Source organism: Onychomys torridus, chromosome 13 (assembly GCF_903995425.1).
Source record: "Onychomys torridus chromosome 13, mOncTor1.1, whole genome shotgun sequence".
NCBI classification, from domain to species: Eukaryota; Metazoa; Chordata; class Mammalia; order Rodentia; family Cricetidae; genus Onychomys; species Onychomys torridus.
The window spans coordinates 19,891,436-20,035,614 of NC_050455.1; the positions used below are offsets into that span (position 1 = coordinate 19,891,436).

The 144,179-nt window shown below is 41.1% G+C and overlaps 1 protein-coding gene across 1 annotated transcript; it reads left to right on the forward strand.

The window, feature by feature from the left end:
- The first annotated feature begins 11,258 nt into the window (after positions 1 to 11,258).
- Pik3c3 (phosphatidylinositol 3-kinase catalytic subunit type 3) lies at positions 11,259 to 104,923 on the forward strand. Its single transcript, XM_036204568.1, has 25 exons — positions 11,259 to 11,413; positions 13,706 to 13,894; positions 18,202 to 18,345; positions 23,448 to 23,577; positions 34,336 to 34,422; positions 37,495 to 37,590; positions 40,016 to 40,087; positions 41,590 to 41,694; positions 42,310 to 42,402; positions 47,583 to 47,768; positions 50,645 to 50,799; positions 51,207 to 51,297; positions 56,414 to 56,481; positions 62,585 to 62,690; positions 64,127 to 64,243; positions 67,938 to 68,069; positions 73,632 to 73,760; positions 74,345 to 74,414; positions 76,249 to 76,313; positions 77,687 to 77,771; positions 78,277 to 78,351; positions 89,688 to 89,856; positions 91,606 to 91,696; positions 99,538 to 99,663; positions 104,502 to 104,923. Exons 1-25 carry the CDS (start codon positions 11,346 to 11,348, stop codon positions 104,514 to 104,516), a joined length of 2,664 nt encoding a protein of 887 aa, XP_036060461.1. The 5' UTR covers positions 11,259 to 11,345; the 3' UTR covers positions 104,517 to 104,923.
- The last annotated feature ends 39,256 nt before the right edge of the window (positions 104,924 to 144,179 follow it).

Consider the following 144,179-nt stretch of genomic DNA (forward strand, 5'->3'; position numbering starts at 1 on the left):
AAATTATGAATTTATTGACTGCTTGGTCATTGTTTTATTGCTGTGAAGACACCTCATGAACAAGACAACACTTATAAAAGAAAGCATTTAATGAGGTCTTACGTACAGCTTCAGAGAGTTAGTCCATTATCATCATGGTTGGGAACACAGTAGCACACAGGCAAACAAGGTACTGGAGAAGTAGCTGAGAGCTACATCCTTATCCACAGAGAGAAAGAGCCTGGGCTGGGTGTGGGATTTGCAAACCTCTAAGCCTACATCCAGTGACACACTTCCTCCAACATGGCCATACCTACTCCAAACAAAGCCATGTCCTTCTCCAAGAGTGCTACTCTCTGGTGACAAAGCATTCAAATATATGAGCCTATGGGGACCATTCTTATTCAAACCACCACATGGACGTCTTCTATGTTTCTGCATAAAAGCCTCTTAATTAATATATACTATTGACTAATTAACACTGAGCTTATGGTCACCAGTGCTGTAACTACTGTCTAAAGAAAACTTTCCATCTCAAGAGTTTCTACATAAAGCACTCCATAGCTGTGAGTTCTTAAGAACCACATAGGAAATCCATTTTAAACTTTGAATGCATCAACATAAAGCACAAAATTACAAATGAATAGTATCAAATAAAGCATAAAAGGACACATTTACAGAATGAAAGCTAAAAAAGGAAAATCCATGATTTAGCCTCTCCTGTGAATGTACAATCCAGCCTTCATGTTTTTCCACTCTACATTAGTGTTTGTTGTGGGATTGCAAATACATCTATCTAATCACATAGACAAATTTGCAGTTGTAGCATCCTTTAGTTATGGCAACCAACAATATTTTTCCTTGGAAGGAAAAAAAGCTCTACTCTAGGCATGATCCACCTAGAAGTTCTTTCAGAAATTAGGGTCATGATCTCATAGGTGTAGATTTATTTTTCATTAGGAGGGTCTTCATTTTCTCATGAAAAAGGCTTAAACTGCCTTGAGCAAACTAATCTGGATTCCTAATTTCTTGTCCTTTGCAGCTTCAGAAATTTAATCCTGCACCAAACATAGTAAGTTGCCCATGTTCATGCTCACAATTATGTAATTGTATATAGCTGCAATTTCAGTACAGTTCCCACAGATTTCACCCAGGTGATGCCTCTCTGACGTGTTCCAGGCACTGAATCATTATGGTCCAAGCAGTCATGGAAACTGTGAGTTGCCCTGGCAACTCCTTGATTCTACCTTTCTCTACCCTTTTCTTGGTACTCTTTGAGATATTTGAAGACATCCCTAAACTCGGAAGAGTCTTCTCACACTTTTTAAATGCCTTGAAAGCTTTCTAACAAGTTATGATAAGAGGTAATTCCATTTTTTCTATCAGGTGTATGTTTGACACATTTCACACCTCCTGCGTCCTTTCTGTGCTCAATGCCTTCCTATGGCAAATCTAATATCCTACAATAAGCAGAACTTGTGGAAGTGGGCAACCAATTACAGGTCCAGTTTGAGGCCTACCCATGAGAGCGAGCCCATGCCTGACCTTGCCTGGACTGATAAGAACCAGAGGATGGACAGCTCAGAGACTCAGGAAAGAACCAAACACAACTGGAAAAAGAAAAAATATTTAAATGAAATGATTCCTAATGTTATTCTGCTATACCCAAAGATCATTTCTTAGTCCAGTTATCATCAGAGAGGTGTCATCCAGCAACTGATGTGAGCAGATGCAGAGCTCCACAGCCAAACATTAGGCCGAGCTCAGGGAACCCCACAGAAGAGGGGGAGGGAGGGTTGTAGGAAGCAGAGGAGTCAAGGACACCATGAAAACATAGCCCACAGAATTAACTAAGCAGGGCTCCTAGTGGGTCACAGAGACTAAATCAACAATCATAGACACTGTGTGGGTCTCAGACAGATTTCTGCAAATGTAGTATAGTTGTGTAGCTGGGTGGTCCTGTGATACTCTTAACAGTGGGAGCTAGGAGCTGGACTCTTCTGCCTGTTCTTGGAACACTTTTCCTTCTACCGGGTTGCCTTGTCCAGCCTTGATCTGAGGATTTGTGCCTAGTCTTATTATAACTTGTTATGCTGTGTTCAGTTGATATTCCTGGGAATTCCACTTTGTTTTTGATGGGAGATGGAGGAGGAGTGAATCTGGGGGAGAGTGGAGGTGTGAGGGGGACTGAGAGGAGAGGAGGGAGGAGAAACTGTAATCAGGATGTCATGTTCCAGAGAATATCAATAATAATACTTTTCTTGTTGGGAATATTCTGTCTTTTAGATTCTTTCTTTCTTTCTTTCCTTTTTTTTTTTTTTTCTTGAGACTGGGTTTCTCTGTGTAACAATCCTGGCTATTATGGAACTCCCTTTGTAAGCCAGGCTAGCCTCAAACTCCCTGAGATCTGCCTGCCTCTGCCTCCCAAGTGCTGGGATTAAAGGTGTGCGCCACCACTGCCCAGCTTCCATCTTTTAGATTCTCATTTCTGTCTCCTTTGGAGACATTTTTTCCCTGCTGCTTCTAAACATGGACATTCTGTTTCTATAATAGTCAATGGTTCCTATTCAAGATATACTTCTTCACATATCTTCTTAATGCTCTTTCCTTTTCCTAAAAGCTGTCCCTTTTTATCATTGTCTTTCTTCAAGAATTAACTCATTCCTGTAGGCCTCCTTGATCTTCAGACATAACTGTTCCAAACTTCTAGGTACCATTGAAATCCCTGTACATATTGATATGAATATATTTGCATTCTCATCTTATGTAAGTGGCTGGGAGCCAAAATTAATTTATCTTTGTGTTTTCCACTTGCAGAACAGCATGCATATTTATTATTGCACCTGACATCTATTAACAGTTTCAGCAGATATTTATTGGACATCTGCCACAAGACAGACATGCTGCTGGAGAGAAAATAAATTCCAAAATAGAGCCTTGCCTTGTCTGAGTGCATCTCACAGGGAAGGAAATTAAACAGCAACAACAACAAAAACGTTACAGTTGCATGTCTGTAAGGTGATTGTGTTCTTAGAAATGTGGTGCAATTTGCGTGTTTTCATTGTGAAAACATCATAAACTACAGTTACATAGATCTTCATGGTATAATCTATCTTTGAAAAACTTATACCTGAACATATATATATATATATATATATATATATATATATATATATATAGTATGCATTCTTTAGAATTATCTCTCTCTGTATCCATCTATATCTATTCTATATCTATATATAGATATATGTAGATATATCTCTATATAGAAAGAGAGAGATCTGGATAGAGAGAAATGTTTATATATTCTTATATAATATATTACATATTTTATGTGTTTTTATAATATATTATTATTCCTGGAACCACAACGAGCTCTACAAAGTGAAGTTAAAAAGTTCATAGAAATGATTCCATTGTTAGATGTAGAAAACACAAGCTCTATGAGACTGCTCCTGTCCAACATACCATACTGTTTACAATGAAATTTTTTTATACTTATTACTATACTGGAATAATGATAAAGAATATAGCACAGGAAATATTGAAGCCAATTACAGTTTTCTATTATCATTATCAAGTACTATATACAGTGTGTGCTGTATTCTCACAGGCTGCCATCCTTATCCCAGCCACCACAAGTGTGTTGTGCTACAGTATTAAAAAAAAAAAAATCACAGCATTGCTGGGTACTAAGACATTATTCACTCCATTACACTCTTCCAGGACCTAGCTGTGACCTCTCACTGACTGAAATACCTATGCACAGTGTGGCCAGAGCTAGTCTTCACCACTCAATTTCTTACTTCGCTAATTTGTCTACTTACTGAATGAAGTATGTGTAGAATATCTGTTACAGATTTGGTTGTCAGTTTGGCCTGCCTGATAAAGACATCACGCTTTTGACAGTCAAACTTCTCTGGCTTCCCAACATTTTAGATATTCATCAAAGAAATCATATATTCTGTATCACCATTACTACTATTTTTGTTCCCAGCACCCACATAGGGTGGATCACAAGCATTTGTAAACTGAAACTTCACGGGATCTCGTGTTCTCGTCTGTCCTTGACAGCACCTTCCCCACCTATACAAAGAAATAAAACAGAATAAAATCATTCTGAAAAGAGTTACTTCATTGATTTATTCAAATTATTAAATAAAACAATATACTTACAACTGTCGTTCAAGTGCTGCCTCGCTCCCTCCTTTATCTCCAGGTGTGCTCCTCGCTGAAGCAGGCAGTAGGGTGTTCTGGTGTCTTAGTTCTGAAAAACTACTGACTTGTGGCTTAACCACCATAGCTATGGATGCTCGAGATAGGATGTCACCAGCATCAGGGCCAGAGGTGGTTTGTTTTCCAGTTGCAATCTATCAGTTCTCATTGTGTCTTCTCATAACAACAGTTCCAGAGAGTTCTTTGGCCTCTTCTGGATTCTTATTGTGTGAGTTCTCATCTCCTTCATGAACACTCTACTCTCATGACCCAGTTGATTCTCCTTTGTATCAGTGCTTTGATTCAGCATAAGAATTTTGTAAACACAACATTACTTTCACAAAAATTAGCAAATAAAGTTGACACAAAGCCATTTTTAACAGAGTTTAGGGTTGGGGGTAATTATCAACTAATTTTTTATAATACTATATTGAAAGTGCCATGAAAAACAAACATGTGGAGGGATTGCTTGTATTCAGATAGGGCTTTGAACTTGTAATCTCCTCCTGAGTGCTGGTTTTATGGGATTATGCCTCTGATTCAAATGAAAGGATAGTCTTTTGAGTCACATTACTTAGTTGTGTTGAGCAAATGATGTAGCACTAAGAGGCTTTACTCATTTAAAAACTCTGGTAGGCACTGGGGAGAAGTATGGAAATTACCCCAAGGTCCACAGTAGGTGAAGGGTCTGGTCTTAATGAAGTTTGGAGATTTTCATTAAACTGAAACAGGTACCTGAAGATGACAGTCTGCTAGGACATAAAATATACTTTAACGTTCTACTAAGGTTAGTAAGCTCTCATCTACAGTAATAGAAAAAAAATAAAGTGGCCTAACTTCAAACATAATTATGATTTACCTCATAAGAAATCTAGATGCAAACAACTGTGCCAGTATTTGGTGACTCCATTATGTTGCCAAAGATGCAGGGACCTCACATCTTCCCTTCTGCCAACTCTAATTTTTAACTTGTATTATCAAATCACATCTGAAAGTCTCCATATGGTCTCCAAACTTTATTTTATTGTGACATCCTTGTATGTGAGAAGGGAGGGTGAGCATGGTTATTTACAAATGAAATTCAAGCTCTGCTAACAAAAAGGGGGTGCTTAAAACTCAGCAGGGGGTGTAAACAGTGAAACCTCCTGTTCACATCACGTTGAGAACTTTGGAGTTTGTTCTCATGAGACATAGAAAGTGACATAACCAACGAAAATGGCCAGACCTTACACAAAAGGAACTGTGACCCACATTCTGCACCAGCCAGCCCAGGAGGCTAAACAAAGCCTCAATAATTGCCTAATTGAAATGATCATGACTTAGTGACTACCAGCCTTCTTAGCTCCACCTGCTCCCCAGCTTCCTATTTTGGAACAACCAGAGAAAAACAAGTATCGTACCAGCCAATCATAAACCATGCCTTTCATCCAGCTGTCCTGCAGCTTCTCCTTGCCAACAACTTCCATCCAGGTCATGCTGAAAGATTTCCATTTTCTCAGCCTTAATCCTTTACACTTCTCTGATTTCATTTGATTTTTCTACCAAGCACAAATGATGGTGGTTAACTTTCTCTCTGTGTCAAGTGAGCAAATTGCCTCTGTAACCTCTAATAGAGGTTAGACTTTACTTGCTGCCACATCCTAAAGATTTTAAGAGGTCTTAATCAAAGAGATGACAGGATGAGGCTGCAGAAGAGTGGACATGTGCCAAGCAGTTAGGGAGGTCATTAGCTAATGTGGCTAAAGATTCAGTAATATAACCCTGAACCTCACTGTTTACCAACGTGAAATGTGTATTTATAATTTGTATCACAGCCCCCATAGGTGTCTGTTTTCCAAGCATTGATTTAGAGACTGAGGTTTTTCCTATACTGTGGCTTGCCCACTTTCAGTGCTTTATACCATTCTACATAACTTCTGTATCCAACTAGGATTTAAAACAGAGACAGGATATGCTAAATGACACTGAGGTTTGATGGCCAAGACTGGAAGAACTATACTTTTCCTTATCCAGTTTTCACCTTCTAGATTGAGTCTCATGGCTTATAGTCTGTCTACCAGTAGGAGTGAGAAATCTGGTGTTCCAGGAAAATGATGAGATTCAGCACTTACATGACTATCACCTTTGCCACAGAAAGCCACTGGAATAGCTCAGGAAAGAAACAGTGTTTCCTGCATGAAAATGAAAAGAACTTGACAGGATCCAATATCTTGAAGACAAGGTATATGGTATATAGGGTTATAATGAGTTATATCAAAGTCCACAATATGATCCTAGATTTCTAGTTTATAATGATGTGTGATGACAAAGATCAGAAAACTTGTATTTATTTCAATGGAAATGCTTAAGAAGGATGAAATATTGAAAAGTACTCAGGAGGAGAAGAAAAGCCAATGTATGACCACAGATTTCCTAAGTCGATGATAATTTAATAATTAGGAGGTGTGACCATGTGGTAAGCCTGGAGGAAAAAGCAGGCCTAGGGTCAGGACCATGCAAAGAGTTACAAAGTCATAGAGAAACTGAAGCAGAGTTTGTAGAAAAAGTGTGGTCAGCAGACTAGGGACCCAGGAATCTATACCAACAACTGCCAGCTCATTGTGAGTTTTCTCCATGAATTTTGTAGTGATGGAGACCTAATATAAAAACATGTACTTCATCATACTGCACTTTTCAGAACTTGGATTTTATTGGGTCATTCTGTTCAAAGAGAAGAAAGAGGGTACTGTTAATTGTTAGTCATAAATATGCAATGTATGGGATGTAGATAAAACTGGTCTTGCCTCTGGAAGTTGGGATGTTAGTAAATTAGAAGGTGTGCCATGCTTGAGCCAGAGTAAGGCAAACTATAATCACAAGGAAGCTATGGATCATTGTAACAGCAAAAGAGTTATTTGTGATATGTTTATAGGAAATGGTTGGGTTAGCAATCAGTGAAAATGCTTCTTATTTGTCAATTAACAATTAAGTCAAAAATAAGTGAAAGTTCAATAACTCTACAATACAGAATTGGGGTCTTAGGAGATGCTTTAGTGTGTAAAGTACTTGCTATGCAAGCTTCGGGATTGGAGTTCAAGTACCTGGGACTTACGTAAAACTTGGCACAGTATCACATGTTTGAAATTCCAGTACTGAGAGGTTAGAGGGAGATGAATCCCAAAGACTCTCTGGCCATGTAAGACAATAAGCTCCAGGTTCAGTGAGAAATCCTGTTTGAAAAACAAGGTGGAGAGCAATAAACAAAAACACTCAACACTGATAACTAGCCTCTACACACCCAGGCAAGTGCACCTACAAACATGTATTCTCACATATACATACAACACACACACACACACACACACACACACACACACACACACACATGCACACGCACACGCATCTGTTCAGTGTGGTCAGTGTGTGTGTGTGTGTGTGTGTGTATGTGTGTGTGTGTGTGCGCGCGCATGTGTAAGTGCATGCATCTTGAGGGCAGACATCAACTTTAGGCAAATTTCCCAGAAGCACCATTCATTTAGTTTTTCAGACAGGCTCTCTCATCTATGGCTATACCACATTGAATGTGCCTGATTTCATCTGAGCCAAGTGCTCTTAGTAATTTGGAGCTCCCCAGTCAGTCTAGACTGGTTAGTTTCATGGATCGTTCTGCCTTCATCTCAATGCTGGAATTGCAAACACACACCACTATGCCCAACATTTTACATAAGGACCAGGGCTCAAGCTCAAGTCTCCAACTTGCATAGCTGAGCCATCTTCCTAGATTCATAACTAAGGTCTTCTGATTTTGCTTTCTAGGGAAATAAATTTCATCCCATTCCTGCTTTATAGCTGAGATGTTTGACAAGGGTATTATTCAAATTCAGGTTTTCTTTCCTTATTTGTGCCACGAAGAAAGCAATTTCTTCTTCATAATATGAAATGACTGCAAAGAAATTTACATTTAAGTATGATACAATATTTTCAGAATAACCCATTTTTTATCCTTTCCCTTTTATAGTTAATGTAAACTGTACACTTGAATGGAATCCCCTGAGCCTTGGGGGCTCCTTCACTGAAATGACTGGTGGATATTCATTAAGCCCATACAATGTCACTTGAAAAAATTGTCAACATCTTAAATTAGGGTAAGACTTCTAATGTTTCTTAGCACTATTGTATGTTCTATTAAGTTATTGAATTTTAAAATACTTAAGGGTATTGGGAAACTTATAAGGGAAATTTTAATTAGAGAAAAAGGATTTGTGAGGCACTCTTAATCTTACAGTATCATAATTTGTTCATGATGGAAGCCCAATAATAGACAGTTGCTTTTAAAGCTCTAATTGCATTTTTTAAAATTACAAGCTAGAGAGAATAAATTGGATCTTAGAAATGGGAAAAAGCTAAACTGATTATCACTGTGAGTCATGAGCAATTGGAAGAAGAGATCACAATGAACAAATTTCTAAACCATTATTAAAAACTGCTATTAGAATAATTAAACATGAAATTGAAATGAAATGGAAAACAAAAACAAAATAAAAACTGCACCTCCAAAGGAAAATTAAGTGCCAGATCACATAGTCAATGGAATAGGCTATTAAACAAAGACAGCATTCACAGCTGTGCGCTATTTTTCTACAGACAAGCAATTGTGGTTGCCTGCCATACAAATTGTGTTGCATTATTATTAGTGTGTGTTATATTCATGAGTGGAAAGGAAAAAAATCATTCTTTTCAGAGTGAAAATGCCTGAGGCTCCCATGTTCCCTATGGAAGCTTCTTGCCAATTAGATGTTAATACTAAAATCCACCAATAATCTTATTTATGTGTCGTCTAGAAGAGACACTATCAGTTCGAGTTTTAGGGACTCTTACCATGCATACATGGATTATCAAGAAAATCCCTAATGGTGTCTCTGCTTTTCTTGAATTATTAATGCATTTAGTAGTGTGCTGTGTTCATGATTATTTGGGATTCAGTTACTGTTATTTTAATTGTTAAAAGCTAGTGGGGGAAGGATAGAGTTAGAGGAAAATAAAAAGATACTTGGGAGCCAAATAATATCATGATCTTGTTAATCTAGATAGAAAATAGAGGATAGAAAAGGGAACTTTCTCTGTATAATACAATGTACACTTGCTAAATTTCAAAGAGCTAGTTCAGTAAGAAGTCAATGTTGGATTCTGTACATGTTGCAGAGTTTCAACAAAAATTTGTAATTTACTAAATTTATACTCTGAAGTATTTATATTTAATTCATATATTTATGTGGTTTTACACTTACACACACACACACACACACACACACATATATTTAAAATTATAAGTTAAACCATTCCAAAGGCAATTTAATTACCTTTACATGTCAGGATTCCACAGCGTTAGAGAGGTAGTCCAATGGTTAAAAGCATTTTTTGCTATTTCTAGAAGATCTGAGTTTAGCTCCCAGATCCCCATGGGGCATTTCACAACATTTTATAACTCCAGCTTCAGGGGATATAGAAACCTCTTCTGGCCTTCATAGGCACCTGTATATACATGATAAGCACTCACACAGACACATACACACACTTTCCCAAAACCATAAAATGTTTCAAATACTTGATTTAAATTCAGTTTCTCTCTGTCTGTCGAAAGTATACCAAAAATGGAGTACTTGCCACATTTGTTTACTGTTGCACAGCTCCGATGTTTATAAATTCCTTATTTTATTGTTGAAAACATGTTTTCTTTATGTCCTAACTATTTGGTGGTAGTTACACATAGACACAACTCACATTTGTTCTTGGTTGTTTAAATAGTCAGTTATAGAAGGGTAACCATCATGGTCTTTATTAATATACATGTGGCCTCTGTTGTATCAAAGAATAATTTTTAGAATTTACTTTGGGGACAATACCATGCTTTTACCATTTCCCCCCTTCTAATCTAAAGAGCAAGATTCCTTTGATTTTTTTTCTTGACCACTCAAAATTCTAAATAACTTGTATCTGTGATTATTTGGGTGTCATTGTTTTAAAATGTGGTACTTAGAAGTAAATATACAGGCCTGGCAAGATGGCTCAGTAGTAAAGGCACTGTTTACTAGGACTGACAACCTGCTCCCCAGAGAGTAGTCTGAGTAGTCTTGTCTCCTCTCCACTTGGTGTGCTAGCACCAGCACTGATCCTCACACAATAGCGCGCGCGTGTGGTGTGCGTGTGTGTGTGTGTGTGTGTGTGTGTGTGTGTGTGTGTGTGTGTGAGAGAGAGAGAGAGAGAGAGAGAGAGACAGAGACAGAGAGACAGAGAGAGAGACAGAGAGAGAGAGAGAGAGAGAGAGAGAGAGAGAGAGACATCCAAAACGGCAGACTTTTTGATAGAACATGTAGAAAGAAATAGGAATCATTACAATCAGTAGTGTATTACACTCAGAGGGGGCAAAATGTGTTAAATATACTTCTAAAAGAAGTCCAGAATGTTAAGATTAATGTTAAATGTTACAAGAATAAATTACAGGAACTCAGAAGGTTCAGAAACTGAGTTCCAGTTATTATTGGCATTCTAGGAAATAGCTGTAGGGTTTGGTCCTGAACTGCTAATTAGATCAGAATATACCCAGTAGAAATCACTGAAGCACATATATTGGAACTGTCAAAACAAAACCCAGATGTTTTTTGGTCTTTGTCTAGTCCTTTTTCTCCTCTTCACTACACAAAAAGGAAATTCTGCCGGAAACAACCAATTAATAATCAAATCTCTTTTTAAATGGAAACTGGAATTTAAATTAGGCAAAATAGTTTTGTGCTTCTTCTCTATCTGGCTTGCATCAGGCGAATGCTATTACATTATTTTTGAGCCGGATTTCTCTTCTGACTCAATTAAAAAAAAAAAAAAAAAAAAAAAAAAAGTTTTGTCAAAGCAGGAAGACTGGCACGTAACCACACAAGCCATGCTTCCTGGTTATTCCATTTGCCCTTAAGCAAGATGGCTGGCCCCACTTGCACATGCGTACAGCAGCCCGCGGAGGGGCTGTTCCGTCGCATTTGATTGCGTTACGGACGGGGATTGCTAGATTACGGGTGGAGGGGCGGGACAGGAAGTTTCCGTGTTTTGAGGCACCAGCGGATCCTTCCTGGAGTCTTTGCTGTGTCTGGCTGGTTGTGTGGCTTCTGCTCTCCGCGCTGGCCATGGGGGAGGCGGAGAAGTTCCACTACATCTACAGCTGTGACCTGGACATCAACGTGCAGCTGAAGATGTGAGAGCCTCGGCGGGGAGGGAGCGAGGACGGGGAGGGACGGGCTGCTGCCCGGGAGAGGGGCTGCTGCCCGGGAGAGGGGCTGCTGCCCGGGAGAGGGGCTGCTGCCCGGGAGAGGGGCTGCTGCCCGGGAGAGGGGCTGCTGCCCGGGAGAGGGGCTGCTGCCCGGGAGAGGGGCTGCTGCCCGGGAGAGGGGCTGGTCCTTGAAGGGAGTCTGCAGTAACCCGCACACAAGTCCCCTGAGGGGCACGGAGCAGTTGTCATTTCCCGCTATCTGATTTTACGCAGGAAGAGATCAAATCGTAGGAATTTCCCCGCCTAAGAAAGAGGAAGAAGATCTTTCCTTTTAGAGCAGGCCTGGAAGGTGGAATGGGGGCATTTGACAGTCGTGACGATGGGCCAACTGAGCACATGGGTGCAGTTTTAACTACGTGCGAAATGATGGAGACATAGATCGAGCCTTTGGGCAGTTTGACGTTTTAAAGCTAGAGAGACCTTGAGAGGGAGTCGGAACCAGAGTCTTTTAGTAAAACCTTGGGGCAGCATGTTTAAAATAAAGGTCAAGAGCATGACATCTTGAAATGAGAACCCTAAAATAAGAAAGGAGAATTCCCAGAGATGATAACTTCAGAATTGTAGAAATGTCTGGATAACTAGGGAAGCTCACCTTTCCAGGCAAGAGCAGTTTTGCTGTGTAATTTACATACTGTCAGAACGTTGACCTGTGCCATTTCTTGAGGATAGGGAGACAAATTTGAAGGCTGTTCCTGATGAGAGCCTTCTTGATGGTGAAGACTTCAGACTCCTACATTGTGCATGCTGCTCTTTTGCTCATATCTCCTACGTGTCATTTATTAGGTTTATTTCAGGCATTTGTCTAAGAGAGAGAGGCCATCTCAGTTTCTCTAGTGATGGGAAAACAGTTGGCTTTGGACTCCTTGCTCTGGCTCTTTTTCTCAGCTATTAACTTTCCCATCTTGGATAATGAGTTTGATCTCTGAGTTTCTACTTCTTAATTTATAAAATGAGAATGTGGTTTTAAAAAGCACACATCCGAGTCCTAGTGTGATTACTAATGTAATATTGATATCCAAGACATACATCTGCCTCTTTAGTAATGTACCTGCATATCTAGTATGGCTTACAACACTAGCTTTGTTTGTTTGTTTTGGTTTTTTGTATTATGAAATGGTGAGAAAGTATGAGTATATAGTTTGGAAAAAAGAATAAAAAATAATACCTAGGTAAAAGTAAGTTTGAAGACAGGTTCTCACCACGTGTCTCTGGCTGACCTAGAACACATCGTGTAGATCTGGCTGCTTCTGCCTCCTCAGTGTTAGAATTAAAAGTGTGCATTAGCACACATGGCTTAACAGTTTGTTGCAATACTGTATTGTGTGCCTTCTTTTTTTCTTTTTAAAATATATATAGTTAGTTAGTTAGTTAGTTAGTTAGTTAGTTAGTTAGTTTTTCGAGACAGGGTTTCTCTGTGTAGCTTTGCATCTTTCCTGGAACTTACTCTGTAGCCCAGGCGGGTCACAAACTCAGAGAGATCTAACTGCCCCTGCCTCCCGAGTGCTGGGATTAAAGGGGTGCATCTCCACCGCCCGATTTATACATATTTATTTTTATGTGCATTGGTGTTTTGCCTGTGTAAGTGTGTCCAGTTCCTGGAGCTGTAGTTACAGACAGTTATGAGCCACCGTGTGGGTGCTAGGAATTGAACCTGGGTCCACTGGAAGAACAGTCAGTGTTCTTAACCACTGTGCCATGTCTCTAGCCCATGTATCTTTTCTGATGTTTCTAGTCTCTATAACTATACATTAAATGTTTGCTTAAAAATTGTGCAAATAAGTTGTCATTTTAAATCAGCAAAATTTTCTTTTCTTTTGTTTGTTTGTTTGTTTTTGAGACAGGGTTTCTCTGTGTAGTCCTGGCTGTCCTGGAACTCTCTTTGTAGACCAGGCTGGCCTGGATCTCAGAGATATACCCAACTCTGCCCCCCAAGTGCTGGAATCAGTAGAATTAACCATAAGGCCTGGATCAACAGTGGGTGACAGGGATTAAAACGAAAGCCAAAGTAGAGAAATCTTTTCATGAAGTTTGAATAAGCTTAGCAGTGTTAGGATTTTCAGAGTTCCTTATCATTTATAAAAGTGACATTACTTTTAGAAATAGGAAGCTATTATGAGATGGTTTGATGGTTGCTTTAACTTACATAAACTTCTTATCTTTATATATATTCATGTATGCTTTAAAACTATCCATCTGAAACAGTGTTTGTACTTTCAGAGGAAGCTTGGAAGGGAAGAGAGAAGAAAAGAGCTACAAAGCTGTCCTGGAGGACCCAATGCTAAAGTTCTCGGGGCTGTACCAAGAGACATGCTCTGACCTCTATGTGACTTGTCAAGTTTTTGCTGAAGGGAAGCCTCTAGCCTTACCTGTCAGAACATCCTACAAGGCATTTAGTACAAGATGGAAGTAAGTTTTTTTCTTCATTGTTGTTATTTTTTTCATTTACCATGTGAAAGATTATAGACTTCTTCCATAGCCCTACTGATATTCTGAGTAGAGACAGTTTAGCAGGGATCACCAGGAGTTTCTTAACAACTGTATACCTGTGAAACTATAAATATTAGTTGACCATTGAAAGTATATATTACACAGGTATAGATAGTTGTGTTGATGTGTTGGTGACTTTATGTTTGTATTTAATATGTTGACATTTTGCAGAGTAAGTATTTTACTCTCTTACAACATGAACCAGAACACAACCATGTCTGGACTTTCTCTACTGTTCTGTGGCCTTGAACAGAAATACTTTAGATAGTTTGAAATGGCCAACCTATTGTTTGGACTTTGGAAGTAGATCTTATATCATATGCTCAGGTAAGATTTATATACTTTTTTTGTTTTCCAAATGAAACTTTCATTTTAGGTTTATAGTTTATTCATGGTATATAGTATTTGCATGGCATATTAGCAATACATTGTTGGCATGTAGGGCCAGAGTAAGATAACATGAAACTGTTTTTTGGAATAGTATTATGGCTCCGTAATCTAATGTCCTGATATTTCTTATCTGATAGACTTTATGGGGTGTTTCTAGTGTTTAGTCACTTTTATTCCACAGTCACATGGGATGACAGATGCTTAGGTATTTGCTACTTTTTCTTTTTTCATGCATGTGTAAAGTGTTTTGCCTGTATGTATGTATTTATGCAGTGGAGGAGTGTTGAATTCCCTGGAACTGGAGTTAGAGATAATTGTGAGCTGCCACATGGGTACTGGGAATTGAACCCAGATCCTCTGTAAGAGCAATGAGTATTCTTGACCAGAGTTGTCTCTCCAGTTCCAAGTGTGTGCCCATAAGGAATGATCTATGTTCACAGTGTCCTGGAAGACACACGTCATGGCCATGTGCACAGTCACACAGCTCTGTTGATATACCAGAATCTGGGAAAGGCTTTCCATGAGAGGAAGTTTGAACATTACTGATCTGACTCCATTCAAATCAACTGTTTCAATAGTATAATTTCTCTAGTTCTCTTTTTGGAGTCAAAGATGTGTAAATATCTCTATCTATATAGCACATACATATTTAATACATTTTCTTCTGGAAAATTTCAACTATATAACAGTATAGAAAATAATATGGCCAGGCATGGTGATGCATGTCTTTAGTCTTTTTTTTTTCCCCCTGGAGCTGAGGACCGAACCCATGGCCTTGCGCTTGCTAGGCAAGCGCTCTACCACTGAGCGAAATCCCCAACCCCGATGCATGTCTTTAATCCCAGCACTCAGGAGGCTATAGCAGGTGGATCTCTGTGAATTTGAGGCCAGCCTGGTTTACAAAGTTAGACCCTGACTCAAAAAACAAAAACAAAGCACAACAACAAAAACATTATTATAGTACCATCATTACATCTAAAACCAGAGTTCCTCAGTCTAAAATGTATTTAGATGTAGAATGTCATTGTCTTTGGTGAATACCACCATTTACCCCCTTATGGAAAACTTATTTTCTGTTCTCCACACTGCCCAAAGTAGTCATTTAAAAAATAGGCTGAAATAGAAAACAGATTTTTTTTTGCAGTCTGCTATTGGTATTTGAAAGGTGAATTTATTGCCAAATTCACCAAAATAAAAATGATGAATCAACATTTTACACTTCCATTGTCCTATATAAGTAGTTCCCTACCAGAAGTGGTCGATAAACGGGGAGAAACAGTTATTTTGTAGAAGAACCTCTTACTACTTGAATTACTACAATTCCTTGGTTTAGTTAATCTTTTTCAGGGCATAATGAGGTTCTGTATTACCTAAATGTCTGCTTGACTTGTGTGAGTTCTAATAATAAGGCATTCACCCCGAATGTGTCCAAGTCTATCTCAGTGCGTCCTCCCCTGCCATGTGCTACAGTAAGCTCTCCTAAAGGAGAATGGCATCAATCCTGACAGCCCGAGTTCTGTCATTTTGGAAAGAGAGAACTTTCTCTTGAAAGTTGTTCTCTGACCTTAATCACAGTTAATGTTGATCTTCAAGGTTTTGTTTTTAGTTTTCTATAATTCAAATTAAGAGATTTGTTTTTGTTATTGTTACTGGAATTGTTCTTTAGGCAGGTTTCTTTCTTCCATTCTCCCCCCCCCCCCCACTTCCCTACACAAAACTGTGGCTTAAACTCACAACTTTTTGCAGGCTAGGTAGGTACTCCAACACTGAGGTACAACACCAGCTCCTTAAAGTTTTAAAAATTATTTTAATTCTATCCTGTTCTCTAAAATATATGAAACAGAGACAAAGAAAGAAAGAGAGAGCAAGTGAGAGGTGGGAGGAGAGAATAACAGGGTAGTATTAATTTAACAATTTCTATTTCAGAGTGCATTCATCTCTGGAGAATAGTCCAGTAGGTGTCCTGATGGGATTGCAATATCCAGATTAAGGTCTTGTAATCTGGACAAGGATTATTAGGGACTGGACTACTTCTGATGGATGGGGAATAAGATAACAGAGTGATGTTGAGAACACACAGCCTTTTGGTGTTTGGATAGATCCTTTAATAGGTTTTGCAACATCTAGATTAGCTCTTACATGTGTTAGCTGAAAGGCTACTTTCCTCTACAACTCAAGCTGCAAAAACCCAGCCTGTAAAACATTGAATCGCAGTTACTTTGATTTAAAGAGATCTTGGGGCCACGAGTTAGATAGAGGAAGATTTGAGGGAAGGACCACTTGATCAAGGTACTGTCTCCCAGAATTTAAAGGGTAGACAAGACAAAGAGACGAGAAATTCCACAGATGAATTTGGATATTGACACTAGTTTTTCTCTTTATTTTTACCTTGTGTTAATTGTCTCCATGTCAGTCAGCTGCTGTGGTTTCTTCATCCACAATTGATAACACTGTTCAGTACTTCCTTTTAAGTCTGCCATGTGAGTAGTAATTAACTTAGTTGCTTAGAGATAATGATGCTCTTAAATGTGCAATTTGGTTTTTTAAAGAACTTTATATAAAAGATATTTGGTGATGTTTTGCTTCTAATCAGAAATGATGGATATCTCTAATTTTCCTAGAGTTTCAAAAGTTATGGTTGGCTGTAAGTACTTTTGTTGAGTCTTTGACACTTTTGTTGTGTCTCACTGATACGGGTGTGTTTGATCTAAGATAAGCTGTTTCCAGGGTAATTGTGAGTAAATAGAGTTCTGTCTGCTTTCTGGTTATTCATGTTATTTGTGTGGGATTCTTTTGGGACTTTTAAAAGCCATCTGCTTACGGTAGTGGAAGTTATCAAATGAATCCATTTTAAATGCAGAAGAATATTTACAAAGATGAGTAGAGTAAGAAATTGCTGGTTCTTTCTGTATTATTGACAAACACACATTAACAAGTTAGCATTTGCAGGCATTCTTAAGAAGCATAGAATGCTAATAACTAAGTGTAAGTCAAGTAAGTCGTGGCACAGTGATCAAAATATGGAGTAAAAATCTTTAATAAGAAAGAACTTAATGAGATAGAACATATGTGCAAGTTGGTAATGTCCACATGTTATAAAAGCAATTTGGCTTTGGCTTGGTTAGGTTTTGGTTATTTTGGGTTGTCTGATTATCCTCAGGAATGCCTTAACATACCATGGCTGACTATTTTGTAGTTGCAATATGATTTGATTGTTTTCATAATGTAAAATTGTGTTCTGGAGAATTATTTTTAAAAATGACAGCTTGGTTTAAAAATTTTAACATGTTGAAACGCATTTCCAGAATTGATTATTTATCTTTGTTTTTCTGCTGTTCTGTTTCCATTCATCTTAGTGATATAACTTTTTCTTTCTGTTTTTTTGGGGGTGAGGTGGGGCTGGGGCTGGACTCAAACTCACAAATCTCTCTAGGCTGATCTTTTTTTTTTTTTTTGAGCTAAGGATCGAACCCAGGGTCTTGTGCTTGCTAGGCAAGTGCTCTACCACTGAGCTAAATCCCCAACCCTAGACTGATCTTGAACTAACAATAATAATCCTTCTCCCTCATGCTGAATTCTGGGATTATAGGCATATGTTACACAGCTCAGCTTGAGTGTCCAGCTCAAATGTCTTGATATAAGAGTGCTATTTTTCAGGATCTATATTCAGAATTTTTGTGCTTATATTTGAACAAGCAAGAGTGAGGGGATTTCCACATTATTTTTTAGCATACAAACCTAATGTTTTTGGAGTCTTCTCATCTGGCTGAACCATTTTTTAATTGGTTAATTTGAAAGAAAGATACCTATTTATTCTGTTGACTTTGTTTCCATAGTTGGAATGAATGGCTAAAACTCCCTGTGAAATACCCCGACCTGCCCAGGAATGCCCAAGTAGCCTTGACTATATGGGATGTGTATGGACCAGGAAAAGCTGTGCCAGTAGGAGGAACAACTGTGTCGCTCTTTGGAAAATATGGGTAAGCATTCTGCCCACCAGTCCACAGAGGGCTCTTTCTTGTTCTTTCCTACAGAGTTTGATTGTTCATGCAGTCTGGTTTTCTCTATGAAAACCAGTTAGGTACATAGGCCTTATACATTTCTGAGATTGGGTCTGAAGTGGATACAGGATATGCTGTATTAGTTACTCTTCTCACCGCCAAATCAGTGACAAAATTCCCGACAAAGGCCACTTAAGGGATGACAAGTTTGAGGGTCCAGTCCATCATGGTGGGGCAGGTGTGGCTGCAGGAATGTGAGGCAGCTGGTCCCATTACACCTGCTGTCAGCTGGTCCCATTACACCTGCTGTCAGAAACAAAGAGATATGGACGCTGATGATCAGTTTCCTGTGCTCATGTAGTCTAGGGCTTGTAGACTACATTAGTGGGTCGCCTGAGTTAACCCTATCTAGACACTGCCTCACAGACATGCCCAAAATTTGTCTCCTAGGAGGTTCTGCATCCTACATGTTTTATAAGCAGAAGTAACCATCACAGCAGCTAAATGAACCAAGAAACACAATTTGTATTACTCTTCTGTGAAGTGAATGCTACTGTCATTTTTATTAGAATGGAGTCATTGTGAGTGAGAACTCAGGGTCCAGATCTGGAATCTGAAAGATGTAGTGCCTTTTAGTGGAAAGTCCTAGTGACTTTAACTGTCTGGCTGTTACCAGATGCTTTGATTTTTGTCCAATTTAAAGTTTAAAAAATTATCTTACACATCAATAAATATAACTGAGAATTATCTTAATAGGTTTCTTACTATTTTCTACAAATTGCTTTAATGATATCTTTTGCCCATTTAGACAAAATACAGATATTCACACAAGAAGTGTCTTTTTTTTTTTTTTTTTTGTTTTTCGAGACAGGGTTTCTCTTTAGTTTTGGAGCCTGTCCTGGACTAGCTCTGTAGACCAGGCTGGCCTTGAATTCACAGAGCTCCACCTGCCTCTGCCTCCCGAGTACTGGGATTACAGGCGTGCGCCACCACCGACCGGCTAAGAAGTGCCTTTTTTGATGTTGTTGAGATAGGATTTGACTGTCTAGCCCTGGCTGTCCTAGAACTCATTCTATAAATTAATCTGGACTTGAAGTCACAAAGATCTGCCTGCCTCTGCCTCCTGAATTCTAGGATTTAAAGGCATGCACCACTGTGCCAAGCTAAAAGTGCCTTCTTTCTAATTGTTATTTTCTTAGTTATGTGTGAGGAGTCTTTGAACGTGAAGGAAATTGGCCATTTGTGTACTATGTTAACAGTTACTTTAAAAACACTAGTATTTCTTTTGGTTTGTTCTCTGAGTTGTATATTTACTAGATTGAATTTATGGAAACATTTCTTCCATTACACTTTTATTCCTTTATATTTAAATCTGTTATAGATCTAAACTTTTATGAACAGGGTGATACATTATGAATTGACTTTAACAACAGAAGTCCAAATCTGTATACATTTGTCTCAGTTCTTTTACATAAGCCATCATCTATGATGATTTTAAAAACCCGTCATTATATCTGAATCTAAGAAAAGCAGTAGTATCTAAGTTATCTAAATAACATTTAATGAGCCTAGCAAATATTTTTTTAAATGTTTTATTTATCAGTAGTACATGTGTTGGTTAATTGATTAATGATTGACGTGGAAGGGCCCAGCTCATTGTGGGTGGTGCCAGCCCAGGGCAGGTGAGCCTGAGTTGTATAAGAAAGCGGACTGGGGTTGGGGATTTAGCTCAGTGGTAGAGCGCTTGCCTAGCAAGTGCAAGGCCCAGGGTTCAATTATCAGCTATAAAAAAAAAAAAAAAAAAAGAAAGCGGAATGAGGACTGGAGAGATGGCTCAGAGGTTAAGAGCACTGACTGCTCTTCCAGAGGTTCCGAGTTCAATTCCCAGCAACCACATGGTGGCTTACAACCATCTATAATGAGATCTGGTGACCTCTTCTGGTGTGCAGACATACATACAAACAGAACACTGTATACATAATAAATAAATAAATCTTTAAAAAAAAAAAAAAGCAAGTCAGGAGGAGCAAGCAGGTAAGTAAGCAGCCTTCCTCCATGGCTTCTGCTGGGTGGAGAGGCTTAATTTGGTGTGGGATGGGCCTGGAGGTTATGGGCAGGCTAGGAGGGTCTTACAGAAGCCTAGAGATGCCTAGAGAACGCAGGGGCACTGGATGTTTGGCCTGGCATAGATCTGGGGTCTAGGGAGGATACATGGAAGAGAGGATTAGGCAGACTCACAGGCCTAGACCCAGGCAAAGGATGTCTGCAATTCTTTGTATATCTCATTGAGTGAAATTTCTTTTGCCTCCCATCCAAAGGGAGTGAAAAATGTGCCTGAAAGACAAATTAAACCACAAGGTTCTCCATAAGGTTAGTAGTAATAATTAGGAGTTCAGTTTGTTTTCTTGACATGAGTTAGGATTCTAAATTTTAGAAATCTGTTCATGCTATTTATCCATGTCCTGTGCCTCCACAGTTGTGGGATTTTTGGGCAACAGTGCTTTAGGCCATAGTTTTTGCAGATGTTTCTTTAGCAATAAAATAGCATCAGTGGCCTCTTCTTCTAAAGGACCCTGGCACATACTTAAGTGGCCCTTAAAACTTTTAGTGGAAGGTGGCACAGTGACTACCAACTTGTGCTGTTTGCCAACATCTGTTTGGTATACGTGAGTCAGTAAGGGGAAACGTTTTAGTGAGTGCTAATAAATAATTTAAAGACTGATCTTTTACTATAGTTCAGCTAAAGCAAGCTGTCTTTAACTTGAACATCTAGCTTGAGAGATTTCTAAGTAGCTTAAGAGCAGATTGGTTATTATTTAGATTAGTTTACGCATAGGCAAACTGCAAATGATGTGCAGGTGTGTGTGAATTCTGAAGTCATGGCAGTGGCTGCTACAGGGGCATGGCCCTGCCAGCTAGAGCCACATTGGCAGCTGGTACTGAGCTTCTGATGGAGCTGAAGAAGGACCTGCTGTGCTGCTGCCCTGTCTCGTCTGTTTGGCTTAATTTCCCAAGGGGACACAAGGCCGCGCACATCTTCTGCCTCCCCACCTGGGAGCTGTGTAATTTTAGGCAAGTTTCCATTAGTGTCCAAAGCAAGTGGTGTGATCATGTCCTCATCACCAGTACTCAGCATACCCCTCCCCAGCACCCCATTTTAAACTCTTTTCTAGATCTATCCCAAGGCGCCTGAATCATTTATTAGACTGTCTTCCTGCCAGATGTGGCTTTTTGTCTTTAGTTAAATTAGACCAGAGTATCCACTAAGGAGTGGAGTGGCAGAGAAAAGGAAGGGATGCCATGTGCTGTTCTGAAAGCGCATGTGAGGGGCCTCACTTTTAGGAGGGCTCAGTTACACCACTGCAGCCAGTTCCGCACAGCCTGCCTTAAGGTTGTTCTGCGTTTTCTTTCATTTGAGACTAGGTCTCATTCAATTGCCTGTGTTAATCTAGAACCTGTGATCCTCCTGCCTCTATCTGATCTGTTTGATATTAAAAGAGAAAGAAATTTAACCTTATTAGAGGCCATGTTTATGTGTTTTTGTAATAACTTAGGACAATCTTCAATATACTATTATTTATTTATTTAGTTAGTTAGTTTTTTGAGACAGGGTTTCTCTGTGTAGCTTTGCGCCTTTCCTGGATCTCACTCTGTAGACCAGGCTGGCCTCGAACTCACAGAGATCCGCCTGCCTCTGCCTCCCGAGTGCTGGGATTAAAGGCGTGCGTCACCACCGCCCGACTATACTATTTTTAAATATATTTTATTTTATTTTTATGTGCATTTGTGTTTTTGCCATGGGTGTCGGGGTCCCCTGAAACTGGAGTTTCAGACAAGTGTGAGTCATGTGGGTGCTGGGAATTGAACTCAGGACCTCTGGAAGAAGAGTCAACACTCTTAACCCCTGAGCCATCTCTCCAGCTTTTTTTTTTTAAATTTATTTTATTTTTTGTTTTTTTTTTTGGTCCGTTTGTTTACATTTTAAGGTTTGTTTATTTGTTTGTTGGTATTTATTTATTTATTTATTATGTTCTGCCTGCATGTGTGCCCGAGCACCAGAAGGGGGAACCAGATCTCATTAAAGATCTTGTGAGACACCATGTGGTTGCTGAGAATTGAACTCAGGACCTCCGGAAGAGTAGGCAGTGCTCTTAACCTCTGAGCCATCTCTCCAGGCCCCCTATTTTTATTAATGAGAAAACTGGTGTATACTAAGGAGTCAACATTATTTATTCATGGACACAGCCACACATGCCATAGATGGTACAGTTGTTACCCAAACCCAGGCAGAAAAATTATGTACCTTAGCAGTTTTCATTTCCATCTTGTAAATGTGATGATGTTCTATTGCTAGACATTTAGTATCTGCTGTTCTAAGATGTCTGCTGAAGTGGTTGGTGAGTGCTGTCCTCCAAGCATGACTGACACCATTTTCATCAGGACAACTGTGAACACTTGCAAGGAGAGATCCCCTTTGATTGGTCTTGTTGACTTGCCACTCTTCAGAGAAGGAGGGTGTACAGAGAGTCATTGGACCCTTATCTGGGATTTACACTGTTCCTTCATGCATCTTCCAGCCATTTGTATGTATTTCTGTCCCAACTAAATGCACCTGCATTGTATCAGTAGGTGTTAGTTTATGTAGACTGTGGAAGGCTAACTGAAGTGATGCTGCATTAACTTGACCATGGGCAAGTATGTTCTGGAATGAGACTGGCCCATGTCTAACTGACTTGTGGTCACTTACGTTCCTGTAAGTAATTGCTCGCTTATGCTCTGGATTTTACCTTGGTTTGCCACTGAGCCATGTAAGAAAGAGTACACATTTGCTTAAATCTGCCCAGGAATGAGTTCCCTCAACACCGATAACATATGCATTGGATTTAGATCATTTCTACAGACTACTCTCATTTTCTGATTATCTGAGGGAGAAAGAGTGGCCTGAGGAGAGATTTGTGGATTTTAGCAGCTCAGTTCAGTGCTACACAAACCATGGAGGACTCAGAGCCCGGCAAGCTTGACACATTTCTTTCTGATGAACTGCCTAAATTACTTCTTACTCTGAACTTTTGTCCATATAGCATGTTTCGCCAAGGAATGCATGACTTGAAAGTCTGGCCTAACGTGGAGGCAGATGGCTCCGAACCCACAAGAACTCCTGGCAGAACAAGCAGTACACTCTCAGAAGATCAGATGAGCCGCCTTGCCAAGGTACCCAGGCTTCGGAGACAGAGAGAACTCTGATTGGTGCGAATCAGTGGACCTTGACATTGGGCATCCTGTCAGTTGTCTTCTCGATTTAAATTAAACTGTAGTGACAGTTTTGAGGTATGATTCATGTACCTTCACTCTTGAAAGGTGTGTGAGCCATATCCTTGTACTCATCCTAGCTGTATGACTTCAGGACATTTTCACCTCTAAAAGCTCCATGTACTCAATAGTCATTCCTCACTCCATCCTCCCTTGCTTCCTGATGACTGCTGGTCCACTTCCTGTCTGTGGACTTCTGCACACCTTTTGTCTAGACTTGCATCGGATTTGGAAGTGTAGGTCTCTAGTATTTTCATTATCATGACTGTTCTCTATATTGTTCTTTCAAGTGAGAAGGATAGCATAGCTCCCTAATGGGAATGCTTACTAGTCTAGTCTTTCAGCTTCCCTGCTCTCTTTCCAAATGAATAAAACTGAAGATGTATTTCAGCTGCTCATTTCCAGATCTTGCCTGTCTTCTTCCTGGGTGTGTAGGACAGTTCACGAGCTTCTCTTATGTCTGCCCTCTCATTAAGAGTTTATCAACAGTGAACTTGGATTTGGCTACTTTCCATGACTTATACATAGATATTTTATTAGAATCATCTCATATATACTCTGTGGGCTACTAAAATTTGAAAGATTTGGTTTTTAAGTGTTTCAAGGCTTGCTACCAAAGGATAATGGGACTGTGAAATGAAGACCAACCATTAACTAGACCATGAAAAAATGATGTTAGGTAATTATTAAACAAAGATTGTCAACTCCAAGCTGGAATAATGCTTTTACTCTGATTTGTTGCTTAACTATGGAAGTTAAATTCTAGCTACACTATGAATTTCCCACTTTCTAAGTTTGACTTTTAAAAAGTCATAGTAATTTTAATGGAATAAATCTCTCTAATGATTTAGACAGTTTTATAAACCTGCCTAGGTTTTCCTTTGAGGAAAAATGGCTATGAGAAAGAAGTTATACTGTATAGTGCTCAGCTTAGGTCTTGTTTTTTAATAATTTGGATATCCTAGAGTTTTAATAGGGAATAGAAAAAAATGTATATATTAAAATATGCAACTCCCTACATCTTTCCATCTCTAAACTTTTATAATTAGTGCTAATTTCTGTTTCAATGGATTTGTGAACATAGTAAGAGACCAGACTTGAGGGCTGTCTGTTAACTTTCAGAGTCTGGATCAGCCTCTTGGTAATGATGGACCAGTGTGTACACTGTTCCCTTCAACTCTATTTTTCAGCTTGTCATACTGTAAGAATTTTATGATAGGATGCATATCCTCCTGGGGCTTTGGATGTGACCACTGGTCTCTGGTGTTTGATTTATACTGAGTCTGTGTCTTTGGACTTGAAAGGTTAGTGCAGAAGCATGCTTTCTCACTGTCTCCTTCTCATTTTAGCAGCTCTGCGTGATGCCTTCGCAGTGTGCTCTCCTCTCTGTCAGTTTGATTAAGAGGAGGCAAAGAGAAAGTAACAAGCAGATGAAAAATGTTTTGTGGTCTGTGTGGAGATAGAGGGGAGTGTGGGAACTGCGCACTCCAGCAGTGAAGAGGGGAACCAGGGAACTTCACAGAGCTCCATCTGGTCACTGTGGGGTGGGGTCTGGACCTCAGGCTTATTGCAGCAGGAGCCAGAGGACAAAAGGTGGACGTGATACACAGAAACAGGACAAACAAATATTACACTTACTTGGCTGCCTAGATTGGGTTGCAGATTATGGGGGGGAATACTCGTTTTCTTAAATGCTGTCTGTACTTAACTGTAGCACTGCACTGCACGTGCTGTTCCCATCATTAACATGGCGGTTTATAAAAACTGAATGGAAGGCATTCTGTCTTCAATCAAGCTGTTCAATTACAATCTAAATCATTAAGAGAAAATACAATAGAAAAATGACAGTTGAATGTATGTAAGTGCAGGCCCAATGAAGTACAGATGTTTCTTACAAAAAATACACACATATTTAAGGAAAGCATAGACATAGAGAAGAACCAATTGAAAGTCATTTTAGGGAGTTAGTCCTAACCAAGAAACAGTTGAGACTTGACAGCATGCAGTAATGAACACACTACAGATACTGTCTTCGCCTTGAAGTAGGAACACCCCTGTTCACATATTTGGGTGGTAGTCATGGACTTTAGTCATGATGAACAAGCACAACTTCTGGGGTTTTTTGTTTGTTTTTGTTTTTAAATTATTATTAAATGTGTATTTATTAAAAATTTTTTTCCAATTTATATACCAACCCCAGTTCCCCCTCCCTCCCTTTCTCCCGCCTCCTCATCTCCCTCCCAATCTGCCCCCATCCACTCCTTAGAGTGGGTAAGGAAGGCCTCCCACCAAGTTGAAGGAGAGCCTAGCCCCTCTCCATTGTATCAAGGCTGAGCAAGGTATCCCACTGCAGGGAATGGGCTCCAAAAAGCCAGTTCCTGCATCTGGGCTAAGTCCTGGTCCTGCTGCCAGGGACCCCACAAACAGATCAAGCCACATAGCTGTCACCCACATTCAGCGGGCCTTGTTCGGTCCCATGTAGGTTCCTGAGCTTTCTAGATTCAGTGAGCTCCAACTAGCACCAGTCAGCTGTCTCTGTGGGTTTCCCTATCATGATCTTGACCCCCTCTTCTTTTTTTTTTTTTTATGTCGAACGTCATTTATTGAAGGAGGGAGGAGTAACTTCTGTTTTTTAAATGCTTGTCTTACAGAAAAAGAGGATTATTGACTGATTAGATTTCAGAGAAATTCATTACTGTACAATAGGAAAAGTGTACTCCTGGCCATAACATTGGGTCGGGTGAAAGAGTCTCATGTTGTCTCGTTATTGTTTTTAAAGTGACAATAATTAAAAAAATTAGAATTATGATAATTACTGTTGTGATTTGAATGAGAATAGCCTCCATACTCTTATGTATTTGAATACTTGGTCCCTAGTTGATGGGACTGTTTGAGAAGGAGTAGGAAATGTGGCCTTGTTGGAGGAGATGTGTCACTGGGGGCAGGTTTAGAGATTTCAAAAGCTCACACCTTTCCCAGTTAGCTGTCTCTGACTCCTACCTGCAGATCAAATTGTAAGCTCTCAGGTGTTCTGCAGCCACGGTTTTGCTCCACCATTGTGGACTCTAACCCTCTGAAACTGTAAGCCCCATATAAGTGCTTTCTTGTATAAATTGTCTTGTTCATTTTGTTTTAGGATGGCATAGAAAAGTAACTAAGGCAATTGCTGAAATTATTCAAGGTTATCAGGCTTGTTCAATAGTACCAGTGATATTAGCTAAAATATCATAAAAATAATTTTTGCTCTGGATAACATACCTTTTATAAAAAACAACTTGTGTGGTTCAATTACATCTTGCCATTGTTTCTTGTTATAGCCAGGGTTTGGGACTCCCCTCTCAATTGTTTTCTGATTTTGCTGAGTGGCATCTTTTCCATTAGTCACTTGGTTTACTCACAGTTCTCCAGTACTATCACAGCCTTTTGACTCGGCTTAAAGCTAGTGGCACTGAGTAGACTATTTTAATGCCAGTGTGATATTGATCCCTAAAACATTATTGATTGATGTTCTGAAAAATCTATTCTTTGTTTTTATAGCTATAGTTTCTGCCTGAGGAAAAGAAAGTAACATACTTTTAAAACTAGATTAATCTCCAAGAAGTTTAACTAAATGAAACTTTTACATGGCAAATACTAGTCTTCCTGAATAATGAGACTATGAGTACTGTTTAAAAGTAAAATTGAAGAATTGTGGACAAGATTTCCTTAATCCAGAAGATAGAAAAACATAGATGAAACTCCTTTGCTTGCTAAGAATTAAATATATATGCAAAGGCAGACTCGGGCATGCACATATGTGATCTGACAGTTCCTTTAAGTCTTACTTGTTCAGATGAATTTTATGTATGGCTATATTATGTCTTAGTTACAAATTATTTCATAGCTTATGGTGGATTTTGATATAGATAGGACTTACTATTTTTGTTTATTTCAGAGATACATCTTTAAATAATAGAAACCTATGAGACAGCCACAGTCTGTCTGTCTGACTGACTGTCTTGTGTGCCTCTGACACATGCAATATATTAGGGCCAGGAATAGAACTTTTTGTCAGTATTTAGTTACATCAGTTTGTTCCGGGCTTAAGAACAGTGTTAGGCCAGGAACAATGGTACATGACTAATACCAGCACTGGGGAGACAGAGGCAGGCAGACGGATCTGTGAGTTCAAGGCCAGCCTGGTCCCTATAGTAAGTTCTGGGTTAGTCAATCAAACAAATGGACAAAACTAAATGGAACAAAAAGGAAAAGAAGAAAAGAAAGCAAGGTACTAGAGGTGAAAGAGTCAAATAATGACCTTTTTCCTTTTTTTTTTTTTTTTTTTGGTTTTTCAAGACAGGGTTTCTCTGTGTAGTTTTGGTGTCTGTCCTGAATCTTGCTCTGTAGATCAGGCTGGCCTCAAAGATCTGCCTGGCTCTGCCTCCCGAGTGCTGGGATTAAAGGCGTGCACCGCCGCTTGCTTGTCATGACCTTTTAGCCTGAGGGAGTGTAGAGTAAATAGCAGACATTTGCAGAAGTACACCTGATAGGATTATGCTGGAAAAGTCCTGCCTGTGGGACAAAGCAGCGGGGGCTGGCCAGCATGGCTGTATTCACAGAGATTCTGGGAATTTGAGGCTTTTGTCTGCCGAAAAACAATTTCATTTTATTCATTTCTTAAGTGCCAGAGAAAAGAGGCAAAACAGAACAAATGCCTGCTTTTAATTACCTGTGGAGCCATGTGAACAGTTTTTGATGCGGATTTGGCAAGCTGGTGAAAAAATTAGCAGTGTAGATCGGAATGGAAGAGAACCAGTTTATAGACTGTACCGCACAGTGGTGTCGGAAGTACCATCTGACTGTGGCGATGGCTCATGGGGTTTCCATTTTGGAGTAGACCTTACATCATGGCAAACCTCTTTGCAGTTTTCAGGCATGTAATTGTCACTGAAAATGAGGGCAGTCCTGGTTGGGACACGTTCCTTGCTGGTGGTTGGTGTGAGCCACTATGCACCAATCTTCTTGTCAGGCACTTTCTGTATGTGTTTGAGGGCAGCTGTGTGACCTGGCTCAGGCCAGTTTTGTTTGATGGTGCCACTCTACTGCTCTGCTCTTTGGACAGAGTAAAGCCTTTTTCCCCCTCCATCTTCCTGTTAAATGTTTTTATTATTTTATTTATGTATTTATATGAATTATTATATCACTCTCTTCTTCAACTTGTGAGTCAGAAAAGGTCCTGGGCAGGGTTCAAAAGTTTGCAAATATTTCTTTTCCGTCCTGTTTGCCACCTTCCATTAGCTTCTTCTCACTCGATATAAGTAAGTGATGAATAAGTACGAGGCTCTGCCAGATTCATGGCTCCAGCCCTCGAGCTGCTTCCAGCAGGCCTGGCAAACAGGGAGCTGCTCTGTTTCCAAGGTCGGCTGTTTGACAGGCCCTTCCCCGCTGCTCCTGGTCTGGATGCTGGTGGCAAGCTGGACCGCTCTAGTCGCCTGTCCTTTGCACTTTTATCAGCATCCCCTGATCTGTGATCTTGTACCTGAGCATGATATCTGATAATATGTGATTAGGAGTCCAAGGCGTTTCCTGACCATGTTGCTATTGTATTGGTTCTAGTCAATTCTCTTATTTAAATAGCCTTGACAGCTCCTTTCTGTTTAGTTCTGAGTGAAGTTAGGGCAGCATCATAATTATTCCATTATTTGGGGGACACTGAGCTTCCAACTCTGTCTGGCTTCTTGTGAATCCTTTAGAATCCCCCATTCGTGACAGAGTGACACTGGCTGACTTCCTAGAATGGATAACCAACAAGGATGATTACTTCACAGGCGTTTTTAGTAGATTGGGTTTCTCACTCTGCTGCTTAGCAGGATGCAGATCTTGTTGGAAAGATGTAGGTCAGTAGGTCACGGACATTACAGACTCAGAATGAAACGGAAGTTTATTCCAGGAGCACATACATTTTGCCTACACTCTCCTGTGTTGAAGTCCCTTTGGATCTGCAGCATTGGTAGAAATGGAGATAACTCAAATATGCTGAGACTGGAGGACTACTCTTGTTTGGATGTTGTTATGGCCAACAAGCGATGCCATAACATGGGGCTCTGAGGAGCTGCTTTCAATGTGCATAATGGTTATAGTTGTGTAAATCCTATACATGTTAATGCAAATTAACATTTAATTATTAATTACTATTTCATATTCCTACCTAAAGTAAAAGCCATTACGGTTTGAAGATCTAAAAGGAACTTAGGGAGCTGAAGTGTATTGAATTTGCTGTGTTGAATTTGGATGAATTATTTAGAAGAGTTTCCCACCAAGCCCACACCATTCCCACCCTGGTGTGTAACCTCCAGAGAAGCCATTCCAGATGATCTGGCTCCAGCTCCATGTCTCAAGACAGTAACTTCTTCAGAAAACATGGGAAATAATGAAGTGAATGCTGTAAGCCTCTAACTGGGCATGCTTTATGTTGATAGGTAAATAGGGTAAATGCCCGGAAGACATTTTCAGTGGTAACTTCTGTAACTAAGTTGAGAAATTCTAGAATTTCTTTAAATATCAAGGTGTAATGTAGGAGCTGTTGAACAGTCATCATAACATGTAAGTGGCTCTTAATTTTCCAGTCACGTTTGAATTCATCATATTTCCCTCTCTTGAGGCACACCGACATTACTTACTGTTTCTGATCACAGCATTTTAGAGTGTATGTGTTCCCATCACTTACTGAACAGTTCCCGCAATTGAGGTCTGAAAGATAGTTTATACTTGACCTTTGTGGTGGCTTTACCAACCTCAGTCTTCCTTCGGTGATAGCTGTTCAAAAGAGTGAGAGAGGTCATATGTGGTGTGAAGCTAAGCGAAAAAGAACGCCTAGCATGTGCAGGGAGTGACATGTATTACCAGTGACATAGACTCGGCTGGTACAAATGGCTACAGAATGTTCCCCATATATCTGGATATGCGTAATGAAGAAGGAAACCTCACTTCATTTTCCACCAGGAAACAACTCACCATTGCTGGTGCTTTCCTCAGAGCAGATCATTGTGGGGACCAACTGTTGGATCATAAACACAGAACTGATGTTTAGTGAGTAACAGAAACCAGAGGAGCTGAAACTGGGTCATAACTGTGTACCCACAGAGAGTGGACAGCAAAGACAGGCAGGTGAAAAGTGACTGAGTCTCACCCACACCGTTCCAAACTGGCTTTGACAGTAGAAAACACAAAAGCTATCTAAGTATTTTTGTTTCTGTGAGCAGAGCAACAGTAGGAATCAGTAAGAATTTATGTGCTATGTAATGGAAAGAAAAAAAACGACACATGAATCATCCTTTAGTACCTAGATGGGATGGTACCACTGTCATGGTCTGCATCTACCTGCATGTTTGGGCACAGATAGAAAAGAGTATTTTTTATTGGCATGGGCTCAAAAGTGACAGAGTTTAAAAAGAGTTTGTCAGTGTTAGAACAAGGCATCCAGCTTGCAGTGTGACCCTCCCCTGGAAGCCACACTGCATGGTCTTTGGTCCTTGTGACTGCTTCTTGTTCTTACTTATGTAGTTCACACGTCCGTCTGATATTCTACCAGAGCTAACAGAGTATCTTAGCCCTTGCTGTGTGCGAGTCAGTACAGTTGTGCTTTTATTAATTGTTAGCATAAACAGCACGTATGTCAAGGCAGCGTCTCTGAACATTGTGTCGTACTCTATTCTTACTCTGCCCCCTCTTTTACTTCCCACCTCTGATTTACGAATCTCCGGCCTTCTTGCAAATAGTCCCATTGGCTGTCAGGTCCCACGTGTTCCATTAGCCTCCCCTTTGTCCTCTCCCTTTTTAAAGATCTCTTCCTAGTTTCAGTCCATTTTTTACTTTCATGTTTTACACACACACACACACACACACACACACACACACACACAACCCCACAAATTCACGTCTAGATTCAACCTATGAGAAAATATGCAGTATTTTCTGAATCTGTGATATTTCATATAAGATAATGATCTCTGTCATCATTTTCTCTCAGGTGTGATTTTATTCTTTGTGGTTGAATAAAATTCCTGTGTGTATATGTGCACATCATATTTTCTTTATCCATTCATCCTTAATGGACTTCTACACTGATTTTATTTCTTTATAAACATGAGTAGTATTTACTAAGATACCTATATCTATTTTCATTTAGAGGTTACCATGGGGGAAAAGGCACTGTTTACTATTCAAAAGAAAGTTGATTATTTCCTAATTAGTTCTTTTGTATTTTACAATGGACCTCAAAGTTTTTAAAAAAGGTTTCATTACACATGTGTGAGTGTTTTGCCTGCATATATTGTAAATACACTACTTATGGGCCTCCGGCTCACAGAGATCAGCAGAGGGAGGGCACTGGGTCCCTTGCAAGTGTAGTTACTGGTGATAGTCACTATGTGGGTGCTGGGAATGGAACCCTGGTCTTCTGCAAAACTTCGAATGTTCTTCACCACGGAGCCGTGTCTCTAGCCCCTGAAGCTCTAGCAGTTGATGAAAGGTTGCCAGTCTGAAATACTGTGAGCTCAGGGTTGTGATGGTGTCGAGGAAGATGAAGAACACTAGTACTGTGGCTTCAGTTGTGAGTGAGGTCATACTTAATGGTACTGTTGGATGTCTTTATGGGGATACTGCCATGTCATGGACAGTGAGGAGGAAATCAATGAGCTAAGGGAAGCGGTGATAGAAGGTTCAGATGCCCAGTTTTGCTTCATTCTGTGAATTTGTTGAGAAAGTTTTGATATATAAGTAAGGCTGGCATTTAAATTTTACAGGGTCAATATCAAAGCTAGTTCTAATCTGAAGATTTGTAGCTTATCTTGACTTCTCTATGAATCTTAAAAGCCACTATGATATAATTCATGAAACCAGGGCAAGACTGTAGTAGGAATCTTAAAGAGTCTTATTAATAAAACTCAAACCCGAGGCCAGTTATTGGGGTGAATGCTGGAAGATCAGAGAAGCAGAACAAGCCACAGCTATCTCACCTTGCTAGTTCCTCAGGTGACCCTGTTTCCTCAGGCTGGAAGCTTCTGAGTCCTCCTCCACATGAATCTCAGCTGAACTGTGTTGCTCCAAGGCTTAAACTAACTACATGCTTTTTCCTCCTTTAGTTCCTGGTCCTCACGCCTTATATCTCTTTTTCTTTCTGCCCCCACTCCCTGGGATTAAAGGTGTGGTCACCATGTTTAGCTGTTTCTAAAGTGGCCTTGAACTCAGAGATCTGGCTAGCTCTGCCTCCCAAGTGCTGGGATTAAAGGTGTGTACCACCACCGCCCAACTTCTGTTATGGCTTACTCTTCCCATTTTCTAGCCACCATTTCTGGCTCTGTTCTAGTGGCTGTCTGTTCTCTGACCCCAGATATGTTTATTTCGGGGAACGCACAATATTTCAGGGAACACAATACCCACCACACAAGACAGTGTGGAAGACCTCAGTGCACTCAAACATGCAGTGTGAGAATTTTAAATCCTTTATTGTCGTTTCCTAAAATAAAGGCACACATGCATGTGTGTGTACTTAATTCTTAGAGTAATGATTTATTGGTCCCCAAGAATTGCCTGTGTATAGCTCATTTTTTCAGAATGTTTGCTACATTACAAATGAGAAGAATAGAGAAAAGGTGGTTGATTTTCCCTTACAGGATCTTTTATTATAATTTCATGTATGATAATCAAAATATAAGAGCTATAGAACATCTAGATAACAATCAGGAAGGACTGTGTTCTTCTCTTGCCTACTAACCACGGCAGAATTGCAGGCTTGATTTTAAAGACTTGTTTTTAATGTTTTGTTTTTGTTTTTATTTTTTCATTTTCAGAAAAAGGTTTGTCTCTTACCTGGTTTCTTTCAGCTTTTTTTTTTTTTTTTTAAGATTTATTTATTATGTAAACAGTATCACAGTATCCCCTGCAGACCAGAAGAGGGCACCAGATCTCATTACAGATGATTGTGAGCCACCATGTGGTTGCTGGGAATTGAACTCAGGACCTTTGGAAGAGCAGTCAGTGCTCTTAACCACTGAGCCATCTCTCCAGCCCTTACCTGGTTTCTTACTCTAATATTGTATGTGGTTTTGATACATAAAATTGGTTTGTATGTGGGAATCTGAGGTGCGGAAATAGTTCACATGTAGAATCTGATGTTCTAATGTATGGATTTATGCATAGATTGTAATGTGTAGGTGTGCTTCATGCATGTAATCTGATGTGTAGGAACACTTGTATGTAGAATTGGATGTCTAGAACGGATTCTTATGTGAAATTGACTGTACAGATTCAGGATTCTTCATCTTAGGTCTTTGAGCCCAAGTGTTTTGAATTTTGGATCATTTCACATTTTGAAGTATTTGTACGTACTTGATAAAAGTATCTTGAGTGCAGGCCCTAAATATAAGCATAAAATTAATCAATTGTAATCTACATTATGTTGTCTTAAGTGGTATGAGAATTATTTTTAATGTACTGTATACAGTGACCAATCCTATGAGGCTGATGTGGAGTTTTCCACTGTGACCTCCTGAAATGCTTTGGGTTTTGTAGTGTTATACATTCTTGATTTTCAAGTCAGGGTTGAGTGATCAGTTGCCATCCTCCATCTTCCTTTTTGTTTGATCTGTGTTGAGATTAACCCTGTTGTACTTTCTGCAGCTTACTAAGGCTCATCGGCAAGGCCACATGGTCAAAGTGGATTGGTTGGACAGATTAACATTTAGAGAGATAGAAATGATAAATGAGGTAAGTTGGTTTCTTTCCTATGTTAGAATACATTCTGTAGATTACTAAGTTAATAATTTGTTAGAAAAGATTTCTTAGCTTACTTCATAGCTGTGAGTTTTACATTAATAAGCAACAAACTTGGCCTCTTAAAGTTAATGTAACTTGGACCATTAGCATGCAGTACCCTGCCATATGTGAAGGCTCAGAGCCTCCTCGTTTGTGTTCTCACTGATGTTGTTCAAGTTCCTGTCATTGTTCAGTGAGTACTGCAGCAGTACTGTCTCCTCTCTGAAGTTACCACATGGCATCTTTAGAAGTGTGCTCTCCAGTCCACACCTCTGTTTTATTAACTACTTACTGGACGTTGGACCCTCAATAAGTCTCCATTGTACATAGACTACTTGTTCTTGACCTTGTGTATCGGGCCATTGTAAATATAAGTAAAATATATGACTTCAGTGAGTCTTTTAAAAAGTTATATTTGAGTATTACGTATATTTATTTTAAGACTACCATATGTTTGATACAAGATTTTGTGTCTAGAGAATAGAAACAACTTTATGAATCAAATTCTAAGAGGAGAATAGTATTGATAATGATAAAGACAACTATGATATACATATTCCATGACTTAATTCTTCTGATACCTTTAAGGATTCTCAGCAGTGGAGAAGGAGAGGGAAAGAGGGAGAAAGATGGTAGACATTGAGTGTGAAGAACCACTGTTCTTGTTTTAAATGAATCTGGTAGTGCTTAACATTTATATTGATTGTAAAATTGAGATCTTTTTAAAAATGAATTCATATGTTCTCAACACAAACTACTGGAAGAGTTAACTTTTGCACTTTAGTAATAGTTCCATTAAAAAAATAGTTCATTCAATACATGTATGTTTTCTCCCATGTCAGTGCTTTGTGTGTAGAAGTGTAGCATTGGGCTTACTTTACCGCCTTTGCTGTGCTGCCCTTCCTGTCTGCTTTTCACCAGACAGTGGACTGTACTTGATTGAAATGAACAACTTAATAACGCTGGTGTTGTACCTGCACTGTGCACCATGTGTGTGTAGTGCCGGCAGAGGCCAGAAGAGGGAGTCAGATCCACTTGCAGCTGGAGTTATAGACGGTTGTTAGCCAATTTACAGGTGCTGAGAATTGAACTCTGGTCCTCGGGCAGAGCAGTTGGTTCTCTTAACCACTGAACCATCTCTCCTCTAAGTAATCTGTTTATACATTGTCATTTTATGTATTGGATCTAAAGACATATGTAAAAGTGTTTTGGGAAGATTGATTAGTCAAATCATTTTGGTTTATTTATGTTTTTGAGAGTGCATGTTACATATGTATGCACATAGCTAGATTAGCTAGATACATGATGGATGGATTGTGGTGGGTATTGTGTTCCCTGAAATATTGTGTGTTCCCCGAAATAAACATATCTGGGGTCAGAGAACAGACAGCCACTAGAACAAAGCCAAAAATGGTGGCTAGAAAATAGGAAGAGTAAGCCCTAACAGAAGTTGGGCGGTGGTAGCACATGCCTTTAATCCCAGCACTTGGGAGGCAGAGCCAGGTGGGTCTCTGTGTGTTCAAGGCCACTTTAGAAACAGCTAAGCATGGTGACCCACGCCTTTAATCCCAGAAACCCAACCTTTAATACCAGGGAGTGGGGGCAGAAAGAAAAAGGTATATAAGGCGTGAGGACCAGGAACTAAAGGAGGAAAAAGCATGTAGTTAGTTTTAAGCTTTGGAGCAACACAGTTCAGCTGAGATTCTTGTGGAGGAGGACTCAAAAGCTTCCAGCCTGAGGAAACAAGATCACCTGAGGAACTAGCAAGGTGAGATAGCTGTGGCTTGTTCTGCTTCTCTGATCTTCCAGCAATCACCCCAATAACTGGCCTCGGGTTTGAGTTTTATTAATAAGACTCTTTAAGATTCATGTTACAATGGATAGATAGATAGGTAGGTGGGTAGGTAGGTAGGTAGGTAGGTAGGTAGGTAGAATCTATTTTTTGTTTGTGTTGAGAGAACTAAATATCCCCCAGTATACATACAGTATTGATAAAAGTTGTTAATGACTACTTACCTTAGGAATATTCAGAAATTGTAAAAATTTTATAAAAATTACTTAAACTTTTTATCTTTGGTTATGTGTAGTGGGTAGCCATTCCAGCTTTGACCTGGAATTCCAACCCCCATTCAGGCTTTGGTAAGGGTCATGCCTACAAGGCAGGGCTGAGAGAGGATGTTGAAGACCCGGGATCCAGATGCGGGGCTGGCGCTCGCTCTCTCTCTCTCTCTCTCTCTCTAACTCTCTCTCTCTTTTTAAAGGAGAGCTCACTTTTTTTTTTTTTTTTTAGAAGATTTGTTTATTTATTACTTATACAGTGATCTATCTGCATGTACCCTTGCCCGCCAGAAGAGGACACCAGATCTCATTACAAATGGTTGTGAGTCACCATGTGGTTGCCGGGAATTGAACTCAGGACCTCTGGAAGAGCAGTCAGTGCTCTTAACCTCTGGGCCACCTCCATCGTCCAGTGTCCAGGAACCAAGAGAGCCCCTGCATCCGGATCCTGGGTCTTCAGGGTCTTCTCTCAGCCCCACCTTGTAGGCGTGACCGTTACCGAAGCTTCAGTGGGGGTTGGAACTTCCAGATCAAAGCTGGAATGGCTACCCACTACAGTTGTGAACTTAAAAAAGAAAATGAAACAAGGTTACTTTTCTGTACCCTTAATAATTCCTGAAGTGGGTTTATTATGTAGTTTAAAGGTGACATTCCTGAAAGTTGTTACAAGCACAAATTGTCATCTTTATTTTTGAAACAGTTCTCAAAACACCTTCAGATTTTAAAATCATAAAATCCAAAATGCTGATTAAGCCCTGAATTTTATTGAGATTGGTGATGGTCTGCCAAGTAACATACTCTTCTAGATAAAACAGTGATTCTGTGTGTTCTATTACATGTAGATCACAACAAAAGTTAGATTTTAAGTAGTAGTTGATTGATGCATATATTGCCCAATTATGGTAAAAATTCTCATTTAAGAAGGGTTGAAAATGGCCATTGATGTACATTTTTTTCTTTTTTTAGAGTGAGAAACGAAGCTCTAATTTCATGTACTTGATGGTCGAGTTCCGCTGTGTCAAGTGTGACGATAAGGAGTATGGTATTGTTTACTATGAAAAGGTATTTTCCCTGGAACTCTTTGCTTTCTAGCACCAAGGCCTGGGATAGAAATCTTCCTGCTGAGACTCGGGGTTTGGTTGCAGAGCGCAATTCAATAGCTTTCAGTAGCATCTGCTTCTGCACAAACAATCCTGGCACATAGCTACAGCCCATTTTGCTCCTGCAGTTCTGGGTCACAAAATTCAATAAGTATGCAAGTGATTAAAACTCTCTGATTAATTGTTCTGCAAGTGGATGAGTATGGCACTAAAGTAATAGCATTATTTACAGCTATCCATTTGCACAATAAAGTAGGAAATCAGTGTTTTGTTGGCAAGACATTGAAAGCTCAGAAAACAGTTATTTAACCTGTATGTAATATGTTGGAACTGTATATGTGTCTTTACTTATTGGCAGCCTTCATTGACATGCGTTTATATAGTTTATTCAGATTTTGGAGACTGTGTTTTTACTCGACTGAAATAACAGTTGTGTATTGTTCATGTTTACTCAGTACGGGAAGGATAGCCCAGTGTTTAGGATGTAGCTATATCAAAGTATTTGTTTTAAATTCATGTTGAAGGGATTTCCTTTAAATGTTACAGAAATACTTATATATTTAAATGAATACTTACAAACGTATATGTATACTTACATAGGTAAATGTATACTCATATTTATATGTATATTTATATCCTTGTATGTATATTTATGTCCTTGTATGTATATTTATATCCTTGTATGTATATTTATATCCTTGTATGTATAGTTTGAAACCTCAGAGTAGAGTTTCTTTCGTTACTATGGAAATAGTGTTTAAATCACATAAATGAGACCAGAATTCTTATATGTGACATGAGATATAAACACTTGTAGCACACAGTACAGTTTATACATGGGTCATTTGTTCACTAGAAGTAGTAGCTCTTTTAATCACATTTGCATATTAGTGTCATTTATTGATGCTGTTTCCAGTGATTTCACGCTTATATACTTTGAAGATGGTTACTTGAAAGATTTTCATAAGAAAGGATTTTAGGTTTGCATTGTTAATTTGTAATTACTTTGAGATCCTTCTCCAGTTAATGTTCTTTTTCCCTTCATAGTTTGTTCTTTTCACTTTAGTGAAAGATAAAGATAATTTAACTTATTTCAGCCTTTTATATATGAAAAAGATTGGGAAAGTTGGAAATGAAGGTTATTTAATTGTGTGTATTAGTTTATTAGAAAACATCAGTCAACAAGAAAGGAAAACGTTATTGAGTAAAACTTTCACCAATGTCTTAAAATTACTTTCTGTTTTGTGCTATACATGTTTATTAAAGCCGTACTGCTGCTCATATGGGGCTTCTGCGTGAAGAACCTGCTAATTGGACAATACTTTCAAACATTGTGAGGGATCTTTTGAAAGGCAGCTTAGATAGTAGATGGAATAATAACAGAATAGAAATTAGAATTTTCGATGTTGTTGAAAGGTTCCTGCTTCTAGGGGGTTGCTCGTGAATTAATGCCTGTCTGCCCATCCTGTCATATTTCCACTTAGTGTAAGGATTGCTGGGCCAGTGCATCACAGCCTAATGGAAACAGACGTTCTTGTCACCTGTCTTGTGTGACAGATAGCCTTAGTGAAGATTACCTGTCACAGTTAGGCTGATAAATGTGCTTTCTGGTGTTGTGACTGAGAACAAGCCTGTTAAACAACAGCTGTGGGAGTTTGTTGTTTCCTGTAAGACTCAATTACGGAAGTGCAGTCGTAGTGCTTTGTTAGCCCCTCCTGATTTCCTTGTATATATGTAAAATTGAGGATGCACTAACCCCCGGAAATAGCAAAACATAATGCCAGGAACACAGTCCCAAGGGAATAAATTTTGACTATAATTAGCCTATTGCAGTGCATCTGCTAGAGGACATGTGTTATGCTGAGTTCGATTTAAAAGAAAAGCTCATTCTTCAGGAATGGTGACACCAACAGGATAAGACGTGTCAAGAATGAGTGCTGTGCTCTTGTCCCTGCGATGGCTCGTGTTGTCCCCTGAGATGCCGTGCTGCTGCTGCTGTGTGACTGGCCGGAAACCTGACCCATGCTTGAGTCCTTGAATGAGCCTTGGTCATGACACCTGGACTGATTTAAGTTAAACAACTGCAGTGGTTTTTTTGCCCATCGCCATAATTGTAGCCACAAACAATAAAAAAGTCGACTATTTGTTTCCAGATTTCATATCTTTCTAATTGTAATAATTTTTTCTTTTTCTTTTCCAAAATGTTTTTATTAGTGATAGAGATTAAAAAATAAATATGGAATTTAAAGAAAACAAGAGTTTATAAATGGGACAATGACTTTTTAAAAATAGAATTTAAATATATTAGCATTGTATAATATTATACCCACTTATCATTTGGGTAAAATTTCTTTTTTTTATCTTTTAAACCTTGTACTATATTCTAGGATGGTGATGAATCATCTCCAATTTTAACAAGTTTTGAGTTAGTGAAAGTTCCTGATCCTCAAATGTCTATGGTAAGCTGTTGTAGAAAACTTTTAAGAACATATTTTTCTCTAGAATGAACACAGTTTAGACTCATGTAGTATATTTTAAAATAGTAATCCACATATCTCAATTATCCAGACACAGTTTGTATTAAGTGCACTTCAGCTGTTTGGAATGAAATTCAAATGGAATGCTTATAAGGAACATCCTAAGAGCAAGGTCTGATTGATGCAAGACTGAGCAACCACTTTACTTAAATTATGAAGAGCTAGTGGATGGAGTTGTTGAGTGAGGGTTATGTGGTCTCAGTTGGCTTTTTCTGTGATAAACACAGGACCAGTAGCAACTTGAAGAGAGAATTTATTTGACTTACAAGCGAAGCTAAGGCAGGACCTAGACGCAGGAACAGAAGTAGAGACCATGCAGGAATGTTCTTGCTTTCTTATATCACCCAGAACTACCTGCTAAGGAGCACAATGTGCTGGACCTTCCTACATCCATCATTAATTTAAAAATGCCCCACAGGCTTGCCTACAGGCTAGTCTGGTGGGGACATTTTCTCAGCTGAGGTTCCTCTTCCCAGATGGCACATGCTTGTGTCACATTGACAAAAACCAGCCAGCACAGTCATGGAACAAGTGTCATGCAGAAGATGAACAGCCCTGAGGAAGATCAGTGGATTAACATTTATGAAGATTGACTTTATTATAACATTGTTGCTGCTGCCAGATCTGCTAGGCAAAAGGTTTATGCAAAGAGATGTTAAACGCAAAGACAAGTGATTCCGGATTAAGAATTAGTAAAAGGACAAGTAAGAATGTATTTTTAATAAAGTAAAAATTAAAAGTATCCTTTTTTCTATACCTATAGGTAAATTAATTAATTAATCAATCTATCTATCTATCTGTCTATCTATCTATTTATTTATGTTTTTTCAAGACAATATGTCTTTGTATAGCCCTGGTTGTCCTGGAACTAGCTATGTAGACCAGACTGGCCTCGAACTCACAGAGATCAGCCTACCTCTGCCTCCCGAGTGCTGGGATTAAAGGTGTGCACCACCACTTAGCTATAGGTGAATTTCAGTGGCTCCATAGATAGCATTAATAATACGGTTGATGATTTTGGCCACATGTCAAGCAGTCAGCAGCGGGAGAGTGCATTCAAGCAACAGGCTCACTGTCCATACCCATACCCGCAGCTTTGGAGTAATGTTACAGGTGTTGAGTGGCCAGTAGGGTTTGTCTGGTAGTGGTAGATAGTATTGTGGAAGTGATGATACTTGATAGAGGATGCAAGGATTTGGGGTATTTGGAAGGTGTAGGAAGTGGGGTGTCATCTGCATATTTCACTATTGGAGCTAGACTTATCCATAGTCTCACAGTGTTGTAGCGGGTCCATGGGACTGAAGTGGCACCAGAATCAAACATCAGACATCACACAATGGCTTTAAGGCAGGACTTGGCTGTTTCTGACTACTGGAGCTTTCGTTTTCTAAGGTTTACACTCTCTATATCTAAATAATTTATAGGAGAATTTAGTGGAGAGCAAACACCACAAGCTTGCTCGGAGTTTAAGAAGTGGACCATCTGACCACGATCTCAAACCCAATGCTGCCACAAGAGATCAGCTAAATGTAAGAGAATTTACAGACTGTATAAAACAGCTAAATGGACAATTTATTATAGCTAGAATTACACATTATTTCATAGTTGGATGAATTGTGTAACTTCATGACTTCAACAGTTTCATGTGGTCTGCATGGTTTTTTTTTTTCTTTATTCATTCAGGGCTTTCCATAAATCTGTCAGTGTGGAGATTAACTAGAAAATTGTAAATACTTTGAGACTTCAGTGTTCTTTGAGATGATCCCTGAGGTTCCTTAAGAAGGCTGCTGTGTAAGCACACAGGATCGTGTGTTGATTTGACAAGAGGAGGGTTCATTTTGTCTTTATGGATTTTGTGGTACAGGGTCTTGTCACGCTGGCTTCCTTACTGTCTAGGTGCATCAAATAAGCTCTGAAGTCACATGTTCATGTGGAGCATGGTTGTCTCGTCTTTCCTCTTATGTCCTAATGACCTGTCTTTTGGATGAATCCCTCAGCACATTTTTGCCCTAGCTACCTCTGTGTGCCTTCTCCCAGCTTGTACAATAATTATGTTACAAAAACATTAAGCAAATGAAAAAAATGAAATGAAATACATATTAAGTGTATAGTTGACAAATGTAATTTCTTATCTTTTGTTTTAGATTATCGTGAGTTATCCACCAACCAAGCAGCTCACGTATGAAGAACAAGATCTTGTTTGGAAATTTAGATATTATCTTACTAATCAAGAAAAAGTAAGTTTCTTGAATAGTTTATGTATCAAATTTACCTGTAGACTTTTCACTATGATCAAGGGAAAGTAAAACCACACTAAAAATGCAGCTGTGGTCAAGCAAACATGCCACACAGCAGTATACTTGCTACAGCAGTGTTTAAAAACATAGTAAAAGGTGTATCCACAGAGGCACATATTCCTGTGGTTCAACTCCTAGAAAATGTCTGAATGAATTCTGAAGGTGGATTTGGGTTCAGTTTCTGGCTCTGCAGTTTGTGTACATTGGACAGGATAGGGTGGCATACTTTAATCTTGTTCTGATGGAGACAGCTTTTCATCATGGATGAGATGGCAGTACCTGTTCCATAGCATGTGCAGAGTAAATCCTGAGTCCTTTCTTTCTTAGCCTCTTGCTCTCTGCATTCCTTGGTGATTAGGGATGCAGTTGCACTGATAAAAAAGCTGGTAAATCTGGAGGTGATGGGCACAGAGGAGGAATGTGAGGAATGGAACTTATAATGTGGAAATTGAGTTAGTAGAGTGTCAGACAGCTGGTTTGCAGGATGAAGGTGGGGTGAGGACTGGACATTTGGTAAGGAAACTGGAGGGTTGGGGCTTCCGGAGGGAGAATCAGAATGAATTGCCAGGAGTAGGTTCTATTCTGAAGACGTGTTGTGTCTAAACTGTTAACACTGCACAGCTTCCTAAGTGTAGGATAGTTGTTTGGTGGATTGAAGCTGTAGTTCAGTGTGCTTGATATAGGATGATTCCATGATAATGAATTTTGTGTTCTTGCAGCTCTTATATTTTATCTTGGGCTGAGGGTCAAAGATTACTTCTTTTTTTAAATTAGATTTATTTATTTTATTTTATATGTGTGAATATTTGACCTGCATCAATGTATGTGCTCCACATGCATTCTTAAACAGCTGATGAATCCTAGGGACCTTTAAATCCTTCAGCTAATCACTATGTGCATTGTACATCACTGTCGCACAGATGAGGATGTATTACAGAGTCACAAAGGTACACATGCTGCTTCTTGAGATGCTCATGTTTATGATTTAGAAGGGAACGGTCAGTGAAGGTACAGAGAATAGAACATTTGCAGCAGGGTTTCTGAGTTCACCAGGGGCACAGCAGAGATGCATTAGGAAAGCTTTGCATCAGGAACCTGTCATCTCATGGTGGAGATTGAGCCAGTGTGTTGCAGTCTCAAGACGTGTTCTACTTGCCTTGGTTCATTTTTCTAAGGTAAAAGTAAAAGAGAAGTGAGCGATCAGCTTAAGCGCCTCAGCTTTCCCCTCTTTCACTTATTGATGGCTTGGGAACCGTCTGTGGATGAGTCTTACCTGTTATCCTTTTTACCGATGAGAAGGGGGAGAGAATTTTATGTCACTCCAGCTTTGTGTTCCTGTTCTTCCTCCTCAGTAGCATGTGGCTGGTTAGTGTCTGTATTCTCGAGAGCTTGAGTTAGCTGCACCATGCTGTGCTAAGTGAAGAGTCATGTGGTCACAGAAAGCATGGCTTGAATACTGTAGTCATGTAATCTGCATGACAAGATGGGGAATTTAATGTGAGGATGCTCAGAGCCAAAGCATAGGTCAGCCTCACAGAGCAGAACTTCCTTAGACAGACAGGCTTGTAAGAGAAATCCTTTATCTTAGTCGTCACTTCCCGCTGAATTCAGTCACTTCTTGATGCACACAAAAGAAACTCAGTGCTGGCATGATGTAAGAGTGTGGCACGTGTCATTTTGATTCCAAAGCTGCCGATGAAGCCTCCGTTCTCAGACATGAAGGATCTTAAGTCACCACGTGGAGTAAACAGTATTTTTGATGTTTAGGAAGGGCTGTTGAGCAAACCAATGTAAATGGGCCTTGAAGTGCCTGGAGTAGTCGTCACACAGCAAGCAGCCTGTGGATCCTGTGACAGTGCAAATAGCTGGGGGGGGGGGGGGGGGGGGGGGGGGCACATGTTCCTGTGCCCCAGCCCTAATTGACACATGGGCATTCTTCCAGTCTGGATCTCACATTGGGATGAGGTTGGTTGGCATTTGGGCTTCAGGAGAATCAAGCCTGATCTCAGGAAGGCTCTAGAAACAATTGGGTGGAAATTAGTTATTAGGAAATGGCACTTTTTACTACATTCATTATTTTTTTCTCCTACATGGCCTGTCTAAAGAGTGTTGGATGAAAATCTTGAAGTCCTTACTGTATTTGCTACTAAAAAGTATATAGTCATAACTGTTTGATAAGACCATTAATGTTTTTGTTTTTTGTTTTTAAATAGTAACATTTTTGGTTTACATCAGACAAGGAGCAATTCATTCTTGTAGGGTACATAGTGTAAATTTTGTAATTTTCAGAGCTAGCTTGTATGATGAACTTTCTTCAAAAAATTGTTATTAATAGTAAATGTTGGACTGTTGCGATTGCTCACTGGGTACAGGTGCTTGCCACCAAGCTTGATGACCTGAGTTTAATTTCCATGGTCCACCTGGTGGAAAGAGAGAACTAACTCCTGAAAGTTGTCCTCTGATTTAAACACACACACACACACACACACACACACACACACACGTACAAATAAATGTAATTTTAAAAAGTTTTTAATTCCTTGTTTTTTGATTATGTCTGGGGAAAAGCAATAGGGAGATCCTCTCTCAGTGAAGATAGTAAAGACGTACTTGTTGTATTTTAGAAGGCAGCATCTGACATGGTGACACCAGGGCAGAACTTATCTCTGTGTTGCAGACTAGTTGGTATTGAACCAGAGCAGAAGTGGACTCAGCTCAGATGCATGTATTATCTGCTGTGGCCTAGCTGACTCTGAACATACCATGTCTCTGCTTACATGCACTACAATTGGCAAAGAATGTTGCCATCCAGTTGAAGTGGGGTAGTGATAGACTGCTTCAGTAAATGTCCGCAGTTGCTGTAATGAAGTGTGAGGGATGATGCCTGCCTGTTGTGGACTCAGTTGGCACTGGTTGTCAGTTATCATTGCAAGCAGGTGTTGAGGTTCAGGCAGGAACAGTGGGATGGAAGCAGCCTAGATTTCTACCTAGGAATTAGATTTCACTGGCAACTGGAAACCCCAAGTCAGAAAATGGGACTCAGTGTGCTGTACTTTAGGGAAGGTGAGCTCAGGTACATTGGAACAGAGCTGAAAATGAAAAGGAAACGTGATTAGGAGATCTAGGAGACTTACTGATGGAACAGTGCTAGGGTAGGGAGAGGTGGGAGGAGAATGTTCAAAATAAGCTGATTGCCTGCCATTACTTGGGGTTACATCTGACAGTCTGAGAAAAGCATGGAATGGCCTTAATAATTTCACCAATAGAGGGTGCCTGAACTGGTCTCCTGTACTCAGATTAGTGACTACCCTAATTGTCTTCATAGAACCTTCATCCAGTAACTGATGGAAGTAGATGCAGAGATCCAAGCACTGGGACAAGCTCTGGGAGTCTAGTTGAAGAGAGGGAGGAGGGATTATATAAGCAAGAGGGGGTCAAGATCACGATGGGAAAATGTACAGAGACAGATGACCCAAGCTAGTGGGAGCTCACGGACCTTAGACCTATATAGCTAGGGAGCCTGCATGGGACCCACCTAGGCCTTCTGCTTGTAGATTACAGTTGTGTAGCCTGGTCTGTTTGAGGGGCCCCTAGCAGTGAATGAGCTGGCTTTTTGGAACCTATTCCCTATGGTGAGATGCCTTGCTCAGCCTTGATGCAGAGGGGAGGAGCCTAGTCCTGCCTCAATGTGATATGCCGTGCTTTGTTGACTCCCATGGGAGGCCTTACCCTTTCTGAAGAGTGGATGGGGGAGGGGGTAGGAAGGAAATAGGGGTTGGAAAGGGAGGAGAGGAGAGGTGGGAGGGGAAACTGTGGTTGATTAAAAAATTAATAATAATTTAAAAAAGACCAAAGTAAAAAAAGAGAGAGAGAGAGAGAGAGAAAAGGAAATGTAACCAGAAAAGCAGAATGAGGAGGTTTTTTTTTTTTTTTTTTGCTTTCTCTCTCTCTCTCTCTGTTATGTTGTAGGTGTATATGTGAATGGGGGAGTTGAGTATGAATGTACAGTTGAAGTCAGGTGTGTCTTCCTCTTTGATCACTCCCCAACTTATTTTTTGAGACAGGGTCTTTTCGGTGAACCTGGAGCTTACCCATTTGGCTAGTGTGACTAACCATTGAGCCCCAGGGACCCTTCTGTTGTCACTGGCCTTACTAAGTTCCCCATGCTATGGAGCTGGCACTTCTGGGAGAATTGAGTAGAATTTTGTTGGAACAAGATTTTAAAATATTAGAGCTGTCTTTCTTTCTGCTGTGAGTGATTCTAGGAGACCTGGCTGTGGGGTTCACCTTAAGGACAACAGGAGTGTGCCTTTGTGAAGTGAGCATGTGTTGCTTGTGCAATCAGGAATGATCTCTGCAGGGCAGCTCATGCAAACTTGGGGACAAGGCCAAAGAAAGAACCTTCTAGAAAGAAGACCATCCGCCATACAGACTGTTTGCGGCTGGTTCTGTACCTAACTGTCTTGGTGTTTGGATTTTAGTGTTTTGTTTTGATTGTTTTTGTTTCTCGAGACAGGGTTTCTCTGTGTAGTTTTGTGCCTTTCCTGGATCTTACTCTGTAGACCAGGCTGGCCTTGAACTCACAGAAATCCTCCTGCCTCCCGAGTGCTGGGATTAAAGGTGTGCGCCATCGCCTCCCGGCCTTGTTTTGATTGTTTTAATTGCTTGTCAGAGTTGCTTCTCAGAGAGACATCCTGGCTTCTGTTTCATCTTTGTTTGAGCGTATGCAGCAGAGCTAAGGAACCCACCCTGGTCAGATACTGAGTGAGGCCAGTTGTGGGACTTTCGCCGTGGCTCATGGGGGTTTCTTGTGAGATGACGTTGATGTTGTAAAGCTAAGATGGTTTCCAAGACATGTTAATGTTCATGGGATTTGCATCAACTATTTCCTTGTCTTGAGGCCTCCAATATTTTTAAACCACAAAAGCAAATTTAAAAACTTATTGTGCCCTGCAGTGCTTTTTTTATTCTGGACAGTATACAGTTACAAGGAAAATGCTTCTGTTCTGTGTCCTGCACTGCCGCCCTATGACCAGGACCTTTCTGTTATAGACCTCAGCCTTCACCTTTCACCTGGAAATAGGATATGGTTCTAAATGTCAACTCTTTTCTGACTCTAGGCTTTGACAAAGTTCTTGAAGTGTGTTAATTGGGACCTACCCCAGGAGGCCAAGCAGGCACTGGAACTTCTGGGAAAGTGGAAGCCCATGGATGTAGAGGATTCCTTGGAGCTGCTCTCCTCCCATTACACCAACCCAACAGTGAGGCGTTATGCTGTGGCCCGCTTGCGGCAGGCTGATGATGAGGTACAGTTCATTACCCCCACTTGACTGTCTGATGTAAACATGCACACTTTAAAAGGTGCATTTTAAAGCTGTCTAGTTTAAGACTAGTCACTAGTTACAGGCTCGTGCATATGTGTGCTTGTGAGAGACAGAGACAGACAGACATAGAGACAGACAGAGGAGGGAGAGGAAGAAGAAGAAGGAGAGGGAGAGGGAGAAGAAGGAGGAGGAGGAGGAGGAGGAGGAGGAGTAGGAGGAGGAGGAGGAGGAAAGAGGAAAGAGGAAAGAGGAAGGAGGAGGAGAGAGGAGGAGGAGAAGGAGAAGAAAAATTTCTAAGGGAAATATATATAGATGTACTAGTTACGTTTCCAGAAGTATTTCCACAAGGGTGCTGTGGGAAGAAAACTGAATTCCAGGTCTGTTACATGATGGGGACCCCTTCCTCTGCCAGTACTTTCCACTGGCACCAGAGCTTATTAATTAGAAAGGGCATTTAATATAATCCTTAAGAGACATCCTGAGCATGGAGTTTCCATTCCCATGGAGGTTCAGGTATAGACACAGTCTTCATGCTATTATTTTGTATTCTGGGCATTTCCTCTTAATGGCATGATTAATGAAACTGATGGCCATTGGTAATGAAAACTGCCCTTTTGGACAGGCAGATCTAACTTTTGGACAGTGATTCCTTCTATTATCTTTAGAATAACTGCTTTATGAAACTGTCATAGGAATCTTAATCTTAAGTCTTTAAGTCGAAGTAAGAGATGATTGACATTTTTATTCACATCTCTTATAAAGTCCTATGTATTCTTTAAATTAAATGTATCATCTGGCAGTTATGTTGTTACCATTACAAAATACTCATTTCTCATATTATGCATGAGGTAAAATAAAAGCTGTCATTGTACAATGCTTGTTTTTTGGTCACCTCACTGTCCTTCTCTCTGGTTCTTATGCATGTTTCTTGAGCGCTCACATTTTCTAGGTGTAAGATGATACCAGAAAAGCTACATCTGCTTTTTACATCTGTGTTGCTTGCATCTCATTGCAGCTAAGCACAAATAATGTACATCTTTGCCTTGCTTTTATTGGTATGAATGCTTTTAGTATCTTGTCCTTTGAAGTATGTTTCGTTGTAGTTTTATTCAAATCTTACTTTGTTTAGAATGGTTCTTTTATGTGCGCTGTGTTTTGAGTGTGCTTGTTTACATCAGGAAAGACTCTCGTGTGTTCACCTTTGGCAGTTGCCCTATCATGTCAAACTGCATTGTGATACATTTTTCTAAGACTTGACCACTCTTGTAATTGTAAAGTTAATCTCTTAATATGTATGAATTTAATTTTTTAATAATTCTGTTTAGGAATTTTTTAGCTATTGATTCTTGCTGTTACATGGCTCAGACAGGGAAGTTCTGCATGGAATCGAGTGACGGTGGTGTTAGGGAGACATTGGAGGAAAGGTGTTTATGTTCCACACAGAGAGCTCAGCATGAGTAAAGGTGGAGACAGCAGGAGAGTGTGGGAAGGGGAAGCCAGAGTTGTACGTGCAGCCTTGCTCTCGGAAGCACACAGTAAACTGTTCTTGGGAAAGGTGGTGGTCGCTATACATACTTGTGGTTTCTGGGAAATTTCTGTTTCATTGACTTGTGTAGAAATCTGTTTTTCCCCTGCTTTTGCTTTGTTTTACTTAAAACTTCCATCTTCCGTGTGTAGAGGAATTTTTTTTTATTTTCCACCATGTGACTATATAAGGAGAAAGCAGGTGGTTTACTTGGAGTCCCTGTTAATTTATTCCCTTACAAATGGAAAAAAAATGTGTTGTTTGAATGTAGAGTACCAGACATCCAGCCAATCACATGGTAATACGTGACCTAAATGGGGATGTTTTCTGACTTTCCTTTTCCTGGGCAACTCAGTGAGAAGCAGTCCTTTTGCCAGTGGAAATTGTCTTTGAGTCTTGTCCAAGGTTTTCTTTTTAAAAGTAATTTTTTTTTTTTGCATTTCATTAATAGTGCTGGAAAAGAGCACATATCTACATTTATGGAGAAACACATCATTCCCTCGCAAACGTTAGACTTAGAGACTTCACATTAGAGGACATTCTGGTGAGGAACAGCTCTTGCCGTGTTTGAGTTCCAGACTCCTGCTGAGTGCCACTAAGCAGAAGAGGGGCTCAGGCTGAGACACCGCTGCTCACGCCCTCCCTCTGACCAGAGTGTTAGTTAGCATCTGCTCACAGTCTCTTCCATGTTTTGTTTGAAAAGAAGGACATGGGGTTGGGAGAGGTGTGGTGGCGTGATCCAGGAGGATGTAGAGATGTCTGTGGCTATGCTAAAATACATAGTATACATGAATGAAATTCTCAAAGAATTATTAAAAAGAAGAAGAAAAGGGGCTCAAGGTTCTTTAAACTCTGGCCTTTAAGGGAAAGAAGAACAAAATTTGTTTCAGAAAATGTTCTGAAACAGAAATTCTTTTGAAAATGTGAAGTGCATTCTCCAGCAGTCTTAGACATGGGATGCGTTTGACTGTCTGCTGATAACAAGGCCTCCTTTAATTCCTTAGGAGCCAGCTCAAGCTCCCTCCTTACTTCCCTGCGTTCTTGTTGTGTTGTTCACACAGCCCTACTTATGGGCACTCGTCCGCTGGCCACTCACTGTGTGCTGCGCTCTCCGGTCTCTTATTTAGTGATTGTGTCTGTTTCTGCGGTCTTTGCTGTCATGCTCTTTCTACAAGTGAAGACACAGGACGCAGCCAGCGGTCACGTTGCTTAGTAACGTGGTAATGGCAACAAGTGGAAGAGGTAGAAGTACAGGTCGAGGGCTGTCCCGGCTCGAGAAGTAAGTGCCTGTGCTCTGCTGATACCAGTTTCCTTGTCGTTCACTGGTTTCTAGGACTTGCTGATGTACTTACTGCAGCTGGTCCAGGCTCTGAAATATGAAAACTTTGATGACATAAAGAACGGTTTGGAGCCTACCAAGAAGGACAGTCAAGGTGCGGGATCAGAAAATCTTTCCAATTCTGCAATCAGTTCTGCAGAACTAGATAGGTATGGCTCTCCAGGGAAGATTGTTTTGCATGTGACACTTTGTCCCTTTTCAAGTTGTTCCCTTCTTTCATTTATATTGTTGTCTTCTTCCCTTTCTCCCTCATGTGCCAGACAGACTCTGGCTCTTCTCATTTTGATTTTGACTTTGTCATGGAAACTCACCAAGTGAACTCAGGAATACATATGCACAGATTACTAGAGACCATTCTTGCCTTCTGCCTAGTCAGAGAACCAAGTCTCAAGTCTGCCTCCTAGCTCCTAGCTGCGCAGACTTCCTGTTGTTACAGTCTCAATTGTGTGGCTGCTTCCTCCTCTTAAAGTCAGGATGACACTAGCAGCTCCTCGCTTGCAGGTAAAATGATTACACAGGATTTACAACTCAGTTATCTCTTCCGTTCCATTTTCAGCTCCCAAATTCTAACCAACCCTCTTCCTCCGGTGTCCTCCCCTCCTCCTGCATCTAAAGCAAAAGAAGTTTCAGATGGGGAAAATCTAGAGGTGAGTAAAGCTTTCCAAAATTATGACGTAAGAGGTCCTGTCAGTCGGCATTGTGTTGATCTTTAAGACCATGGTTTGATTAATAAACTAACCGTTGTAACTTTGTTCAACAGCTGGCCTTATGGTGCGTGTTATGTCCTTTCCCCTTGTGTAAAATGCTGGATATTGCTTGGTTCACTTTATTGGTGCTTGGGGCATATACATAGGTTTTATATAACATGAAAATAAGCTAAGTTCAAATATTTTATTAGGGAGACTCGGGAATGTTCATTTTAATATATTAATGAATGTTAGTGCAACTGTCAATATTTGTAATTGTACCACAGAAATTTATGATTGTATAGAATCCTACACTAAGCAGATATCTTTAATTCATATAGACAGGTAAACTCATTTTTGAAGGGAAACAGCTCTCCTAGACTAGTGGTTATCTGAAAACAATACACCATCTCTTGTGTGTGTGAGCACATGAACATGGAAAAGATGAGCTCTGAGGGAGAAGTAGATGTCATTGCTGGAGAGCCTGCAGGTCATCACATGAGTTTTCTTTTTTTATTAATAGTATTTTTATTTTATAATTAACTTAATTTTACATATCAGCCACAGATTTCCCCATCCTCCCTCCTCCCACCCCCCCAGCCCTCCCCCCCAATCCACTTCCCACTCCCACCCTCTCTAAGGCAAGGTCTCCCCTGGGGAGTCAGCCCAGTCCCCTCTTCCCTACACCCAGGCTGAACAAAGTGTCCCTGCATAAGTCCCAGGTTCCAAAAAGCCAGCCCATGCACCAAGGACAGGTCCTGGTCCCACTGCCTGGAGGCCCCCCAAACTGTTCAAGCTAATCGACTGTCTCACTTATCCAGAAGGCCTGATCCAGTTGGGAGCTCCTCTGCTATTGGTTCATAGTTCGTGTGTTTTGGCTATTTGTCCCTGTGCTTTTTCCAATAATGGTCTCAATATTTCTCGCTCATTCAATCTCTCCTCTCTCTCTCCGATTGGACTCCTGGAGCTCCACCTGGGGCTTGGCCATAGATCTCTGCATCCACTTCCATCAGACACTGGATGAGAGTTCTATCATGACAGCCAGGGTGTTTGGCCATCCGATCACCAGAGCAGGTCATCTCAGGCAGGCACTCTCTCTACTTTGCCAGAATAGGAAGAAGCAGAGTGCTAGAGAGGTCCCCAGAAATCCACAAAGATACCTCCACTGTAGACTACTGGCAGTGGTTGAGAGAGCACATGAGTTTTCTTTAGAAGTTGATGAAATAATTGAGGTGAACATCTTCCGCTTCTTATGTTGGGAATGCTGTACTTGACATGACCAGGTTGTGAATGTTGTGTTCAGAATGTCACCCTACTTACTACCTAGCACACAAACTGTAGCTTTAACCATTTTATCTATTTCTGATGTTTTTTTCTTGTGACTGATAAACCAACATTTTTTTTGAGCTGACTGCTATTCACAGTGTTCATATAATCCAAACCATGACAGAGATCCTTTTGTGTGATGGCCCTCCCTCTTCCTTAGCCTCAGAAAAGTAACAGTATATAAGCCTTCAGCACCTTCAAGTTGGTACTCACCGAGGTTGGTCACACCACTTTTCTCTGTATCATCATAGACTGAGATACCTAGTCTTTCCTTCTCCACACCGGAGCCATGTCTTCTGGCCTTCCTTGTTTCTTTCTTAGAGATTCAGACAACAGTTTATATGAACAGCTAAATGTAAAAACATGATAAAACCTGAGTTTTCTACGGTCTTGGCTAGATGTCAGGTCCAGCACTTCAAGGAGTCAGTGACAGGAGCTCAAAGCAGCTAGGCTACAGTCATTAGCAGAGAGCACTGAATTCATACATACATGCTTATGCTTACCTCTCTCCCTCCTCTTTCAGTTTGGAATCCACTGCACAGGGAATGATGCCACCCACCGTGGGTGGGAGTTCCTTCCTCATTTAATATAGCCCAAGATATTCCCCACAGACATGCCCACAGCCTGAACTAGAAAACCCTTCATTTAGACTGTTCCTACATTCCTATGTCAAATTGACAATTAAGTCTATCACATAGAGTGAAAGTTCCCTGTAAGATGGGGGAATTGTGAGGGTTTCTGTTGTTATTTGTTTTGTTTGGTACATGCCTGTAGATATATCCTTGAAATATTTTTGAATCTCTTTTTTAATTAAATGCATCATATGTTTGTAGCCTTGTATTTCAGGCTTACCACTGAACATCCCAGATAGTGAAGTCTCCATTTTAAATTTTGTTTAGCATTCTGTCTCACTTTTTTTTGTTGTTGTTGTTCTGTTGTTGTTGCTTTAGTAGAACATCTTATATAGTATAATACTCTCCTTGTTCATCTTTAGCTAAATCCATCTTCCAACCCTCTCTACCTCCCTAGTTTATAGGTTCTGTCTTGATTTTTTTTTTTTTAACTAAAGAAAGAAATCTTAGTAACAAATGAAATGTATTAATTGCATACTTCTTTATAAGAATGTATCTCCAATTGACAACTGCATGCAAAGGAAAAATTAATTTGTTTGGACATCTTTTTTTCTCCCCATCCAACCCGATTCCTGTTTTCCCTCTCTTTAGAAAACAAACAGGCAAATAAAAAAAAAGCAAACAAACCAGAATTTTAAACGGAAAAATAACCAAACAAAGAAAAAGTACAAGAAACACACACACAAAACCCATAAAAACACAAATTAATCTGAGACAAAAAACTTAGAAAAAGGTCATTGAGTTCCTTTTTCTTGGCCAGCTACTGTTGAGCCTGGGGCCTGCACTAGGTGAGGTTGATGTCCCCAGTGAGACTTAAGTGGAAAGAACTAACTTTTCCTTGTGGGGAGAATCTGGAGGAGATGTGAAAGAGGAGAAACTGTTACCAGGATCTATTGTAGGAAAAACATTACTTTCAGTTTAAAGAGAAAAGTAATGTCTCCATAGTCCGAGGATAAACCTTGAGCCTGGATTTGTGTCTTTTGAGCTTATGTACTGAACGTTACTTCATGACTGTCCACTTCAGAGGTATCTTCATTGCATTCTTGATACATGTTTAACATGTAGATCTAAACGTTTTTTCATGGACTGGGGATGTGGCTTGATAGTAGAGGTCTTCCTTAACATACTTAAAGTCCTTCTTCTCTCCCATTGCCTTTAGTGGAAAAGAAAATCCCTAGAATTGGAGCTATTGTTATCACCACTGAAAGCGTCAGCACATCTGTTTCCTGATAGCCACTGATGGCTCCAGCTTCTCTCTTAGGGAGCTCTGATGCGCTGAGACCTCTGATCCCTGTTTACTCTTCTTTTCTTGGTCCATCAGCTCATCCTCCTTCAGTATTTGCTTCCCTCTTAATGTAGTTTTCATCCTGTGCCTCATCATACTAGACATTCTTTTATGAGCATCTTCATTTCCCCTGGAAAGATCTTAACTCCTGGTAAGCATAATTAATCACATCATTTCTCCATGCCTGAATATTACTGAGGAAAAACACTTAGCTTAATGTATAGTGTCAATGCACATTCATACACCTCAACTTGAATTAAGACCTGCAACCTACTGTCCTGCATTGCCTAGGTGGGCTGATCTCCTTGCCCCCCAGGGACCTTCTCTTGTTCTTCATGTTCTACCTCCCAATCTCTAGGCAACAATTGGGCTCCATGGTTGCTGGACACAATAGAAACCACTCGGAGGAGTGATGAGTTCTGTCTCCATATCTATAGACACAGATCCCTCCTTATCCTTTCCTTCTTTCTCTTACAGAGAAGAAATGGAATGCCTTACACGTGATATTTTGTTCTTTGTAGAAAGAGCCAGATGTGCATTAATGTCTCTTAGTTTAGAAGTTCAGAAATGCCCTGTGGTGCCCATTCCTTCCAGCACCTAGCTCCTTATGTGCCTTCAAGACCAACTCAGTGATCTTTATATCTTGACTCTTCCCTCCCTTCATTCCAAGGCTTTAGACCCCAATACTTTGATTTTACTTCAAACTTATTTTGTTAAGTTTCTAAAGGGCTTTGACATGGTCACATAGTGCCCAGTTCTATTAAAGGCTCCTGTCTTGAGGAGCTGTGACTTCCTGTGGCTTTAGGCAGTAGCATTCATCTGTTTTACTTTTCAACTGTAATGTTTGTTTTTGTAGAGTGCCTTTCATTAATATCCACTTCTGTACTTGACATTATACTGTTCCGCAAGGTCCTCTGTTACCATTTATGATTTCCCTGAGCTGTACTAATACGCATACTCTTCAGTATCTAGCTCAAATCTCTTGTCTGAGTTTCTGATTTGTGTATCCGAATCCTCACTTAATCTCTGTGCTCTATCTGACAGGCATTTCAAAGTTAATGCTTCACAAATGCTGTTTTCTTTTCTGTTTTCCATCTGTGATGAAACAAAGCAATCTATTTACTGAATCCAGAAATTGGGAAATTACTGTCTGTTCTATCCTTCTCATTTCCTCTTCATCAGAAATCCCTATTAGTTATGATTTTAAAACATTTACCTTGTTTCACTTGCCATCTTCACTTTCTAGACTATTGTTAAAACATCCTAACTGACCTCAGGTCTGCATTTTTCAGACACCTGAGCTAACGAAATGTCAGTCAGACTGTCACACACTCCTGCTAAAATCCTTTCTTGGGTATGGATATCCTCTGCTTTTCATATACAGTTCACACTCTAGATTGTACCCAGTAGTTGTTAAATAATTTGACCATTGTTTATCTCTTAAATCTGTTATTTTACTGCCTACTTCAATTGAGCTTCTTTATGCCAAGCATAGAGCCTTTTTATACACTGCCATCTTGGGTTGGACTAGATGTGATGGTTTCACCATTGTCTTTTCAGATCCATTGAAACTACTTCTATGATTGTTTTTTCATTGTCTTTGTCCATTACCAAAAATATTGATCAGGAGAACAAGGAACACCACGGCATCTCATGTATTGTCTTAGTTTGAAGTCAGTTTGAGGTGGGTGGATTGTAGGAATGGATGGGAGAGACAGATGGCTAGATGAGAATCTGCACTGTAACCTCAGATGAAAATTGATGGGCTGGCTTAGGACCTCTCATTTGCCTCCTATTAATAGATAGTGATACGTATTTCTTTTAATTTTTTCAGCAAGATCTATGTACCTTCTTGATATCAAGAGCCTGTAAGAACTCAACACTGGCTAATTATTTATACTGGTATGTGAAAATGATTTTATTTGTTTTATATCACTTCTTTGAACTACTTTTCTCATGCTGTAAAGACAGAAACTTACTGTGAAGGCCGTCACCAGATGCCTGGGTTCTGTGCTTGTGTCCCCCGTCACTGTCACAGCTGTTTCTAGAAGTCAGTATCATTGGATTCTTTCTTCTGCTAACTTTTCAAGTACTAATGGCTATGGTGACTCTTCCTCCCCCTAGTTTGGTCTGCTTTTCTCATTGTTATTTCAGTAGTATAGAATTTTTTAAGAGAGTATTTTTACATTATTTACTAAACAATTAAATCCTACAAAAATAGAAATAGAAATTAAAAATTATCTTCGCTCACTTTAAAGATGAAGAGGCTGAGGCAGAAGGATGCTCTAACTGAACGAGACAGGTACTGATTAGGATAGATTATCCGCCATTTGCAGAGGTGTCTCAGTGACTATTTTCTATTCTTCCCTGTGTATTTACATGAAGTAGGGGTACCTATCATGGTTTACATGAGAGCAGTGTAAAACAAAGGTACAGAGGGGCAACTTCCTGTGTGGAAAGCTGGGTTTTTAACTATAGAAATGATTTCCAATTTAATTTATGGCCTTAATTTAAATAGCCCAAATCCATAGATGTTCATTCTGAAAATTCCTTGTTTTTCAGTAATCATAAGACATTTTACTTTTCTTGAAGAAATTAAAATGCTGTCTTATTTTAGACTGGATTTGAAAACCCTGTTGTATGGGTTGAATCAAGCTTCAGCTCATTCTCCCTTTTTCAAAAAGGAAGGGAACCAGAGCACTTGTAAAAAAATCACAGATACCTGGCCTACATAAACAACATTGTCTAAGCCTTTATGGTTTTCTCTACCACAAAGAAAAACTAATACCAGTGAATTTTTTTAATAGCATGGGCCATTTTCTCCAATGAGACCTATGAGTTTTCCCTTTGCCCAGTGACTGAACTATTGGAAAGCAAAGTATCTCTCCAGGTGTCTAGTTCAGCAGTTGAATGTATTATTCATAAAAATATATTTCTTTCACACTAAATGTCAGGATGCCCTTGGAAATACATTACAGAACATTTTAGCTAGTTTTAATTACCAGTTTTCCATTTAAGGGTTTACTTACAAATTCTCATATTGCCAAATTGCTGTTTTGATGTAATAGAAACCTATAGTTAATGTTCCTTGCTTTCCTATCTGAATGCTTTAGTGTGCTTCTGTTCACACTACTACAGAAAAGCATTTCCTTGTGAAAAGCTGAGTAAATATTTAAAAAAGAGAAGACAGAACAATTTACAGGGAGCATAAACCATGGGCATCTCCATTGGCACTCTTCAGAGCGTCCCATCAGACTCAGACTCCATGGGGTTTCTCCACTGTCTGTGAGTCGTTGAACTGTCTGTCCATTTTCAGAGGGTAACTACTATCTCCTTATTAAACTATATAGTAAGTATTTAGAAATAAATATTCATTGGTGAGAAAAACTGTTGATAGTGATGCCTGACTTTGGTAGACACTGCTATATTATGAGTGTAGGATAATTGTATAAGAAATAATTTCTTAGTTTTTTTTTTAAAGTGATCATTTCCTCTGAACATGAACCAAGTGTCAGGGTGTAGAACCTCTCACCAAACTTCCTCTGTCCTAACAAATGAGTTGAAATTTCAAGTTTAACTGATTGTACTGTTTTCTTCGGAACACCCTGGGTTTCTTTGCCATGTTTATCCCCTTTTCAGTGTTTCAATAGGATTTCTGCTATAGCCAAATCCTTGAGGGGCCAGTAACTGCAGACAGCCCCTTTAAAATGGGTAGTGTCAACACTTTAATCCACAGAGGGGAGTTATGTCTCTAGTCTGTAAAATGTTAGCATCAGAATCTATAAATCCTTGCAGTTTTTTATTTTTACAGCCATTGTGGTGTGTTGAAAGGGAAGTCAACTCTGGATGCTGTGACGTGTTTTCTCTGACTTCTAAGACCTTTGAAAGTTGTGACAGTTAGTTACTCCACAAAAGAAATTGTCAGGGAAGAGTGAGCCTGCTGACATCATCTTATGTTGAGTACCTGGACAGATTGTCACTTTTTCCATTTAGATGACAGCTTTCCGGAAAAGCCATGCAGGGCTCTGTAGAATCTAGTTGATAGGCATCAGCAGCAAGTTGTGAAATGATTAGACTCTGGGTCTTTTGGTCCTCATCTGTCGGTGGTAGATGATGCTCATTTGTTTTTTAGATGACTCATTTCTTTTTTAGCAGAACACAGACATGAAGTACTAGAAAGGTGTTTAATTATGGAGATCAGCATGCACCTTCAAGTTCTGGAAACTGCTGTAGCTGTTTATGCTACAGTTAGTGGGTGGTGAACATAGTGATGAGGCCTGCGGACATGGTCATGTTTATTTGTGGATGAGTTTTCTACTTAAGTACATAGGAAAATAAATGTAATTCTAATGGTGGTGGGGGCTGTCAGTGAGTTTAAGCAGCCAGGCTTAGATTTGGTAAGATCCCATTGATGATTTTGGAGTTTGCAAATACTCTTGTTCTGACATTCTTATGGGTGGTCCTCAGGTGACCACACATTCTGAAATACCATAATAAAAAATAGGAGTTTATCTTGTTTGGGTCCTGGCTGAATCCTCTACAACAGAGCCATCCTCTAAAACTTCTTTCTTGATAACCGATCTGCCCTCTGAGCACCTGAGATGTGGGCAGCATGAAGAAGCACTGAAGTTTGAATTTACTCTGATTTATTATTGTGGTTTTCATGGCTTCTTGAAACAAGATCTTGTTTCATAGTCTGTGCTGGTCTAGAAGTCAAGTTGCTCCTGCTTAGCCTCCCAAGTGATGGGAGTATAGGTGTGCATCTCAGTACCTGGCAAATTGGAATTGATTTTTTTTGTTGTTGTTTTTGGTTTTGGTTTTTGGTTTTTCGAGACAGGGTTTCTCTGTAGCTTTGTGCTTTTCCTGGAACTCACTTGGTAGACCAGGCTGGCCTCGAACTCACAGAGATCCGCCCAGCTCTGCCTCCCGAGTGCTGGGATTACAGGCGTGCACCACCGCCCGGCTGGAATTGATTTTAATCTAAAGAGAGTCTTGTGTCTAGTGGTGTTGTAGATGTTCTCTAAAGCATCTCTAGGTCTTCATGCTTTTATTCATTTTTAGTTTACAACTCTTGTTGAGAATGATGTAGTGTATGTATCTAGGGTCATGCCTCAACTCCTTGCAGCACTTCCCTGGAAACGCCAGGACCCCAAGAACACCTGTGCTTGTGGGTAGCTTAGCTCTGAGAAGAAACAGCTGTCTGTCTATAAGAACGTGTCAGATGAGAGCATTTGAGGAAGGCACGTAGCCCAGAGCCTTTACAACCTAGGAAGGTGCTGAGAGTTAACCATGTGGAGCAGTGACAGACAAGGAGCTGTCGTCAGGACACGTTGTCTGAAGGAGTCCCTCATAAAGGAAGTCCAGAAGCAAGGTGCATACACTTGCGGGAGAGACGGGCCATAGCTGTGACTGAGTAGAGTGTGGGAGGATGGGAGATGGGGTGGGGGGGGTGGTACCTTTGGCAGATGCTGCCATGTGTGCTGAATCAGAGAGTTGGTGCTTAGCAGCATCAGGGGAGACTGACCTGCCTGGAGTATGAGTTCCTACCTGGGTGCTGGGATGGACACCTCAAGCTCAGGTAAGCACAGTCTGTTTTAAAGGGGAATGCTGATGCTTCTGCTCTTGTAGGGAGGAAAGAAAATTTATGGTGTGTGAAAGAAAATTTGAAGGTGGTTAAGTTGAGGAATAAGAATTTTCTTGTTAGAGTTGAAGAAATGTGGTATTAATTTGGAATTCCCGGTAGGGCTGTGCTGGCTGGTGCAGAGGTATCATAAGCATCTAGTGGGAGCAGTTGGCAGGCTGCATTGAGTAACTCAGCACAGGCATGTTAGGGGTAGGAAGAGGACCACAAGCCGAACATGCCTCTGGACATGTGAACCAGCACCGCACACAGGCAGCACAGGTGTCTACCAGGGCTTGTATTCTCTAATTGGCTGTGTCATATCCATACCCTTTTATACATGTGATTGAGACACATTTCCTACTTGACTTTTGAGAAAAGTCTTCGTTAATTTTATTTACTACATGAAAAAAATTCATCTTAAAAGTATGGGAGATTTATTGATAGGGTATTCAGTAGTAGAAGAAAGATTTCGGTTAGTTTGGTAAGTTCAGTTTTACATATTTAGTTTAAAAATACTGCAGTATCTTTTCTTAAAGTTCTAGTGCTTAAAAATCACTAGATAAATATGAAGCCAGGTAATATTATAAGACAGAAATTATACCTTACATGAAAAAAAGATACATAAATTTATATTGTATAGTTACCAATACTGAGATTTTATCTGAATCCATGGCATCTGAGTCATTCAGCATTGAAGATTGTCTTCTACTACAAGGCATGAGCCTGCAGGGGTGTAGTGGAGAACAAGACACGTGAGCTCTCTAGTCTTAGGCAGTTTACCCTCTAGATGGCTGAATGTATTCTTTAAATAACAAACAGTATAGGGGAAAATATTTGGCAAATGTTATCAGTTAAGGAATTTGTAAGTTTCTTGTGGATTTTGAATTTGGAGTAGAATTGAGTAACAGAATTAGCTGAACAGAATCTAAGCCAGGGCTGTAGAGAGATGCTCTTAGGGCATTGTATTTGCTGTTCAAGCCTAAGTTTGGTTCCAAAATGTGCATAGAAAGCCACGTGAGTAGAGGACACTTGTAATTGCCTTCCTTGGGGTGACAAGAGACAAAGGCCCAGAGTTCAGGAGCCAGTTTGCCTAACAGATTGGTGAGCTCCAGATTCAGTGAGAAATCCTCTCTTGAGGAAAACAGTGGAGTCAACCTCTGACCTCCATAGGCAGGAACACACACACAGACACATGCATGTCTACTAATACATACATGTACCCCTGAACATACACACACACAAACACACACACACACATACACATACATACACACACACATACACACACACACACACACACACACACACACACGCACGTCTACTAATACACACACATGGATTCTGACTTGGCAGCTATCTCCTGAATCAACCAGATGTACCATCCTGAGAAATATATGTAGTCTCCCAGTTCTCACTGTTTGAAGTCATGATCTCTGTAACCCAGGCCAGCACTAATAACTCTGCTTCTCAAGTGCTAGACGTAGACTTGCTCCACCACCCCCTTATCTCCACATTTCACTGTTGATAAGGCAAGCAGGTCAGTCTAAATGTATGTTTGTCATGGCCCACTGAAAGTGGTTTTAAAGCTGCTTTACAGTTTAGCATTGTTATTTAAACAATATAGATTATAAGAAATATTAAGTGCCGTAAGGTTCTGCTTTCTAACTTCCTGCATCTATGTTATACAATATGGTTTCCTATGTTATACAATATGGTTTGTTCCCATCAGAACATTTTAAAACATTTATTAAATTATCTCTCACTTAGCTTATTTATGTATGTATGACTTTTATAATCATACAAGGAATTTAGATGTAGGAACACAAGGTCGGCGTTAACTGTCTAAAACAAGTTGTAGAGTAGAAAAATTGTAGGTTTTATAGAGTTTTTGAGAAATGGGGCAGTTGGATTGGAGAGAGAAAAATCAATTCGAATGTTTAGTTATCTTGCGAAAATATGTCAGAGAAAAAGGTAGCTCCAGAGAGGTTTTCAGAGTAAGAATACCTTTTGCTGTGCCAAGTATGAGATGGGGAAGTAATGTCTTTATTGTACAGTTACTTGGTGGATGTGCAAGCTTCATTGACAGAGGAAGGCATTAGTAGTATTCCAGGTATTTCATAACATAGTGGAGCGTGTTTCCATGATACCGCGTAGGAATCATGAGGCATAGTACAGATTGATGGTAGCCTTGTTGATGATTGTGATTGATGGCTGCTTATATTGTTGCTTAGTGTTCACTTCTAAAGGGATGGAGATGAAAAACTTCTTTACTCCTACTTAACTCTTATAACCATGTTTTAATCTATGAAATGATACAAATATTTACTAGATAAATGTGAGTTTCATTTCCCATCATATGAGTATCTTAAATGTGTTTTGAAGGTATGTGATCGTGGAGTGTGAAGACCAGGACACACAGCAGAGAGATCCAAAGACTCATGAGATGTACCTGAATGTCATGAGGAGATTCAGTCAAGCCTTGCTGAAGGTACTAAGGAGCTGCAACTGGGTTGGCTAGTAACCTTGTGAACTGAGAAAAATGGAAAAGAGGGGACTGGGGAGATAGCTCAATGGTTAAGAGCACTGACTGCTCTTCCAGAAGCCCTGGGTTCAATTCTCAGCATCTACGTGGCAAAACTCAAAACTTCCCATAACCGCAGTTATAGGCGATCTGATACCATACCCTCTTCTGGCCTCGGTGGGCACCAAGCATGTCTGTTGTACACAGATTTACATTCAGGCAAAACACCCAGCCAAATAAAATAAAAATAAACCATTTTTTTTTTAAATAAAGGAGATTAATATTTGTGGTACATGAAGATTATTTAAAATCCCAAGTTCAATGTTTATAAACAAATTGCTGGAACATAGTCATTTTCTAGTGTGTGTGGTTACTTTTGTTTGACAGTCATGGGTGAGTCACCGGATAGGAAACTAGACAAGACTAATAGTTTTACTCTGACCCTTACACTAGGTTTTTGATCTTTATTAAATAAACCTTACATGGACCAAACAGTGAGCAAATCCCTGCTCTTTTAATTTTACGTTTTTGTCCTCTTTTCTCATCTAGACTCAGTAGTAGTAGTTCTTTTGTAGAAATTTTGCTGACTTCAGCAACATCTTCCAGGGCCATTTTCTGCTGCTTTTGCTTCTTTAAAGAAGCAGTGTCCAGGTCCGGCCAGCAGAGGGTGCAAGGGCAAAGAAAAGCAGCTGACAGGGAACTCTCCAGCTCTGCTGCTGCTGAAATGTTTCCTGGCAGCTTTTTACTGTATCTGCTGTTTTTCTGTCCCAGGTTCTTGAAAAGCTAAACTACAGCTTGTCAGACACTTTTAGACTAAGCTTGTGTACAGCTCTCAGAGCCCGGTCAAGCTCACTATGAAGTCAGCCTTTGATTTCACCTCATCACAGCCTTGCTCTCTCTTCCTGAGCCTAAGCATCCCATGTTTTTTTTTGTTTTTGTTTGTGTTTTTGTTTTTGTTTTTGTTTTTTTGTCCCAAGACAGGGTTTCTCTGTGTATTGTTGGTGCCTGTCCTGGATCTCACTCTGTAGACCAGGTTGGCCTCAAACTCACAGAGATCCGCCTGCCTCTGTCTCCCGAGTCCTGGGATTAAAGTTGTGCACCACCACTGCCTGACTTGTCTTTTTCAAAGAGATTTCTTCTTAAAGCTTTCTTGGAATTGGGATCTTTATTAACTCAGAAAGTAGAAGCATTTTAGGTTGGATAAATTCTGTCCTGTCACGTGGTCTTTATATTATGGATTGAATAATGATTGCTCAGGACCCAGGGGATTTCCAACCCTCACCAGTTGGTGATGTTTACCCTAGACAGCAGGTTTCTCATTACTTCTGTTCCAGTCTCACTTTGTTTTGAAGTTCATAGCCTTAGAAGGGGAAGGGAATGATCACACTGTTTTGGTCACTCAGGGTGACAAGTCCGTCCGAGTCATGCGCTCCCTGCTGGCAGCGCAGCAGACCTTTGTAGACCGCCTGGTGCATCTGATGAAGGCAGTCCAAAGGGAAAGTGGAAACCGCAAGAAAAAGGTGAGCTTCCTGTTTATGGCTAAAAGTGACTCCAAGTCCTAAAGTCCTGAGTGTTGACTGTTGTCTTGTTGGGTTGGTGTAGTGTACAAACTTACATTGTTTGCTTCCTTTTTAGAGACAGTTTCTTACTTGCTTTGCAGCCTAGACAAGCCTTGAGTTCATCCTTCCGCCTCAGCCTCCTGTGTGCTAGATTTAAAGGCATGCACCACTATGCCTGGCTCTCTATGAACTTCTGGGTAATTAAGAGTTCCAGGAGCACTGATGCCATTAGGATCCTGTGGTGTAGGTTATCATATGTTGATGTAGGGTGGTGGGGTTTCCTAGCTGTGAGGAATGGTGTGCTTAGAGGATTAAGGGATCAGTTTTTTGTGTCGCACAACTGGTAAATTGGGAACTTTTTATCCCCAAGCATAGTTTCACCTACAATGCATCACTTTCTCTCATCTTAGAACCTTTGTTGTTTAGATCACTTACATAAAAATTTGAGAAAACAAAGGACCAGAGTAGATTGCAAAGCCAACGTGACCTACCTCTATGTCTGCTCTGGTAGCAGCCATCTTTCTCTTAAGTGGAAAACTTCTACATGATAAACAGAATAGCTATGTATCTCCTGTGCAAACACTGTTTTTTTCTGGGCCGTTACTTTGATGACATGAAGGACTTACACGGTGTCTTCCTGTATGATGACAGGCAGATGCTTGTTGGTGGCGTTTGTCAAACATCACAACCCACCTGAAGTGGATATATGAGGGAAAAGTTAAAGAATCGAGTCAAAACTTAAAAGGCAGGAGATAATTAAATTAAACAGACAGATGATCAGAACAATTGTTCCCTGATGAGAGAAGAAAATTGGCTGAACGGAAACACGTTTTTATCGAGTTGGCATTATTTAGAAGAATCATAGGCCGTGATCCAGTAAAGAAATCCCTAATGCCGTTTGCCCACAGCTCCTCCTGTCCCCGAGTGATAAGCAATCCCTAGCGTCTCCCCAGCAGTGGGTGTATCTCCAGCTTGGACCTTTGCTGTTCGCAGCAGCACTCTGCTTAGTTAGTCTGATGATATTGTGAGGGGTGGAACCTGAGGAGGCAGTAAAGTGATGGCAGGATTTGGATATTATGTGAGCAGTCACCATCCATTTTGTGAGGGAGTCTTATTCATGACCTTTACTGAGATGCATAAATAGATCTGTGCCAGTGAAGAATTGATTTTAACTTCCGAGGCCTTGGAGTACTGCTGAAGGGAAGTCATTTCGTGCTTGGTGGTCTTAAGTACTAATCTTTGATCATCTAGCTCCCAGTAATTCCAAGACTTCCTCCTCTGGTGAACGTATCATGCCTGAAGTACTTTACAGCTCTGGATACATAAGTCAGGTTGTCCCTCTTTAGAGCATAGGTTGCCTGTTTAAAGACGACAAGATTCTGCTGGCTTTGGAGAAAATGGGTTGTTTTAAAGCTGGGTAGATGAGCTCGAGTGTATGTCAAAGATGACCTGGGTTGCTCAGATTCTGAGATCTGGGTTCTATTCAGTGTGTCTATGAGCTAATGAAAATGAGAACCAGGGGTAGTAGGTAGGTAGCAGTTTCCTCCAAATTAATGAAATATTCCTCTTAAAGTTAAAAGATGCCCTGGGGTAGCATAATGTAATCCTTGTCTAATATTTGGTCATGCAAAATTAAGCTTCAAATGAAATTACACTTCTTTCTCTGTGGCTTCATAAATCCTTCAGCCATAGAAATGGAACCTTTACGTTCCACTTGTATGTACTCTTCTGGTTCTCACTCAGCTGCAGTAAGAAAATGCGCTCCCTGTCAGTTGTGTAGAAGACTAGCTTTTCGTAAGATGGTACTTCCTGAAGGCATGCTGCTCCTGGTACAAAGTGGGTCATTTATTAGAGACAGTTCTTCATGCTTGAGTGAAATACATATATACATACTCTTGTGCTTTCATACACTTAGACACTTTTAAGTGAAATAGAATTGTATCACTTCCCACTCCCTTTAGTCCTTCCCAGTTACCCTCACTGGAGTCCTCTCATGCCCCCTCTTTTCCATGTTAACATGTCCATTGATATTGCTATTGTTTCAGTCTTGTGTAGACAGCCATTTCTAGGAGAGACTGTTTCATAGCAGACTTCCTGGGAATCACAGCTCTAAGAACCAGTGGGACCTGGGAAAATGGAGCTAATAAATGAGCTGGACTAAAGTCACATGAAATAGCCAACCTTATTCAGGTCCTTAGACAACTTACACTCTGAGGGTTGAGAAAGTCACCTGAGTGAAGTTCTCGTGGTTTCAAGCTGTTTACAATCGTAAGAACAAACTGAGTGTGGCAGAAACATGTTTTTCCATCGAGGCATAATTGTATAACAACAGCAAGCAATAGTGAATAACCTGAAATAAATACACCCGTGTCTGCTACATGTCTGAGGAGCATGAAAACACATTCCAGGAATAGTTCGTGCTTTGAAGAAACTGAGTTCACAAGACTCTTGTCTTGTTTTCTTACAAATAATTCTCTTCACACAACTCCATTCCTGGACCCTCTTCCCACATCTTACAGTCTTTTTACCCCTTCTTCCACTGTGTTCACTGAGCCAAAGATGCAGAAGCTATGATGTAGGTGTATCTGTTGGGGCTGGCTCCCCGTGATCTGTTTCTCTCTGCATTGTGTCCAGTTTTGACTTTCTGTGACAGCCTCCATTGGCTGGAAAGGGAAGCACTGAGGAGGGGTGGCAGGTGTGTGTGTGTGTGTGTGTGTGTGTGTGTGTGTGTGTGTGTGTGTGTGTGTGTGTGCGCGCGCGTGCGCACGCGCGCACGCGCGCGGTACTTCTCTGTGGGTATAAGGAGAAGATACAGAGTGTAGTAAGGAATGAAGCTGGCCTAGCAAGTGGAGATAGTAGATGCTTTTCTGGGGTCCATGACCTCACCAACCCAGAAGGTTGGCTAGGTTTCCAGTACCAGGCATGGTTCCCCCTCCTTCAGAGTGCGCTTTAAGTCAGATTGATGAAGGCTGCTGGTGGTTGGCAGTGTGTAGATGCAGCTTCTCACCTTTGTGGGCCTCTTGCTATGCTGGCAGCCGTGGTTCCTAAGCGTCACATCTGCTTGACTGCTTCTGTCCCTTGGCAGTTTGCATAGTGTTTCCTGGGACCATGAAAGCCAGACCTCAGGAAAGAGGCTTTTAGGTCAGCTCCAGCTCAAGGCAAGTCACGTGTCCTAAGTGTGTGATGTCTCCAGCAGTAGGGAAAGAGAACACTAAAGTTATTTGATAAAGCCTCAAGGAATCCTGTTCTTTTATATTTACCTAAAATTACATACAGAAAAAAAAGCATACATACATATATATCATGTATAATGTGTGTATACACATACTTGCATAAACATACTCATACACATGTATGTGTGTGTCTTAAAGGAAATTAAGTAACTTGGATTGACAGTGCTCCCTCCAAGGACCATAGACTAACAAAAACTCCAGTACCAGGAACGAGAAACTGCCTTATGAAAGTTTTGGCTTGTCCAGGTGACTCCCCAAACACTGTGGTTTATCAGTACAGCCCTTGGTTGCATCTTGGGTTGAGGGATGTAGTTTTCAGGTACTTTTATGTGCTTTGCAGATAATGTTACTAGAATCAGTTTTGGGCCTTTATTGTGTGCTTGTGAACTATTTTTTTATTGCTCCTTTCTAATTTGTTGTAGAATGAGAGACTTCAAGCATTGCTTGGAGATAATGAAAAAATGAATTTGTCAGACGTGGAGCTGATCCCATTGCCGTTAGAGCCACAGGTGAAAATAAGAGGGATCATCCCAGAGACAGCCACGCTGTTTAAGGTAAGTCTGATGAGTTGTCACTGTGTTTAGAATCCGAGCAGAAGCGCCACCCTGGAAAGTGAGAACATTTCAGGAAGAACTGCATTTCACTCGGTAAATGTTAGATTAAAAGATGCTGTTTTATTATTTTTCATTGGTATGTTTTATTATTCATATTATTGTGTTTGGATTCATTTTATTTATATGAGCATTATGCCTGCGTGTATGTATGTGTGTACTGCCTGTGTACCTGGTGCCCTCAGTTCAGAAGAGGGTATTGGATCCTCTGGGACTTGAGTTGCAGGTGGTCATGAAACACTGTGTGGGGGCTGGGCCTTCTGCAAAAGCACCAAGTGTTCTTAACTTCTAAGCTATCTTTCTGGCCTGTGGGGCGTTTACCCACCAACCCCACAGTTCCCCAGTTTCTTGAGTGTGAGCAGCAGGAAATATTAGATAGAAGGATTTATAGTGCGGAGATAAACAGATAGAAAACACAGGACAGCCTCAAGAGGGCCTGGAACCTATTCCAATGGGCCCTGACTGTCTCTGCCACAGGGTATTTATAGAGATGCCAAGGGGTGGAGCAAAAGACCCCCCCACCAAGCACAGCCAAGTGCAGACCATCTCAGACACCTGCACTCAGGCCTGTGATCCTCATCATCCTATCTATGCATACCTGCTGGGTAAAGTCATGAGGAACCTGAAAACAGGCTCCCACACTGGCCTGTTATTATTATATTTTAAGATCTTTTGTGTTACAATTATAGAGATATTTCTAATGAAAATATGTCATATTTTGTCTCTGAAACTTCATTTTTTAATATTTACTTCTTCGAACAGTAGTCAGAGCCACAGTTGCTATTCACATAGGGTGCTTTTTAAAGGTCAATTTCAAGGCTTATATTCTATATTCAGTTCATAAGTTCAAATGGCTAGATATCAGGCCCATTTACCATTTTTTTTTAAATGTAGCACAGTATGCATTCCTGTGTACTTTATATTTCTTTGGTTACATTTCTAAATAGCAGTTGTCTTTATTCTTAGCAGTGTGCCAAATGTTCTTTTCACTGGCTACTGACTGTACAGGTAGAAATTGAATCAGATTATCAGACATCATGCACCGGGTGTCATGGGAGGCACTGTGGGTAAAGTTTTGTGATTCTAGAAGTAACGAATTCCCCTCAAGTGCCCGCCTTGAGGAGATTTCTAATGAAAGGGAGAAATTAGTAGCCATCTTGAGAGATGTTCCTTCCCCTTCCCTCTCTTCTTCTAAAGGTATTTGCCGATCAGTGGTTTTTGAACTGACCGGAAGTTGAACCTATGGGAAAGATAAGGCTGGGACAATAAGTCTGTGTATCCTAGACTTGGCAAAACAAGATTTGAGGAGTAATGGACTCAACTGACCAGAAGTTGACCTTAGAAGAGTGTAGGATTGCAACAATAAATCTGAATGTGTCAACAAAAGCAGGACATAGGGAATAAAAATTTAGGTCTCTATAGATACCCTGAATCCTGTTATTCATTCCTTATGCTTACCTCAACCCTAGCTCCCCCCTCACCCAATCCCAATATACGTAACATTCTGCATGTGAACCTTTCTTATATAAACCCCTTAAAGTGAGTGCTTGGGACCTTCCTGCTGTAAAGCGGTGTCGGGGAGGTCCCTGCCTAGGCAGGAACAAAGGAAACCTTTTGTTCTTACATCGGAAGTTGGCTCCTTGGCAACATTGTTGGTGCAGGGGCTCATGCGTGGATATTACACTACCAGGGTCCAGAACAGATGCTACAAGCAGCCAAAGATACTAATCTGAGGAATATTCAATGAATCTAAACACACTGAGTTTGTTAGTCCTTTCACTTTGTTCTTCTAAGTAAATTCTGCCTACGCAGTTTCTTTTCTGTGCTCACACTTAGCTCCTCTCAGTTCTTCCTGCTCACAGTCCCTTCTGAGAGCATGAGTCTCTCATGTCTGTCTAGTTCTTTCTGACTCCGTACTCATCTTTCTTCCTCTAGGTCCATTCACCAAGTGCTGTGAGGGAACCAGTATATATACATAAGCAGTAATTCTTTGGCAAAGCAGTGCAAGGCTTGAAGTTTTCAGGGTCAGAGGTCATAAGGATCCACACATAAAGCAATAAATGTCAGCTTACAATTACAACCCCCCAAAAGGGAGTTCTCTGTAGGGTCAACTACAGGCTAAGCTATCAGTTAGGGAATCCAGGAATAGCACCTGGCTGAGCAGGAATTGAAACTTAATTTGCACAAGAAAGAAGCTTGCCTGCCCTTGACAGCATTCTCCTTGGGTCAGTGGGAAGTAACTATCTTAACTCAGTAACCAGCTCCTGGCTAAAACATCATCCAGGAATATGAGCAGTAAATCTCTTAAGTTAGGGTCTTGTGTAAATAACTTGAGGTAAAGGTAAGAAGTTGAGGATTTAATTGCTAGTGGCTCTTTTCTCTATCTGTGGGTGAGATGAGCTTACGTTTGTATATGTGTGGTTTTGTCCTTGGAAAAAAGGTATCTTTGCTGAAATACTTTTGTCTGGAGAATGGCCCTGGCCAGATGTATGTTAATGAAAAAATAAACACAGCTGGAGACAGTTATCCAGTTACCCCGAATGTATAAGGAGAGTTGTGCCCAAGATTGAGATGCAATTGTGAGATTACATGTACACATAACATGGAAATGCATGGTAAATGGGGAGAATCGTAGCTGTTATTGCACAAGAAGTTTAAACAAGAAACAGCCAATTCATTCAAAAGGCAGTAATTCCATAATGCATTGTGTGATGGTTTCCTCTAACAGAACCCTTAGTTCTGATAGGTTGACCTTCTGAACTCTAGTTGTCACTGCTCTATACACCATGGACTTTTGCTACCAGTGGCTCTTAATATAGGAGCACATAGCCATAAGCTTCACTGATATCCTTTCCTATCAGGTAAGGAAGAGCTCCTAGAACATGGTAGGTGAGACCATCTAAGGCAGAACAGAAGCTTTCTAGTGGTGTGTCAGAGCATCCTGTGCAGCTAAGCTCACACAGCTTCACAAGAGCTTCCTCATATGACATAACCATACTGGAAACATCTGTTAAAATGCTTTAAGAGTTTTTGTTTGTTTGCTTCTTTGTTTTTGTTTTTAGGTCTGAGTTTTACTGTGACCTTGAAGTTTGAGTCTCCTGAATGTGTATCTCCTCACCATGCCTTAAGCAGCATGGTGGGCCTGTGCTCTGCCAATGAACTACAACAATAGCTTCTTAATTGCCTTAAATTATAACTATTTCTCTCAGCTCATTTAATTGGTTTTGAAATTTGTTGATAATTTATAATATGCAACTTAAAAATACTGATTTCATAACCTACTATTGGATAATACTGCTATAGATATACTGGTACATGCATTGCTTTATTCTCACATTCTGCTTGGGAGTTGAAATACAGAAAAATAATACATGAACAGTCTCTGTGTGAACTGCATTCATTTGGAATAAACCTGCAGATAAAACCCAATATCCCCTTTTTCAAAGAACCAATCAGGAGTAATGTCTTAAAAAAGTATCAGGGATTTCTTTTGGTCAGAGTAGAAGAATCCATCTAAGACAGAACTGGAGCTTCAGAATAGGATATTAGATATAGGATAGATAGTGGATGGATTCCCGACACATGTTCTCCTCAGGGACTATTATAATATTGTCTTCTGTGCGTAGAGTAACGCCGTGTGTCACAGGACATCTTTCTGATTAAAATGTCCAGTCCTGTTAGTTCCCCTCCTTCTTCATTCTGATGTGTACAGGCTTTCTGAAAATTATGAGTTTTAGCTCAGGCATAGTGGTTTGAGGTAGTTACTATTCAAAGCCACTGAGTAGTGTCTGTTACACGAAGCACTAGAGTAATTCTCAGCTACTGCAAATCATTTGGGTCATCGATACCATGGACTAGAAAGTGATGATTGTGTTCCTTAGACTGGCCCTGTACTAAGCATATATTGAGGTTTTTGCATTGGGGTGGGGAGGGAGGTTAGGATTCCTATTACAATGACATAAACTCTTTTCAGCTGAAAAGGGTAAGAACTTCTTTTCCCAAGGTTTTTAGTATTTTGTAGACCTCATCCTGGTAGCCAGAGCTGCATCTTGGTGTAGCATAGAGTACCTCGGGCACTGGGATCAGTGCCATGTGTACAACTCAAGTCCTCTGCTTGCTGTGGGTGTCATGTGTTCTTTCCATTTCAATTTGGTTTTGCGTCAGCATATGTAGAGCACAACAGAGGTCCTCTGCTCTCAGGCTGTCATGGAGTTAGCTAGAGCTAATTTCCAAAGACATTTCAGCAGGGCTGATAACAGGATACCCCAAGTGAAGGTGGTTTGAAGTTCAGATTGATGTCCACCAGTGTTTCTGTTAAATAGCTTCTCAGAAGTGGTTTTTTTTTTTATGACTTTCCCCTTATTTTTGTAGGTGGTCTTCAAGCACACAGCAAAGTTGGGTTTTCACTGAAGAGCTGTGTGTCCGCTGCTTTCTGTCCCCAGCATTTTACAGTTTGCTTGTCCACTTGTCTGTTCTTCCTTCTGATTCTTTTTATGATATTTGAATTGTATACCTCATTGAGTACATTGGACTCATTTATGTTATACATCTCTCCAAATGTTCATTTTATATATTTTTTCCTCTTACTAATAAAGACCCATAGTCTCTCTTAGAATGGTCTCCTCACCAGTTGTCTCCACTGTGGTAGTCTTGGGATGACTCTGATGTGAGGAGTTGATGATTCTTCCATTTAAGTTTTGACTCATGTTCATTTAAGCATATAGCTAACCTAATCTAGAAGTTTTGCAGCAAGGTTCACAGATATTTATAATATCAACTTACAAATGGATTTTGAGCTTCAAAGATACTGAGTTAATGTTGTGTAATTAGCATTATAAACTGGCATTCTTGAGGGCTGGAGAGATGGCTCAGAGGTTAAGAACACTAGCTCTTAACTCTTCCAGAGGTCCTGAGTTCAGTTCCCAGCAACCACATTGTAGCTCACAACCATCTATAATGAGATCTGCTGCCCTCTTCTGTCCTGCAAGTCTACACACAGGCAGAACACTGTATACATCAAAAACAACAACAAAAACTAGCATTCTTGACTTTGATCTTGCCCATTTTTGAATGACATTCTTTCGTATTCCCCAGTAGGTTTCTGGCACTAAAACAACATTGGGGACTTATATTTTGAGTCAGCTCTGCACCTGGCACCAGAGATGTCAGGCTTGGGCCCCCGAGGTTTCCTTCTGTCTTAGTGAGGAGTAACCTTGCTTTCCAGAGGAGGAACAGTTTAAAGAATCCAGATGGGTCATTCTCTACCTGTGTGCATTCCTGTCCATTCTGGTCTAGCTCCAAAACTGATCTTCCTACCACAAAGAAAGCTGTTGCCTTGCTTGTCGTTCCTTGCCTGGCACCTGCGTTTCTTTCTGACAGCCAATTCGTTTTGAAGGCCCTGCTCCCCTGTGTGTGGAGTGGAGTGGCAGCATTTTCTTCTGTGTGTAGTAGATCTTTGTTCATTCATTTCCAGCCCATTTTTCAGGCAGTGTCCTTGTTTTGCAGAGTGCTCTTATGCCTGCGCAGCTCTTCTTTAAGACAGAGGATGGAGGCAAGTACCCAGTTATTTTCAAGCATGGCGATGACCTGCGTCAAGACCAGCTGATTCTTCAGATCATCTCCCTTATGGACAAGGTGAACGTCAGTCTGTGCTGGTGGGGACAGTGCCTTGTTTTAGAAACTGCAGTTTACCATGTTCTCAGACATAGAAGCATTTGTGTCGTGAATCACAAGGCTGTGATGCTCAGCACTCTCTACTTTTCTTTGAACAAGCTTATTTTCATCACTTCAGAGAGGTTCTCATGGGAAGTGAGATTGCACATGTCCCATGCAATGTTTTTGCCAAAGTTCCCATGGTTTCAGACTTAGTCATCTAATGAGCTAGATCTTTGCCAAATGCCATCCCAGTCTCCAGCCTTTAGAGAGACATGGGTCCCCTTTGTCTTTGCTTCTACCTTTTATGTTACTGTGTCCGGCAAGGTCAGCGTGAAGCATTAGGAAGGAAAGTGATGTTATTGACAGTGTGTGACATATTCAGAATAGATGAAAATGTGTCTTATCACCCAAACAGATGAGCTCATTTTGACGCTGAGAGTTACATAATGTGGTACCTGTAAGATTTCCGTCTGTGTCTTCACTGTATGCCTGTGCTGTGATACGTGCCCATGAATGTTTCCAGTCCAACATTCACTTAATGTGTTTTATCTTTCAATCCAAAGCTGCTACGGAAAGAAAATCTGGATCTGAAATTGACACCTTACAAGGTATTAGCCACTAGTACAAAACACGGTGAGTTCATTTTACATCGTGATCACTTTCTTCGGTCTCCAGTCAATACACTTTGCCTTTGTAAATTGAAAATCCTCAAGAAAGTTAGAGTGACTTGGCGTATTTAGAACACTGAAGACATGTCAGGTTCTCCTTCCCATCTTCCTCTCTTCTCCCCTCTGCCCTTCTCTTCTTCTCTTCCCTCTTTCTGTGTTCTTCTCCTCTTTGTTTTATGTGTTCACCTACTTCTTTCATTTCCTCGTCCTTCTCTCCTTCCATTCCCCACCTCTTCCCTTCCCTACCATTTTTACTTTTACATTGGAATAACACATCTCTGCCTTCTGACTGGCTCTAGTTCACAGTATTTTCTCCTATCTGTCTGCATAGTCCTCTGGAGAGTTTCTGAGGCCCAGAAAGGCCCTGAACCGCACTCGGCTTACAAAAGCCACTCAACAAGTGTATTTGTTATCTTCTGCATTTTACAGTGTGTTCGTATGTCTGCACGTGTACACACATAGTGCGCTGTAAATCGTTGTGCTCTTGGATAGTTCGAGAGTGGCTGATGCTCAGGATGAATTATAGAGATCAGCACTTCCTACATGTCTTCCTCTCCATTTCCTCTCCCATGTCTGGTGGTGATCTCTTCATTTTCTCCTCAGCGATCTTTCTGAAAATACAGTGGTGCTTCTTTGTGCCTTTTCGCTTTCCTACATAGGTTTATTTCTACCTTTTCTTTGCTCTTGGGACATAACAGAGGAGGCCACCTGACTGGGTCGGCCTCGCTGACAGCCCCGTAGCCGTGTCCAGCTGTCTCTTTGCTCCTGCCCCATTTCACGGTCTTGGTTGTAGTGGACGACCCGGGTTTCTCTGATGCTCTTTCCATCTCGGGCTCTAAGGTGCTGTGATCAGTATGTGACGATCATTTCCTACAAAGTTTTACCTGTTAACCCTCTGCTTTTAAAAACGTGGCCCCGGCGCCTGGTGGCTTTGGATTCTTGTGTAACTTACATCTCCCTCCTCAATTTAGTGCCCTTTCATTTATAATATTCATTCCAGTAAAACTTGAGCTTTAACTGTATGTGTAGTTGGGAATAAACATCTTTTTTTCCCCCACATATGACCTAGTTTATAGTACACGATAGAGAACTAGCAAATACTTGCTGGAGTGAATGCATGTAGGTTTTTCCCCATATCTGGACTCTGCGGGAATATCCTTTGTCCACAGGTTGTTAGCATGTCAGGGCCACCAAATCCAGAAGGTATTTGGTGAATCCAGAAGTGCTGCTGCCCATTCACTTAGTTTTTCATGCGTTTGTTGTTTACTGATCTTGTGCCAGATTGACTGGTCCTCCTCTTACTCTGCCTGCTTTGCATACTGTTGCCTTTCCAGTTTCTTTTCTCGTCTAGGGAGCTTGTTCATCCCTTTCTCTCATTTTCAGGGCATCACAGAAGGTGCAGTCAGTGGACAGAAGTGCAAATTTCAAATGATTTTTAAATTTGTACTGTTGTTTTAAAGGTATGGAAGGATGCTAGGTTTGAGGAATATAGTCTGTTACTTTGTGTTCTTCATGTTAGCTGATAGAAATTCTTCTAGGGATATGTACAGATGACTCAAACTAGCTGAAAAAAGTTACCTAGTAGTTCTGTGACCAGCATCAAGTTAGCACAGTGGCCACAGTCCTTCTTTCTCTGGGAACAGAGTAGAATGTCCACTAACAGGGAAGGTATGCCCAACAGAGCCTTGGTTTCCTCTGGCTGACTGGCCTACACGGAGCAAACACCTTATGTCAGACCTTCCTGAGGGGCGGGGAGTATGCCCAGCGTGGCGCTTCATGCCGTGTTTCTTTCCACATAGGCTTCATGCAGTTCATCCAGTCAGTTCCTGTTGCTGAAGTTCTCGACACAGAGGGAAGCATACAGGTAATGGCATCCTAAGAAATGCTTACAACTGCTGAAAAGGACCTGTTATGATTAAAATCTCCTTTTCTTACTCCTCTCTGTGAAGCTTAGTTCTCCTCAGAAGTAAGAATTATTGTTTGTTGGAAGTTATGCTATTAGTCATTTGGATGCTCAGGCCCTTACACTGTCTGTGGCACATAACTGGGGTCAGTATCTATAAACAGATAAAATAAAATTGACTCCCCAAACACACTATACAGACTAAAACTTAGAGTTTCATTCTGCTCCAAAATATAGAACAAGTGCAATTTAGCCATTAGTTGATGAACATTTTAGTTATTTTCAGTTTTTGTTCTTAAAACAAATAATTTTTCTTCAAACATCCATTGTATAGTGGTGCCTGTATTATGGCAAATTTTTAATTTGGGGAATTTTTCTTGCAAGGGAATTATGCTTATTTCATCCCCTTAGAAGAGGTCCAGGGGTTGGGGATTTAGCTCAGTGGTAGAGCACTTGCCTAGCGAGCTCAAGGCCCTGGGTTCGATCCTCAGCTCCAAAAAAAAAAAAAAGAAGAGGTCACTTCCCCGTCATTTTTCCCATCTTTACTGTAGCAAGCACTGGTATGCCTTGGGTTGCCTTGCTTCCCTTGGCCATCAGATTGTCCAGGGGTGTAAAGGTGTTGGTTGTGGATGCTGCCTTTGATGACAGTTTTCTTAAGTGAACATTTTCTCCGATGATTCCATCCTAGCAGCTCATGGCATTGTTTTTTCAGAGTCAGTTGAATTAAAAAGTTATTTTCTCAGTAGTTTCACCCTTTCTATCTCCATTTGCACTTACACACGAGCCTCCACCAGGAAGGTCTGCCACACTCCTCGTGACCAGGTTTCTAGCTTTTGGAATCGCAGTGTCGCTTTCCTTTGCATTTTCTTGCTTGAGTGGAAGGTTGAGCATTTGAAGGTGCAGCCGGTAGGCCTCCTGTGAAGCGCTCCTTCACCTCGTGTGCTCTTGTCTGTATTTGTGTGCTTGTTGACCAGTGTGTAGGAATCCCTCGTGTACTCCAGGTCCAGATCCTTGGGCAGGTTCCTGAGGTGTCAGGAAGCTGAAAACAGAAACCTGCGGCTTACGTGTGCTGTGGGATTTCCACTTCTTGTACTCAATCTCCCCTGTACAAGGGCGGTTCCACCTGTTAATGTGGAGGAAGTAACCCAGAGGTCTTCGGAGGGCTCTTGCACCAGCATAGATTACAGAGCACTGCCATTGCTGGGCTTACACAGCCTCAGACTGTCTTCTGACCCCATTTTAGACTCGACACTTGGCCATCAGTCATGATTTTGTAATGCCTTTAACTGTTCACATGTGTTAAGTTTGTAAAGTTGCACACAATGTCTTTTCAGAACTTTTTCAGGAAATATGCCCCAAGCGAGACTGGACCCAATGGTATCAGCGCAGAGGTCATGGATACTTACGTCAAAAGCTGTGGTGAGTGTTTCTGGCTACGTTTCTTCATAGATGCATGAGTGAAGAAAAGCTGGCCATATTGATGATGCTGTATTGATTCGATGTAATTACAACATGTTAAGATCAAAATGTTTCACCGGAAAACAAGTAAAAGGTGTAAGTGGTAAAGAAACCCTTGGGATTTTGAATGACAGAGGTGACAAAGTATGAGCGCTGTTAGTAGTAATAGGCCCAGGCTTCCCTTGCTCAGTTTGCAGCTTGGCCATCTTGGAGCCTGGTAATTCCTGCCAAAGTCTCCCTGTTTTGAGTCATCATTAAGTAAAGTAGTTAGTGGGGAGGTCAGAGGCAGTGGTATTCAAGGGGAATCATGACTAACTGAACAGGGATGCCGCAGCTTCCTTAGTTAGTGGGGAAATTGGAGACAATAAAAACCAAGCAGAAACTAAAGGAGTGCAGATTACTTTTATGGTCAGTGGAGTGTGTGACCTGGTGCTGAATGTGTCTTTCCCACTTCTCTTGTGTTCAGCTGGCTACTGTGTGATTACATACATTCTTGGAGTTGGAGACCGGCACCTGGATAACCTTCTGTTGACAAAAACAGGTAACAAGTCAGTAACATTAGAAGATGGATTTTCAGCCGGACAGTGGTGTTTCATGCCTTTAGTCCCAGCACTCGAGAGGCAGAGGCAGACGGATTTCTGTGAGTTTGATGCTAGCCTAGTCTGCAAGGTGAGTTCCAAGACAGCCAGGACTGTTACACAGAGAAACCCTGTCTCAGAAAACAAAAGAGAGAGAGAGGAAGAGAAAAGAAGATGTACTTTTGTATATGGTGATTTTTCTTTTATCCTATTTAAAATAAATTGCATACTTATTGATAAAGTACAGGTTCTTTAAAAAGTCTGTAATGCGTTTCTTCATATATGTGTATGTGGTTGCACATGTGCCATGGTGTATGGATGGATATCAGAGGACAGCTGTCAAGAACCAGTTCTCTCTGCCTGCCATGTTGGTCCAGGAGATCTGAGATCAGCGGGCTCATGTAGAAAGTGCCTTTAGCTGTTGAGCCATCTCACTGGCCCTGGATTCTTAAGTCCCTTAAAATGGGGCATTGGAGGACACAGGGAGAAGCCCAGACTGAGTAAGAGCACTTTAGCAGGGAGCCTGTGAGTGACGCTCTAGCCCCATCCTGCATGCAGAGCCTCTGTGGAAAGCGATGTCTGTAGGCAGCCAGACTCTTCTTGAGCATGTCTAGCTAAAGTGTTCCCTCTCCTGTTCCCACAGGATTCCTCACTTTAACAGCCATCTGGTGGTTTTCTCTCTCTATGAGGCACAAGGAGTGTTCATTCCTTTCTCCCGTCTTCGTGATAACTTACTAACCCCTTCGTTGTTGGTTCTCAGTTTTCTTTCCTCAGCCTCCCAGTCCTGAGATTCCAGCTTACCCCACCTCCTGATCTCTAAGTACCCTTTGTAAACCTCCAGCTCTAGACATCCCTCCATTCCTTTCCATCAGCTGCTTCCTTGATGTCTAAATCACACAGGACCAGCTACTCTCTTGAGTGATGCCTCCCTCCAGCCCTGCTCCGCCCCTTCCATTTCAGCAGGTAGCAGCCCAGTCCCAGAAGCCCACTAATGTCTCTCGGGCCTCATCTCACCATCTCCCTTGTTCGAAAGTCTGCTCCTCAGCTCCGGGACAATCAGTAACATGCCAGTTCTGCATTTTCCTTCATTGAAGCCATCAACCTAAAAGCTGTCTGCGTGTTACGTCACTCCTGCCACAAGACAAGGCCCTTGTTTCCTCTCTCTTTACAGGGCAGACTTTGCTTATTGTCTGAGTTGAATGTTAACCTGTAATTACTTGGTCAGTAGCAGTATGTGCCTTATCCTCTGTCACTGTATTTATCACTGCATTTTGTCTTCTTTATGTTGGTTGAAGGTGTTTGTTCACTCCACCAGGTATTTGTTAAGTACCTGCTAGAGCCAGGCACTACTCCTCAGTCATCTCCCAGTCAGGGTGCAAGGCCTGTGAGAGCAGGGGCCTGTCTGTCAGTTAGCACCATGACGCAAGCCACAGGCAGCACTCGCCTAAGCCACAGGAAGTCAGGGTTGGAGTAATGGGTAGCTAATCATCTCTGCTCTTCCCTGTAGTCCTTTCTTTGAAGTAAATAATCCCGGTGTCTGGAGCTTTTTGCAGAAGCTAGGTTTTCAAATTACTGTTTAAAGCCATCTTTTCTCATATGCAGACGTTTTTCTGTCTTTCTCTGATTATGATAGCCAGAATTTAATAGAATAGTTGAATGTAACCTGACCAATTGTTAATATTCTAACCCTGTTAGCGTACTCACTAATAGGATTGCCATATCCACTTTGAATTATTGTATGTGAAATTTATTTGATTGAATTTGTGTCTGGGATGCCCTGTTCCCGTTTTGACCAGTCTCTGTAGTAGCCAAGACAAAGGACACTCTGGTCGTGACAGAGGTTCTTGACTAGTTTCACACTTTAGCAGAAGGATGTGTGTAGAGTGTCAGGATGTGTTGGCGAGCATTCTCATTTGGGAGAAGTTCTCTTGTGTCTCTCCTTTAGCTCTCTCAGCCTCCAAGGCTCCCGACTCCTGCCCTGGCCTCTTTCATACCTATGGACTGCACACTGCGCGGCAGCTGGCTGGCCAGCGCCCTACTCACGCTGCTTCCCTCTCGGGTTCATGTGCTGTTTGTTTCGATATCTGTTTGTCTTACTGGTATTCTTTCTTTTATTTTCATGGTTTTTGTTATTGTTCTCTCTCTCTCTCTCTCTCTCTCTCTCTCTCTCTCTTGCTGAGGTAGGAGAGAGAAACAGGAAGTTGGGTGGGTAGGAAGTTGAGGGAGAGAAAAGAATATGAAAAAAGATTTTTTTAAACTTCTAGAAGAAAACTCAGAGGGAAAAAAACCTTGAAATAAAATAGAATAGCAGTTTTTGTTGTTGTTGTTGTTTTTGACCTAGGTCTCTTGTAGAAATGAAGATTGTGAATTTTTACAGTTTTAGGCCTACATCAGTTTCCAGCAGAGGGCTCTTCAAGTTTGCCTTTAGATAACAAACTTCCATGAAATATTCATGAAGAACATTATTTTTTTTTCTAAAATGCAAGGTGATTTTTCTTTTGTTTTGTTTTTTCTTTTGAAGGGGGCTGGGTTTCAAGACAGGGTTTCTCTGAGTAGCCTTGGCTCTCCTGGGATTCGCTCTGTAGACCAGGCTACCCTTGAATTTATAGAAATTTGCCTGCCTCTTCCTCCTGAGTGTTGAGATTAAAGGTGTGTGCCACCACTGCCCACCTGCGGTTGTTTATTTAAATTCATCTGCCCGGTAATTCATCTAGTTATATCTTGCAGTAAGCATTTTAAGTCTTCTTTACTAGGGAAATTAATTAATTAAAATGTAAGTCTAGGCAAGCATAAGTCTAGCTTCGGTGTGATAACTCCCACGCGTACTCCAAGCACTGGAAAGGCTGAGGCAGGTAATGGATTGCTATAAGGCAAGTCTTCCTGGATTGCAGAGTAAGTTCTAGGCCAGCCTACTCTATAGGGAGATGTCTAAAAATATTTAAAAATTAAATAAAATAAAATATCTAAAAGAAAAAGAATACTAGAGAAATGCTTTCAAAAGTCTCAGTTTAGGGGGCAGATGGTAATGTTTCAAGGCAGTTTCTAGTTATGTATCTATAAATAGTGCCATGGCTGAGTCTTAACAAAATGAATCTTGACTGCTGGGTCGTTCAGGAAGTATATTTCAGTTCTTTTATTCTAAAATGCTTCATTTTAATCATCATTCCTTGTTTAGTTTTGGTCCATTATGCCATGAACACAGATCTTAGACCATGTTGGAAGTTGAGAACTTCGGGTTCTCCTAGGTAGCTGCCATGTCCCAACAACTGATGTGGAATGTCGTCTGTTCTAGTCTCTTTGCCAGCACAGCAGGGCTCAGAGTGAGGCTCTGCTGTGATGTGGCGGCTGTGCAAAGGAATCAGAGGTCTCCTGTCACCTCTGTGAAGTTCCTGGATGTGAGAGGTGGAAGGCGTCCCAGGGAATAGAGATGGGCTAGGAAAGGACTGGCTAGGAACTCTAGGCAGGTGCGAAATAGGGTGCTTCGGTGAATGTGGAGAATTAAAAAGTCGTTTAAAGGTAATGTGCTGAGATGTAAGCCATGAGTCTCATTACGGATCTCCCTAAATTTTCAGTCCTTGGTTTGAGTACTTGTAGCTTGTTAGGTCTTTCTTTAGTTGAGCAGCAGAGGGCACTGTATATCCACCATAAATGTGAAGGCCTTTATTAGAAAACCTTTAGTCAATTAATGAGATTTTTCTCTTTTAAGGGGTTTGGAATGATGTTTTACTTTTTTACTGAATTGTTACACCATCCTGGAGAAAACAGGAAGCTACAAATTTAAATTGGCATGAGATCAAAATGGGGATTTTTGTTATTTAGTTGATGTCTGTGGATGAAACCATAGCTTAGTCAGGGAGATCAGTTGTACCAGAACTTGTTTTAGTTACTGGTCTATTGCTGTAGAACACCATGATCAAAGCAACTTTCATAAAAGAAAACATTTTATGTGGGGCTTGCTGTAGTTTCAGAGGCGTAGTCCATGACCATCATGGTAGGGGTGTGGTGACAGGCAGGTAGGCAGGCCTGGCATTGGAGCAAAGAGCTTGCATCCTAATATGCAGGCAGCAGGCATAGACCGGGCCTGGCATAGGCTTTGAACTTCAAAGCCCAACCACAGGGACTCTCCTCCTTCAACAAGACCACACCTCTTCGCCCTTCCCAAACACTTCCCTTCCAGTAATTGGGCCTGAGCATTCAATCATGAGCTTATGCGGCCAGTCTCATTACACCACCACAGCACTCAAATGAAATGAGGCCTGAATTTATCATAACTCTTGGTAAAAAGGTTTTTTTTTTTATTTTTACTTCTGGAAATTTGAGGGGAGGTAATCAAGATAACTGAAGAACTTGTTCATTGCTTATATTATATAGTCTGTAATAAAACTAACCTAAAAATGGACACTGGATGCTGGTGATGTTGGCTAAATAGGACCTTACTTTTGGGTCCTAAAACAGCCCACCCACTCCTGAGAAGCCAGTGATTTCTCTGTCTGTCTGTCTCAGACTTTCAGAGTGACCTGCTTCAGGGCTTCTCAGAAAGCTCAGTTAACACCGATCACTGCTGACATAAAGGGACAGTTTTTCAGAACGTCTCCTGTCCTTACCTTCCCTATTAAGCTTTAGTTTTATGTGTCATTAACTTTGCTAGAAATTCTGAGGAGGAAAGGCTGACTTAACAGTGAAGTTGTCTTTCTCTAAAGTAAAACTGGTGCCTCTGGGCTATTTACTTGGTCTGTCTCCTTTTCTGGACGCAGTAAGGTTAGAACCCTTGTCGTGGTTGTTGTGCGAGGCTGGCAGATGGCATGGTCCAGGAATGCTGGTTTTGTCACCACTGTGGGCTTCCCTCAAGGGTGAGCTGCATTCCGACCGAGATAACAATGACCCTCGTGGCTCACACGCTTAGTTGGACGCACAGTTCTAGAGATAAGAAAAGCGCTCGTGTATTTAACAGTTCCCTGTTGTCTGCTGCTTTTTGAATGCTCTTCAGCAAGAGCTTGATGGCAGTGAGAAAATCATTTAATCATGATAATTTCTATTTATCAGCATGATAATTTCTATTTATCAGATAAGGTATACTTTGATATTTCAAAACAAATAGAATGTGTTTAATTTTCCTTTCTTCAGAGTATAGTATAATTTTTAAGATTTTTTTCTTTTTCTGGGGCGGAACTTGATTGTGGAGTCAGGTATGCTGCCATTGTTATGGGTGGTTTCATTAATTTAATTTGGTGCCTGTTCATAAGAAGCTCATCTTACGTTAAAGAGGAAATGATTAGCAGATAATTAGGACTTCTATACTAACTTGACTTTCTGTATCTTACCCTTTCTTAGAAAACCATTAATGCAAAAGTCTTTCCTTGGCTTTAACTGTGTATGAGACTCTGCTTAAGAAGAAACACTGGCGTTAGGACATCAGCTGCCCTCAGCGTGCAGCCGGCCTGAGCCTGTGTCTCATGACAGTGGTATAGTTTGGGGCTGTTTGTGTTTCTGAGTTTACTGATAAAACAACAAGAACGATCTAGTCACATAGGAAAGAAATGAAGGAATTAAGGAAAAATGATAAAATGGTTACATAAAAAAAGAAGCTCAAGTCAGGCGGTGGTGGTGCACGCCTGTAATCCCAGCACTCGGGAGGCAGAGCCAGGCGGGTCTCTGTGAGTTCAAGGCCAGCCTGGTCTACAAAGCGAGTTCCAGGACAACCTCCAAAGCTACAGAGAAACCCTGTCTCGGAAAAAAAGAGAGAGAGAGAGAGAGAGAGAGAGAGAGAGAGAGAGAGAGAGAGAGAGAGAGAGAAGCTCAGCTAACTGTGGAGTAGAGTGAGAAGAATTGCTAGCTTTAGACCTGGGATTATATAAGATCTTACAAGTTAGAATTTGGATAAGCAGGCAGCTGAAGAGCTAGGATTCTATAAGATCTTACAAGTTAGAATTTGGATAAGCAAGCAGCTGAAGAGCTAGGATTCTATAAGATCTTACAAGTTAGAATTTGGATAAGCAGGTAGCCAAAGAGCTGGGGTTATATAGGATCTTAGGAGGTTAGGATTTGGATAAGCAGGGAGCTTTAGAGCTGGGATTCTATAGGATTTTACGAGGTAGAATTTGGATAAGCAGGCAGCCGCACAAGATGGCTTATAGCAGGGCTGTCAGGCAGTGTGGGACAAAGTGCATATGATTTTGAGATGGTCCAATGTTTGATTTTAGCTATGTTTGTTTAGTCAACGAACTATAGTAAACTACTCCTAGAATAAGTTCACATTACTCAAATAGTGTTTAATTAGATCCTCATTGACTGTCTTGTAGGGATAGAGAAGATAGTTACAGTGAGTAATGTTTGTGTTTATACATTTTACCTCTTGGTTGTTTCATTTCATAGATTTCCTTATGACCACACTTCTTTAATTTCTTAATTTTTCATTTTATAAAGTGCATTTTTTAAATCAGTGCAAGTTTTTTTTTTTTTACAGTTTTTTTATAGATTAACTTCTAAAAGAATTTCCTCTAGTAAGTATGAGGATGGATTTTCTTAAAATTAATTGCTTCTTTTTAAAATACATGGCTCTTTGATTGTAAAATTTAATGAGATTTCATTGTTAGAACCACGTGCCCCTTACAAGTGAGCCGTAGCCTCATTCTGTGAGAGTTTTCTTACATGAGAGATAATAATGTAACCTTCATTTACAAGCAGTGATAAACAGCAGGCCTTGGAACTCCAGTAATGCCTATAAGGAAATGAAGAAAATTGGGACACGATACAAGTGTGGTACTTGTTAGCCAAACCAAGCACCATGGAGTATGTTGAGAGGAAGGCTGATCAGGTTGGTCATCTGCCCCAGTGCTGAGTCTCAGGAGAAAGGACACTGGGAACAAGGCAGTGTTTATGTAGTTTGGGACAATGAGGGAAAGCTTGTTACATCTTTAATATTGTAGGCTTCCCATGTCTTCACCTCTTTGCGGATAGGTAGCTAGCATACGAACAAGTGCTTGGAGAAGTGTTCATCTTAGTTGGCAGAGGGCGGTACTTTGAGGGAAAGCTGTGAAATTCTTACCATGATTGCCTGTGTTCTTGGGATTGTAATAGATTAGGAAACATGCTATTTTATCTAGTACTACAGGTGCCAGATTCCTTATTTTGAAGTTTATTGTCCTATTGTTTGAAGAGTAGGCATCTTTAAGAATTTACCAAACCTTGTCATCCTTCTTAGAGGGGAATTAAGCCCATTTTGGGATTCTAAAAGGGATGTATTTTGTTTTGTTTTGTTTTGTTTTGTTTTGTGCTGGATTTAAGCCTTAGGTCTTTAAACTTATATGCATACATTCTACCACTAAACCCTAGACTCTAAAAACTCGCTTTTTAATCCTGAGAGATATTTCAATCTCTCAAGTGGAAATGAAGGATCCATGGTTGTGATGGTTTGAATAAGTATGGCCCTTATAGATTCTTGTGTTTGAATGCTTGGCCCATAGAGAGTGGCCCACGCTCTGTTAGTTAGTGTGGCCTTGTTGGAGAAAGTCTGTCTCACTGTAGGGGCAGGCTTTGAGGTCCTGTGTACTCAAGCTACGCCCAGTGTGGTACACCTTCTACTTCTGCTGCCTGTGGATCAAGATGTAGAAGTCTCAGCTCCTTCTCCAGCACCATGTCTGCCTGCATGCCACCATGCTTCTTGCCATGATCATAATGGACTAAACCTCTGAAATGTAAGCCAGCCCCGATTAAATGTTTTCCTTTATACGAGTTGCTGTGATCATGGTGTCTCTTCACAACAATAGAAACCCTAACTTAGGAAATGGTGTACAGTACAAACCTAATGACTTCTTTTTTTCTTCCCCCAGAGCTGAGGACCAAACCCAGGGCCTTGAGCTTGCTAGGCAAGCACTCTACCACTAAGCTAAATCCCCAACCCCCCTAATGACTTCTTATGTGAACCATTTTTCATAACTGTAAAATGAAAATAGATTTATTGATTTAATCACTATTATAAACTAATAAAATTTAACGTAATGACAAATATGTGTCAGTGGATAGACCATTGAAACCGTGTGCCATTCACAATGTTAGTGTTTGGGTGTGAATGTGGGATGTCCTCGCCCCTGTGAAGATGCTGAGGTGTGTTTCATCTGAACTCTGATAGATCTGCTGTTTGTTCCAGATGCCACCAAATGATTCAAAGTGCAGGCTGTCTCTGACTGTATGTGAGTGATGTGCAGTCATTAACAACTTCGTTTTGAATGTTTAGTCATGTATCACCTCATTTGCTGGGCAGCAGTGAGGGGCCATAGCTCCCAGCCATCTGTGTGACCCTGAGAATCAACAGCTGGCCCTCTATAGCATTCTGTGGTTGCTATGGTGTGAGGTTTGGAGAGTTGGGTTCAGTGAATGAATTTCTTTATGCTTCATATTTTCATTTGATGGTGTGTTTGCAGAGATGGAATCCCCATCATAATTGAAGGAGCATCTGAACAGCCAGCCATTCTGTCAGTACCATTAGCTGGGAACATTTCGAATGGCCGTGCTATCTGATAAATAAGACCCAGACCCAGAAATCACAAGGATGCCAAGTAGTAAGCAGGACCATGACGTTCAGATGGCCTCTGCTGTCTGTTTACTACTAGATTAAGAAGGGAAGAGGGAAATTAAAAACAGCTTTCCTACTACCTCTCCAGCCCGAGAAGAAAATGTCCTGTATCAGCAGTGTGAAATGGTGTCTGGGCTGTAGCTGGAATGAAGAGGTCCTTGGCTTAAGAGATGCAAAGCAGACACGTGGAGAGTTCCTGGTAGCAATAGAATATGACTCTGCAGTTTGGGTCATACTGGCTCATTACAAGTTGCGTAGGGAGAGGGATGAAAGAACACGTTTTGTGTAGTCCTTAGTGTGGCGGTAAAATCGAGCTCCCTTCTCTGATGATGTCTGGGCTTCCCCCTCCATCACTCCTTTCCTCCACTTGCACCAGCTACACCAGACATAGGCATAAAGACAAACCCAGGTCCTACGTGACTTAACCACGGGCGGTGACTCAGAAGAAGAGAAGCTGGCTTTTCCGTGGAACCATTTCACTGTACAGCCGTTTATTCTGAGTCTTTAGGCAGTTAGCATAAACATGCATCCGTCCATGGCCTGCTCCCTGTGTTGTGAGTTCTGTTTTCTAGACTTGATGTTTGCAGCTGAGCTGTTGAGTACACTTTCCTCACTCTTCCCTCAAAATCTCCAGCTTAATCATTTAGTTCACTCTTCTGAGAAAGATGTCTAAAAGTTGCAGAAAGGGAGGTGGCATCTCTGTTTAGTGTTTAATTATACTAATACCTGTCATCTGTGAGTCTCCAGTACAGTCAATTCCAGATGCTCAGACATCTTTAAAGCAGTTGTGATTGGCATTTTATTGTCATTTACTTGTTTGTTTGGGAGGGGTGCATGTGGAGGTCCGAGAACAGATTGCTAGAGCCTGTTCTCCCCTTCCTCCAGGGGCCCCAGGATGAACCTCACATCACCAGCCTGGCAGCAGACACCTTTTCATGCTGATCATCTTGCCGGTTTTAATTTTTACATGTTATTTGGAATATTTAAAATAAATATTTATGAGCTACTTTAGGGAACCTATTTATTGAGTGGTAAATTGCTTAATTTAATTTTGAATAAGTCCTATCATGTTAAATTGTTTTTCTCTCTTCAGAACCAGTTAAGACTTTAACTGTCCCTCCCTTTGTGTGTGTGTGTGTGTGTGTGTGTGTGTGTGTGTGTTTAAGATTTGTTTATTATGTATACAGTGTTCTGCATGCACACATCCCTGCAGGCCAGAAGAGGGCACCAGTTCTCATTACAGATGATTGTGAGCCACCATGTGATTGCTGGGAATTGAACTCAGGACCTCTGGAAAGAGCAGCCAGTGCTCTTAACATCTGAGCCATTTCTCTAGCCCCCCTTAATAGTTTTTGTTTGTTTCTTAGTTTTTGTTGACCATCCTCCGTGTGTGTGTGTGTGTGTGTGTGTGTGTGTGTGTGTGTGTGTGTGTTATAATGATAGTGGCAAGGGGCCTTTCGAACATTTATTGTGAGCCAGGTTCTGTGTTATAATATTCTCTTTTGATTCTGCATCTGAGGTAGTTGTCAAATAAAATGTAGACAGCAACACTAGGCCGGGTTTCAGCAAGGTTGCATGGAGATGTGGGTTTCTTTTGTACTTGGGTTAATTATGCTCCTGATTCTAAGGCCCCTTCCTCTACAGTGACAAAGACCCAAGGGTTTGTAAGCATAGAGGTTCTGTGCCCATCACTGCTGCATGGTTCCCAGGGACACAGTGACTGTGCTAGCACTCAGGAATAGCAGTGAACAGAAAGGCATAGCCAACATCTTAACCAGGAGTCAGTGTGGGAAATTGATTTACACAGCATCGCTTGTGCTCATGAACAGTAAATTTAGTCCTCCAAGGCTGGTACCCTTGATGGGAAAAATAAGGTGGATGATAAATTTCTGTGTGAAACCAGGTCATAACGGATTACACGACAGAAGAGGTAGGTTGCCCTAGAGAGGGTTTCAGTTAGCTTTTTAAGCCAGTTCATTCCTTCCTTCAATAGTTGGTGCTTCCCTTGTGCCCAAAGCTGTTCTGACGCAGGAGTTAACAGCAAGAGGTCCCAAGTCTTGTCCCTAAGAATTCACTCTTGAGCATCCTTGCTTCATGGCAACTTGTAAACCACTAGGTGCTTCATGGATTCCATGGTGAATCACCACTAAGCAGAATGATCCCATTCCTGTGTGTCTGCTCTGAGATTATGATGTAAGACTTTTCTTGGAGGAATTGCAGCTGTGTTCAGCTCTTGGTAGTCATAAGTGCAGTGTTCAGATTCCCAGCTGACAGCTAGGGAGCAGATGGAGTAAGCCAACAATGTAACTTGAAATTTTAAGGTTTTTTTTTTTTTTCTTTAGTCATAATTCCATAACAGTCAGGGTTTCATTTTAGGAATACTAAAATCAAAGAAATGGCTATCTGCTTCACAAAGAACAGTTCATTCAGCTTAACAAGTGAGATACTCTGATGATGCTAATCCCTTTCCTAGATGGCCAGATGTTTGCTCCTTGATTCTGCAATTCTAATATGAGATAAAAGTTTTAAATTAGTATTAATTGAGATGGTTTTAAGCTTGCTTTTTTTATTTCCAAGAACTGGAAGGGCATATTTGAAGATATAGACTAATTTAATGAATTAATCTTTTTCAAAGAGGCACTTTTCATGAGTTGTATAAAATATCTCCTTCCTGATTTGTGAAGATAATTGTGGGAATGACTGAGTTTCTTGTTTACACACTTCCAGGCAAACTCTTCCACATCGATTTTGGGTATATCTTGGGCCGAGACCCAAAGCCTCTTCCTCCTCCCATGAAACTGAACAAAGAGATGGTGGAAGGGATGGGCGGCACGCAGAGCGAGCAGTACCAGGAGTTCCGCAAGCAGTGCTACACAGCCTTCCTCCACCTGCGAAGGTGAGGGTTGTGAGTGGGTCGCACAGAGTGCCAGGACCAGTTGTGGAAACGTGTGTTTCCTGCAGACCTTTCTCAGAAAGACATAATGGCATTTCTCGATATACACTTGCTGCACATAATGGTAAACCCAGCGTCAATGATAACTAGCTTTCCCACTGATTATTACAGCTATGATCCCCCAGTTAAGAAGCGGGCATTATGTGAGACTAGGCTAACCGGGGGCATGGCGGAACAGCATAGTAGCCACTGCACTGCCTTATTAGGTACAGTCAGGATAACTCAACCATTTTGTTTTCTAGCACTTTCTCCACCTCAGTTTCGGATGCCATTCAAGATACTTCAGAGACTTTTGGGTTTTTTCCCCCTGTCTCTTCAGTGCCTCGAGACTTGTTCTCCTTAAGCAAGGTTGATTTTACTCTGTCCTCCTCCTCCTTCAGTGTCACTCTGTGCTGCTTTCATCATGGTTTGATTAAAAAGACTGGATGACTTAAGTTATCAGGAAAAAAATCAAGTCGTGTGCTTGAACATGAAGAGGACTCTGACAGTTAGACAAAAGTGACAGACCACTGGACTCTTAGAGAATTTTCCACCTAATTATGCAAAAGGCATTTTCCCAGTGCAGCAGAAATCCCTGTGTAAGCCATGCCTGCGTCCCCTCCCAGGGTGGGGTAAAGGTGGTATGGCCAGCCTGTGGGGCTGTGCCTCTAACCCCACCACCTACTACGTCATCTGTACATAGCAGCTGTTTTAGTTTTGACGTGTATGTATTTATTTCTCTTGCCTTATTCTGTTTGCTAGAGCAGCTAATACTAATCTAATACTAATTTTAAAAAGAGCAGCAAGAGCAGACTTTCCTGCCTTGGACCCTTAGTGTTTTGTAATTCAGAATGGTGTTAGCTGTAGGATTTTGAAAGACGTTTCAATTGTGTCTGTCACACAAAGGGCCCTGTGCTAAGGTTTTGTCCACAAGGTGGCGCTCCTGGGAGGTTCTCTAGACTTTTAGGAGGAGAGGTCCTTAGATGATGAGTGCTATGCCAGGGTGCCCTGAGGAAGGGGGCAGGCAAGAGGTTACAGATGGATAGCGGGAGCGTTGCCTGAGGATGCTAGTCTCACTGAAATCAGAAGGAAAACTGTTTTATAAATTGCTAATGTAATCAGTAGATTGAGAAAATAGAAACAAGTTATTAATGTAGAGCTGAGGTTCATAGTCCTTACTACAAACAACATCGTATAGTGACTTGATAACTTCAGTGTGAGTGAATACACACGGCTCCAGGAAAAGCTGGGGTCTTCATATTACAGTTTCTAAGTCTCATACCAGGGAATGTTCACTTTTAGAGTTTCCATCTAATAATGACATTCCCCTCGTTTTTAGAAAATATATTCTTTATAAATAAGAACAAAGAGGAATACACTCACTTCAAGTAGAGCCTTGTAGCACTGAAGCGCTGTCTTTTTAGATGACAAGTGTGTGCTTTCTTATGACTACCTAGTTGTTGTTTAGCCATAACTGAGTGAATGGAAGGGAGATAACATCATTCCATGGTCATTCGTGAGCGACTCCAAGGATTCCAACAATAACTTCAGGAAGTACAGTGGCTAGCTGCCTGTTTACTTATACTAGCTCTTCCTTTGGATTAATAAGGATCATAAAGTTATAGTTGCCACCACTTTTGAGATTGTTCTTGATAAGGCAAAGAGATCTAAAATTCTAACTCATAGGTTTCATTTTCTTTCTTGTTCTTTTAGGTATTCAAATCTGATATTGAACTTGTTCTCCTTAATGGTTGATGCAAACATTCCAGATATTGCTCTTGAACCAGATAAAACTGTTAAAAAGGTAATTTTGTACTTCTTCTTGTATATAACACATTCTACGTCTCATATATAAAAACGAGTAAAGACTCTAAACAGTACATGCTCTCTTTGTGTATCAGCCCATTGATTATCAACAGAATCTAAGGGACAGTCTTGTGTGTGCTTTGATTCACATTTCAGAAACAGCAAACTCTCAAGTCTTCTCTGGCACTCCTGTTCAGGTTCATCTGTATGCATCTCTGTACCCATAGTACTAGGAGGGGGGGGGGGGGGGACGGACATGAACTAGCTCAGTGTGAGAACTGCTGCTCTTCATCCTCAGATGGATAACTTACTTAACATTGCCAGCAAGGTGCCTGACTTGGGCACAGGTGGACCATGCTATGGGTGCCATATCACGTAGATGTTTCCTCTGTCGTCTTCCCATCTGTCCCCTCTGTTTGGGATTTCACTGTGTCACTGTGGAGTCCTGCCTTTTGTTTTCTTTGTAAACAACCTATAGCTAACTAGTGAGAGCAGTCATCCAGCTGTCCTAACTAGAATGTGAGCAGGAATGGAAGGAGAGGTGGTGGATTTGAATATTTGCCCTTAATCTACTTTCTGGTAGCGGCTTCTGATGAGAGCAGATGGAAGAGAACTTTATGTGTCCAAAAGATAATGATGCATATTAATATTCAACCTCAGAGAATCCTGTGCAGTGTTTTAACTCGTAGAAGTATAAAATCTCTGAGAGACAATAGTGTTCTCCAAGATAGAATGGCTGGGCATTAAAATTGGTGACTCACACAGCAGATCTACGGCTGACCCAGTGGACTTTGGCAAATGAAGTTCAGCTGTGATTGATCAGGAAGCCAACCAGTTCTTTCCTCAGATTTTACAGGTTTAGCAGGCCAGGAGAAGAATCTGAATAGAGGTATTTCATTTGGTCATGAAAACAAACTCTTAAAGGGTTCCTGTTTTATTCAGGCAGATGATACACTGGCCTTTCCATTTCTTCTTTTATCCGGTCAACAATATTCAATGAAGTTTCTTTTTGTTTCAGAGGGGACAGACTGGTTGCGTGTCCTGTTTTTGTCTTTTCATTTTTACTTTACTGACTAAAGCTCATCCATCAGGAAATATAATTGATGGATGAAAAACTCTTGAGCTGTGAAGGATGCCTACACCAGGCTTCACGTGATTCCTGTGTTCTGTTTGCATCTGCTCCATTAAGGACCTCCTTTGTAGTTTCTTTGAAACTCAGGTATCATGAGTCCATCATGTGCAGGCTTCCCTGGGTGTGGGCATTTGGAAGTTATTTGGGAAATTGCTGGCAGTGTTTATCAGAATTGCGATAGACAGTGGTTTCTTTGAGTAAGCCAGGCCCTAGGCAGCAGTTTCTCTGGCCATTTATGCTGTGCTGTAGACAGTATTCTTGTTGCCCATTAAGCCATGTCACATGCAGTGATATCTTTGGCTCTTCAGCCATGCCATTGGCAGCGGTTTCTCTGGCCGGTTCTTGTTTTTGCTGCGTCCTGTTTGTGCCCCCACCTATTTCAGGAAATCATGTGGCTCTCCTCCCAGCTGTCCTGAGAGCACTGTTTGAAAGTGCAAAGCAGTTCCCTACATACAAATGAGCCAGAAAGCAAATTTGGTAGATTTTTTTTAGACTAGTAATTCCTACCACTTTATTTCAGTAAAAAGAACTTTAAAAGGCATTTTGCCATATTTCTTGAAACTGTATTTCATAACAGATGTCTTTGCTTTCTGATCTTTTATCAAAATGTGCGGTATCCAGTTAAATGTAGACTTAACACTGTCATAACAGTACTTGAGATGTGTGTTGTAGTTGACTAAAATTTGTTTCACATTAGTGGAGTTGCTTCTTTCCAAAGAAGTAGGTTTTATACTTTGGTAAAGTAATGGTCGCCACCATTACTGCATGTTGCTGGATGGACAGCACCCCAGCTAGGAGAACACGAAAGTGTGTGCGAGGCTCTCTGTTCACAGGAGTGCAGGTCAGATGGCCTGATAGGCCCTAACCTTTCCTGTGTTTGATTTCTTGCAGTACTAACAAGCTTTATCATTCTTTGGGAAATGACTTCTTGCATGTAACATTTTGTTATTCGGATTCATTTGCTTGAACACACAATTGGCCTAAAATGTGAAATGGAGTTAACAGGGCTCAACCCCTCAATGTGGGCTTTGTCCTTACTCCATCAGCAGCAATAGGAAGTTCTCTCTGGCGTGGGCCTTCAAGAATTCGCTGATCTTTATCTAAAGTAAATCCTAAGACCCTCAGTTCAGAAAGCCTGCTACAAACTGGGGGGCAAGAATGCTGCATAGAGACAGGGGACATAAAATAGGTTTGGTTATGTTTCCTTAGGTTGTTCCACGCCTTCACAGGCTTGATGAAATATGCACAGTTCCCCGTTTCATCGGGTCTTCGCTTTCTGAAGGAGAGCTCTAATGTTATCCAAATACTCACGTTATAGATGAATGTGTGCACCTTTCTGTTAAGGTGGGATATGCGCACATGTCACCACCTTGAAGCTTGTGTTGGGAGGCTGCCACTCCCTACAGGACCATCATCAGCTGTGAACATCACCAGTTACCTAGTAGTTGTAGGGTCAGTGTGCCAAGCAGAGTTCAGTTCTATGAGAAGCTCACTCAAAACTGTCATAATTCTTTTAAAGCCAATTGCTTGGAACAAAGACTGTCAAATAGTTTAATCAATAAAAATATATTTTGATAAAATTAAGTATTTCTTTGTTAATTGACCAGAGCATAGTGGATTAAATAAGTTCCAGTAATGAGCAAATCGATCCTATTAGTTTATTATATAAGTATAATATGTTTTTATAAATATTAAAATGTATATGTTATTACTGAAATTATATGAAAAACACTTTTGGACTCCCAGGATAGTTCAGTAGGTAAAGGTGCTTGTCACCAAGCCTAATGACTTGAATTTGATCCCCAGAATCTGTATGGTAGAAGGCAAAAATTATTTCCTGATAGTTATCCTCTGGCACGCACACACACAGACACACACACACACACACACACACACACACACACACACCCCTCACATATATGGGAGTATGCTAAATAAGAAGTAAGTAAATGAACACACATACGCTTAGAAGGCTGAGGCAAAAGGACTTTGAGTTCCAAGCCAGCCTGGGTTATGTAGTAGATCCTATGCCAGTGTGTGTTACATAATGAAACAATATCTCGGGCAAAAAATTCACAAACCAAAAACTAAAAGTACACAGAACACGCATCCTCCCTGCTGAGTTTGGTGCGTGGTAAGGACCTGCTGTCTGTCTCTACTTTGCTTAACTGAAAACGCCACCCCTGTTCTAGGCTGTGCTGCTGCTGCTCTTCTCTCCCTGAGCAGCCTTCACGCTTCCCATCCACTTCCTTGCTCACTGCAATGTCTGTGAGCTGCTGCTTGTCTGTAAAGCCGTGCCCTGCTGTTGGCTTGAGATATTAGGAGAATCTAAAGTAAATCCTGAGATAGTAAGAGGAACAGACAGCAAACAGGATAATGTGAGTAAAAGTCCAGCTTACTAGATGATGGTGAATGATAAGGGTAAAAGAAGAGGGAGTGGGGGTGGCATCTTGACCTGGCAGGGATGTTGGTGATTTTAGCTGTAGCCAAGAAAAAGGCTCCACTGGGAAAGATAGAAACTTGAAGAGAGAATTTAGAGGCGACATTTCATAAGCCTGCAGCACTGGACTAAGACTTCTTTCTATAGACATACGTGTACATCACTTGAAACAGAACGTGTGCTCCTGAACAGTCCTTAGCTTGGTGACTAGACATGGTGAGTTGAAAAGGTGATCTCATCTTCTCAGCATTTCAGATCTTCCCAGCTTTTGAAAACCTCTAGCTGTCTTCAGAGGGTTGGAGGGAAGGCACTGAAGAAGATGTTTAATGGACCCACATATAAACACAGCCGCTCAACAGCAGTGCCTTGCCATTCCTCTTCCCTGTAGTTCAGTGATTGAAAAGGAACCTCTAAACTCTGACGCCAAGTTTATTCAGTTATGTAAGGTACTGTTTACTATTGGAAAAGTTAATGGACACATTCTTTCTTCAAATTGATTTCTTACTAAACTTTAAAACAAAGAAATTATATATATTACAAGAAGCTATAAAAAGCTGACTGGATTTGAGGTACCTTTAAAATTAAATTACCCGTGCTTCCTGTTGGATTGCCCGTAGACATCAGATATCTACTCCTGTGCAGTGTGACACGAGGCTTTGGTTTGCTTCTGTAACAGCTTGTTTAAGCAGTTTCCAATGTGGCTCCCTTGTAGCCATGGTTGGGTGGGGTTTGCTTTTCCTCTCTTTTTAAAGTTCCTCTTTTAAATCCTCTTTTGTTACACTAAGGAATTTTGGTTTCGTATTCTAATACAGCACAAATAAATGAACTCGTGAAAATAACCTTAAGTCAAGATTTTTCCTTTCATGTGGGTAAATCAAATTTGTTCCTTTGTTGTAGTTATTTTTGTGATTATATTATTAAGAAGTTGCCACAGAGAAAAACATTCTTTCTGCTTTGTTGTTTAATTTTGAGATAGGATTCTGTGTAGTTGAGGCTAGCCTTTAAGTCATGGTTCTGTGGCCTCCATCTCCCAGGGTAACATCCAACTGATTCTAGCTTTCTGAAAAGAAGAATTTAGTGAGGAAAGTCTACAATTTATTTAATTGAAAGTTGCTGCTGAACACTAAATTATTTTTATTTGAAGGTATATGTATATTAGCTTGTGTAAAATTGAACACTCAAAAAATACTTATTTAAACAAAACCACTGTGCTTCTTAGTATAAAAATGTGTCTCAGGGCTTTATTGGAGAAATTATCCTGCAAATTTAAGAATTGTTAAGATGTATATATATGATTAAATGTAGCAAACTTAGGCCGTATAATTCTGGTATGGTGCAGAAACTTTAGGCTAATCTATGGGTTTTATCTTATTAAATTCATATTTAATAAATTGTTCTCTATAAGGAGAAGACTAAATTGGATTGTTACCAGGAGAGGGAAAGTGTTCAGAGATGGGAGTGTTTACAGCCTGATGCATGTTGGGGCCGTAGAATGGTTTTTGGGTTGCTGGGTGCATCATGTAGAGAGAGGTGTGTGCATATTACATTCAGTGAAAGCTCTCTCTCAGCTGCCAAGTGCATTACAAGGAGGGTATGAGTGAATAACTCAAAAACAAATGGAGGCCCCAAGCAAAACTACCTCCTGTGCTTTCCCTGACTGAGAAGACTGTTGTGTCTAGATGTTAGGACTTTCCAATATTACAGTCACTAGGGACAACATCACATATGTGGCTCAGTGGTGACTAGAATGTCTGTGTAGCATATAGCTGAACCTATTTTGGCTCACTTAGGCTTTTAGATCATTTGAGCATCTGGTAGTGGTAAAGTAGACTCCTCGAAATATAATTACCCACTGTGAAAATGTTATTGCTGGCTAAGTGACTCATTTGGAGAAGCTGTTTGTTTCTTGAAAATATAATGGTTGAAATGGGTCTACTGTGGTACAAGATTGCAAGTGGATCTTCTAGAACCAGATAATTTGGGCATTCCCCAAATGGGGACTACTCTAAATGCTTGGATATCTTTTAGATGTTCTGTTCTAATGCCTGTACTGAGTGTTAGAGTCCTCTGTTTCACAACAGTGACCAAGAGTGCAAGTGGCACTTGTAAGCAGGGTACGAATAAGTAGTCCTGGGTTTCCAGCATCACACATAAGCAGAGTACCTGTGTAACTTTGAAAGGCACATAGCAATGGATAAACTTTTCAGTTTATGGCTTTTTGCTTCAAGGCAGTTTCCAGATTGTTTGCGTCAATATAAGTAAACATGCCTAAAACTGAGCCAAGTGTTCAACTGTGCTTAGTGTTCAATGGAACCTCAGCCAGTTTAACTGCCTACCTGCTTGGATGACTCTTAACATCAACACAGCAGAATTTGCAGTCTCTGTTCTGTACCATCCAGAATGTGTATGTTAATAGGTCTGTTAACAGGTCCATAAATATGATGCGAAGCCAGTGAACTCAAAGGTAATGAGTGGAAGCACACTAAGGTGATACATGCGCTGTGGATTCCTAGGAAAGCTGAGCAGTTGCTGGTGCACATGTGAACGAGCTTAAGGGAAAACACATGAGTAGTGTCTGGGCATGTGAGTACAAAGGAAAAGCTAAGGGAGAGAAAGGCGAAGTGAAAGTCGTAGACCCGGAAGTGTGGCCCCTGAGGCAGTGTATACAGCCAGAAGAGCAAGTTGAATGTAGTGCCAGTTTATGGAAGGTATGTAATCTGAAGAACAGAGGCTGTAGCTTGGTGAACTAGCAGACTCTTAGGAAGGTAGAGGGCAATGCCAGATGGCCTAGCACAAGTCAGGGAGAGCAGTACTAATTGGCTGCCTTCGTGTAAACCTCATTAAAGAAAATGTTCCATATTTTGTAAAGAACACTCTATGCCAGTTATATACTTTCTTTCTGCAGTGCAGGTACTTGAGTTAACTACACAAACTTGGTAACTTAGGCTAGAATTTATTTTGATCCTTATGCTTTCTGATTTTTTTCTTATATTTTTTGAAATAGTACCATCATAGTTGTCAGACATCCTGCCACAGAGACATCTGAAGGAGTGTGGTTGTTATTGTGTGGGGTCCAAATGAGAGAATCAGATCACTGAAGACAAGCCCTCTGCAGTGCCTCCCTGTCCTTCAGTTTGCAGTGCTTTCCTTTTGTGTCGGTGCCCTGGACTGTGGAATCAAGCCACAACCTGTACTTCCACACTGCAGCCTGCTGTAGCTGTGGACTGCATTACCTCTGCTCTCTCCTTTTCAGATTGTGTTCTGTAGATAACGCCCATAAATAACTCCCTACTCATGTTTTTACTAGCAAACCTAGTACACTTAGCAAGGCACCAAAACCCAAACCGAAGAAACAGGAATCAGGAAGGTAGATGCAGGGTTAGGGGACTAGCTGGGGGAAAAAGGTAGTTTACAGGAGTGGGAGGCAGCTAATCGGGGAACAGAGGGCGAATCTGATGACTACAGTATTGTCAAAAATAAGAGGAAATACAACATTAAGTAGTTTGTCTACTTGGAAATCCTACTTTCTTCCATTCTGCATTAAAGCAGTACATATGGGTCATTTACAATAGAGGATTTGTGCAGGGACATAAGACTGTCTGGAAACACACACCTCTTCACCAATTAAGGGTTTCTATGGCAGCAGGTCATCACAGGGTCAAATGAGAGATTTGTGTACTGCTACGGGTACATCCAAAATAGTTCTTCAGTCACACTGGCTTTTATATTTGAGGAAAAACACAGATGCATGCATATGCATTCATGCATACACTAATTTGTCTAGTATTCAATACTTTTGAAAATGAACTATGCCTTAAAATATGAACTAAAAGATACATGTCTTTGGACATTATAGACCCATTGAAATAATCCCTTACCAAGATCAGGGGTCTGCTGTGGAAAAAGGCTTTTTTAGAACTTCTCTTTATTTTACCAGAGATTGATGTACTTCTCGTGAACTATGACCATCAAGGTGTGTGTGAGTTGGGAGTTGTTAATATGATCTCACCTTGCAGTGTCTATTTCTGTCACTCAGTAGCTCTTGAGCTAGAATGCTCAAGTATAAAGTACAACTTTGAACTAAAGTAGTGACATTTCTGTTCTTCAAGGTAATCAGTGTCTGTTGAGTGGAAGCAAGACACGAGGAGCTCCTTATTGGCATAACTCTTGACATCTTATTGATGTCTGTCAGGTTGATTCTTTCTCTGCAGAGCATGTTCCTGACATGTTCCATTGGAAGGTTGATGTTGTCTGGGGTTCTCTCCAGGTGCAGGATAAGTTTCGTTTGGACCTGTCAGATGAGGAAGCTGTGCACTACATGCAGAGTCTGATTGACGAGAGTGTCCATGCACTGTTTGCTGCAGTGGTGGAGCAGATCCATAAGTTTGCCCAGGTAAGTTCTCCAGGGCTGTGTGCCCGTCTCACCTGCTAGGGACATTCTTACCCTTCCAGGTTCTGTTTTTCCATTGAGCCTCAATGACATCTTGGCAGTAGGTGAAGAGAGCATCTAGAAATCCTATCATTTCTACATAGAGGGGCATTGTAGAACCCCTTCTTAGGACTCTTTGTCCCATCTACTACCGCTCCCCTTTGAAACTTGTAAGTTTGACAGAAGTCTTGGCACATGACACTTCAGGGTTTTGGTAAATGCTGCAGAGTAAGGAAAGGAGGTTAGAACCCAGAGAAAGCCATCTGCACCCATCACTGAAGTGGATCAGTATCATGTTAGCAGTATCTCTTGTGCTTATAAGGAAACTTGTTTGGCAGCCCTGGATGATAATCTTCAGATTTGATATGTCTTGTATGAGTTTCATAATGAAGAGTATTATGAAAATGGCTGTCAGAAAAGTCAGGCTATTTCTCTTGTGAAGTCTTTCCTTACTCTGTGTATTCACTGAATCTCTGTTTTTCTCTCAAGTTCAAGGTCTTTGTGCAAATCCATCTAGCAGTATCTAGTATGTCACCAAGCCTTTTCTGCTTCTCTAGTTATTTCTTTACTACTCCCTTTCTGTTACTTCCTGAAGAGTGTTTTAGTGTAGGTTTTCTTTGTTTGGTAATGTCTTGAGTAATAAAAGCTTTATTTTTGGTAAGCTTTCTCTGTATTTCAGTCTGTTTCTATTCATTCTTCCCTTTATTTTAAATTTTCTGGTCAGATATGCCCTGGCATCTGTGAAGATTGTGTATAATCTCTTCTGTGTTGGATTTGTGCACATATTCAGAATACCTGTGGGAGGCAAGAGTCCGACAATGTACTGCTAGTCACTGTATTTTGTTCCAGTTGTTTGAAAGTTGCTGTGTTTGGTTTTAAGCATTAGCAGCAGCATCAAACATAATGATATAAATGCTTGATTATTTCCTGAACTTGAGTCCATCAGACAGTAAACTTGAGCTTTAGGTATCATTTGGTCTTAACAAAATTCTCTCATGAAGCCAGCTTAGGTAGAGGGGCCAACATCAACCAATGTCCATCCGGAAAAGAAAGTCACCTTGTGTAAAGATTGTTGGTATTTATCTTTAAAGCTTTAAGTCTTAGACTTAGACATGTGTTACCATTTTGAGTTCTATCAACAAATAAATAGAAAATAAAATATAAACTAATTTTTGAGCACCTAAGTAAATGTCCTAAGTAATAAAAATTTCCACAAAATCCCTTTATGAATTTATGATTTTCTTCTACAACTATTAAGTGGCCTTTGCTCTTTAGCTTAGTATATAAGTGAGAACAGAGGTAGCTGGACTGTTGAAGCCTTGCTGTTCCTCTTATGATAAGTACCAGAGATTTTCTGATGTTGGTAAATTGTTTTTACTGTGTGACTTGGCACAGTAGTCCCTCCAGAGTCCATACTTTTACCTCATGTTCTGTGATTTTGAAGTTTCCTTGTGTATATATTGGCCAGTAAAACTCAATTCTGCTAACTATATTAACCATGTTTACCATAAAGTTTGAAGCCATGTAGCTATGACTGTTCTTAACTAGCCACATTCTAAGCCAAACACTAAGATCCTTCAGGGTACCCAGTACACAGACTCCATATATGTAGTTCCCACTATCTTGCCTCTATTAAGAATGTACCTCTTTGTGTATAATCACCAATCTGTTTGGAACACGAAGTATCAGCCTGCTTTTTTTCTAAATGCAAAATAACTTTAAAAGAAAAAAAGTAGATGCTGTCCAGAGTTCCCATTATGTAGTCCTCATTTCACAACTGGGCTTGAAGAATAGCAGTGTACAATTTCTCATGGAACAAAACAAAATACTGAGTTCTGTAATGGTGAATGTCTTCGTTAAAAACCATTTTGTTTTAATTTAGAATTTTTCTGAAGAGCCAGATGATTCCCTAAGCAGCAGTTTAAATAACACATTATTAAAAGTCTGATCATTGTGTTTCACAAACAATGATGTGTCAGCCCATGTCCCACATGTGTTCTTAATGCATTTGGCTTATATGAGGAATAAACAGACAACAGTCATAATAGCTGAGAAACAGTAACCAAAGAGGCAACAGACGGCTGTATGTACCAGCACTAATGTGCTGCATTACCTCACATGATTGTGTTGCCTTATGATATACATTCACCATCTGGAAAATTGAGGCCAATAGGTAACATGCTCCAGGCCCTCACCTGTCAGTAAAGGTTTTTGGGTTTTTTTGGTTTTTTGTTTTTTGGGTTTTTTTGTGGCTATGTACTCATGCTTTACTTTATTAGACATGAGTAGAGTTTGATATGAATAGGGTTATTTTTATTACTGTTACTTACTTGTGAATAAAATATGTTTTCATCTTTTCCACCCTCATTTTCTGACCATCAAAAGTCAAAATAAACTTTCAGGCATGAATTTGCATGCCTTTAATCCTAGCACTTGGGAGGCAGAAGCAAGTGGATCTTTGTGAATTGAAAGCCACTTGGTCTATATGTAGAGAGACCCAGGACAGCCAGCACTATATAGAGACCTTGTCTCAAGAAACAAAAAAGTAGATTAAAAATTTTAAAACTGCTCATCAAAAGCCACAAAAAAAAAAAAAAATGTTATACAGAAAGGAGCTGCTGGAATAGTTAATCAGAAGCAAATACTGTAAATGTGGGACAGCACTGGTTGGCCTATGGGCAGAACCCATCCCGAATGTCTCTGGCCCATGCAGCTCTAACCATCACTTGCTATGTGGCCAAGGCATTAAGGTCCTCCACCTGCTGCACTACTGTGAAGGTGGCCCCCTGCCTGCCTGATGGGTGCCAGCTAAAACCTCCTGAATGTTTTTCTTTCATACAGATTCCAAGTACCTGTATAAGAAAGCTTTTTAAACACTTCTGTGTGATCCTGGGGGGATTCCTGTCTGTCCCTGTTTGCCTCCTCACCTGCCTCAACTAAAACCAACTTCTACTTGCTGTTCTCCTCTCCAGACTTGTATCATCTCAAATTCTTTTATTTCTGAGATTATAATACTATTATTACATTTCTTCCTTCTTTTGCCTCCCTCCAAACCTTCCCATATTTCCCTCTCTCCTCTCCTTAAAATTCATGGCCTTAAAATTAATTTTTTCATTAATTGTTATTATATATATATATACACACACACACACACACACACACACATATATATTCCTAAATGTGCAGTCTATATAGTGTTAGTTGTATGGATGTTCTCAGAGCTGTCTATTTGGCAATGGGCTCTTCCCTGGGGATGTTCCCAGCATCCCTCCATTGAATATAGTTCTTTGTGTAAGTTGAGGCCCTGTAAGCTTTTCCCTGTCGAGGTTGGCATGTGCCTTGGTGCCATCTTGTTCAGCTCATGTTTGGGCAGTCTTGTTGGTGAGACTGTGGATGTAGCTTCTGATGCCACTAGGAAACACACTCTCAGAGCAACTCCCTCATCCTCCGGCTCCTAGAATCTTTGTGTTTGCTCTACTGCAGTGTTTCCTAAGCCTCCGGTGTGCAGTTGCTTAAGTCCTTTTTAAGATGGTTCTTCAGGACTATAGGGAGTTGAATGCTTGGAACCAGCTCTCATACTTAGTGTTCTTAATCTTTTTTTTTTTTTTTTTTCATCGATAGACACTTTTGAAGTGTTTTAAAAAATCATTTGAGACCATCTGTTCAGTCACAGGGTTTTTCTCACACACACATAAAAACACACATAAACACGCATGGGGATTTTATTTCTGAAGTGCTTCCAGGATCTTCAGGCTGTTAGCATGTCAGTATGGGTCTTTTACAGTTTGCCTGTTACCAGCATTTTCAATATTTATCATGTGAAAGCTTTTAAAAGGCACTTTGTAGGTTTCGTGACAGTGCCTCTCCACAGGGCCACTCTGACCCCAGCTTCGCTGTGCTGGGAGCATGCTTCCTACTGGTTAGAGGACTCTTGAGTTTGAGTTGGTTCCAATGTTTAGGACCTCTCTATTGGATTGGAAACATCTGCGTTATTACCCATAGAGCCCACCCAGGTTCTTGCCACATGGTAAGTTCCAGATAATGCATATGATTCTGTGTATATTAGGGACTGTCCTTTAGAGAGTTCATTTCTCTGATAGAACCTTTAATGAAAATACTTAAATTGCTTCTGAAAATGTAAGTTACTTTCATTAGCGTAAAATAACATTTTACATATTTTTACTCGAATTGATATTTTAGGTTGTGTCAGATTAAATTTAGTCAGAATGTTGGCAGTTTCACATCTACACAGGTGTCTACACACCGCAGCGCTTGACAGTAAGATTTCTCTGTCAGTTCTTGGGAGATGCAGTCCATAGGCACTAAAGGCCTGCGGGGTGTGGATGATACTGGATGCCTCCATCTTGGACACAGCTGTGCGCTGGCTTTGTTCTTTCAGGACCACATTAGGTTTGGTTTGCAGACCAATGCAGAATTCAGCACTTGCATTCTGGAGAAATGACGGGTATTCAGTTGTTTTGAGAGTGTGGCCCTGAGAGCTAAGCTTTTTGGAGTGTAATTTAAGATGGGATTGCCTTCCAATGCTGGGTAGAATTTTTTCACCCACATAATAATTTGTCATCTTAATCTTGTGTTTACAGTGAGTAAGCAGCTCCTCCCCCAAACATGCTCTCACATAAACCAATTTCTCAAGCCTCAGGAATCCCATACCTGGTCAGTTCCATCCTGATCCTCTTTCGGGATATTTAGCAAAGTGATGAAGTCATTTTTATTAATTGTTGTTTAATCTTTTCTCATGAAGAGTGAAGTAAATTATTTTTGTTTGTTTTTAATTTTAATAGTACTGGAGAAAATGAAGGTGGATTTGGCCCATCATGATGCCTAGCTCAGTAAGAAAACACATGAGAAGCCACTGCTGTGTATGCTAAAGACATCGGAGAAGTGAACAAGGAGGAGACGAGTCCAGAAGTTACATTGTCTTCTTGGATGCCACTGCTTAAATCAAGATAGAGGGTTTGTTTAAAGCTACTGCGTATCAAGCAGGGCATAGTAGCTCACATCTGTAATTCCAGAACTCTGGAGGCTGAGGCAGGACACATTTGCCACAAATTTGAAACCAGCCTCAGCTACATAATGACTTCTGGGCCTGCCGAAAATCACTGTATATATTTGTCTTATAATGTATAAAGATAAGAATTATGTATATGTTTTTAAAACGACAGGGGAGTTCTATTATGAAACAGTAAAGCATTTAGCCTCTGAATCTGAAATGCCGTTTTCCTTTTCCATATGCATATGGGTTTGTTTGCAGTTTTGAAGATGATTTTCGCCTCTCTTTTCCTCATTCTCTTCCTCCCTGTCCCCAGTTTTGTTCATTGGTTTCTGTATAATTTACATAATACTTTGCCTGTACATTTTCTCCAAGTTTTATACATCATAGCACATTCTTTTTACAGTTGAATAATTGTTGTTTGTTTGTTTGTTTGGGGTTTTTCTTGCTTTGTTTTAGAAAGCTTTTTGTGGACAGGGTAGTAAGACAGCAGGACTCCACAGTACATAGCATTGGCCCAGCCCCAGCCCTGTGCCCTGTGCCCTGTGCCCTGTCTGCCCCTTCCACAGGCAGCAGCACTGAGCATCTCTGCAGGAGGTGATAGAGTGCACTATGAGAACGCAATAGGAACAGTTGTGAATCAGTTGCTTCTGCCTGAGACAGATGGAGAGAGAGGTACATGGGGAAGGGAGTAGGGTAAAGGCTGGAGAGAGGGAAAAACAGCACTTTGTCAAGAAAGGCTTATTCTCTTAGAACTATAAATATTGAGGTTTTATTTTATAAACTACAGTTCACAGCTCTCCTGAGTTGTACATATGTAAAGTGGAAGGTGAAAGTGTGGGGTGACTGTAGATACAATTACTCCATGTGAGGTTCTATCACAATCATGTGACACAATACACATCTTCTTCAGCAATAAGTTGTGAAAGGTTTTTACATATATTTGAGTACATGTAGAGATAGGGGCACATGTTTTAGCACTTGTGTGGTAGTTAGAGGGCAGCCTTTAGGAGGTAGCTTTCTTTTTCCACCTGTATGTTCCAGGGATCAAACTCAGTTGGCCAGCTTGGTGGCAAACACCTTTCTTGACTCAATGAGCCATCTGTCTGGCCCAATACATTATTTTTCTATGCATACTGAGATTTAAAATCTTTTTTTAAATAGCTCAAGCATGTAATGCATCCTTTCAAAACAGAATGTTTGCCTTTCAAGACTAGAATTCCCAGCAATCTATCCAGCTTTTTTTCTGAATAATTTTGAAGAAAAGGAGCATCCACAGTGATAGAGGCCCTCAATTGCACATACACATTCATGTATTGTAGTCAGGTGAGTGTATAAGAAAAATGAGTATTTCTTACTTAAGACCCAATAAATATGAAGTATCCAATAACAGGATGTATAAAGGTTAGACAGTTTCTGAGAATTCCATTAATGGTTATTCTCACAGCTGTAGAGCAAGTATTCAGCTGCATGATCGCTAAGACAGTGTCCCTGCGGTTCTTTGTTGTATATTATCCTCATCATCACAATTTGTATAAAACACTTGTACAGATCAGAAAGCTGAGGAAGAGGAAAGGATCTTTTAAGTCATCATTAGAGCTTGTGCCTCAAGTCATCAGCCAGCTCCCCCTCTCCTCTCCTTCATGTACCAGTGCTGTTCTTCATCATCAGGAGTCTTAACCCCCTGTGGTCCCTTCTGAGCCCTTGTCTCCTCCGACTGGCCTGTTGATAATGAAGGCTCCACATCTGGACAAGATTTCCACAGCTTCATAATTAGCACATTGGAGAGCTGGACATTTTCATATTTTTATGTCTCCTGTCTCAGGGTTGTCGGGCTTTCTCTGTACAAGGCCAGCCGTCGTGGTAAGTATCTTCAGCGTTAAGAGACTCATGGAGGACTCATGCTTGCTACGGCACAGGAGACCACAAACCTATAAACAAGTGGGCATGGTCAGATACTGAGCTCTGGCTGTAACCTACTGAGCATTTTGGAGTTGATTGTCAGATGAAACTGTTTCATCCTGCTGATCTTTACAAACTCAGTATTGTATGGATAGAAGCCTGTGCCACACAGGGCTCAGGAAATGATTTGCACTGCTGTGGAATTCCGTGCAGGTGAACAGTGCTGAGTGAGACTCGCTTAGGCTAGGCTCTACCTGGACTGCTTCCCCACTGCCTAGTGTTTTGTGCAGTAAGCCAGACCTGATGAGTCATGTTTCTCTCTGATGTAGGGCCTACCACCCGCAGCCACGTCTGTCTGTCTTCAGAGAAGCACCTTCAATTCAGTACGTGCCCTTCCTCCTAGAGCCCAGACAACGTTGGAGACATCATTTCAGAAACTGGGCTTGGTGTTTTTAAGACGTCAACTGAATGTGCAGTAACTGCAGTTCAACTCTTATTTCCTCATGTAAATATATCTACATAAGGACTTGCATGTCGACATTCTCTTTTAACTTCCTTCACTTCAGTTTTTCTTTTTTCTTTTTCTTTTTTTTTATGTTTTAGAGTTTTGAGACACAACCTCACTATTAGCTGGAGCTGGCCTGTAACCTCCTTTATAGTGTGGGCTGCGCTCAACCTTTCTACCTGTGTCTTCACTTCTTTTCTGTCGCTGTGACAAAATAGCATCAGGTAAGAAGGTGTGTCTTAGTTCACACTTTAGGGCACATTCCGTCATGGTGGGATGTGAAGGCAGCGGGAGCTGCAGCTGCAGCAGCTGGAGCTTGAACTAGCTGGTACTGCACCTAAGTCAGCAGGACACCTTGAGTGCAGCTGCCAGTGCTCAGCCGTCCTGAGTGCGCCTGCCAGTGCTCAGCCGGCCTGCTCCGCTTATCGTCCGGAACTTAATCAAATCTTTGCCTTTCTCAAGAGCGTGAGGTTTAGCGCTTCATAGAATACAGACTGATTGGAAGAGCTGAAGGAATCTCACTGCACCAAGCCATTCAGAGGATGAGTGCTGAGGATGATGGGGAATCCTAGTTGAGTAGAGAGGTGGTGGCAGTGGTCTGCTCTGTTAGTCCGTCTTGAATTTCCTGAGCAGGGAAACTGGGGTCAAGGAAAAACTGCCCTTGTGGAGGGCTTAAAAAAAAAAAAAAAACAAACCTCAGGCCAGATGTGGCGATGTCACCACCAGGTCCACATCGGACTTGGCCTGTCAGATATTTCTGGATTTTCTGAATTTGATAGTGAATGTTGGGGAGACCCTTGATGAGGAAGGGGTGGGATGTGTGCTGAGGTCCTTTCAGAGTAAGTCAACTTTCTGGCTAAACTACACACTAATTTTTAACAACTGAAATTCCAGGTGAATAAAGACATCATCTGTTGGAAGATCACATACTTTCTTGGTCAGATAGTTTGATAATATGGTAAGAAAGCTTGATGCTGATTAGCTTGAAATTTTTGGTTTTTTTCCTGCAAGGTGTAGAGCAAGCATTAGAGTAAAAAAAAAATACTGGTTTGTTCCCATATCCTTACATTGATTGAAGTAATTTTGAAGGAACCTCCAATTATATTTGCAAAGAGTATTTGAACACCTAAGATATTTGCTAGGAAGTATATTTTGGGGTTAGATCTTTTCTGCTAGAACTAGAACTATAGTCCTTGAAAGCAACAGAGTGACTTATTAGCCTGTAAGGCAGTTTGCTTTTTCAATTTGCAAAATCAATTACTAGTCTACGTTTAAGAATTTCTATCAAGGTGACAGTAACCATTGATTTTGCTTTTTATAGTTTTTTAATGTGACAGTAATCTATAATTAAACTGTTATGTGAGATATTTACTACTGTAGTGTTAATATAATGCTCTTAAATATTTGCATAAAGTACATAAACATATTTCCCTTAGGGTGCAACCCCTTTTACATTTCACTGAAATGTTCATTTGTATATTGTTTTTTTCTTTTTTTTTTTTTTTTTTCCTTTTTTTTTTTTTTTTTTTTTTTTGGTTTTTCGAGACAGGGTTTCTGTGTGTAGCTTTGTGCCTTTCCTGGAACTCACTCTGTAGCCCAGGCTGGCCTCGAATTCAAAGAGATCTGCCTGCCCCTGTCTCCCAAGTGCTGGGATTAAAGGCGTGCACCACCACCGCCCAGCTGTTTTTTCATATTTTTATTCTTTGAGAATTTCACACATGTATTTAATGTGTTTTAATTATATCCACTCTCCCCTCCAGCTCCTCTGGATTCCCCTTCCAAATATGTTGTCTCCTTATATTTTGTGTACTTTTCTGAGTCTTATGCATGCATGGGTGTTGGGCCATCCATGGAGAAAGGGCCACAACATGAAAGAAAATGACTTTCCTATCTGAAAAAATCATCAGTTTCCAATACCTCCTCAGCTCGTGAGCCCTACACCACAATCCTTGATGGAATTTTGGCCAGCAGGTCCTGTATAGGAGTTGCAGCTACTGTGAGTTCATGTGAACAAGACCTATGTCCTGCCAGGAAGAGCCATGTTCTATCTCGTACTCCAACTCTTAACCTTCTTCCCATTTCCACTTCTGAAATGTTTTCTGAGCCCTTGGAGATCGTGATACAGATGTCCCATTTAGGACTAAGGACTCACAATCTTTTATTCTCATCAGTTTGTCTGGTTGAATGTGCATTGGCTGTAAAACAAACAAAAAGCATTTCTCTGGCTGTGGTCGAAAGCCCATACTCATGGGTATAAATGACTGTTTCAAAAAATAACGATAGTAGACCCCACCTCCACTGCCAGGCTCTCCAGAGCCTTGGGCTTCTTGCCAGCTAGAGGACAGTAAAGAGATCATTCATTTAAACAGTCATACATAGTGGTGATGATACAATCAATGATGCAAGGTGTTGGGCAAGAGCAGGAGGAAATCCTGTAGATGAGTAAGTGCCATGCCAAGAGGAAGAGAAATTCTCCCCTTGTAAGGCCAGGGCTTCTGGGCCAGGCTCCCCAAGTGAGAAGGAGATGCAGGGGGTATGTGGAAGAACAAAAGCTCCTGGAATGGTCAAGTGTTTTCTCTCGTGGCACCTTTTTAAATGCTGTGTCAGCCACATCCAGGTGTTTGATGAATTTCACCTTCTGTCCCATTCGCCCAATAGATAGTGTAGCTCATGGGCCCAGCCAGTCCCATTTCCTGTCACATAGTCACACACACAGTTCCTTTCAGCAGTGACACGTTCTTTCTTTCCCTCCTCTAGTGACTTTGTTTTGTACATATGTGTACACACACACTGTTCATGGTGGGTCAGAAGAAAGGGGCTTAAGTGTTACCTTGTGTTGCTCTCGTGCATACGTCTCCTTGTGAAGGTATGATACTGGGCTTCATGTGGGCTTTCAAGGCACTGCCTCTAGTACCTTTCCTTCCCTTGGTACTTCTCCTGCAGCTAACACAGATTGCCCATTTCCCATCTTCTGATTATTTGAGAATGCTTATGATTATTAAAAATAACTTGTCACTGAAATCCATCACATGAATGAAGCTTTTCCACAGATTATTTAGAACTTAACCTTTGCTGTATCATTGAGATGTTAAGTTTTAAAAACTCATAAGCACCTGGGAGAGGAAAGGGGGACATTTGAACCCCTAATTTATAAATGTTCTGAAGGCTCTTCCTAGTCTTCTCAGTTACAGCAGACAAAAGAACACTTTCGGCTTTAGCTAATTGGTTTTCCATCACTTTTATCTGGAAGACTGATGTAATTGCTGTACCCAGCAGGGGACTGGAGCCAGATCAGGAACAAAGGCCTCTAAATAAAACCAGAGGATCCTGGTTAACATCCCCCAGCTATTCAATGTGACCTTAGCTATTTTCACTTAATCACATAAGAAGCCCTTTCCACTGCAAATCACTCTGTCTTAGGTAGTTAAAATAAGAACATGAAGAAAATGAGGCAATTCAACATATGCAGATGGTGGTGCCTGAATAGCATCCACTTAGTACAGTGGTCCTCAACCTGTGGGCTGCGACCCCATTGGGGTCAGATATCAGATACTTATATTACAATTCTTAACAGTAGCAAAATTACAGTTATGAAATAGCAGCTACATAGTTTTATGGTTGAGGTCACCACAACGTGAGGAACTATATTAAAGGGCTGCAGCATTGGGAAAGTTGAGAATAACTGACTTAGAAAATTTAGAGAAGTTCTGAGAAATTTGGGGTGGAAATAATTTGGTCAAGTATGAAGATTCAGTGGAAAAAGGTGTATCTTAGCAAGGACTTCCTATTATAGGTAATTGATGTCCCATTGGCCAGATTCCTAACTTCATAAAAGGTTTTAAGCATTTTTCTTTCTGCTCCGAATTGGTTTATAATCTTTTTTTCCCTCTTTTTTAATAAAAATTTCTTCAATAGCTTTTGTTTGGGGTAAAATGTAGTTTTAATCTGCTTGTTTAACAACAAATGCACTAAGCATGTTATAGGCAATGTGTGATAAATTGCTTCATCCCTATTTTTAATTTTGTTACTTGGGAATTACAATTTATTTTCAACAATTTTCCCTTCCCTTTCCTCCCTCTAAACTCTCCAATATACCTCTCCCTTCTCTCCATCAAATCCATGGCCTCTCTTTCCCGTTATTGAATGTGTGTGTGTGTGTGTGTGTGTGTGTGTGTGTGTGTGTGTGTGTGTGTAATATATATTCCTAGGTAAAACCTGCTCGGTCTGGGTAATGTTACTCATATGTAAGTTTTCAGGGCTGAATTTTGACACTGCACAGCCCCTTGTGTGCTCTTCCCTGGGGAGGACCACCTCTGCTGCTCTCAGCTTTCCTCAGTTTCCTGTGGTTCTTTACATAGGGTTGAGGCCTAGTGGGCTTTCCCATAAAAGCAATATATGTCCAAAGAGAAGGAGCTAAGCAAATGTACAGCAATGTGGATTCAAAGGTGACTAGGGAATGTGAGCATCCTGCATTTTAATTTTCTTGTTTTTATTTTCTTTTATACCTTGACATACATACATGCATACATACATACATACATACATACACACACACACACACACACACACACACACACACACACACACGTATACACACACACACACACACACATATGTCACTTCTGTAACAAGAAACTAGTAGTTAAGCATGGACGAAAAAAGTCAGTTTTGGAAAACTGAGCAGGAGCACAAGGGCTAGATTAACAGAGGCAAGGGGAATATCTTCCAGGAAGCCGTAGTGGCCCCAGCAGAGTGCTGGGGTTAGAGGGACTGAGAGATGGAGCAGCAGCAGCCTCAGCAGAGCTTTGGGGTAGGACTGTTTTTAGGGCATTAGTCTTTTATACAGTATGATGAATACTTGGAAAGGAAATTTTAGTGAGGAGGTACCAGTAAAAAGCTATGCTAAGCTGGGCTAAGAAAATGATTGAAAACTTAGATTTATGTATTTATTTTTACATCCATATAGATGCATTTTTTTTCAGATACAGTCCATTGATTTTTAAATATCGGACTGTATGAACTCTTCGTATGCAGGGTTGCATGCTCAGGCAGAGGAAGAGAGACTAGTTTACATTTAGAACAAACCATAAACTGAAGAAACTGTTACTGCTGTGTCACCTTCTTGACTTTGAGCAAAAGAGGAAACACCAATTTCCAAGACCTCAGAGACCGTGTGACAAACAGAAGCAGCAAACAATGGGAAGTACAGCCAAGGGTTGTTAGGAATTGAGATACCAACTGTGTGTCACCAGGAGCTTGAAAAATTAGCTGGGCTGCTGGAGAGGAACATTTGTCGGAATGTGATGGATGGAAGGGATCAAAACGTCAGAGTTAGCAGAGGTTTTTGAATCTAAATAAGCTGCTTAATATTGCTGAGCAGAAAAAATAAATCTAGGTGAGTATTTTAAGCTTTCTCCTTAGAAGGTTCAAACAAAAGGGAAAAGATGAAAAGCAGTGACAGTGTGTGACCTGAATCTGGCAAGGAAGAGCTGGAGAGTTTCCGTGGTCGTATACATTTATGTGTGTGTGTGTACACACACACATATATGTACACACACACATACACACACACACATATACACACACATATACACATACACACACATATATATACACACACACACACATATATATACACACACACACACACATATACACACACACACACACACATATACATACACACACATATATATACACATATGTACACAAAGTGTTTTGATTGTTATCATCTCTCATCCCTCTTTCCCTACGAGTCCCCCACTCCCTCCTACTTCCATTTCTTTCCTTTTAGTCCCCGTTACCAGTAAGGATACTTCACGAACATGGGTTGGGATTATTTACTTGAACAAGGACAACATTACCAGTGGTTCCACCACAGGGACATGATCCCCTTCATTAATGAGGCCTTAACTGCCTGTAGTGCCTCAGGAAGAAATGGGACGTATCGAGATCCTAATTAGTCTTAAAATTAAAACCCGGAGTCAGATATTAAGGATGAAAGCTGAGAGATCAGAGAAACAGAGCAACCAGCCGCCAGAGACTTCTTACCTCTATGAGATCTCAGACCAAATGGTGGGGTCCTGTCTCCACCTGCCTTATATTCCTGTCTCCACTTCCCGATTGTGCTGGGATCAAAGGCGTGAGACTCCCTTGTGCTGGAATCAAAGGCATGCACCACCACTTCCCTGCTCTGTTTCTCTTCTAGACTGGATCAATCTTGTGTAGCCCAGGGTGGCCTTGAACTCCTGATCTTCCTTTGTCCTCTCACATGCTGGGATTAGAGGTGTGTGTCACCACTGCCTGGCCTCTATGGCTAACTAGTGGCTAGCTCTGCCCTCTGATCTCCAGGAAAGCTTTATTGGATCACAAAATGTCATACAACATTGGGACTTTGTGCTGGCTAGTCTTATGTCAACTTTGAAATGAATGATAAGTGGCACTGGTTACAGTGCTGGTTACGGGAGGAAAGGTCACGGTCACGACAGAACCCAGGTGCTCAGTAGTGGAGAGCTTTATTAGGAGGAAGAGGGGTGTGGGGTACAAGAGAACCAGGCCTGGGAAGGAGCGTGCGTGAAGAGCAGAGGGAAAGATGGTGGAGTTGGGGAGAGAGAGCAAATCAGAGAGAGGGAGGGGTCTGTATCTGGCTTCTTAAGGGCTCCCAGTACAGAGCTACACCATGCATGCAGTGATTGTGTGACCACACTGCGTACACGTAATCGCCAGTGCACACTGATGACGTAAGACGCGAGACCCTTTGCTTAACTCCTGAACTGTGCATGTGCAGTCATGTAGCTGGAGTGAGGGCAGAATTCTAACCAACTTGGCACACAAACTACAGTTATCTGAAAGGAGGGAACCTCAATTGAGCAAATGCTCCATAGGATCAGGTTGCAGGTAAGCCTGTAGGATGTTAATGATTGATAGAGGGAGGGTCCAGCCCACTGTGGCTAGTGCTATCCCTGGACTGGTAGTCTGGGGTTCTCTAAGAAAGCAGACTGAACAAGCCATGAGGAACAAGCCAATAAGCAGCACCCCTCCATGGCCTCTACATCAGCTCCTGCCTCCAGGTTTTGTCATGTTTGAGTTCCTTTCCTGATTTCCTTTGATGGTAAACAGTGATGTGGACGCCTAAGCCAAATAAATCTTTCCTCCCCAACTTGCTTTTTTGGTCTTGGTACTTCATTAGAGCAATAAAAACCCTGAGGACTGACCTCATGAATTCTACTCACCCATGATGGATTACTGAGGGTTCCAGACCTCCAGTTCTCACCTTCTCTCAGCGCCTTCTCTTGTCTTATTCCCTGAGCCTTGGAGAGGATGTTTTAAGCATTCCTGTTAGCACCTAGCATTGACAGCTACTGATTCTCATCACTTTGACCCATTATGAGTCTCTGCATTCAGTGCCGCTCACTGCAAAGAGAAACTTCTCTGACCAAGGCTGTGAGTAATGCTGAACTATGGGTATAAACATAAATATGTGGAGGACAGCTGGCAACTCGTTTATTTAGCAGCACATCAGTGATACCTTCCAACCTGGAACCTAGGACCACCCCATTCACGGGCTTCTGCTCATGTTTCCAGTGTAAGGCATTCCAGTGCTGCTGGCCTAAAATCCACTGAGAAAGCCCTTACTCTCTCAACAGTTACTCCATCATTTCACCGTGGGAACATCTTTCTTGGCAGTTGGTATCTTAGCACACAGTTTCCATAGCCGAGTAAAAACTGTCGCTAACTTTCTCCCCAACAAAGCCTGAACAGTACCTTCCTTCCAACATTGTGAATGCTAGCCATCAGGAAAGACATTTCCAGATCAGTATAAGCTTGTTTCTCTAGGTCTTGGGACTGAGGTCTGTGATGTCTTCAGTTGTAGGGCCTTCCCATCTAATTCTGGTTGGCAACCAAAAGCAATGTCAATAGCCTGTATTTATGGGGAACCTTGGCCTTCCCTGACCAATACCTCATAGGGAGATCTGACACCTGGCACTGGGATTCCTGTTTAATAGATAGTGGTTTCCTGGAGCGCCATTATCCGCTCATGCGGCATATTTCTGATCACACTTCTTTAAATTTTACTTTTTAATTACCTTCTGAAGTAGAAGATTCCCACAGGTAGGACTTTTCATGCAATATTCATTGTAGTTCTCTCTTACCTCCTCTCCCACACCACCCCCTCATAAAACTTTCCACCCCGGGTATTCTCTTCTATTCTCATGTCACATCTATCCTCTGTCCCTCCCCAATAATCCTATGCCCCTTCTGTGTTCCTTGCCTTTATAGAAGTCTTACAACTTTGAATAATGATGGATTTTGTTTGCTTGCTTACCTCCTCTTTAGAGGAAAACTAGGCTCCATAGGGCAATTGCTCAGTGATAGCAGTAGAGCACTTGCCTAGCATGAACTAGGTAGGCCCTGAGTTCCATGCCCACCCAGCACAAGGAAGTAGGGAGGGGAGTGAAGCTAAACTCTGGAATCATTGGCTCCATTGTTAGTATCTTTTGGAACATGACATGATGAACACAAAGCTCTGCTGGCATCTTTACAACCTTTGGGGGAGACTCCAGACCTCAGTGCCTCTGGCTGCTGGCGCTTCCCCATTTTCCATTTCCTCCACATTATGTCTATTGGGGTGTTCAACCCTTTGATATTGTGACATGACATCATTTGCTAATGTGTTGCAATTCAAAGACATCCACACTGTTAAGACTCGTCCTCTTCAGACTCTTTGCTTGAACTGTTCCTTCGTGGCCATGCCTAGTTGCATCTGGTCCATCGGGGAAAGCTCATGACTGCCTGGCGCAAACCCCTGGTGTCTGAAGTTCACTCTGTACACCAAGCCTAGTGTGCATAGGCATGATGCTGAGACTTCCCTCAGTTCAGAGTGGACTCCTGTCTCTTTTTCCACCCAGTAGATCAGAACTGCCTTGCAGTCTCAGACCACCATCCTGTCATCATTGGATATTAGAAACCCACCAGTTCCTGTGTCTGCTTCTACTCTGCTCTTCATAGCTCGAAAGACACAACTCTGGATTGTTGTGCACACTCATGCATACCACATCTATAACACACACACACACACACACACACACACACACACACACACACACACACCCCACGCCATTAGAACACCTCACATGGCTATTGGCATCTGAACATGAAATGTCTCCCATATTCGAGTGTGTTTGAACACCCGGTGTCTAATCAGCAGTACTGTTTCAGGTAGCTGTGGAAAGAGGTTGGGCTTTGCTGTAGGAAATAAGTCACTAGTGGATATGCCTTGAGGTTTATAGTCTGGCTGTGCTTCCCACCTCTTCTCTGATCCCTGGTTGTTAGAGATGTGAGCCAGCATCTGGGGCATGCACCCATTGCCAGCCACCATGGAGGCTCCCTTCCACTGCCTCCCCTGCCCTCATGGATGTCGTCCCTCACACCATGAGCTAAAATGAGCCTCTCTCCTCACAGGTTATTTCTTGCCAGCTGTTTGAGCATAGTGAAGGAAATGTAGCTAATATTACCCTGAATCAAACCATCTAGAGAGACTGAGTGATTCAGTCAGAAAAAAAATTGTTGGAGAGAGCCAGGTGTGGTCAAGCACTGTTAATATTCTGACCCACCCCTTGGAGCCACCCTGGATAGAAGCCTCTTCTTACTCCGCCCCTTTTTTTTCTCTCTCTCTCCCTCCACTCCCATGAGGTGTGCACCCCTTGACCCCTCTCTCTTTCCCTGCCTCTTTTTCTCTTCTTCCCTATCTTCTTTTCGTCTCTCTATTATAATAAACCATTTTCATGCAGATATAGCATCTAGGTTGTGAATGTCCTCCCACCCCCTGACCCACTCCACACCATGCCAGTATGGAGTGGGTCGCCTGCCGCTGCATCTGCCCAGCATGCCAGCATGGTTCCATGTATGCATGGGATACCCTCAGGTATGAGTAATAATTTATAACATACCTATAATTCCAGCATTCAGAGGTGAAGAAAAGAGGATCAGATGTGCAAGGTCATTCTCTGCCATGTAGCAAATTCAGGGCAACCTGGGATACATGAAGGCCTCTGTCAAAAGAGAAAAGAAAAAAAAAATTGTTGGGACTGAGTCACTGCTGTAAATAGCCTAGAACTAATTCTTCATAGTCGGTGTGGTTTCCCTTGGTGCTCGTGCTTCACCCCCACTGTTTCATGGATTTGTACCCCTCCTTTTTAAAAGCACAGGCTTTCCACACTGATTCTCACAGTTTCTGGAAGGTCTTACCTTTGCCTCCATGTTTTCTTTGAGCTGGCTGATGGATGTGCAGGCCATGTATGGTCCACATTCAGCCAAGTCTTCTCCCTCACTAATTCCAGAGCACATGGGTGTAGTTAGTGTTTTCCTGCCTGGCCCACAGTCAGGACAAATCTCTGTCACCCGCCAGGCCCATATAGACACTCAGAACCAACCAAGTAAACACACAGAAACTTATATTGCTTACAAACTGTATGGCCGTGGCAGGCTTCTTGTTATCTAGTTCTTCTATCTTAAATTAACCCATTTCTATTAATCTATACTTTGCCACGTGGCTTGTGCTTACTATTACCTTACATCTTCCTTGTCATGGTCTCGGCTGGCAGAATCCCTGCCCCAGCCTTTCACCTCCCAGAATTCTCTTCTCTCTTGTCCCGCCTATCCTTCCTGCCTGGCCACTGGCCAATCAGAATTTTATTTACACAGAGCGATATCCACAGCCCATGGGTCACCCTCAGCAGACAGGTAGTATAATAAAGTATTCCTCTCACCCACAGGTTTCTGGATTGGAGCAAAAGTAGGCACACTTTCCTCATGGACCCCTGCCATTACATTCTGCACCTAAAATACTAGTCAGACTCTCTATCCTTGAGCATCTGCTACTGTAGGTCATACTAACCCTTCAGAAAAACCAGAAAAATATTTTATTATATATTTTTTTCAGAAATTATCCATGCAAAGAGAGTGAACAGCTAAATTCTGGAGTATAGCCACACAGGGAAGGAGAACTGGGAAAAAAGAGATGTCTCCGCAGGAGATGAGGAACTTTACAGCTCCAAAGACCCAGTGGGAAAGGTTGGGAATATGGGGTAGGAACTTTGGTCACCTGAGTTCCAGAAGCTCCACCCACCACGGTGGCTGGTTTTCCTCCTGCTCTGCCACCTTTCCAAAGACCCCCCCGCCCCCCCGCCCCCCCCCCCCCCCCCCCCCGACCTACTCTCTTACAGTTTTATATTTTCGGTGACTCCTTGAAAACAGACAACAACTTTCGGGCAATTTGCTAAGAGACAAGCTAACAACCACCTGTTTCATATCTACTTCATTCTACAAAGGAAATTCTGCTAACAAAGAGATTTGGAGGAGGCACAATGTGCTGTATTGGAAAGTGAGGGGAGACGAAAGGCTAGGACCACGATGAAAGACGAATACAGAGAGTTTGGAACCCATCAATCCCAAGAGGACTGGGATGAGCCGAAATGGAAAAGTGTCATATTAATCCCAGCCTGGATCTTGGGGGAGCTGAACATGACATTTTGAGCAGCAAGAGCATCAGAGTTACATTGAGATTACATCAACAGATCTAGCGAGTGCTTCCTGAGCATCCATGGTTGATCCCGTCCACACACATAGGCACCAGCTCATGAGCATCCATGGTTGATCCCGTCCACACACATAGACACCAGCTCATGAGCATCCATGGTTGATCCCATCCACACACATAGGCACCAGCTCAGTGGGACCGTGGGGAGGAAGGTGACTCAGTCCCGAGTGGCCCGTGGAGTCATTCTGCCTCTTCCCTCCATAACTCTGAGCTCTTATTCTTAAGCAGTCTCTTCCAAATTTAAACATTTCCTCAAGGAAGCAGGGATTGGGTGAGTGGGCAGTTTATGAGTTTCGGGAAGTAAACAAACTTCACATGTCTAGATTTAGCTCTGAAAACAGGATAAACACACATACTATTAAAACATTTATAGAAAGGGTATTAGCACAGGTTCTAGAAATTACAGCTTTGAGTCAATACAGAATTGATTCAATCCCTTCTCTAAGCAATGACTGCACTCTAATAGCCATTTTTAGTATTTTTGTGTAAAAATGAAATCCATTTTTCATGTTTCCTCTGATTCTACATTTAACTGAATATTTCGTAGATACCTCAGATGGCTTGAAGTCTTCCCCTCCTGTGCTCTGTGTAAACGGGAAGTCTTCCCCTCCTGTACTCTGTGTAAACGGGAAAGGGAGAAGGAAAGGAGTGGGCAAGAGTTTAATTCCAGCTCTGCAGGTCTCTACTCTGCCTTTGGGGGCCTGTCACCTTGTTCTCTCAGCCAGTGTCGAGCAGACAAAAACTCCTGAGTGTGATCAAAAGGGAGACTTCGTTTGTCCCATCATTCCCTGTACTCTTGTTAATTTCTCTGCCATCCTTTGATGACAACTTGATATACCTCTCTGGTCTCCATATTTAAGTAATAACTGCTTTCTAAATACACAGCTCCCTTCCAGTCAAGACGTAGATGCAGGAAGAAGCTATAACTTCCATCACCACCCAGAGTCCCTGCAGCTGCTCTCCCATGGGGCAGCCTGCCTGGCAGATAGGGAATGCTTGGTCAGTCAAGGGAAAGGTAGGGACGTTGCGTCTAACTTCTCTTACAGAATTTGAAAGTTGCAAAGCTGGAGAAAGGGGAAGAGATTTGCTGATGTAAGTGGTATTGCTGTGAGATTGCTTTGGTGTTTGCCTTCAGAGGATCTTTGAGGCTAATCCTTTCTTTTCCAAGTGTTTGAGTGAGCTTTGCCTCTACCAGTGGCTCCTTTTACCTACATTTTTGCCTCAGGCCTCTCCTGGGCAGTCCACTTCATCGACCCTCTTTGTTGGAACCTATCCCCCTTCGCTGCGGAGATTTGACAGTCTCTGGGCTGGTGTTCTCTCTGTCTCTGTGTGTGTCTCTGTCTCTTTGCCCTCCTCATCCCTATCTCTGTCTCAGTCTATGTTTCTCTCTCTCTCTCATCCAGGGGAAGCTCCTGTATGCTTTGCCCCAACACCAGTGACTGTCTTCTACTTCTCCAATGTCTCACACATTCCTCTTGGTCTCTTGGTTTCCCAGTCAGGAGTCTGTTGAACACTGTCCTGCTCTAGGGCATCTAGAATTTCCACTGTAGCCTTTTCTGTGCGGCAGGGTAGCTGAACCAGAGGAAACCTGAGTAAGAAATACAAGCTGACTAAGAATCTCTGCTTGCCTTCCATCCTGAGCAAATGTTCTAGAATTGATTATTCCCCATTTCCTCAGACTAGCTATAGTTGTTTTTTAATTAAAAAATGTGTGTATGCATGCTTTGTGTGAATGTCTGTTTCTGTTTGCATGCCTGGTTCTCCAAAGAGGCTGAAAGATGGTGTATGATCCCTTGGAACTGAAATTATAGACAGTTGTGAGGCACCCTGTGGATACTGGGAGTTGAACTCAGGTCCTCTATAAGAGATGTCGGTACTCTATCTCTCCAATCCCTAGCTATAGTTTTCTCAGCAGAGGACCACGGACACCTTTTAAGATATTTACAGGGAGAGTGGCCACAGCTCTACCTTGTAAGAATGTTGAAAGGCTTGTTGGAAAGCTTGGCACACGGGAGCATGCGACTTTTATCACACATAGCCATGTAGCTGAACACCCTAGTCTGTAGTTGTATAGAATGGGCATAGTGGTGCCGGGTGGTGGAGAAACAGAGGAGATGTTGGAGGAGGAGTGCAGCCTTCTGCTTCTCAGCTTTACTGCTTGATAGAATGCGGCCAAGGAAAAGCAGCAGAGCCGCAGTTTCTTTGCAGCGGGTCTCAGCAAGAGGAAACACTGAGAAGCAGGGTGGGGACATACTAAAGCTGTACATTTGATCAAACTGAAAGAAATAGTTGATGGACCACACTAGCTTATTAAATAGTGGCAGTAACTGGTACTTTGTCAGCAAAACTGGTGACCTTCTGAAATGCGTGTGTAAGTGATTTGGCTGAGATTTCCAAAGGAATTTGAAGATCAGTAAGAATGAAAGCACATTGATGTCATCCATATCTTGTCACATACTCTAGAACTGCACCACTGTAATTTAGCTTCACTGATATCTTCTCACAAATCCTGGAGCCCCAGGCCTCCTCAGATGGACCAGATACACCATACACTGGCCCTCTGAGCCTTTGACCCTGATCATCCTTTCTTTGTATTTTTATTGTCTCTTGGTTCTGTACAATGGTATGGGGAATAGCCTCAGGAAGGGAAGAGAGGAAGTGAGGAGGTAAGAGGAAATCACTGCTCACAGAAACAAGAACAAAGAGCTATAAACCTGGGCATACTCCATAGTCAGCCTGCCTTCGGAAATTCAGGGCTGAGCTATGTGTCAGCTCCCAGCTGAGGTATCCTGCACAGCCTAGACCATGTAAGAGTTGCCTGGCCAGCCCCTTGTGTCTCACCTACTCTAGACACCCATGCTACTGATATGCCCCCCACTTCTGTTTTCACTTGTCCCCTGTGTTTCCTGGAGTTGGAGATAAGAATTATAATTTGCTAATAGCAGATCAAATTGGATTTTGGAAAGCATTATTCCAAACCTCACCTCCTCACTTAAAACTGTCACAATGCATCGAGCTATTTTCTTTAATAATCCCAGATGAGACTGTACACTACCTCCCGAACCTTACAACCCAACTACTTATCCAGAAAACAAAAGGAATAGCTGATAACATCTGGGGTTGGGTAACATGAAGTAGCAGTGGGCAATTGGTGCAAGGTGAACACTGGCTGGTCAAATTTTAGATCAGGATTATTTTATTGTTTTTAATTTTAGTTGTATTTAAAAAAATTTAATACATCCAATGATGATATGTGCCCTAATTGCATTTCAAAAATTAGTCTGATAATCTGTTTGTTTTTAAAACTCAAGTCTTAGCTTTGGAGATCCCAATTATATTTAAGTCTGATTTGTAGATGAATTAAGTTGGGGTTGGGAGTGTATGAAAAATATAAGCAATTTGTGGCCATCTGTGGAGCTGAAAATAAAGTGTGTGTGTGTGTGTGTGTGTGTGTGTGTGTGTGTATGTGTGTGTGTGTGTGGAAGAGGTAGAGGAGGAGAGAGAAAGAGAGAATCTTTGTATTTGCATCCTGTACTGGGAATTTAGAGTTTCAAGTGAAAGTTGGTGTTTTTATCTGGCTTGTCAACATTATAGATGATACTGTATATTTATAAACATATTTGCATATCTTTTATCAGATGAATGTTCTTGGTTGATTTAGTATTCCTGATATTACTTGGAAAATAAACTAATATTTTAAACTAAGAGAAAGCTGAGGGAGGGTTTGGCTCACGGTTAGTTCTGGGTCCTCTTGACATTTAGGGCTGTGACCTTTAGAGTAAGGTCAAATAAGTGAGAAGGGGGCTCCCTTTTCTTCTTTTTCTCCTTCCCACCATCTGTAAGTCTACAGTATCACTGAATTACCCTGGGCTTTGTTGTTGCAGGGTAGCCCTTAAGATGCTGATCTCTCTCCTATCTATTTTAAGTAGATTCCACTGAGGATTTAAAAGAGGAGAATACTTTAGGAATCTGGGCAATAAAAGAAGTTTGGTAAAGTTTATTTTGCATATTTTATTATTTCTTTCCTCTTCTCATTCAGCCTTTCCTTTCTTCCCCCACCTGTTCTTCCTGCTCTTCCTTTTTCCATACTCTATTTCCCTTTGTCTCTCCCTCTCTCTCTCTCTCTTGCCCTCATGCTGAGGATGAATCCAGCATCTCACACATAGGAAAGACATCGACAGTGGTTTTGTTTTCTAAATCACAAAACTTCTACCTCGTGGGTGCTGCAAGCCACAGGAAAATGTAATGAAATCTAGCTACTATCACAAAAGCTACTACTTGGAAAGGTCAAGGACCTTTCCAGAGGTCAAGCCATGGCTTAAGATGTCTTGGTGATACTTTAGTACATATATATATATATATATGTAAGCTTCTAGGAATGTAGAGTGAGCACATAAATCCCCTTTTCTTGATATACTAACCGATCATTAGCTCTCAATTAACCTCCTTTACCACTCCCGTTTTGGGTTGTAAAAGAAAGCCGTTATTTTATTATTCGGGACTGTTTTAGTTATCCTGGGATTTTTGTGTTTCCATGCAAAGCTGAAAATTTGTCATTTCAGTTTCTGTAAAGAATTGTGTTTCTTAATGCCTGCACTTAAGTCTAAGCATATGCTATCTTATTCATAATAATAAACTCTGACTTTGCTTCACACTGACTCATCCTGAACTTCCCTTCTATGGCAGAAGATCCCATCTGCGCCTGGACAGAGACCTCCGCAAAGAATTCTGGTAAACAGCAGCAGTGCTGAGCCGTGCTGTGTGCTGCCTACTGCCTCTGGCACTTCGTTTTCCTTCCTAGTAAACTGGCTGGACTTTATAATTTTAAAGACTGCCACTTCCTGCCTATTAAAAGTATCTGCCATTATGTAACTGGTGTTTGAGAGCAAAACCCTGGGCTTCAGCACCCCAAAAGGCTAGACTCAGCCACCCATCACAACTCATCAATCTAGGAGAAGTGCTATGGTGAGGAAAGAGAGAACATTTAAACAATGGGGAAGAGCACATAAAGGTATTCATGACCCTGAGACCCTCATCAGGCTATTGACAGGAGGAACTCCAAAAGGCGGGACAGCAAGAGGTACTCATTAAGCAGTCTGGGTCAAAGTGTGGTTTCCGTGATCATTATCTCAGTTTGGGTTCTGCAAGGTGATCAAAGTGGGATCAGGGCCTGATTCGCTTTCTGCAGGACGATCACTTCTGCTCTAGTCTTCCTCACTCTGCTCTTCTCATCTGTGAGGGAGTCAGTCCAATGAGGGTCAGTTAGTCCCCGAATGTGAGGCGATTTCAAGTTTAGGACAGGAGTTTATCTGCATGCCTTCATTCTCAAAGGTGGTGGGTGTTATTTATTTGCGATGCTATTTACCAGGCACGTGAGAGAACATGAGGTACAATAGAACCCACTGTAAGAATTTTATTAGAGAGGGGAAAGTGTAAGAACATGAATAGGCCTACAGGAAATGAATAGTGTGGGAGAGAGAGCAGGGAACAGGTGAAATCTGCTTTTATAGGTTACCTCGCACATGCACATATGGGTTGACGTAGCTACACATGTGCATAGATTACATATCACACTGCTCGAAGATTACATGACCACACAAGGATGACTAGGAGGTGAGGCCTTGGAGTGACTAAGTATTTTGCCTGACTGCTGGACAGCTCATGCACGGTCATGTAGCTAGGAAGTGGCTACGAATTATAACAGTGCATAGGGTAGGGAGGGACAGTTCTTGAGTGGCTAACCTGCCTATCTGGTCACACAGGAAACTGATAGGACCTGAAGGAGGAGATGTTTACCTTTCACCTGTGCCTTTACCTTGTTGGGCACAGTTGACAGCACTCTTCAGCAAGAGCAGTTTCTAAGTAAGTACCTGGTGTAAGTGAGCCCTCATGTTGACGCTGTTCATGAAACAAAGGCGCAGGATATTGTGCACAATCCCTGGGCACTTCCCTGATTTATGTCACTCAGTTATTTAAGGACTGTGTCTAACAGACAGTAAACTCATGACTTTGGTCACATCACCTACAAGAGACAGTTCTTCATGCTCTTACCTACTGCTGCTGCAAAGTATAGTCACTGGCTTCATTTGTTGCTATATTTGTGTGTGTGTGTGTTTGTAGATGTTCATGTTATAGCATGCACGTGTGTATGAGTTTGGAGGTCAGAGAATGCTGGGGTCTTCCTCAATTTCTCTCTACCTTACTTTCTGAGATCTCTCTCTCTCTCTCTCTCTCTCTCTCTCTCTCTCTCTCTCTCTCTCTCCCTCCCTCCCTCCCTCCCTCCCAGTTTTTTTGAGACTGGGTTTCTCTGTGTGGTTTTGCTGCCTGTACTGGATCTCGCTCTGTAGACCAGACTGGCCTCGAACTCACAGAGATCCACCTGGCTCTGCCTCCCGAGAACTGGGATTAAAGGTGTGAGCCACCACCACCTGGCTAAAATGTGTAGCCCAGGCTGGCCTCGAACTTGTGATCCTCCTGCCTCTGCTTCCTTCATCAAATCCTAACGGAGTGAGCCACCACAGCCATAAGTCTCTCATTGACTCTGGGGCTCACTCCTTCAGGTGAGCTAGCTCGCCAGGGTCCTCCAAGGATCTACCCGTCTGCATCCTCAGCATTGAGATTGACACACCCAGCTCTTTACACAGGACCTGAGGATCCAAACTTAGGTTCTTAGGCTTGAGCAGCACTATTTGACTGAACACCTGCACCCCAATTTCCTGTTGCTGCTCTTTCCCTCCATCTTACAGATGGAGAAACTACAGCCCAGGTGCCAGTGAACTTAACCAGAGTCAGATGGTTGACTAGTGGGCATGGGTGACTGAAAGGTCTTGGAGTCTTTCTAATCTCAGCTGACAAAGTGTTGAGTCTCAGATCCTGGGACAAATGGCTAAAGTGCCTATTTAATATAACAAAGCAGACCCGGTCAACAGCTTCTCCCAGCATCCCTCAGTCCCTACCCCACCCTCTGTCCTGACCGCTCCAGGGCTTGGCTTGTCCTTCCTCCAGAGGCTCTTCCCGATATAATGCAGCCATTTTGGTTAGCCACCATTTTGTGCCTCTGTCCTCTTGGCTGCTGTACCTAGTTTTCTCCTTTTACTTCTCTCCCCACATGGCTCATCTCAGTCTGGTCTCGTCTACTCTGGAATCTCCCAGATGTCTCTGCCTCTGGCTATGCTCTCCCCTTTATCTACAGTAAACTTTCCCCTCCACCATACCTAGGAGCGGTCATATCTTTTCCTTCTCTCTCTCTCTCTCTCTCACTCTCTCTCTCTCTCCATTCAGGAAGAAAAGCAAAACATGTCATTAGTACAGCTTTTCCTCTGTAAAACATAATCTCCAGAGAGTGGATATTTGGGTACAGATGGAGTGGAGAACATAGGAGCAGAGATAGAAACCCTGGGATAATACCCTCCCTCTTTTATGGTCATCATTGAGGCTGCTAGATATACAAAGGGTACTTGGGGAGGCTATAAAATAATTAATAGTGCATGAGAGGAACATTTATATTTCAATTGTCTGCATTTAAGAAGCACTTTGCATTTCTGTTCAAGGTTTCTCATCATGGTCTTGAATATGAATGAGAGAGGAGGAAACAGAGGAGGCCCAGAGGCAGAGAAGCAATTAGAGGGCCTTGGACAGGACAGACACACAGTCCCCTAGTCACTGTGGAATCCAAGCATGACCTCCATGTCTGGTTTTATCTAGCTTCTCCCTGAGAATGACTCATAGATTGCCTCAGAACTCTGCCCCTTACTTCCTCTCCTAATTGGCGCGTGTGGACCGCATGTAAGAAAGGTTGTTGGGCTCCTACTAGCCACTACTAAACTTCCAAATGCTCTAATTAAGTTTATAAGTGCCACAATACTAAATGGAGAGAAAACCAATGGCTTTTCAGCCAAATTGTTCACAAGGCCTTGAAAATTCTGCTTTTACTGAGAACAAGAACTTACTTGCATGCAGCTATGACCAATAAAGATGCCCGAGGCTTCGTGTTACGTCACTTTGATTAAGTCCAGGAGCTAAAATGATAGAATCTTCCTCACTGTTACAGAGGCAGCCAGCTGTTGCAGAGGTAGATTTGGAAAAATTGGTCAGCAGGCGAAATAGAGTAGATACAGAATCTTTCCACTAGATGGCAGTGCACACTAAGCCAGAGGTGGGTGTGTGGCAGCTAGGCCAACTGCCCACAGATTCTGTATTGTAGGTCACAAGCCCCATACAGTGCCTCCTCTGTGTGCTCCAGCTGCGTGCCCCAGGGGCTTCTAGGACATGACAACTGTCGGCCATAGTTTAGTCCAGGATCAGAGGGTAGAACTTGGCTTTCCTGGAATAAGCCTTTGTGTTATAAATAGGTGATCCTTATTTTTTAGGCAACACAGTTTCTTAAGATTGGACTCTTTAAAAAGACCTTTGATTTGCTTGATTAAAGAGGATATAGAAATAAGAAATGTGGCTTCCTGAGCAAAATATACTCTTATAGAAACAAGACTAAGGACTGAAAATAATACTTGATCAGAAAATCATACCATTTGGGTAAGGTTTTGGTAACAAGAGTAACAGTTCAGAGGACAGCAATACTACTTTGGAGTTTCATTCTGTCAGATTTCCATCCACCAGGAACAGTCTAATAGCATGCAGTATTCTGCTTTCTCTTTGTTCAATTTATATGTTCTCTATTTCTAATTCTAAACATTGATTCTTTGTGTTTTGTTCCTTTCTCAGAAGCCCTACAGCCATGGCGGACAGAGGATTTAGTTTTTAATTTGTATGTGTATGTGGGGAAGTTATATGCACCTGCTTTTATAGACGTGTGCATATGGAGGTCAGAGGTCAACATCAAGTGTCTTCTTCAGTTTCTCTCCACCATATTTTTTGAGACAAGAGTCCTCACTGAATATGGAGCTTACTTATTCAGGCTGGCTGGCTGGTTCAGCAAGACCAGGGTCCTTTTGTCTCTGCTTTCCCAGGACTGCACGAGCTTACAGGCCTGTTTTTTGATGTTGGTTCTGGGGATCCAAACTCAGTTCTCCTTGCTTGTGAGAGAAGCACTTTCACAACTGAACCTTCACTCACCACTGCTAAATACAGACACCGGCTGTAAGCTGTTTAGTTTACTGAACTGCTTCCTCTTTATTCAGGAAAATGCATGGAATAAATGCCTTACGTTAATGTATTATGTTTATAAAATCGATGAAAGAGGAGTACTGATGCACATTAACTAAAACTCCTAGTGCAAGTGGGCTTCATTGTTTGCAAGGTTTTATGAGTTCTAATTAATACACAGTGACATGTATTTGTCATCATTATACCATACAGATTTCCTTCCCTGCCCTAAGTTCTTAGCATGCCACAAAAAGCATTCTGCGTTTCCTCTGAGAACGAAATAACAACCTTTAACCATATTGACCTCTCCTAGGTTAACAGCTCCATGCTGTTGCCTTATTGAGGCTATCAGGCAATTGGAATAATAGACTATTTTGTCCTTTTAGATTAGCTTACTTCATTGACAATAAGCTTTACAATTTTTCATGTCTTTTCATGGCTGATGGTTCATTACAGAAATGCTGACTTGAGTTCCATCACATGGATGTGATGTGCTACCGTTTCTTTATCCATTCACCTCTGGAGGGATAACTCAGTTGCTGCCAGTTTTTAGCAACTCTGAATAAAGTAGCTGTAACCATTTACATGCAAGTGTTAAAGTGAACATAAGTTTCCAACTCAGTTTCAAAGTGGATTGCCAAGTTGTATGATATCACTTTGTTCAGCTTTGCCAAGAAACTGCTGAACTGTGTTCCCAAGTGTCTGTGCCGTGCATTCTCCCTAGTAATGAGAGCTCCTGTTGCTACATCCTCACCAGGACTTGGGGGGGTCAGTGCTGAATGGTGGCCATCCTCATGACTATATAGTGGTGTCTGTCTATCTATCTATCTATCTATCTATCTATCTATCTATCTATCTATCTATCTATCTATTGTTATTACTGGTTAATTGATAAGTAACTTTCTAATGCTGAGGATGAACCTAGGTCCTTGTAAATACTAGACAAGTGTTCAAATTTGGATCTGTGTCTTCAACCTCACTATTAACTCTGAGACACGGTCTCCTTAAGTTGTGCAGGCTAACCTTGGACTCAACTCTGTAGCCCAAGCAGGCTTTGAATACATGATTTTCCTGCTTCATCCTCCAGATTAGCTGGAATTACAAGCCTGACTCCATTGTTTTAAATGTCAATTCATGAATGGAATATAATGTATGAAGGTGAAATCCTGTTATTTGATCATTGGCTGCTTGTATATCATCTTTCTTGGTTCCTGGGGCATCTTTACACATCTCAAATCTTCAGTTCATTTTTTAAGTTTAGTTGTCTGTTCTCTTAGTGATAAGATAATGTCTTTTAGTAGATAAGTCTTTTGCAAATATTTCTCCCAGTCTTGACTTGTCTTTTAGTCCTCTTTGAAGGGCTTGCTTCTTAGGAGCTATCTTATAACTAACAAGAAAAGTTGATTTCTTATCTTCCTTCCTATAGTGTCATGTATAGGTGCATGTGTGAGTGTGTGTGTATTATGTGTGGTTATGTTATGTGCTATGTGTGTGGTGTGATATGTGTAGGGCTTGGCAGTTAATGTGTATGTGGTATGTATGTGTTCCGGTGTGATGTGTGGTATGTGTCTGTGGTGTGTGTGTCTATGTGTTTGTGATGTATGGTCTCTGTGTGTATAGTGTTTATGGTATTATGTGTGTGGGGTGTGTGTGTGTGTGTGTGTGTGTGTGTGTGTGTGTGTGTTGCATGGTCTCTGTGTGTGGTGTATATGTTTGTGTGTGTGGTGTGTGTATATGTTTGTGTGTGGTATGTGTATATATTTGTGTGTGTGGTAGGTGGGTGTGGTGTATTTGTGTGTGTGTGTGTGTGTGTGTGTGTGTGTGTGTGTGTGTGTGTATGTATGTATGTGTGTGTGTAGAGGCCAGAGGCCAATGATGGATATTTTACTCTACTACTCTTCACCTTCTCTTTTGAGACAGGGTCTCCCTGAACCTGAACTCACTCATTTGGAGAGACTTAGTGGTCAGAGTCCCAAGATCTGCTGTCTCCACTTCTAATATGCAGTGCTGGTGTTACAGACATCATGCTTGACCTCTTTGCAAAGATACTAGGGCATCAACATCAACACCTCACACTTGTTCGCTTGTGTTCCCAAGCCACCTTCCTAGGTCTCAGGACTCCCTGCTGTCTTAGGAGTCTGTACGTGAACACATGAACATGTACTCCGCTTCAAGATACAAAAGGCGCTTTATCCCTAGTGTTGCTCCCAATGTCAGTGTTGATGATTCCTTTTGATGATTGTAGATTCTCAAAATGATTGTACTGTGGAAGATGAGTGTCAGTGTGGAAGGATGGGTTCTGCATAGAAACTGATTCTGTGTGTGGAACCGGAGATTCCATGTGTGGAACCTGAGATTCCATGTGTGTGTGTAACCTGAGATTCCATGTGTGGAACTGGAGATTCCTTGTGTGAAACCTGAGATGCTGTGTGTGGAACCTGAGACACTGTGTGTGTGTGGAACCTGAGATTCCATGTGTGGAACTGGAGACTCCTTGTGTGAAACCTGAGATGCTGTGTGTAGAACCTGAGACTCTGTGTGTGGAACCTGAGGTGCTGTGGGTGGAACCTGAGATTCTGTGTGTGTGTGTGTGTGTGTGTGTGTGTGTGTGTGTGTAACCTAAGATGTTGTGTGTGGAACCTGAGATTCTCTGTGTGTGTGGAACCTGAGATGCTGTGTGTGGAACCTGAGATGCTGTGTGCTGTGTGTGGAACCTGAGATTCCTTATGTGGACCCTGAGATTCTGTGTTTGGAACTTGATTTTCTGTGTAGTAGCTGAGTTTTGGTGTGGAGCCAATCACTGGAGACCTTTATGGTTCTTCACATAAACTGATTACAGAAATGGAGAATTCAGTCTTCCTTGTATTGGGTGTTATTTGGTCTTAAAATATTTACAATTCTCAGAGAAACCCTGTCTTGAAAAAAAATTACAATTCTATATGCCAAAAGTGAATTAGTTTTTAGAATACTGCACAGAAAAACTATCACACATTCAGACAATGAAATGGAACCTATATTAGTGAGGCTGAAGAGGGGAGCCCCATGGATACCCAGAAACCTAAAGTTGGGAGAGTTTTTCTGGGAGTCAGCCTGTAGGATAATATGAGCATTTAACCATGACATTTCAGAAAGAAAAGAACAAGGCTTTCTGTCCTTCACACCAATGCATATGAGTTTGCACATTATAAGGAATTTCGGGATAGAGTAGGATCATACTTGAAAGTCAAAAGACAAGAGGCAGCATCTAGGAAAAAGGAGATGCACCATGTACTCAAATGTCTTCGGCCTCCTTGCACTGAGGAGTTCTCCAGGATCTCTGTGGAGCTGACCTCAGTGCTGACCTGCTGCTTTCTCTTTGCCTGAGGTCAACTTCCCACCCCCCACTCCCAAATCTGCTTTCTTCTTCTGGCCTCTCCCACCCACCCTCTTTGATTCTATCTCAGTGGAAAGGTTTTAGTTTGTGGAGATCCAAATGTCTTTTTTTCCCATTTCATATGTGTGTACATAACTGTTTACATGAGTGAAGACACACATGTGGGTATACACATTTGTGTATATAAATATTTATGTGTGTGTGTGTGTGTGTGTGTGTGTGTGCACGTGTGCACGTGTGCCCAAAGTTGATTGATGTCAGGAATCATCCACCTATACCCTTCTTTACATCTCGTTCCTTGAAGCAGGGCTTCTCAATGGCATGATTGTTCAGCAAGTGGCTTAACCACGGAGCTATTCCCAGCTCTAGAGGTACGTAATATCCTTTACCTTTCTTAGCATGTTTCTTTGACATCCTTTTCTACACCTTTCTTCCCTGGGCTAGGCCAGTCAGTCATAGTTGTTTGCTGGGGCTTCTGCCATAGCTCTTACAACATACGAAAACTGTCTCTCAAGTCAGTCCCTCAGCTAGAGTTCTGCAGGCCTCATGAGTACTAGTCAGTGAAATTTCAGCAAGTATCTCTTCTTTGGGGAAGTTTCCAATCCATCAACAAAAGCCCCAAACTTTTTTTCTTCCTTTTTTTTTTTCTAACCACTTCTACACCTTCTCTTGACTTTTGTAAAATTTCAAGATGCCTTTTTTACCTATGCTAGTGTGAAATTATCTATGTGATTTTGCCTTCTGGTATTGCCATTGTATTTTAAGTATGCACACTTCATTTAAGACAGATTAAAATAGTGGTGTTGTTGTTTTTTTAATGGTCCTAGAGATTGAACCCAAGGCATTCACGTGTTAGGCTAATACTCTACCCTGAGCAATATTTGTATCCAAAGTGGTGTCATTTCCAAAAGACCACTCTGTTCTATTCGTCACTGTTTTTTTTTTTCTTTTTTTAAAGCTCAATACATATTTATGCTCTCAGGGGACTGTTTTGTCAGTTGTTTCCGGCATTCTGCTTCTTCCTCCGGAGTTTGATCTGCCTCCTGGGTTTCTTTCACAAAGTCATTTCATTAGGGCTTTGCAAATAGTCTTCCCTTGGAGGTTTTGAATTTCTGAGAATGTTTTGTTCTGTAGTTTGGTTTCTTTCAAAATCTGTTCTGCTAGTTCTTTCCTATTCCTCTGGGATATTGGACTTTGTCTTCTAGACTTTATTATTATTTATGCAAATATATAAGACCAATCAAATTATTTCTCTTTAGGAAAACAATAGTAGTGTTTTTCCTCCTGATAATTGTTGGAATTTCTCTTTTTTCTGGCTTAGATTTTGTAGCTTCATTAATAATGTCTAGTAATTTTATGTGCCTTACTTAGAACACATTATGCTTATTAAATCTCAGAACTTAGTTCTTTCATCAGTTTATACTTTGATCCCCCCTCTTCTGCTTATATTGTGCTTCCTTTATTATCCTGACTTTATCGTTCTAAGATTAAAGCTAACACCATTAATTTGAAGCCTTATTTTTTTTTCTGATATAGGTGATTGGTGCTACAAATTTCTATGTACCCCTTTCATCATAACCTCATAAAAATTTACATGTTGTTTTTACATTTGCATTCGGCTCAAAATAGCTTCAATTTTCCTTCAAATTCTTGTTTAATTCATAGCATATTTTGTATTTAATATTATTTGGAGTCCTTCTCTGTCTGTATGTGAGACATTGAGACATTCACGTTGCTTTCTGTGATCTCCATGTGTCACTGTTAATTTCAGTTGTCAACATGATGCAGACCTAGAGTCAAATGGAAGAGCGAATCTCAACTGAAGAATTGCCTTGATCATATTGGTCTGTGGCCATATCAGTGGGGCATTATTTTAATTGCTAACTGATGTAGGTGATCCAAGCCTACTAAGAGCAGTACCGTCCATAGGTAGGTGGGCCTGGGCTGTACAAGAAAACTAGATGAGTAAACCAGAGAAAGTAAGGCATTAAGCAGCGTCCCTCTTCTTTAGTTCCTGCCTCCAGGTTCCTGCCTTGACTTCCCTCAATGATGGATTATCACCTGTAAGGCAAATATACCCTATCCTCTCCTGGGTTACTTTTGATCAGTGTTTATTTTTCATTTTTCTTTATTAAGAAATTTTCTACTCACTCCACATGCTATCCACAGAACCCCCCCTCCTCCCACCCCCAGCCCTCTTTTCCAAGCCACCCCACATCCCCACATCCCCCAAATCGAGGTTTCCCATGGGGAGTCAGCAGAGCCCAGCACACTGAGCCTAGGCAGGTCCAAGCCCCTTTCCACTGCACCAAGGCTGTAAAAGGTGTCACACCACCAGCACCAGATTTCAGAAGCCTGCCCATAGACCAGGGACAGATCCCGATCCCCCTGTCTAGGTGTCCCCCAAACAGTTCGAGCCAAACAACCATCTTCTTTATCCAGAGGGCCTAGTCCAGTCCCATGGGGGCTCCACAGCCACCAGTCCACAGTTCATGGGCTTCTACTAGTGTGGCCAGTCATCTCTGCACATCCTCCCATCATGATCTTGATGTCCCTTGCCTGCAGTATCTCTCCTCTCTCTCATCAATTTGATTCCTGGAGCTCAGCCTGGTGCCTGGCCATCGATATCTGTATCTGCCTCCATCAGTCACTGGACAAAGGCTCTATGATGACAGCTAGATTATTTGCTAGGCTGGTCACCAGAGTAGACCTGTCCAGGCACTCTATGGACCACTGCCAGCAGACCAAGATGGGGTCAACCTTGTGGATTTCTGAGAGCCTCCCCAGCACCCTGCCTCTTTCTATTCACATGATGTCCTCATCTATCATGGAATCTTCCTCATGCCCTCCCACTCTGTCCCTGTTCCAGCTTGACCCTCCCATTTCCCTATGTTCTCATCCCCCACTCCTCGCCCTCTGCCACCCCCCCCCCCAGTCCGCTCATGTAGATCTCATCCACTTCTCCTTCACAGGGTCATCCATGTGTCCCTCCTAGGGTCTTTTCCTGTTAGCTAGCCTCTCTGGAGCTGTGGGTTGCAGTCTGGCCATCCCTTCCCTTGCATCTAGTATCCACTTATGAATGAGTACATACTATGTTTGTCCTTCTGAGTCTGAGTTATCTCACTCAAGATGATATTTTCTAGATCCATCCATTTGCCTGCAAATTTCATGATATCATTGGTTTTTTTTACTGCCGAGTAGTACTCCATTGTGTATATGTGCCATATTTTCTTTATCCATTCTTCAGTTGAGGGGCTGTTTCCAGGTTCTTGATATTACGAATAATGCTGATATGAACATAGTTGAACATGTGTCCTTGTGGTAAGATTGAGCATTCCTTGGGTATATGTCCAAGAGTGGTACAGCTGGGTCTTGAGGAAGACTTATTCCCAATTTTCTGAGAAACCACCATACTGATTTTCAGAGTGGCTGTACAGTTTTCATTCCCACCAACAGTGGATGAATCTTTCCCTTTCTCCACATCCTTTCAAACATAAGCCATATTCAGTGTTTTTGATCTTAGCCATTCTGACAGGTGTAAGATAGTGTCTCAGGGTTGTTTTGATTTGCATTTCCCTGATGACTAAGAATGTTGAGCAATTCCTTAAATGCCTTTCAGCCATTTGAGATTCTTCTATTGAGAATTCTCTGTTAAGCTCTGTAGCCCACTTTTTAATTGGATTGTTCAATATTTTGGTGTCTAGCTTTTTGAGTTCTTTATATATCTTGGAGATCAGCTCTCTGTCAGATGTGGGGTTGGTCAAGATCTTTTCCCATTCTGTAGGCTGTCATTTGTTCTTATTGACTGTGTCCTTTGCTCTACAAAAGCTTCTCAGTTTCAGGAGGCCCCATTTATTAATTGTTGCTCTCAGTGTCTATGCTACTGGTGTTATTATATTTTGGAAGTGATCTCCTGTGCCAATGTGTTCAAGACTACTTCCTATTTTCTCTTCTATCAAGTTCAGTGTAACTGGATTTATGTTGAAATCTTTGATCCACTTGGACTTGAGTTTTGTGCATGGTGACAGATATGGATCTATTTGCAATCTTCTGCATGTTGACATCCAGTTATGCCAGCACCATTTGTTGAAGATGCTTTCTTTTTTCCATGATGTGGTTTTGGCTTCTTTGTCGAAAATCGTTTGTTCATAGGTGTGTGGATTAATGTCAGGGTCTTCAATTCAATTCCAGTGGTCCACATGTCAGTTTTTATGCCAGTACCAAGCTGTTTTTATTTGAGGTCAGGTTGATCAGTGTTTTTATCACAACAACAGTTAAACTACGGCACCACTCTTATGGTTTCCATCATTTCCATACCTCTGGTTTCCATGATCACCATGACTCTAGCTTCCATGGTCTCCTTGACTCTGGCTTCTATGGTCTCCATTTCATCAGGCTTCCATTGTTTTCATACCTTTTGCTTTCATGTTTTATATGCCTCTGGCCTTCATGTGCTCCTTGATTCTGGCTTCCATGGTCTTCATTCTTCTGTCTCCCATGGCCTCTATTCCTCTGGCTTCTATGGTCTCCATGTCTCTGGCTTCCATGGTCTCCTTGCCTCTGGCTACTGTGGTCTAGGTGCCTCTGACTTCCATGGTTTCCATTCTTCTAGTTTCCATGAACTCCATGCCCCTAGCTTCCATGATATTTATGCCTGTAGTAGTTTGAGTGAAATTGGCTCCCATAGGCTCATATATTTGAATGCTTGGTCACCAGGGAGTGGAACAGTTTAAGAAGGATTAGCAGGTGTGACCTTATTGGAGTAGTTGTGGACTTGTTCAAAGAAGTATGTCACTGAGGGTGGGCTTTGAGGTTTCAAATGCCCATGACAGGCCCAGTGTCTCTCGCTCTGCCTGCATCTGTGGGTCAGGATGTAAAGCTCTGAGCTACTGGTCCAGTGCCATGCTCATCTGCTTCTCACCAAAATAATAATGACTTAAACCTCTGAAACTGAAAGCAAGCTCCTAATTAAATGGTTTCTTTTATAAGAGTTGCCTTGATCATAGTGGCTCTTCACAGAAAGAGAACAGTAACTAAAAATGCCCCTGGTTTCCAAGGCCTCATATCTCTTAACTTCCATGGTCTCAATCCCCTCACTTTCATGATTTCTATTACTCTGCTTCCATGATCTCCATGCCACATGGCTTCCTTGATCCTCATGACACTGGCTTCCTTGGTCCTCAGGATCCTGCCTTTCAATGTCTCTATTGATTCTGATTTTCATGATCTCTCTGCCCCTATCTTCCAAAGGTTTTGTGATTCTGGTTCCCATGTTTTCTATATCTCTGACTTCACAGTCAACATGCCCCTGCCTTAATGATCTATCTCCCATTAGCTTTCTGTACATCCATGCCCTCTGAACTGGTTTCCATGCACCTAGCATGGTTTCCATCCCTCTAACTTGGTCTCCATTCATCTGACTTTGTTTCCATGTCTCTAGCTTCTAGGGTTTTCATTCCTCAGGCTTTCATGGTCTCCATGGCCCTAGAATCCATGGTCTCCATGTTTCTGCCTTCCATGGTCTTTATGCCCTTGCCTTCTCCATGCCTTTGGCTTCCATTATCTCCATGCCTCTGGGTTCCATAGTATCCATGCCTCTGGTTTCCATGTTCTTCATGATTCTGGCTTCCATAGTTTCCTTGAATCTGCCTTGTTTATAATATCTTATACCACTCGTTTATTTTTCATATCCTTCTGATATAATTTTATGTGAGAATTTAAATGAGTAGTGGTGTGTTGAAACAACAGAATGTGATTTACTGTAGAAAGAAATGAAGCATTAATATACACTGTAGTATACAGAAGGGACCCTGATAACACTGATCAAGAATCCAGGTACAAAAAGCTATCACAGAGTGTATGAGTCCATTCCTCTGATATACATAGAAGAGGCAAATCCACAGGGAAATAAAGGCTTCCGAGTATTGATTTGAGGGGAAGTGGGAAGCAACTGCCTAATTGATACAGGCTTTGATTTTGCAATGATGAAAATGTTTCTGGAGAGACAGAAGCGATGACTGTACAATATTATGAATGTACTAAATGCCAATGAATTATTCACTGTAAGAGAGTTCATTTCATGTAATGTAAATTTTAAAAACTTAACTTGATCAAGGAAAGTCTAAAGAGGAGTTACTAGTCCCTAATAGCAGCCAGTGGAAAGATCACTATTTTCTAGATTGGGGAATGAAAAGTAGATACATACATTTATGAAGGTTTGTATGAAAATAAAGAAAAATCAGGCTCAAACAGTCTACATGACATCTATTTTGACTTTCTGGAATACTTTTAATAAATGCCTTCAGCAGATTAAGTCTTCAGATAGGAAGACATTTGAGAGAGATGAATTCTGCTACATAGGGAGCTTCTGAAGCCCTGCTATATACATGTTAATGTGATAATTTAAAGATTACAACTAAAGGAGAACAAATAACTGAGAAAATGATATTTTAAAATGTTGAGTACAAGGTAATAAGAATGTCTGAATCTGAAGTAATATACATTGAATGAGATTTTAAAAATAATAATAATAATTAAAATAGGCAGTGAACCCATGTAAAGGCCAGTGAGAGCCATACCTTGCAGAGCCTTCCCCCAACCCAGAAGGTAGCTCTGTGCCTGTGAGTGCTTGTGTGCACACAGGAACATGTATCCTTCCAGAGATACTGTGAGTGAGTATGTGCCAAGGAACAGGCAGCCAGAAGTAGGACCATTCCAAAGGTGTAGCCCTGGAGCCCCCAATTTTATTATATGGTTTCTGGGATATGAGTGTTGTGCTGTTCTTAGACAACTGTCTTTCCAAGCAATTAAGTTTCCTGTATCCCCATCTCAGATGCTGCACAAGGAAGTAAATAAGAAAGGGAGGCAGCAGCTGGTGGAGAGGGGGCTTCCAGGTTATTTATTACTTTAATAAATCGGAGCTCCTCCCAGCCCGCCTCAGACTCTTGCTTCTGTCAAGCTCTGAGGACAAACGATCACTTAATTGTGGAGTTTGTGGGCCGAGGTGGGCTCCAAGCACAGCAGTTTATTGTGCAAGAAAGGCTGTTAGTAGGATGAGATGATAGTGCCCTGGCCAATAAGTCATTAAGCAGAAATTAAAAGCAGAAAACTTCTGAGTGCCTTCTCTCTAACTTGTGTTAACCTCTTCAAAGCTGAGTGATATGTTTAGGACTAAGGGTAAGGCACAGGCCACAGGAGCAGCTTTTGTCAAGAGGAATGGTGTTATCACCATGACACTGCCTGCTAAGTGAGGGTCCATCCTGAGCTGCCCAATCCCTACAACCGGGTCACACCTACAGAAGGAAAGACCTAAGGACAGGGTGTCCTCACAGATCACCTCCTTGGAGCTAAATTATGTCACTGTAACATAACTAGCATGTTATCATCACCACAAAGCCACCAGACCACTCTGGTCCCAGCTGCTGTTTCAGTGGGAGAAGAAATCTAACCCCGGGAAATCTGTCTCAGCCTTCAGCTGAGTATTCCTTCAGGTAGCATGGTGTTCTCTAGGGACTGAAATACAGTATTTCCCTTTGCAGTTACAGGTTAGACTAGCCCCAGAAGTTTGAATAATGGCCGTTGACGGTTCCATGTAGCAATGTGACAGGGATTCCAGTGCATCAATAGAAAGGGAGTGGGGAACCTCACCCTGTTTTTACTTCTGTTTCTGTTGCACTTTCCATCTGCATATGCACAAATTCCTCCGGGAGCAATTCCCTTTCTGGAGTTTCAGTTACCCACCATAAGCCATGGCCAGAATATTTTTATTTTGACTCTTCCTAGAGAGAGACCACATTAAAATAATGTTTATTATGCTGAATTGTTGTGATTTTCCTATTTGAGGATCTGAGATTGCTCCCTAGAACCTATTGCATATATATATATATATATATATATATATATATATATATATATATATATATATATATATATATATATATATATATCCTGGCATATTGATGTGTCTGTAATCCCAGCAGTGGGAAGGCAGACACACTGTCCATCAGCTTAGCAGACTCATCAAGCTCCAAGTCAGTGAGAGACCCTGTCTCAAATTAAAAAATAATGGTGGACAGAACCTTCAAACAACAACTGTGATTGTCCTCTGATCTACACACACACACACACACACACACACACACACACACACACACAACTGAATAATAGATTTACACACAGTAATTTTCCTGTTTGATTATTAGCTATTGTTAATCTTACTCCTAACATAAATTTATGTTTTTGTTTTTGTTTTTTTTTTGAGCTGAGGATCAAACCCAGGGCCTTGCACTTGCTAGGTGAGTGCTCTACCACTGAGCTAAATCCCCAACCCCAATTTATGTTTAAGTTCATATAAAATGGACCCTTAGAAGAGCACACACAATGTTACACACATATGAGACTCTGCATGGAAAATGAAAACCTAAAATGTTTATAAAGCAGGCTGGACAAAGAGTGGCATTGTGGAAATGAAACCACAATGTATGGAATGGCTAAAGAAGCTAGAAGTTATGTTACAAGGTCTCTTTTCATACAAATCTTTCTCAGCCTTTAGTCCTCTGTCTGGTGACAAGAATCCTTTTCCCCTGGTACAAGAAGGGTGGTGACCTTGCTTACCTGCTTTCTTTGACATGCCATTTAGTTTAAAATATCCCTTATGCACAAGTAATCTATTTTGGGTTAGCATGTTCCTCCACCCTCGAGGGACATTTATTCACTGTTACTGTATTTCACAGGATTGTTTCATGACTTTAAAAGTCTCCCATGCTCAAATTTCATGCTTCTTTTTCCCCAGCCCCTGATAACCACAGGCCATTGGATATTTCCATGGCTTTGCCTTTTCTAAAATTCCATGCAGTTGAACTCACAGCATATTAATCTTTTTTGTGTGTGGCTTCTTTCACTTAACTGTATGCATGTAAAGCATTTCCTTGTATCTTCATGGAATAATTTCTCATTTCTTTAGTTCTTAAATTTTTACACTCCATTGTCCATGTTGGCTTTTTTTAGACTGTGAAGTGACTGTCATTCAAGACCCCAGTATATGACATTCTGTTATATTAAAAACTGACATGTACCGTTGAAGCATGGTTGTTAATAATGTCAAATTGACAGGATCTATAATCACCCAGGGGACAAATCTCTGGGCACGTGTGTGAGGGAGTTTTTAAATTGGTTTAGTTGAAGTGGGAAGACCTAAACATGGATGGTGCCACCCCATTTGATAAGACCCCAGATTTAATAAAGCGGAGGAAGCAGCTTAGCAGCAGTAGGTATCTCTCTCTGAGTCTAACTGCAGACACAGTGTGATCAGCTGTTTGTCCACCTGCTCCCATTACTTTCCTATGAGGCTGGCCTCAAACTGTGAGAGAAAGTAAATACTTCTTTTCTAAAGTTGTGTTTGTCAGGCAGTTTGTCCCAGCAACAAGAAAACTGATCCAGAGAAGTTGGTAGTTTGGAAACTACCAAATTATTCCAAAGCAACTACCATGTTGAAGTTTAACCAGCAGTGAATGAGAGTTTTTGTTTTCTTACATCTTCAGGATTCCATGGTGCTCGGAATCTGGATTCTAGATTACCCATCCTCGGAGCTTGGTTGATAGCTTTGTGGGGGAATCATGTTTTGGCCTATCTCTTTCAGTTTCTTCTTCTGACTGAGATTCTCCCTTCTTCCTCTTTGTTGAATCACAAACTTATTTCTGATGTGTTTTTTTTTTTTTTCCTTGCCAGCTTCCTTTATTCACATTCCCCCCGCCTCATTTTTGTCTCTTTCCTGAGTTTATTCATGACATCCATTCGGTCTCCTCTATCTTGCATTTCTTTACCATTGCTTACCTTCCCCCATTTCTTCTATTAAGTGTGAAATTGAAGAGTAAGATAGGTTTAGAATATATTTTGTGGTATTAGATATATTAGTTAGCTATTTATTAAAAACAGCATGTGTTGACCATTTTATATTTCTCCTAGGGAAGCAGCACCTAATAAATCAAATTCCTTCTTGTATACAGCTCGTGATTTATTTTTTTCCTATGGCATCAGTAAATCTCAGAAAGGATTTCTTTCTGACTGCTCACTCTACTATTAGTCTGTTTGAAACCCACAAGGATTTTAGTAAATGGAAAAAATTGATTCTTAACATATTTCTGATCCTATATATTGTTCAGATCATAGCACAATCTTACTTTCTCATATGTAATCCGTAGCTGGGGGTGCTGGTTTTCTCACACTACACTTGAGTGAAATATTGAATAATGACATTGACACCCTAGCTCTTTAATTTTTGTGGTGTTTGTTTTTAATGTTCCTCTCTACTTATGTTCTGTCATTGTTGAGGAAAATCACCCCAAACTTGGAAATAGAATAGAATGATCCTGTGTGTTCTTCCAATGTCATGCTAAAGTACCCTGTAAGAAACCCACCAATTACCATCTCTCCCTCTAGATAACTTCCTTAAGTTTATTATTTATTATTATTTTTAGAGTAGACTCTGTAAAGTTGGTTGCCAAACTGTAGGTGTCTGCTATGTTGTAAATAATTTTTGTTAAATCAAATAGATGAAGCCCAAATAAAAGTTCTGCTCCTCTGTAGGACACTGATCAGTTTCAATACAAGTTTGAAATATGTTCTCCTCCCCCTCCTCCTCCTCTTACCCCATGAATTCATGTCACCCCTGCTTCCTAGGTGCTGAAATTACAGCTGTGCATCATCATGATCAGCTATGAAATCTTATACTTTGATTTCACATATGCGTGTCAGCTTCTCAATTCCTTTCCCAAACCAACTTTGCCACCCTGCTGATTCATTCATTAAAGAGATAAAAATACATATTGATGCATATTTCTACTCATATAGGCTTAGCTTCTTGAAAAGTACCTCATTCCTTCAAGTTTGGCCCAAGTGACGTGAGGGAGCTTCTCTTGTCACATCTGAAGCTTGTCTTGCCTTTCAGAGTTTGCATAGTTGATTTAAATGAGTTAGTATCTCTCTATATTCTGAAAAAAATGTATTTTTCTATGGAAAGAACCTACATTTCATATTCTTTTAAATAAATTCTTATATGTCTATGACACGGAGGCAACAGCCTTACGCACTTGTTGGACTGAATCTGCCTCCATTCTCTTCAGCATGAGGCTGCTAACAATAGCTTCATCGAGAAAGAAAATTTTCACGCTCACTGAGGTTTAGTTATTGCTGGTATCCATTTGTGTCCCATGAGAGTGTTCACTGGTTAGTGCTTCTGCTTATCATTGTCTGGCTCTGGCCCAGTTCAGGAGCTTTGCTGCGAGTCTCTCGGTAACATACCATGTTTGAGGCTCTTTCTTGGAGCTCAGTGACATGTAACCCAGGTTCTGCCTTGGAGTAGTGGGTTAAAACGAGTTACATCATTTCTTTCCCATTTAAAAACATATCTACACTGGACTAGGTACTACCTGGGGATTAAATAAAATTTATGCCCTTTTTTTTGTTTTCATATATTGAAATTAATGTGTCTTGCTGTAGATTCCAAACAGATGGGGGAAAGGCCAAGATTTCTTTGTTGCTATGTTTCCATGGCTACAGAATAGTAGCATCTTTTGTTTGGTTGCTGGTAGCTCATTAGAGGAAGGATGAACTCTGCATTGATGGTTCAACACGGTTGATTTCTGCTTACTTAATTTCATCTTTCTCTGAGAACCATGGTGATAGTTTGAAACACAGACCTGGTGGCTGTAGGTACAGATTAATTTAACTGAAACAACTGAAGGCATGTCAGATAAGCCCTGAGTAAAATGAAACAATGCCCAGCAAATCCATGTCTGTGCTCTGCTGGTTTCAGGGGGTCACTACTCATGATGGCACCTGCCAATTCTCTTCACCTCCTTCTTGGTACTTGGATTATCTGTGTCCAGGAAATACCAGAGAGACACTTTATTTTTGGTTTTGGTGGCATTACCATATCCCCATGCCTGTAATGCTGTTGTTGTTTTTTTGCATGATTTTTCTTTTAAGAAACAAATTCTGAAGATCATTCTAGGGTTGTAAAACCCTAGAAGATTGTCCAGTAATTCTGCCTTGATTCATACTGAGGATGCTAAGGCCCAGAGAGGGCAGAGGACAATTCTAAGGCCACTGTTGGTGGTAGATCAACAACTCATCCTGCAACAGAGAATACATGTTCATGAATCCCTCGAGGCAGGCAGTATTAAGACTGGAACTGACAAATCCATCCTGTGTAGGTGATTTGTAGTGAATATGCTTAAAACACCTGCATGACAACTAAGGTTTAATTCAAGCAGAATACAAGCAATTTTTATGGTCCTCAAATGTTTCAGGGAATGTCTGAGCAGTTGGGATGTTGGAAGTCAGTATTATGTCAGGCATTTTGTCTGGATTCGAGGAAGAGGTCAGTCAATGGCTAATGATTTGGGGCAATGGTCCAGTTCTCAGGAAGAGAAGATGACATGTCATTATTTCAGATTCCTCATCTAAAACAGACCATTTCATATCTATGTTTTAGCTATAGCGAGCACACAGACACCCACACCACAAAGGCCAGTCAGGCTTCTCTACAGCAATAATAATTCTGGTTCTTACTGCCACTCTACCACTAGGTTTACTGCTCACTTCAGTGGAGAACTAATAATAGATCTGTCATAGACCTGATAGTCATTTCTCCCTGCATTTCCTGCCGGTAGAGGTCAGTGACATAATCAGAGAGAGAGCTGTGCCTGAAGAAGCAAGGGTTTTTACTTTTTCCTGTGAAAAATGGAAAAGGCCAGCAACTAAGAGCTTCTTTCTTTTTCTGTATCATGAAAGTCCTAGTTAGCCTTAACTGTCTGTCAAGCAGATATTACCTAGACTCATCTGAGAGGAAAATCTCTATGGAGGAATTGTCTAGATCAGAGTGGCCTGCTGACTCGTCTATGGGGGGTGTTGTCTTGATTATTTCATTGGTGTAGAATGGCCAAATCCACTAGGTGATACCATCTTTAGGCAGATCGTGGGTTGCATA

Excerpts from the sequence above, each read along its gene's own strand:
- Pik3c3 (XM_036204568.1), top strand. The coding sequence starts at position 11,346 with ATGGGGGAGGCGGAGAAGTTCCACTACATCTACAGCTGTGACCTGGAC. Across the intron at positions 68,070-73,631 it reads AGACAGCCACGCTGTTTAAG|AGTGCTCTTATGCCTGCGCA; the intron begins GTAAGTCTGATG and ends CTTGTTTTGCAG. Across the intron at positions 73,761-74,344 it reads TCATCTCCCTTATGGACAAG|CTGCTACGGAAAGAAAATCT; the intron begins GTGAACGTCAGT and ends TTCAATCCAAAG.